Source organism: Balaenoptera physalus (assembly GCF_965194825.1).
Source record: "Balaenoptera physalus genome assembly, chromosome: 19".
NCBI classification, from domain to species: domain Eukaryota; kingdom Metazoa; phylum Chordata; class Mammalia; order Artiodactyla; family Balaenopteridae; genus Balaenoptera; species Balaenoptera physalus.
The window spans coordinates 33,500,291-33,644,469 of NC_138900.1; the positions used below are offsets into that span (position 1 = coordinate 33,500,291).

The window sequence follows — 144,179 nt, forward strand, 5'->3', positions numbered from 1 at the left end:
ACCAAGGCCTAGGAGTCAGGTCTGGGCTCGTTGGGTCCTAGAAATCACCACCACTACATCCCCCCTACCTCCACCCCAGCTTCAGCCCCCCGCCCCCCGTCCCCGCTCCGAAGTTGCCCTGCACCAGACCCCTAACTCAATCTCTGCCCTCAGGGAACTGGGTGGGGGAGGAGGCAGTGTGGTAGGAGAGCCCACACTCCAAAGAAGGCCGGGAAGCGGTAACCACTCCGCCTGTCTGGGGTGGGGAAGGTTTCCCGGAGGAGGTTAACATTGAGGCAAGAAAGGCAGAAATGACCAAGGTGACCCGAGCAGCGGAGGAGTCTTTCAGACAGAGGGTGAGGCCGAATGAGGGTGTGGTCCTGGAACCCCTACAGGCTTGATTCTGATCAGGTTTATTTGAGATAAGAGCAAGAAGCAGGGCCCAGATCTAGAAGCCTAGAGGATCCTAAGCACTAAAGGAAGCCATTGTGAGGTGTAGGTTAGAATCACCCCCCCCCCAGCTTCTGGATGGGGGCAGGGAGGTAGTCCCTACTGAGCTAATGACCCCTTTTTTCTCTATCCCTCTGAATCCCCAACACACCACCCTTGAAGCTGGAGCACAGTTTTCAGATGAAGGTCATTCACCTGTCTCTGGCAGAGGTAACAATCACCTTTGCCCCAGAGGTGAGGGAGGTGGCCCAAAGGTCAAGTGCAGGCCCCAGATGGGCCTCGTAGAGAGAGAGCTGTCGACAGCCCCATCCAGGCTAATGGGAAGCTCAGGCCTGAGGAGGAGGGCACTTTGAGGGGTGGAGAACCCCACATTTCCTCAGAGCCCCCTAGGGCAGGAATACCAGCTTAGCACTTCCCAGCGCTTGCTGCTGTGGGTCACCACTAACCCCTGGAGCCCACTGCAGAGGGGAGACAGGCCCAATCCCCAATGTCTCCTCCCTGCCAGCTCCAAATAAGGCCTGGTGGGAGGGTAAGGAGGTGGTTGTGAGCCTTGGGAAGGTAGGGTCTGTGCTGTATGGACAGGACCACTTCTCGGAGGACAAGCCTTTTAGATGAACTGCTTAGATCCCCAGAAAGATAGGATTTTGAAAAGTAGGGAAGAAGAAAAAGGGTACTTCAACTGAGAGAAAAGAAACAGCAGGTGCGGAGGTATGAAGACAGTAGTGGGGGATGGGTTCATCAAATGGTGGAGAGAAGAGATCAGCAGGTGGAAGAAGTGGCTGGAACCAGGCTGAGAAGGATCTCCAATACCAAGGTCAGAATTTGGAGAGGAAGAGCTCCCCCAGGAAGGGGCCAGCTGGAGGCACAGCAGAATCAAGGGATAACTTCTCACTCTTGTCCCACTTGGGGCCCCCTTTGTTCCCCCTCTGTGTTCACCTTTCAGGCCCCAGAGCAGGGGTTCAAAGTGAGCCTGAGTCCCTGGAGCCTTCCCCTTGGCCTCCAGCCCAGCCTCAGGCCTAGCCTTCAGGAGCCAGATCAGCTCGGCTGCAGCCGGGACTCACTAAACCCAGGCAAAAGAACTGGGGGGAAGAGAGGACCAGAGAACTGCTGGAACCTCAGGCCAAGAGGGCTCTTGGAGATGTTTAGATTCCTCTCTGTCTTTGTACAGATGGGCAAACTGAGGCCAAGCGAGGGGACTTGCCAAAGTCTCCCAGCGGAGCACAGCCTGGTGGTCCCACAGCTTGGACGTCCACCCTGGTGGTCTGCTCCTCAGGAAGAGGGGTGACCACCCGCTCACAGCCAAGTAAGCTTCAAGCGCGTTTGGGGCTCAGCTCCCTTGGGCGGTGGCTACCGCAGCCCCGCGGCCGTGAGTCCTGGCCTGGGCGGTATCTGTGTGTGCCTGGCGGGCGGGCTCTGCTCCGGCTGAGCGACTGGGTCGAGCTGGTTCCGCTGCCCAAGGCTCCAGCTCTCCCGGATTTCTACCTCCCAACCGGAAGAATGCAGAGAAAGGATTTTTTTTTTTAAGTGTCTCCTTTTTTAAAGAACAGTTTTTTTTAAAAACAATTCCTCTAGGACTCCTCATCCTCACTTCCCTGGGGAGTGACTAGGGTGGAGAACTGTGGCGCAGGAACAGAAAAGCACCCGGTCCCCTCCTCACTCCCGAAGGATCTGGGGCCGCTGGGGCTGTGGATGGCGCCTGCTAGAGATGCGGACCCCTGGACCGCGAGCTGAGGAATAACCCGGTGTGAGTTTCAGCGCAGGCCGCGTGCTTGTTGAGTCTCAAAATCGGAGGAGCCGCGGGAACAAATAGAGAAACATTGCTTATTATGCTATTATTAATCCCTCACCCCCCCCCCCCTTCTCTCCAGCCTCCAGGAGCTAATTAAATTCATCTCTGAATCTCGGGCCAGGAAAAAGCCTCCAAAACGAACAGAGCCAGAGGGGCCCAGGCCGCGGCTCCCGCCCCTGGGCTGCCCACCTCTTTTCCCACGCCCGACCTCCCGTCGGCCGAAGCGACTTGGTCAGACTTCCAGACTTAAAACGAAGTCGTTTATTTCAATTTTGCTTTCACATTATGTTCCGATACAATCAAAACTCCTGGACGAACCTCTTGAATAAAAGTCCTGCGATGAGCGCGATCACAGGTCCCGGGAGCTGGGTAATACGGCAGGGAGGACTCGGGATTCAGAGGCGGCGGAATAAAACATACGCTGCTTCGGCATCTGTGAGCGGAGAGTCCAGAGGCAGAGGCGTGGGAAGCGTGGCGCTTAGGGCAGAAAGGTTCCGGCTCCTCGAATTGGGATTACTCCTGATGCATATGGACTGCGAAAAGCCCAAACTTCGCTTCCAGGCCGGCAGCCGGGCCTGGCCTAGCAAGATTTCAGCCAAATTTCTTACGTTTGCGCCAAAGCAGGGAGCACGGGGTGAATGCAGGGTTGGCCCTAGGCCTGCGCAGGAAGGAGCGCAGGCCGATTTGGCGAGGAAGCCCTCCTGCCCTGGCTTTTCTTGGGTTGCATCCCACCAAGTCCCCTACCACTCTGAATCTCGCCCTTCCGCACCGCTGCCTCCAGACCTTGTAACTGGGGAAGGTGCGGAGTTTAGGAAGCAGTTTCAGAAAAATAAAAGTCCCACTTCAACTTTATTGGATTAAAGCAAAATTAAATCTTGGCTATTCACAGGTATGTTACAGAGGACGAGGAAGCGTCCGGAAGAACCTCCTGGCGTTTAGTGGAGCCACAGGACACGAGGGCATTAACAAGCATCAGAACATCAAGCAGCCTTAGATTTCACGATCACTCCGAATAGGACATAGAAATATGGAAATACAGCCAGTTTCCACTGGGAAGAGTTCTTCGTGTACAAATGATATATATTTATATATATATATATATATTTTTAAACCAGTCACCGCTAAGGTGAGTTCTTTCTCTGCTAACAAGCAGCCGAGGATACAAAGTATCTTCAGCTAATTAATTCGAGCGGGTGTTTTCCGAGCAATACTTGCCAAATTAAAACTACCTCCCCATCAAAAAAACAAAAACAAAAACAGAAAAACAAAAACAAACAAAAAAAACCCAAAAAACACCTTCCCCCCTCTCCAAAATAAAAAAGGGGGGAGGGACATATTAGATTTCAGCGGGTGTAAAGATTCAGATGGCGACTCAGAGGAGGAAGATATTTCACATTATACAGTGAAATGCAAAGTTTCTTTTATATAAATTGTAGGGAACGTGAACATGAGGGTAAGAAACAATGACAAGGAGTCTCTCTTGATTACTGCCACTGGAATGCGGGAGGCGAGTTTATTTTTGGAAATGGGAGTGCGCAGAGCTAAGCGGAATTTACTTCTCCTAGAGGAAACGGACAAAGTTGTCCGACCGCCGGGTGCGCACCTTTTACCCGGATACAGCTGCGGAACATGTAGCAAGTTTCAAGTCGTGCCGCTTTCTCGTCCTCTAAAGTTCTGCCTCTTTATCATTTTCCCCTCCTGCCTTCGCCCTCTCCCTGCCTCCATTCCCGCGATGAGCCAGTCAGAGGGGAAATACGAGGAATCCCGAGAAGGTCGAGTACTTCCAGCCCCCCATCAAGTTTCCCCGCTCCAGCTTGAGGTATGCTCGGTCGCCTTTCTCCATCTGGATTAGAACTCCGTTGCTGGCGGCTTCCCGGGTCACGTCCTGGTCACCAGCGAAGGCTGAAATCACCGGCCACCCGTTTAACATGAGGCTCACCTGAGAAAGAGACAGGCCCGCTTCAGAGGCGCAACCTAGGCGGGTACCGAAGCGGCGATAAAGCCGCGAACCTTCGCCGCTTGGCTAACAGCCGTTAAGGCCTGGAAGCAGGGGGCGGGGGTGGGGCGGGAGAGCGGAAAGAAAAGGCGCTTTGCAGTTTACTGCTGAGGGTCCAATGAGGCGAAAGACGGCCCATCTGGGTGACAGGAAGGGTCTGCCCCCAAAACAGGAGTCACTTTCATTTCTTGGACGCGCCAATAGAATCCTGATTCGCTCTTTTATCCAGTTTAATGAACCCGTAGGTGGCTCAAGCGCCCAGAGACCTTCAGCCTCGCCCTCCCCCCAGCCTCAAAGAGAAACTCAGGCAACTGGCGCTTCCGGGAACACAAACAAATAGAAACAAACACACAAAACGCCTGGTTCCTCCCGGACCCGGCTGCCAGGACACAGCAGAGACGCAATGGAGGAGCCAGGCAAGGCTTCGGCTGATGAGAAATCTCGCGCAGAGCTGCACTCAGTGCTTCATCCCCAACCCCCGGGCTCAGTTCCCGTCCCAGATCCAGCGTCGCCCGCCACCGCCTGGTTTTGCCCTTGCGGTGGCACCAGAAGCCAAAGGCCCTGCGCCCTCTCCCCAACCGCGCGTTCCGCCTTCTGTGTCCGCCCAAAGGAATCCTGGACACCTTTGGGAACCTGGAGAGCCGGGGAGTGCTGGCTAAGGAGAGGCAGGAGCCAGGAGGGAGTGGCACTATGCCCCTCCCTTCTGTCTCCACCCTTAAACTGCTAAGGCTCGGCGCTGCTTGGTCAGAAATCCGGAGTCGGCCCCCATAAAGACGCCAGGAGACCGCACCCCCACCCCCGAGCGTGGCGCTGAACGCAAGCGCACAGGGGTCTCGCGGGCTGCAGAGCTGGGACGGGGTCTGGGATACTGTCCGTGGTGCTGAGGGCGAGGATCGCGGAAAGCTTCCCGAAGCGGGAACTGTCCCTGATGCTAACAGAAACCTCTAAGGGAAATCCCTGGAGTCCAATAGCGGGAGAACCTCTTTGCAGGGTCCCAGAAGGCAGACGCAGAAAACTGTGCCTGGGGATGGGAATAGGTTCCAAGAACCAATGACAGGGAAGGCAAGGGAGAGTCCAAGCCACAGAACCGTGAGGCCCTGCTACCCGTCCCTCCAAGCAGCCCGGACACATGCAGCTGCCCCTTCCATCTCCCACCCCCACAGGGCTCGCTCAATCCCGCGGCTAGTAGCCCCCTACCGGGGCTGGGGCCTGGCCCTGAGGCGGCAGCTGACCTGGATGGTCTGTCTGTTGTAGACTTTTACCACGTGGAAGTTAAAACTGTAGATCCCTTTGCGCGGGGCGATGAAAGTGCTGCGTTCTGAATCAAAGTTGTTCCCGATGTTCACTAGTACCTATAACGAGACGGGAACGAAGGGGAGTAGGCAAGAATCTGTCCAGAACTCTTGTCCCTGCGTTTCCGCAGAGACCTCGGAGAGGATCGAACATCTACCTACCACCTCTCCTCTAACCTCCACCAATCCAATCTTCCCCGAGCACTCACCTGGTCGAAGTAGATGATCATGGTGCGATTACTCATCTCGGACGGCTCGTGGTTGGTGCTTCTGATGGCAGAGAAAGCCACCTTAGCGCTGCCGGAGCGCACAGAGATGCCCAGAGCTGTGCCCGTGGGATCGGACGTAGGGTTGGAGTCGCAAACCACCAGGCACTTGCCCTCCAGCACGATGGGCTCTGTCTCATTCTGCCCGCGGGCCGGGCCCGCCAGCCATGCTGCCCCCAGCAGCAGCAGCTCCACGACGCCCAGCATCGCGGCGCCGGCGCCCACCCCGCCCCCCACCCCGGGGGCTGCCTGCGCCAGCCGCCCCCCCCCGCCCCAGCCCCGCTCCGAAACCCCCTCCTCAGCTCCGTGAGCAGCTCCACCGACGCCGCTCTGGACACTTCAGGTCTTCCTTGCACTCCTGGGCAAGCGTGCACCCCGCGCGATGCTCCCGGAGCCCTGCCCGGGTCTCAGGGGTACCGCGGCTGCCCAGCCGCACTTGGATGCATAGCCGCTGCCGCTTGATCCTCGCTGCTTCCGCCGCCTCCTGCCCGCACCGGCCGCTCCCGCCGCCGCCGCCGATCTGAATTATTGATGCAGCCGGCGATGCAGCCGGAGCGGGCGGAGAGCGCGCGCCGGGCACAAAGGCGCGGACCGAGGCCTGGCCCCGCCCCTGCCACCTCCCTCTCCAGCCCCGCCCCCTCACCGGCAGAGGCTCCGCCCCCTGGCCAATCCTGGCGCGCCGCGCTCCCCGCCGAGCCAATGGCGGCGCTGTCCGCGCGCGGCCACCTGACCCTGGGCGCTGTTGTTATTAGGCGCGGCGAGGCCGGCGGCGCGCGGCAGCAGGGTTGGGCTCTGGCCGGGAGTCGACGGAGAGAGCGAGGGTCGGGAGCGCGCGCGCGCCCGCGCCCAGACCGTCTGCCGCGGCCGCTCGCTTTCTCGTTTCCCGCCTCCCGCCTCCCGCTACGGTCTTGTTCAGCCCCTCAGCCCTTCCGCGCACCTCCCTCGCCGGCCCTCAGGTAGGGGGCGGCGCGCGCCCAGTGTCCGGAGTTGAGTCGCAGGGGGCCGAGAGACGCCCGCGTGTGGGCGCGTGGGTCGGGAGGGGAGCGCCCTCCAGCGGGCAAAGGCGCGAGGGGCAGCGGGCGCGCGGGTGAGCCGTGGCGTGCGGGCTGACCGGGCTGTCGGGCCGCAGGGCGCGTGCGTGCGCGACGGGGCGGGGCGTGCGCGAAGGCCTTGGTGGGAGGAGGCGCACGTGAAGCCGCCGGGAGCTGGCGCGGCGGGGTCTGGAGGCCGCTGTCAGCATCCCGGCCTCGCGGCTAAGAGCGTAGCGCTGGGCCGGCAGCTCTCTCTCGCTTCTCGATGTGCCTGCGGAGTCGGATCTAGCGTTCACTCATTCATTCGTTCGTTCATTTATTCGAGATAGATCATTGAACACTTACGAAGTGCCAGGCACAGGGCCACGCGCCAAGGATGTAGTGATGAGCAAAAACAGACGAGGCCTGTCTTCGTGCCTCTTACAGCCTAGTGCAGGAGGCAGTGACAAGTCCAGTGGCGTCGCAGGCAGGCTCATTTCCCTGATATCATTTTTATCTTTTGCACTTAAAAGTTATATTTTGCATCCGTATTTTTTTATTTACTGTGCACCTTTGCGGCATGTTTTATCCACGTGTACTTGCATATTATTGCCTTGAGTACAGACACCAAATCTTGTGATTTATGGGCGATTTTTCAAGGGTGATTTTGAAATTTCAAGGCGAGTGAATTTTCGCCTCACGTATTAACTTAGAACTTTACACACAAGTAGTCACAAACGTGAAAGTGAAAATACAGCTTTGATAAGTGGCAGAGAGAAAGGAGCAGCGGAGATGGTAAGAGGAAAGGCGCGTTCCAGCCTGGGTGCGAGAAGGCAAGAGACCTGAAGATGAACGCCGGCGGTTAACCCGGCGGAGGCTGGAGGGCGAGCGGACCTCTCCGTCAAGTCCAAAGCAAGAGAGCGCGGGCTTCGGACGCCAAGCAGAGGCGGGTGGGGATGCTGCCCACCGGGGTACCTGGAGCTTTGGTCCCCGCCGGGCGACCTTGAGCCTGCGTGCTCTGCCGAGCCAGAGCAGACGTGCGGCCGGCGGCGGCGGCCTGGTGCGAGCCCGGGGATCTGGAGGGACTTGGGTCGCGGGCTGACAGCACCTCCTTTCGGCTTCCGGGCTCGCCGCTGGCGGGGTGTGCAGCCGCCTAGGGTACGCTCTTCCCTACGCGGGAGCCTGCCTTGGAATCGCTAACGGCCACACCTTTCGTCTTCGCAGCCTCTTTTGTGTCTTTGTGACTTAGCTAGCTGTTTAGAATCACCTGGAGGTACCCCATGGCCGACCCTCGCTTCCGTTGGGACGCCTGCCTGCCGGGGTCACTGAGTTCGCCAGGAGAAAGGGAAGGAGCGGGGAAGAGGCAACAATTTTACTTTCAATTAAATTGACACAAAACTATTCTTTCAGCTCAGATCTTTGTGAGACATCCCCAGAAAACGTTGCCAGCTGTGATTACACTTAATGTGAGAGCATGAACTAATTGAGGGGAGAGCTGAGTAATGAGACTGCACCCAGTATAGCCGCAGAGGCTGGCAGCTCCAGAGGTGGAGGGTACCTGGCGAAATATCTGTATAGAACCAACGGCACGCGCTCAGTGCCCTGACTCTACACAGGCATTCCACAGATATTTACTGGTTGCCACCCCCGTCTGGTGGGGAAGCCTGTTTTCATGGAGCTCACAAACAGGACTGAGGTTACCTGGAGGAACCCCCTCCAGCCCCCTCCTCTTCTGTTCCTGGGGAGGCCCTGGCAGGCAGTGCCCAAGCCTGAACTGCCATCTGTATGCCAGTGATGGGGATCTTGTATGGGCAGTCGCCGCAGCCTCCCTGCAACCCAGACCAGTCATTTTAAGGGCCTGCTGGACCTCTTTTGTTTATATATCCTGCAGGCATCTTTAACTGACCCATAATTTGTCTCCTTCCCTTTGTCACCCAAACTCTGTCTCTTCCTTCTTTCCCTATCCCAGTGACAATAGCTACACCCACCTAGGGATCCCCGCATCTAACCTGACTCTATCTTTACCTCCTATTTGTTTGAGCCATTCTTGTAGGGCTGCCTGTTTGGGGTTCGTCATCTCTCACCTGGGATACTGCAAAAGCCTCCTAATTTTATCAGTCAGGGAATTCGTATAGAGATCACCTCCTGGCTCTCCAGGAGCCTCCATTCTTTCATTTGGTGGATATCTATTGAGTGCCCTGAAATATGTAACCGCCACTTTTCTCCCACGTAAGGGAGACTTCCCTGACCACCAGACTTCAGAATGATTACTCCCCTGGCATTGCCTGTCCCTCTTCCACAGAGTATGTGTTTAAAAAATAATGAATTTAATGTTAATGGAGATGTGCTTTCCTGAATTGGGAGGATTAAATAAAGTAATGCATATGAGGAGGTAAATTCATTAGAAACCTCAAAAGCAGTCATGTTTATTTTTAACGTTGTCACATTGTTACACTCAGGATTCTTTTAGCTGCAAGTGACAAAACCAATTCAAACTGGCTTAAGTATAAAGGATTTCATTTAATTGATGAAAAAGCCTATAGGTAGGTCTTGCCAGTTAAAGTATGGTTGGAGCCATCAGTCAGGGTTATCAGGATCTGTTTCCTGGTTTTGGCTTCATTTTCAGACAAGTTGTTTGTATACGATAGCCCCTTAGAAGCTACTGCCAACTCAGAGCAAGGAAAGGAGAGCACTTTTTCTTCAATGTTTGCTGCAGAAGTCCCAGAGCTGTTCTTACAGGGACATCAGAGTCACTTGCCCCTCTCTGAACATGGAGAATGGACCGTTCTGCTGACTAAGCTTGGATTCAGATGTCTTCCTCCAAAAAGGGGTTTGATGTTAGCTCCACATTATCTGGAGTAGGGGAGTTCTCCAAAGGAAAATTAGAGGAAGGATGCTGGGTAGGCAGAAACAACACATGTCTATTTTAGTCCCTCTCAAAGGGTCAACTGCAATATATTTCACCCGAAAAGAATGGTGATGAAGAGTGATGCAGTAGCCAGAACAGTAGATATGTGTTTGTTTTGGTCCTATGGGATCTTCAAGATCTCAGCTAAACATGCAATCAGGTACTGTCAACATTGATGCCACCGAAGGGTTAGCTTTGAAGTCTGAATGCACTTCGAATGGTAGAGCCAGATGATTATAAATAATTAAGTAATTTAACATTCTGTTCTAAAAGATTTCTATGGCAGCATTTTGTTGGAGTTGATTTTTTTTCCTTTTCACTTCTTAGGCTCCTAAAAAAAGTGAAAATCTACTTTCTTTGTGGATAGGTACCTAAAATTCATCATTATTCATTGATTATTGAAAACAAATGAAAATTTGAGAGAGAAAGTCTGAAAAATAAAAGGATTGAGTGAGGTCATGTCTGAAATTTAAAACTAGAGGGTTTAACTTGCTGAGGCTTTTCAGGTGTTGAAATGTTGGTAAAGTATTATAAAATCATCTGTCTGAGGCTTTTAAAGTAATGTGTTATAGAGATTTCAGGAACTGCAAGATTGCAAATAATGAACTTGTACTGTTGCTGTTGTATCCTTTACCTGCTACCTTAAATGCAGCTTTATATTTTGGTGAAGTCAATTCACCAAATAACCAAAAGTTATTTCCCCACACTGCACTCTGAATTTCTCACCACAATGCATTTTGAGAAATAAACATAACAGCTATCTTGATCCCTCCACCTCCACCCTGGAAAAAAAATAACAACCCCCTATTGTAGGAATGAGAGCATTTTCAGGAAAAGGGGAATATTTTGTCACGGGATATGAAAAAAACTCATCCTTTTATAAACTCAAAATGGATTCTCTAATGTTTATACACATCAAAGAGTATTTCATCTATTTTAGCCTTGGTTCAAAGGCCCAGGCAGTACCATTCCTTAGTATTTAGTTCATTTGTCCATGAAGCAGAAGAGAAAGGCTATTTTGTTCTGAAGAGTGTTAAATTTAGGATTTCAATGGTTAAGGTAATTTCAGATTAACGTATGGATCTAGACTATAAAATTTGGGAATAGTTCTAAGTTGTGCAAAGTATGAAATAATATTTTAACTTTCACCAAAACCTTGGTCTTCCTGTATATGTCTTTTTTTGCCTATTCAGATTCACTTTGGATATTTTTTTGCTGTTTCAGTTTAAAAAGTATGTTACTTTTTAACATAAAAAGAATTAACTTTGTAATTGGACACTTTCATTAAATGCAAAGAAATGCAGGATTATTTTTCAATGAAGGCCAAGTTTATGGTAACATTTTAATTCTTAAAAAAAAACTGATCTTAAAAAAAATTAAAGAATATATTCAAAATATCTTTAGCTCTTAATACCAAATTATGCATTTTCCTAGCCACTTGACAGTTTTAAATTGAAAGATGCTGGCACCATTTTTAAAATGATGCCTTGAATCTGCTGTGGTTGTGCTGGTAGGACTTTTGTATAAAGTTGTTATTCAAGTATATGACATTAAAGTGAAAGGGAAAAAAACATAAAATAATGTAATCCTACAGAGCTGCTCCTGAGAGAGAAACCACATAGGTGACATCAAACACTAGTTGGAATTTTTCCAAGAAGTAATTATCTGTGTGCTTTTGGGGTGGTGATTATGGGGACAAACCAAGGTTTGGCCAATGCAGCAAATATTTATTGAGTGCATGAAATGTGCAAGACACTGTTTTAGGGCCTTGGCTACTGAAAAGATGAATCACACCTGATCCCCGCACCCACCACCCCAGACTTTATGTTTGAGGGTGGTCAGGGATGCATCCTTGGGAACCTCCATTTAAGATCCTTCTGGTTCTACTGAGAAGGCTTCTTAGTAGTGGTGCTACATAAGTTCTTACATGGTAGCTTTGATTATTCTCTGTATTTGTTCACAATTGCCCTATAATCAGAAGTTACACAAAAATTATGCACACATGCAAAATTAATAGATGAGAGAACATTCAAACAAATATTTCAGGTGTTACTTCAAATGCATTTGACATTTATCAAAGAAATGGTGAATGATATCCTCTGTGGGTGGCTGGACTGAGATTGTGGAAAAGTTATCACTAACTTTAATAGGGATCTTAGGGAAATTTACTGGATCTTGCATTCGTTGACAGTTGTGTAAAGACTTCCCACAGTTCAGAAAGCTCTCAGGATGAGGTCTTAGAAAAAAGTCCGCCAACTGGAGGGCTGCTTGAACCAAATACCTCTGTTACTAGGAGATAAATGAAAGGAAGGATTTAAATAAAACTTGAAGGGGAAAAAATGTTGAAGAAAAAAGAGGGTTTTGTATTTTTAAAAAATTATTTTCCCAAAATGATATTTCCCGGTAGACTTCTGAGAAATGAGATCAGAGAAACACATTTCATCCTGCCACCCTGTGTCAGGCCTCAGGGGCGGAGACGTGATTAGCTGCCTAGTGCTTCTGACACCCCCTCCACTCCCTCCACCCCCGCCCCAGAGCCATTCCCTTTCCTCTTTGCTGTTCTTGCCCCTGAAGGCTGACTCCTTCCAGCTGGCTTCTGGTTTTGGCCAACAGAAGGAAGGCACAAGCAGGGGGTCAGAGAGAAGTTGGGGTATTTCTTCCAGCTCTCTCCCTGCTACAGTGCAGGTGGTGTGAACCAGTGACCCTGAAAAATCTCTGGCGGTGCTTCCCCTTTTCAAGATTGTAGCTCCTGCCCAACACCCCTCCTCCCTTCCTGGGCTCCAGCTCTCACTCCAGTAATACTCTTTCCTCCCTCTGTATCTTCAGCATGAGGATGGGAGGTTTGCCAATCTCTGGGTTCTCAGCATCTTGTGCTCATTCCCCAGACCCTGCCAACACCTCTGTAGGTTGTCCCTTCATTAAAATCCCTCCATTCGAACTATCTGAGTTTAATTCTATTTCCTCCTGGGATCTCAGTGATAGACTGTATCAGTACAAAATCTTGCTTCACCTTCAGAACCAACAGATTTGATATATTTTATCCTCTTGTGGAACCATTAGTTGTTTAATCACTAGTTGTGTCATAGAAAAAATCACTATGAATTAAACCCTAATACATTTCAAATTCAGATTAGGTGCATGATGTTACCAAAGTTATATATTTCAAACAAAACTATGAGTTTTACAAATTAACTGCTGATAAATGTAATTGTGCTGTTTTCTGAATATTAAAGTGAAAAAAATCAAAAGAAGCATATTTTAAAATAGCAAATACTCGAAGTAAAATACATCCTATGCTTGCAATACAAGGATATATTAATATCTTGAGAAAAATACAATATTACTTTGTGAGTTCATAAAACTATTTTGAGTTTTTAAAATATAAGAACCTTTTAAAATATGAAAATGTGTTTTTCTTATTGAAGAGCATGATAATTACTGCTATTCAATTTTTTAAACTTTTATCTGTGCATGTTCTCAACAAATAAGGGCTTTACTATTATCCTCTAAAACAGGTAATGTTTTAGATCTTAAAACAACAGTTTGAAAGCAAGCCACAATAAAGTATGTTTCAATATATTGGTACTTATGAGGGAATCCTTTTAGTCATCCATTCAACTTAACTATCCATTTCACACCTACTGCCTAGTGTTGTTTGAGGTCCTTACCAAAACAGTATTAAAGGCTAGTTAGGAAATAGAAAGCAGTTGGGAAGTAAGATTTGACCAGTAGGCTATCCACAAATGGCAACAAACGTTAGGATAAATTCAATTAAAATACCTATTCAATTCTAGTGTTCACTGGTCTAGAACAGGCTGGTTAAATTCCTGTTTCTTCTGGTTGTTGTGGTAACATGCTGCATTCTATAAGTGTTTTAAGTGATTACAGATGTATTGAGATTTATCTATGGTTTTGTCAGCATACTATAAAATTTGGTGAATACATTCTTCTGTCCTCATGATGAAATTGGTCCCAATATTTAATGCACCAACAATATCAAGATGATAAGGTATTAATGCAGTGAGACCTCTGTGGTCTTTTTAGATAAATAAAGACCAGGATTTTGGATCTTCAGCCTGGAGTATCTTGAACCTTAGATGTTGAACCCTAATTCTTAGCAAGTCAACTGCCTGCATTTTGCAGACGGAAGCCCAGGGAGGGTAAGTTCCTCTGAGACAGTGGTTCTTGTGCAGGCTCCAAAATCAGAATGCAAGAGCCAAAATCCCATGCTGGTACCTCGTAGGCAGGAACCCTTTGATAAGGTATGTAATCTCTCTGCCTTTAGTTCCCTCATCCACAAAGCAGGAATAACAGTAAACATTTACCTTAAAGGCTGGTTTTCAGGATGCAATGAGCTAATCCATCTATGTGATTAGCCTACACTTGGCCCAGGCTGTCCATGCATGAGCGCTGCTGCTCGCCGCCTCGGGTGCCCAGGTGGTCGGAGTGCTAGAATGAGAAGCCCAGGTGCATTCCCCACTGCCCCGTGCTTGTTCCAGACTCATCTCGAGGTTGGCCAGCCACACCCCTGGCTCTCTGCCAGTGTTTTCTCTTCTCTTGCTGCACAAAAGTCCAGGCCAGAATGTCTTTGTTTGATTTCAGTAGATATATTCCATTGAAAGTCCTCATTTGCAAATTTAAAGCAAAGACTATTTAATGTACCTCGATAATAGTATACACACAGTTGGCACAGTTTCACAAACACATCATGCACTCCTCTTTCTGTATTTATTTATTCATTCAGCTAATGTGTATTGACCACCTACAGTGTGACAAGTATTTGTTGTGGGCACCGGGGATACATCAGGGAACAAAACCGGCAAAACTTCCTGCCATCTATGTAAGTTATCTGAGGGAGAGATTTGACTTTGTGACAACCGTATTCTTCTCATTATGAATTTTAACACTTTGATATTAAAGCTAAATCATCCTCACCTCATTGGACCACACAATTATGAGACCACAGTTTTTTCTGCTGAAGCATTTCACGATTCGGGAGGTGGCTATCTTTTTTTTTTTTTTATGACATCAAAATTTTTTCTATCTTGAGATTTAATTGGAAAATCATCAACATTATAAATTTTATGTTGTCATTTCCATTTTTAAATGTAAACGAATTCAAGGACTGTGAATCTGACTGCCTGTAAGTGAAAGTTGAAGGTAATTATTATGTTGCCTTGGCACATTTTTGTCAATGGAGAATGTCTTGCTTGGTTTTCATCTATGAAGTTTTTAAAATAAATTTTAATGTGCCCTTTCGATATATATTGTTTTAAAGATATTCCATTTTAAAACATGCTAGGAGAAGAATTTGATATCTGTGCTTGAGGTAAAAAAAAAACAGGGTACACAGAGCCTGTGTTTCTGCTTTAGACTCCTTCCTTCCCTCCCTCCTTGATGTCAATGCCTGTCTGGTCTCACAGCACACCCTGGGGCTCAGGAAGTGTATGTGCATATCCCCTTTGGAAGAGCTTCAATTTTCCCAGTCCTGTGACTACATGAATACTTTTTGTATGCCTTTCCTCACAAAGGAAGACTCTTCTCCCCACCCTCTTGGGGAACAGGAAAGGGAGGCCCTGACATTGTGCTTGTGTGAACATTGTTGAAAGCTTTCCCTGTCTCTTGCATCTTCATAAGTGATTTTTTGTATTATGCTGGGACAGTAGTTCTTTAAATAGAATAGTCTCCCATGGAAAGCACCCACAGTGCTGAGAGAACACCTTGCAAAAGGTGAGTCTGGCATATAGGGTGCACCCTCAGCATTGCCTAAAAGCTGAAGTTAGGGCTCTCTGGAATATCGCAAACAAATTTATAGCAGTTCATTAGTGTAAGAAATCAGGAAAACAGTGTGCCGCCATCCCCCGTGGAAGAAACAAAGAGCTTCCACACCAGCGCAGACATGAAACTCTGAAGCTGTAGCTGTTTACATGAGCTCTCATTTATTCTAGAGAAACCCACTTGCCTATTTTCAACCTGTTTTCTTTATAGCATATGTCTCACTGTGTGACCAAAATGGTGTTTATATCCTAGTCACTTGGCAAAAATTCTGTCATTGCTTCAGAGAGATCCATTTTAAGCCTAAAGCATAGAGCTGGTCAATAGATGGGTTTGGTAGTCTGAGGAAATGACCCTACTGCAAATTTACAGAGTTGTTGTTTTTTTTTCTTTTGTTCCCCGTAATATTGTTGCTAGGTGGGGCTACATTTTTTAACTAGAGGATAAATAGAGGCCTAAATCAGTTTGGTTATTTCCACTCATTCTAAATAAGAACTTTTGTTTCTATTCAACAAGATGGGAAAAATTAGGGGCTCTTCATGACATTTCCACTGTCCACTAAATTATTTCAGTTGAAACAGATTTTCCCACGTATCCGAGACAATTTCCAAATTATTGCTCTTTAAAGTCTGTTGATATTAAATGGGAAGACAGCAAAATACAAAATTATATTTATAGGACATATGTACAGGAATTATAAAATTTATCTAAACTATAGAAGATGACTAGTAGAGTATATTAATCAGCATATTAATTGATAATTGTCTTTGGTTAGGATTATGATGTTTTTAGCCTTCCATAAACTTCAATAAATGTATTTTAATACAGTTTTTTAAAATGCCTAAAAGAGAATTTCCTTTTAATAATATTAAAGTCCACGCAACGTCCATTGGTACCACCAAGGCATTTTCCCCTCTTCCTTGACCTGCACACCATACATGAAGATGCTCATAGCAGTGCCTCTCAGACAGGCTCTGATATGCGTTCATCAATAAATCATCTGTAACTAGAGGTAGAAATCTTCTCTTCCCAGCACAAATACATCTCTTTGAAAAGTAGTTCTCTTTTGTGAATGATGTTTGATGTCTTAGAAATGAGGATAACCTTTATTATGTGCATTGCTCTAATCAAAACATTATTTTGTGTGGTGGACTCAAGGTTACATGTTTAAGAAAAGCATCAGGTGAATCCCAGTAGGAAAATCATCTTATTCATAAACATTTAACCATTTAAAAGACCGTTAGGCGCTTATACGTATGTAAGTTGGATAGAATTGAATAGCATATTTGACAATTGGCAATAGAAAACCATAGCCTTCATTTGCACAGTGCTATCTATTTAAAAACCAGTAAACCTTTGATAGACACACCTCAACATGAGGCTTTCAGATAGTTATTACATCCAATTTTGGGATGTCAAAATGTAGTCTGGCAGAGATAAACTAATTTGCCCAAACTCATTCAGCTGGCAGAGGTGGGATTATTTTCTGTCCCCCGTTCTAAAAACCTGTCCATTTCTCTGCAACATTGCCCATCTAAAAAGGCACTCCCGCTGAATCCAGTGACGGTGACGCAGTGCTTCTAGCTAGGAGTTAGAGCTATTGACTTTAAATGTAAATTTTTTTTCCTATTAAGCAATGAAGTTCAGTTTTCAGAATTTCAAAGATAATAAACCTCTCCTTTTTTCTTCCTTCTTCTCTTTTGCCCCTAAATAGAGTTCCATATATATTACTGTTAGAAACAGATTATTGGCATTCGTGTTACGCTTTTCCATACCTTTTAATCATTTTTACAGCTGTTCACATGACAATTACATATCCACTTTTAAAAAATTGTTAGAAAGATGTGCAGAGAAAAGACAACAGCAAAGGAATAAACTACAAGCAATTACACAAGTGATACTTTTGTGATCTGACATTTTGGGAAATGAGGGGTAACGTGTTACTGATACAGCATTACCTTTTAATAGCCAGGTTTTAACCTTTTACTGGGTGAAGGTGAAATTCACGTGCCATAAACCTGGTCACAACATAATGATAGGACATTTCTTTTTCTAATCTTCACACCATCCAAATTTTTTACCTGTAGGAAGATTGCTTACTCTGTACCAGGTTACATGATGGTACCTAGAAGTAGGTGTGTCCAATTTACCAATATGTCCTTTTGCAAAACATATTAATAACGTACTGAGAAGTGGACACTGTGCAAAGTGAGCCAATGGGTTTAAGTGTATAGACTGAACTCACTGCTCTTCCCGGCCAGGCATTTAACAGGATTTGACCCATTGGGTTTATTTGTGAATCATTTGTATTTTCTTGTCATTTTGAAGATTTAAGTTTCACATATTTTTGAAAGCTCATTTTATTGTGATATGCTATGAATGTTTCTTTCTCATCCCTTAACAAGAAATCCTTTATTCTGTTGCTCCTTTCCCACCCCATTTCTGTACGTACCAGTGTTCTTTTTACTGTTGCAAGCTGATTGGCCTGACACATCTATGACACCACTCAGAGAGCCTCATCTTAGAAATACCAAGCTTATTTTTCCTAGATGTTTTGAGCACATGGTATAGATATATAGAAACGTATATGGAACATGACCTTTCTTCCTGTGGTGTGTTGAGATCAGTAACTTTGGAAAGTGTCATGCGATCATTGTGTGACATGGACCCAGAAGTCCCTCAAAGATCATGATTTGGGGTAGAAGCACCCAGGCATCCAAAGTAACCTAATGAACTTATTAAATTCTAAAATTTAGTTAATCATGAATTTGAGATGTGTAAGATTTTGCTTAAAGTGTGTTTTCGTTTTACTCCTGTTTTGTTTTCCAAAGTGCATCTGTCTTATTTTCATACTATGTTAGAACTTTAGCATGAAGGAATGTGCCCGTAAGGAGAGGTGAGCATACGTTAACAAAAGTTAGTGTGGTCACATACATGTTTAGTTTATAATTTTATAAGTTTTTCGTTTATAATGCTTAATATCGATTTGGCTATCATATAATATCTTTTTTTGTTAAACTCTAAATCAGAAATGTACTTAACCGTGCATTTAGCAGACTGAAAGTAAGGGGAAAAGAGCATGGCAACAGAGTCTTAGATGTTTAAATCAGAATGATTTGATCATGAAAAATACCTAAAATAAAGTCCTGTCTCTTCCACTCAATGTTTCCTCATCAAGTAAAGTTCAGTTTACTCATTAAATTCTGTGCCACCAGGTACGATGTATAGTGAACCATGGTTTTAATATCCTTTGAGAAATGGTACATCTGTTCTGTAGTCAGTCTACCACTTTTAGCCTCTGTACAAAATACAAAGGAGTCCTTACCAACCAGAAAAATCTAGAACCTGGCAATTCAAATACCATTCTGAGCAAATATTTAATCTAATAACTGGAACTAAATGTTAGGCCTCATGGCAGCTCAATATCCACTAAACAGGTTTTAATAACAGGGTAAGCCCACTGTATCCAGAGCAAAAAGAAGCATACCACGTTTACACAGCCAAATCATTAACCTTTTATGTTCTGACTTTAGCCCTCTGAAAGGGCTCAGGACTATTGCAGTAAGCATCGAGTTTATTTTCAGTGCCTTAAACATCTATAAAATACTCTGTATTTTACATATTGCTTTTAATAGCCAATATAATAAGTACCAAGGACCAGGCTAAATTCTCTACATGCATTGTTGCAATTAATCATTGGGATAATCTTATGATTTTTTTTTTTTTAATCTCACTTTCAGATGAGGAAACCAATGGTAAATAGATTGCCCAGGTTGAGCTGCAATGTGTTGAACAGGGATTCAACCTATTCAGTCAGACGGTTAAACAACACATCTTTCCCAGGGACGCATCACGTGAGCCTCATAATCAACTCTGACGTATGCAGGATGAAGAGTATTACCCCTGTTTCACAGATGGCAAAATCGAGGTCTGTACACTGCAGGTGACCTACTCAGAGCACAGGATAATGAGCAGTGGTGCTGGACCGTAAACTCTATGTGTGATGCCTTCCTATACCACTACCACTGCTTAGATTTCTTCTGACACTAGTGAGGTTGTATTCTCTGCATTTGTGTTTCTGGCTTGGAATTTAACACTCTGTGGGTCTCTGTGTTGATCAGCAGGGATGGCACAGGATACCTCCATATGCAACATCTCTGTTCCCGCCCCAGCCCCAGAACTGTAATAGGCAGAGCTGCCGGCCAAACATAGGAGAGGGGCTTGGCCTTGGGCACTGCTGCCCTCCCCCTTCTCTACCTTTTGTTTGACAGGGACGTTCCTTCCTCTTTTTTTAGTTCGTTAGTGCCTTTATGTTCTAAAGCACCTCCCCACCATAAAAATAGAAAAGAAGCTGTGAGTCATTTACATCTTAGCCTGGATGTTTGTGCCTAACTTTTTCTCTAACTGTAAAATGAAAGTCTCTGAAATATCCTGGTTTCCTCCCTGAGAAGAATGAGATGGGAGTTGGTCTAGACATCAGGACCACCAGAGACCTATTGCCCAGAGATATTTGGACTGTGTAATTGTTGCAGATCAGGCATCTGGAGCAGCTTTTCCTGAGCAATGGGACTCTCTCTTCTCCCCTTTCTGCTCAAGCCAGGTGTACTCTCGCCCTCCACCCTCTTCCAAGTTGTCAGGAAGCCAGAGAACATTCTCCATTTTCCCAGTGATCCACCTCCCAACAGCAGACATCCAGCTATCAGAGTTGGAATACATTGAAGGTGGTCCCAGGGCTGTGGACAGAGCATCCACAGGCTTCTGCTTCAGGTGTCTTAGGTGGCAGAGGGAGCGCAGAGAGCCTTACCTGCTTGAAGCTGTCTTAGTAAGGGTTTCTGTATCTGTGCATTGAGGATTAAGTTATTCACAGCATCAGAGAAGCCCATCACCACGGATGGATAGAGTAGGTGTGAAGAATTAATAACTAAGAAGGGGGAAAAATGCTAAGCATTTGGTTTGTCTGAATGCAAGTAAAGACTCTTACAGTCGTTGTGTATTACTTATTAATGTCTGATTACAGTGCTGCATAATAATGATTATGCATGTCATTAAATATGTGTCAAATTAACTTTGTCATAAAATTTATGACCATATTAAGTTTCATTCACATGCTCAGCCTTCATAATTTACTGCTTATGTGGCATGGTTATGACTTTTAAAAAAATCTCTTAAGACACTGTTGCTTTGATGACTGTATTGCTTATCTATGAGTCTAGTTTCTCCATTCATTTGGGAGTTTCATATTTCATGGTAATAGTCACTGACTCTGCCTCTAGTGCTGCTGGTGGCAAAGCAGTTTCAGTTGCCCAGTTACTGTGGCTGAGAGTAACTCCCCTCTTGCTGTGAGTTCTCTTGCTATATATTACAGATTAATTCAGTGAACTTTTATTTGCCCCCAGCCATGTAACATTCATTGTGCCAGATGATGTGAATTTAGATATGGATTAGAAGCTTATCCTGTCCTCAGAGAGCTCATGGTCTAGTAGAGAATCACACCACTGATAGATGATTGTTCAAAAAGGGAGCAAAAAATGAATAAATGACCATGCATCTTCTGTTTCTCTAGGTGTGGGATAACAGCTGTTTCTGTATTTGGTTTCCAAATAACATCTCTAAAGCTACCAGTCATCGCTTTGTGCTTTCAGAAGTGAGGAGTGTTGTAGGATAGTACTCGTTGCATGGCCTTAGCTTTTTGTGCTGACTGAGAATTTGATAAATGAAAGCCATTCACTGGTAAAATGTAAGTGATTCCTTTAGCTAAGTGCACAGTGGTAGCACCTTTTTAGAATCCAAGTCTAAAGATGTCATCAAACCCCAGGTCCACACACTTCTTAACAAAAAGCCAACTAGAAGAACTTTACTGTTCACAACAAAGGCAAAATGCTGTCAGCAATGAGGCTTAGTACCACAGGGGGCAGAGCCAAATACATTCTTGAAGTTTGTAAGTTTACATAAAAAGGACGTATTGGGAAGCCAAGCTTGCCACTGTCAGCTCTCAAAATTGCACTTTGCAGGAGAAGCCAGGTCAGGAATGGAATGGAGACAGTCAACAGCAGATGGACCAGAGAGAGGACTAGTGTTGGTCCTGGGGTCCAGTGACCTCCCAAATGTTCTAGCGTGGATCTAGCAGTGGACTAGGTAAGTGGATCTAGGTCACGTTCATACCAGAGCTGAGAAAGAGGTTAGTGTGGAGAGAATTTAAGTAGCTTACTTTTAGCCCTTCTAAAGAATTGTATTTTCCTAAATGCCAACCCAGGAACATTCCAGATGATCATGCACTTTAAGGCTATGATATACCCATAACAATTAGAATAGCCCCATAAATAGCAGGGAATAATAGCAACCAGATTTGAAATAACTCCATCCTTCCTTTGTTTGTAGCAATGATTAGAAGCAAAATACCAGTGTATAAAAATGCATGTATTAGTACATTCTTAAGATAAGAAAGGGTATGGGAATGTCAGTTTCTCCCTCTACACCAAAGCTGTGCTAATTGACAAGTGTCCCATATTAGTAGGAAACTTTGCCACCCACCCACTCCTGCAAGCTAGAGCTTCAAGACCCTCTTGGAATCCTCCCTGGCTCTCCACACCCAACAGGAGTGGAACTCTCACTTGCATCTTTTTAAATATTTCTCAAGTCTCTACCTGCCTCTCAATACCATAGCCTCTGCTGTAGTCCTAGCCCTTTGTGAGAATAAACGGGTTTCTTGCTTCTATTCTTCCCCCTCTTCAACCCATCTTCCAGAACCCATGGTTGTGGCTTCTCCTGCTTGCCTAGAGAATGAAGTTCAGATGGTTTGCCACTGGTCCTTGGCTCACTTTCCCAGCCTCACCTCCAGTGACCCTTTGCTGTGCTCTACTCCAGCCCCTCTGAGCTCACCTACATTCTCTGGACATGCCAAACATTTCACACTGTTCCTTACCTGTACTCATCCCTCTATTCAGCTCACTACCTTTCTGAAACTTTCCAAAACGCTCCCAGGCAGAATTAATCACTTCTGCATCTGTACTCCAAAAGTGAAGGATCCATTACAGTGTTTATCATGTTGATTATGGTTATTTACTTTTCCATCTTAATTAGCTTTGTAACACCTAGCACAGTAATTGAAACAGGGTAGATACTCAAACATGGATTTATTATTTAAAAATATTTTAATATTTATTTAATATTGATTTATTTAAAGTGAGATGAGGATTTTAGGATGCCAGAAATCTCTGGGTCAAAAAATTAGCTTGATTTTTATATCAGGCAGAGTTCTTAGTTTCAAGCAGTATAACAACTCTAGCTCATTCAAGCAGGAAAGGGATGAATTGAAGGCTGTTGGGTTACTTGAAGGTCCTGGGAGGTCCATAGAGACAAGTGTTGGGTACCCCAGAAGCAGGAGCAATACGTAAAATTTCTGCAGGGAACCAACTTGCCACCAGTACTGGGTGCAGATTCCTTCAGATGCACCACCTGTACCTCAAGCCTGACACTAGACTCAGCTGCTCCCTCTGGGAACTGTTGTAGCTCCCAGTACTGCTGCCACCCCAACTAGAATGGGTTCTCTGCAGTCCCCCTTGTCCCATGTCATGTCAAGAGTCAAACTCCATCTGATTGGTTGAGCCTGGATCACATGTCTGAGCCCTAGCTACAAGGGAGGCTGGGAAAATGAGGATGTGTCTTCCAAGTGGTTGTTGGTCTCCATCTCTTATCAAGGGCCATGAGGTAGGGAAATCCCCAGACAAGAAAGTTAGCTCAGATTGGGGGGGTGGGGGGGAAGGATTTAGGGAAGGTGCAAAAAGAGTGATAAATGTCCACTAGAATTTTCAAGACACCAAGGACCTAATTAAGAGCTTCCTTTGTTGGTATTTCTGATTCTTAACAACAGCAACAAAAATGACATGATCAAATCGGGTGATTGGAGGAGAAATGAGTAAAGGGGGTATTTACAAAGGATGGACAGAGTGTAGTGAAATCACAAGGGACAGTGCAGTACTTCAGGAGTAATAACAGTTGTTACCACTCCAGGCCTGAAGAAGCCAGGGGAAGGAGCAATTACCAGACACGCAGAGACAGAGAGTAACCTGACAGGAGCCAAGACCACATAAAACAGACACAGTCAGCCCTGGGCAACCCCGCAGGGAGAGAACCAGAGTTGTAAATGCCCCAACTCTCCCCCTTCCTTTCCTGTGAACCCCTGCTGAGGCTCCCACTGGCCCCAACCAGAAACCAGAGCCCCAGGGAGCCCGGTCAGGCTGTTCACACTCATCAGTCTAGAGGGCACAGAGCATGTTGGAGAAGGGTGAGAGCGGGTCTGGAGGAACACACAGAGGATATGCAGCACATGAGGCTTAATCAATACGTCACCAACATTTTTCTTTTCGTGTTATTCAGTATCTCCTTTGGGGACGTCACTTTACATTTTCAGTACCCCAGCCTACAAGATCGATGATCTTAAAGTGTCCTTCTCATCTTGAGTTTAACGAAATTCTATTTCCCCCTTGTTTGCTATTTAGAATACTCTACCGTATGGTTCAGTAATCTTCACCATTAAAGTTTAGCAAATGCCAACCACTCCACTTTTTTTTCCTTCCCAGGCTTGGGGAAAAAAGGGGGGACTTGTGACCTGTGCACACACAATGTCAAGAACGTCCCTTTCCAAGTCTTCATGCACATGTCGTCCTTCGGTGTTGTCTCAGCACAAGAGTCCCTGCCGTTCGTCCATCTCTGTCTCCTCCTCATCAGCATCTAGCCTTCTAAAGGAAGCAGGTGCAGGAGTTGTCATTAATATGAGTCCCATGCCATTACCAGCAGTTATAAGCCCCTCAAGGATTTATGCAGTGTAACCCCTAATCCTTTTGAAGTACATGGTGACTTGTGCAAAAATAACCAGTTCTTGGCTGTTTACTCTGGAAAAAAATGTCGAGGGGAAAGCTTGGTCATTGTCTTTGAGTTTATTATGGGTTCCTTCACAGAATATGGAAACCAATTGTTTTTCATCCTCCCGGAAACCCCTACTAGGGGAATTGAGGTATATCATTAGATATGTAGGTGAAAGAAGAATATTATTTTTTTACTTAAAAGAATTACAATAACATAATTCTTATTTAAAATGCAAATGATAGAGGAATATACAGAGTTAAGGGCAGAAGATATCACCCTTTATGTGTCCACTTCCTCCCCCACCCTTGTCTCCACTTATCCCCCTAACAGCATTAGCAGTATGGCAGAAAATAAAAAGATTTTTTTCTAATCACATTATTACTAAGCTATGTCCTCATAGGTTGTTGAAGTTGAGCTCTTGAAGCAGTATTTACTCTGCTGCTCTGTCAAGGCCCCGCAGCCTTGACGGAACACAGGATCTGCATCTCACTCTGTGAGTACAAAAACCATTTGCAAAGCTGCAAACCTGGGCTGTGTCACATGGCACCCACTTACAAGGGGTTCCTGAGATCCTTCTATCCACTTATTTATTTTAAGTGCTAATGTACATTTCTGACTTGCCACTTTCCTACCAAAATAGGGATTTGCTTTGTTTTTTGTTTTTTTAGGTTTGGATGAAGGACTCTACTGCTAATGAATACTTGAAATCTCTAGGTGTGGTTTTTGGCATTTGTAGACATCAAATACCAAGGGCATTTGCTTGCCAAGAACAGAATACTTACACTTTTGTTAGAAGGAGGCGTCCAAGAAATGAGTATGGTTGATACTTAATGTGAGTGTAAGAATGCTCGTTTCCAGTCTTACACCAAATATATTGAGTTTTCCACATGGATTTTAGGGATGTGTCAGGAGGACTTTGAAAGCTGCTCATGTCCCTCATCCTGTAGAAAGAACTCCCCGACCTGGCCCTCCCTGGTCCTTCTCTTCTCTAATCTGTCAGACTACAATATCAACATCCAAAATCTAACCACTTCTCACACCACCCCCACTTCTACCACCATGGCCCAAAGACCATCATCTGTCCCAGAGATTGTTTGCTGTGGCCTCCTCCTGTTGTCCCTGCTCCCACCCTCCATCCCCTACAGTCTCTTCTCAGTACAGTAGCCATCATGACCCTTTGCAATGTAAGTCAGATCCTGTCGCTTTTCTGCTCAAAACTACCCAGAGGATCCCATCTGGATCTGAGTGGAAGCCCAGGTCCTAACGATGGCTGACAGGTCTTTGCACTATTGCTTCCCCACCCTCCTTATCTCCGAGCTCTCTCCTCCTCCTCTCCTTCTCACTTACTCACTCGGGCCTCTTTGCTGTGCTCTTGCTTCAGGGCCCTTGCACAGGCTCTTACCTCTGCCTCTCCAGCTCTTCTCAAATCTGCAGTGTTCACTCTCTCACCTCTTTCAAGTAATTGCTCCAATGGCACCTGCTCGGTGAGCCCTACCCTACCTGCTTTTAAACTTGTAATCTGACCTCTCCCCAAATTCAGATTTCCTGTAGCGCCTCTGTTTTTTCCACAGTACTTATTACCTTCAGTCATGCTGTGCAATTTACTTGTATATCATGCTTCTTGCTTGTGTTCTCCGTTAGAATATAAGTTCCATAAGGGTAGGGATCCTTATCTTTTTTGTTCGTGGACATATCTGCAGTTCCTAGAACAATGCCTGACACATAATAGGCACTCAGTAAATGTTGAATGAATGAGCACGTTCTGAATTTCAATGGAAAAAGTTACCAAACTATGACTCAATGTTACATAAACATTCAGCGACGTACTGTTTTTGGTATCAGGATGATGCTGACCTCGTAGAATGAGTTTGGAAATGTTCCTTTCTCTGCAATTTTTTGAAATAGTTTAAGAAAGATAGGTGTTAACTCTTCTCTAAATGTTTGATAGAACTCACCTGTGAAGCCATCTGGTCCTGGACTTTTGTTTGTTAGGTGTTTATTGATTACTGATTCAAGTTCATTACTGATAATTTGGTCTGTTCATATTTTCTATTTCTTCCTTGTTCAGTCTTGGAAGATTGTACATTTCTAGGAATTTGTCCATTTCTTCTAGGTTGTCCATTTTATTGACATATACTTGTTTATGGTAATCTCTTATGATCCTTTGTATTTCTGTGGTGTTGATTATAACATCTTCTTTTTCACTTCTGATTTTATTGATTTGGGCCTTCTGTCTTTTTTCTTGATGAGTCTGGCTAAAGATTTATCAATTTTGTTTATCTTTTCAAAGAACCACCTCTTGGTTTCGTTGATCTTTTCTATTGTTTTTTTAGTCTCTTTTTTATTTATTTCTGCTCTAATCTTTATGATTTCTTCCCTTCTACTAACTTTGGGTTTTGTATTTACTTTTCATTAATTTAAATTTAAATAAAAGCATGTTGTTACTTTACTGAACAGCTGAGCTCTAAACCACTAACTAATAGTGCATCTTAGATGTAACTGTCAGAGTGGCAAAGAGTTCTTTAACTCTTTGTTATAACTGTTATTTAAAGATGCACCTCTGTGAGATTCCCTGAAATGATGCAACCCACAAACTTGATGTCTTTCAAACAATGCCATCCATAACTTATGGAATGTATGCCTCTCTGATTTCAAAGTTCTCTCAGACAAAAAAAAAAAAAAAGGATATGTTGTCCAAATGCCTTATGTTCTTTTTTGTTGAAAAAAAAATGGAGGATCAAAATGTTCTGACTCTAATTTTTTTCTTATTTAAGAGCATAATTGTGTAAGATAAAAATAAAGAAAAGCTAATGACAAAAGGTAGAGTGTGACACTGCAGGTTCGGCTAAAAATCACAGTTACATTTCTATTGATTTTTGAATTGTATTTTTTTATTTTGGAAACTTGAAAAAACGTAAAACTATTCTTTTTAAAGGGGGGAAGGAGCAACCAGCAATATTCCCACCACCTGGAATTAATCACTGGCATATTTGATCCAGTCTTCTTTCTATGTATATAATATATTTTTTAATTATACAAATTATATATGGGTGAATTCTACCTTTAAAAAAATAGCATCTTATTGAGTTTAAATCTCCCTTTGCCTATCCATCCAGCCATAGTCTCCTTCCCTTACTCTCTGAACTTGGTGTGTATCCTTCCAGACATTTCATATAGTTTTACATATATATATATATATATATATATATATATATATATATATATATATATATATATATATATGCATATACTTAGAGACACATAATATTGTTTGCATGGATTTTTTTGACATTTATATAAATAATATCACACTGTATTTTGTTCTGCAACTTTTTTCACTTTTATCGTTGTTTTTCAGCTTCATGCATTTTTGCTATGTTTAAATCTATATTAGTGTCCCTAACTATTAAATCAAATGAACATACCACAGTTTTAGTTACCCATTCTCTTGCTGATGGATACTTAAGTTACATCCGGTTTATTTCAAATAATGCTGCAACGACTGTCCTTGTTCATATTCTCTAGTGTGTCTACACAAGTGTTTCTCTAGGACAAACAATTTTAACATCATAGGATTTGCTTATTTTCCCTTTCACTAGGTACTTAATACCTCCAAATTGGCTGTGCCATTTATAACTCCCACCGGGTGAATGAAAGCATTCATTTTCCCACACTTAACGCCAACATCTGATATTGACCAACTTCAAGTTTTACTCATCTAAAATAGGTAGTAGCTTCTTGTGGTTTCAATTTGCGTTCCCCTAATTACTAGTGAGGTTTCTCATCCATGTTTATTATCCACTTGAAATTCCTTTTCTGTGACAGTCTTGACTTTATCATTTATGGTTTCTTCCTATTGAGTTGTTTATCTTATTGACTTGTAGGATTTCTTTATAATTTCTGCTTAACAATCTTTTGTTTACTAAATATGTTGTGAATATTTACTCCCTATTTATAACTTGTCTTTTACCCTTTTTATGATTTATTTTGTCATACAGACATTTTAAGTTTTAGACTCTAACTGTGGCTTCTAAGAGGCTTTACTCATTCTTGTTGAATGGTTTGCAAGTCTTACTGGATCTTCACGTGTTAAGTTCTAGGAAAAGAAACAAAAGCTCTTGACTATGACTTGGTGATTTATTGGCTGAATGCAATTTCTAGGAAAAAAATATTTCCTTGTGCATATTTATAGCATTTTCCTTAAGGGACAAAGTTCATTTTTATGTCATCGTGAATGTTATGTTGTTATGGTAATGATCTTTTGATATCTAATAATAAAATGTTGACAGTGGTAAAATCCTTGTAATAGATTTTAAAGCAAGAGTTGATTTTGCCTTTCATTGTATACTCTAAAATAAGAGTGTTTTTTCTGGGTTCTTTTCCTCTTTTCCTTTTCTACTTATTGGGTTCTGCTATCTATAATTATGGTGCAAGTGATTTTAGATGTTTAAAAATTATTTTAAATAACATACCTTTTCAGACAGAAATCATGCAGACTGGAACTAGTCTACCAGGTTTGAATCCCAGCTCTACCACCTATTACCTAGAAACCTTAGGCAAATCACTTCCATTCTTCGTTTCTCAGTTTCCGCAACTGTAAAATGGGTCATGATAGCACAAGCCTCTTGCGACCAGTGTGAAGGTTAAATGAGTCGTAACACGTCAGAACATCCTCGAGCAGTGGTTGGCACAGAGAAAGTGCACTACAGATGAGGACAGTCATTGTCTCTCAGATATTTCAAGATTCTTATAATGAGGAAAAGCACTGTAAATTCAGTGCTCTCTGAAAAGTATACTGAAGTTAAAGAGCCACTAGTTTCTCTAATTGTCATGTTATAGTCCATTAGTGATACAGAAAAACGGACAAATACAAACACTGCTGAGAACAACTGATCAATGCAGAGCTATCTTTTATAGATTCTCCATGACACACTTTTTTTTTTTTTTTTTTTTGATTGCGTTAAGTCTTTGTTGCTGCGCACAGGCTTTCTCTGGTTGCAGCGAGCGGGGGCTACTCTTCACTGCGGTGCCCGGGCTTCTCATTGCAGTGGCTTCTCTTGTTGCGGAGCACGGGCTCTAAGCGCGTGGACTTAAGTAGTTGTGGCACACGGGCTCTAGAGCGCAGGCTCAGTAGTTGTGGCGCACGGGCTTAGTTGCTCCGCGGCATGTGGGATCTTCCCGGACCAGGGCTCGAACCCATGTCCCCTGCATTGGCAGGCAGATTCTTAACCACTGCACCACCAGGGAAGCCCCCCATGACACACTTTTAACCACCCAAGCTCAGTGCTCGCCTACTCCAAACACTTACAAATCAACAATTTAAAAACAAAAAAAAGAAAGGTATAACCTTGTACCACATCTCCAAAAGTCTGGCTCTTTACAAGTGCAATTGTACGGTTATCTGTATAAATATTTGTTCACTTCTTCCTCCCCCACTAGTCTGTAAGCCCCATGAAGTCCAAGGCAATGTAGATGCCGAATGCATATTGGTTAAATTCCCTTATTAATATGTATTTAGAGTCAGGTTGGTGGACCCTTTGTTCTCATCAAATGTTTTGTAATTGGTTCTGCCCGCAGTTCCTGGCCAAACGCCCTTCCACCAGCTTACCAGAGAGTGCTGGTTTGAGTGAGAGGAGCTGAATTTGAGACCTTCCCCCCCACCACACACACACACACACACACACACAAATTGACCAGTAATTGACATAACCTCCCAACACTTCAGTTTTTTCAGCTATAGAGGAGATGTGATGTAAAAATGTAGGGCTTTTAAATGTTGAAAGTGGAATTTCATCAGAAATTCCTTTGAGGACAGCACTGGATATTAAAATGAAGACTGATGTATACACATGACAAAATATGAACTTGAAATATTTTATTTTTGCAATTTACACTCTCTCCTTACCTTGGTAAATCATTCTGAAACAAGTTCACCCCTCCCCACCCTCCCCAGCTCCTCCATTCCAGAAGGATGCAATACTGAGCTGTCATGTTTTCAGAAGTGTTTTCTGAGCATTGCTAGCTTAACTAGAAGCGTCCTCTCTGTTTTGTTCTTGCTATTGCATATAGGATAACTGCTGTCACCTGTTAACCCCCTAGCAGAAAATCTGCCTGCCGAACAATAGCTTGGAAACACAGCACAGCACTCGGTGTGTGAGGCATAAAGGAGTCAGCGGGCAGGGCGTGGGGTCAGGCTGCTGTTGGGGGCAGGCTGGTTTTTGTTGGCACGTCCCTTTTGTGAAGGCTGTAGTCCTTGTTCTACAGTCTGTACCAGGCTGCACATCATCTATTTACTTGCTATCCTTGAACTAACGGGGTATTTTCCCCCAGCCATAAATGGGTTGGTGTGAGATAAGCTTCTCCTGCTGAGGGAATCACTTCTGCACCAAGTCCTCTTTGTTAATCTTTTGCAAAATAAGGCAGTTTTCTGTCGAAGAGAAAGCAATCATTAATTTTTCATAAGAGCAGCAAAGTTGTGAATAGCAGAGGACCTCTTGAATAAAGAGCTTAGAGGTTCCAAAGAGAGACAAATAACAAAGCCCAGGGGAAAAAGAAAAAGTATATTCTTTCTTATACTATTTATCGTCCTCCCCCAACCCCATCTGCCCTGTTAAGAAGGAAGAAGCCATTTATGCAAGCTAACAGTTCTTCAAATCTCATGAACCTTAATTTTAATCCTTATCAGTACCTTTTAAAATGAATAATACAGTGACCTTCAGCTTTGTCCTATATTATGTGAGGTTGATTTGTAAAGACGGCTTTAGTTTTTTAAATTAAGGCAGAAGCTATATGTGTTCTACTCAATTCTAGCATTAGAGTTATCCCAAGTGTGGCATTTATGTTCTTTCTCTTCTTTGGTATAAATAAATATCAAAGTAGGAAGACCAGTGTGAACTCTACGAGGAATAATAAACTAAAATAATATGGCATTGATTTTGTTCAGGGTGTCTAAATGCATTTTTATGATTGTGTATGTTTATAGCTTCTTCACACAAGTGACATGAATTCTGGGCAATTAAAAAGGACATGAATTTTAAGACATTTAGGAAGAGGATCTGCTTTCTAATAGCTCTGCATTTTACCAAGTTGTGGTTCATGAGGAAAACGCTGCAGATTTCAGACCTCCACCTTGTAGAGTGAGTTATTGCCATTTTGTATTGTTTTACAGTATTATTACCAGGAGACCACATTAGGGGGCTTTATTTTGGCTGCTGAAGTGCTATGTGTGGATATAACAATTTAATAAAGAAGCCGAGGGATTCCTTTACACTGCATGTGTATTTTCTTTTTGAATTTTCTCCAGTCAAGGGTTCTTTGGGTCTTGTCAGTGAGGTCTCAACCTTTTGTCGTATTGAATGAGGGAGACATGGGCCCCAGGAGCCTGAGAGCCTGGCAAGTTCACAGATTCCTTTACAAAGGGAGGGGACCCCCATGTGGACAGCCTTCCACATAATGAATTAAGACAATTGATTTTCTCATGAATTTCAATAAAATAATAGACACTCCCTACACTGCTGGCCTCACTTCTCTGTCCTTTCTCTCAGTCCTTCTTAGGGCATTACTGCTGTTCTTTTAAACTATTTTTTTGGTATTATCTAAATTATTCAAGTAATACATAAAAATCAACTCCTTAAAAAAATTAAAACATTACAGATAAGTTAAAGTCGCCTTGGACCCGTATCACCAATACAGGTTCCTATTGCCCTCCACTCTCCCAGTAACCATGATCAGTTTAGTCTGTATCCTCTGAAATGGTTTTCATACTTTTAAGCATGGTACCTGTGATTCAATAGCATTAAGCAACTAGACAGCATTGTTTTTAAAAGATTTTTCCCCTATGTCAGTATAATATTGTATGTCTCTTTCTGCAAATAGCTTTTTCACTCGTTAATATTTCTTGGAGACCTTTTCACGTTAATCCATATAGATCGACTTCATTTGTTTTCATTGCTTCATAACATCTCATGGTATGCCTATGCTATAGTTATTTAGCTTTTCTCCCGTACAGGGGCATTTAATTGTTTTTCTAGTTTTCCAGTATTAAAAATGCTGCAGTAGTATGTGACTTCTTGGGCACAGAAGTGCTTCTCTAGGTTTATACCTACAGGTGGAAATGCTGGGCCACAGAATATGCACATTTTACAGTTTAACAGACTGGGCCAACTTGCTCTTCACACTGGAGATACCAATCGACGAGCAGGGAACGAGGGTTGGTGTCTTCTGAATCTTCACCGACTCTTAATATTGTCAGACATTGGTAATTGCAATCATTGTTGCTTTTGTTGCAGTCATCCACTTACAATGCTTGGTGTCAGTTTATTTATCTCTTGTAAAAATAAAGTACAGTGTGTGTGTGTGAAAAAATATATATATATAGTCAGACATTAAAACGTGTGCTACTTTAATGGGTGCAAAATGGTGTCTTGTTATTTTAATGTACGTTTCTCTTATTACTGATAAGGTTGAACCACTTGTTTTATGTTTATTGGCTATTGGCATTTCCTCCCTATAATCTGCTTATTCATACACTTTGACCATTTTTCTATTGGGTTATTTGTCTTATTGATTTGTAGGAGTTTTATGTGTGTATATGTGTGTGTACACACATATTTATAAGCAATGTAGATACTCTATTGTCATCTTTTATCTGTTAGACATGTTGCAATCTCCCAGAACATGGCCTGTGTTTCAATTTGTTTATAATATCTTTTTGTCACCATTGTTTTTGTAACTTATTTTTCTCAATCTTCTTTTTCTTTTCCTCAGACTTCTTCGTAAACATGCGGTGATTATCATCCTGAGCTTATTGTATGCTGGTTACATTTACAAATAATCTTATTCAGATGAGGTTTAGAGCTGAGACTTCCATGGTGACCTTGCTGCCATCTACCATCCACAGCTGTAGGAGAGGCTCATGGGGGAAAGAATTGTGACTGGTACTAAAATCCATTTGCAGCCGCTTAGCTTTGATGTGAAACTTCTCTTCCACGTGTTTGTCTGGGTTGAGGGCTTGAAGTTTGAGGGAACATGTGGAGCCTAGTGAGTGCAATCATATATGGGAGTTGTTTTTTTTTTTTTTTTTAAGTATAATTGGAAAGGGAAAAAAGACCCAGCTCAGCAGTTTACCTGCCATCTACTTTTCAGAAACTATGGGCCCACAACTCCCAAGGCCATATTCTAGGTTTTATTGTACACTTCAAATTGGGATATATGTCACAACAGCTGCATTTAATTGGGAGATTATTAAAAAGCATGAGCAAATTCAGAGTTTTTCACCCAGAAAATGCTGTCCATGTTCAGCCTAAATGAGACCATTCTTCCCTTCCTGTTTCTCTGTCCCGCAAGTATCCATATTCAGAAGGTAAACCAGGATAGAGCTTTGATAGTCTGGAGTTCCCCAAACCTCAGTGATTTGGAAAACACCTTTTCAAAGATTGCCATAACTTTCCTCCTGTGCTATTATTTACTTAACATTCTTCTTCAATCACCTAATTTTTAATTGTAAATAAGTTTATTTAAAAGGATAAATTTAACCTTTGTCCCTATCACAAATGTTTCACTTGTCATGTATAAGATAGACAGTAACCATGGAAATAAATACAAACAATAATTTTGTAGTAGTGAAATACTCTGAGTCTGAGGTCTGCTATCTCTCAATTAAAAGGGAGATTTAGTAACTATTACAGAGAGAAAGGTGTTAAATACATAACAGTACAAACTAAGATTTTCTCCTTGATATCAATAGAATTAAGAGAGAATTGAAAACGGAATAAATTTCTTTAGTTTGGGAGACAGTGTATGACATTCTCCACCACCCACTTCCCTAGGAATTCTGAGGTCAAGTTGTCTCTTCCTCCAAAACACTGCCTTTGTCCCATCTCCCCTGATAGTGTGTTTGATTGAACGCATCATCTCAGGATGAGTTGACTGATGTACAGAGCTTGGGTGTGAGGTCACTGCTCTGTGTATCCAGATCATATACTCTAGTGGATTTAGCTTAGTCCTAGACCAGTTGGCTTCATATATAAGCACTGTTCCATCCAGAAAGGCTGTTTGTCAAGGGAGCATGAGAGGGGGGTGGGGGGAGAGAGAGACAGAGAGGGAGAGAAGAAATACATTCAGTGGAATCCATGCATATTTTAGGAAGAAAACAACTGCCTACTGGCAGTAGCATAGGATATAATGGCCATATTTTGAAAAGTGCAGCCATGTTACTCTAGAATCCATTTAACTTGCTTTGGGCTCTGATGTCAGTATGTACCCAATGTATTTTTAAAGTAGTATTTTGAAATCACGCATGTGGTTTAAAAACTTAAGTGATACAAATAAGACTTTTAAATGATTGCATTTCTCTTCTATCCCACCATCCTCTTCCTCCAAGCATACTCCCCCGAGGCAGCCGATTTTAACCCATTCTATTTATAGGCCTTTTGGTGGAAAGCTCCACATTTCTATGTAATATGCTCATACATTTATTTGGTAATTTACCACCTTTAAACAATGTCTATCAGTTTCTTGCTGTGTTAGATGAGAAATTAATTAACGCCATCACCACTTCCCCTTTCCTCTTGCTTCATTATGTTTTGACTGTTGAGAAGTCTAATGCCAGTGTGATTTTCAGTCCTTTATGGGTGATCTGTTTATTCCCTGTGGAAACTTTTAGAATTCTCTCATTATTTTTATGGTTCTGACATTTCAAAATGATGTGCAAGATTTTACGCCTAAGTGTTTCAGATTTTTGTAAAGATGTCAATTCACTTATCTTCAGTAATTTCTCAGTATTTCATCTTTTAATGGTGTTATAAATTTTTTTAAATTTCAATTTCTGATGATTCATCGTTAGCTTATACAAACAAAATTGCCATTTGCATAGTGATCTCATATCTTGCAACCTTGTTAAACTCACTTATTAGTTACAGAAGCATTTTTGTACATTATATTGGATTCTCTACATTGACAATCATGTTATCTGTAAATAAAGACAGTTTTACTTTCCAATCTAGCCTTTTATTTCTTTTACTTAGTCTATTGGCTAGAAACCCTGGCGTGCTATTGAACAGAAGTGAGAATGGACATCTTTGTCTTGTTTCTGATCTTAGGGGGAAACATTCACTCTGTTAGTGTTAAGTATCATGTTAGCGTACATTTTTTGAAGATGCCCTTTATCATGTTGGGGAAGTTCCCTTTAATTCCTACTTTACTGAGAGCTCTTATCAGAAATGTATGTTAGATTTTGTCAAAGCCTTTTCTGTATCTATTAAGATGACAATATTTCTTTTTCTTTACAGCTTGTTAACATAGTGAATTATATTGATCGATTTTTGAATGTTAAACAACTTTGTATTCCTGGGGTAAACTCTACTTTGTCATGATGTATTATACTTTTTATATATTATTGCTTTGATTTGCTAAAATTTTGTTTAGAATTTTTCTACATTTGTGAAGGATGTTGTTCTGTTTTCTTTGCTTGTAATGTCTTTGTCTAGTTTTGGTATTGGGGCAATGCTAATCTCATAGAATAAATTGGAAAATATTCCCCAACTCTTTCCAATTTCCTGGAAGAGTTGTGTAGAGTTGATATGATTTCTTCCTTAATAGTTTATATAATTAACCACTGAAGAAGCCATATGGCCTGGAGTTTTCTTCATGGGAAGACTTTTTTATTTAAAAATTCTTTAATAGATACAGGACTGTTAGATTATCCATTTCTTCTTGAGTGTGTTTTGATAATTTGTGTCTTTAAGGGAATTTGTCCATTTCATCCAACTTGTCAGATTCGTTGGCATAAAGTTCTTTACAATATCCCCCCTTATTATCTTTTTAGCATCTGTAGAGTATATAGTGATGTCACTTCTCTCAGACCTATTATTGGAAATTCCGTCTTCTCTTTTTTTTTTTTTTTTTCCTGAAAAGACTGGCTACAGGTTAATCAATTTTACTGATCTTTTTAAAGAACCAGCTTTTGGTCTCATTGGGTTTTTTTCCTATTGTTTTTCTTTTTTTGTGTCATTGTTGTCTGTTCCTATCTTTATTATAATTTCCTTCCTTCTACATACTTAAAGTTTAACTTGCTCTTTCTTTTTAAGTTTTTTAAGTAGGAAGCTGAGATTTTTCTTCCTTTCTAGCACAAGCAGCTGTGTACTATAAATTTCCCCCTGTGTACTTCTTTAGTGGCATCTCAAATTCTGATATGTTGCTATTTTGATTTTCATTCAGTTAAAAATACTTTCTAAATTCATTTTTGAATTCATCCTTGGCCCATGAGTTACTGAAAAGCATGTTATTTTGTTTCCAAATATTTGAGTATTTTCTAGAGATCTTTCTGTTGTTGATTTTTTATTTAATTCCATTATGATCAGAGAATATACTTTGTGTGACTGGAATCCTTTCTAATTTACTGAGGCTTGTTTTATAGCCTACAATATGGTCTATCCTTGTAAATGTCCGTGTGCTCATGAAAAGAATGTTTATTCTGCTATTGTTGAGTAAAATGTTCTATAATATAAATTAGATAAGTTGTTTGATAGTGTTGGTTAAATATTCTATTTCCTTATTGATTTTTCTGTCTATTTGGTCTATATATCAAGACAGGAGTATCAAAATACCTTACTATGTTTGTGGAGTAGTCTATATCTATCTTCATGTAATTATTCCAGTTTTTGCTTCTTGTATTTTGAAGCTCTGTTACTAGGTACATAAACATTTATAACTCACGATTGTTATGTCCTTTTGATGAATTGATCCCCTTATCATTAGGAAAGGACATTCTTCATCCCAGGTAATAGTCTTTGCTCTGAATTCTCCTTTGTTTGACATTAATATAACTCTCTTTTGATTGGTGTTAGCATGGTAATTTTTTTAATCCTTCAAACTTTTAACTTATTCGTGCCATTATATTTGGGGTGTGTTACTTATCAGCAACATATAGTTGGGTCTTTCTTTTTTTATTCAATCTCTGCCTTTTAATTGTGGCATTTAGACCATGTATATTTAATGTGATAAGGCTTAAGTGCTATTTGTTTTCTGTTTGTTCCATCCTCTCTTTGTTCCTTTTTTCTCTTTTCTTGCTTTATTTTGAATTACTTGAATATTTTCTACAATTCCATTTTGTGTTGTTCATTGGCTTATCCGCTATAACTCTTTGTTATTTTAGTTAGTACTTCAGAGCATGTGTGTGTGTGTAGTTTATCAGTCTGCCTTCAAGTGATTTTATGCTATTTCACATATAGTGTAACAATCTTGCAATAGTATATTTCTGTTTCTCCCCCTCCAACCTTTTTTTTGCCATTATTGCCATACATTTTCTTCTACAGATGTTACAAATCCCACATTATGTTATTATTTTTGTTACAACAGTTATCTTTTAAAGAGGTTTTAATTAGGGGCAAAATTTATTTATGTACCCATTTCAGTGTTCTTCATTCATTTGTGTAGATTCTGATTTCCATCTGATATCATTTCTTTCTGCTTAAAGGATTTTCTTTAATATTTCTTGCAGTGCAGTCTGCTGGTAATGAATTGTTTTAGCTTTTGTATGTCTGAAAAAGTCTTTATTTACCTTTTAAAAAAAATTATAATGTCAGATTTTCTTGCTGTAAAACTGAATAAGGTGTCCAAATGAGTTGAAAACTATGTACACACAAAACCCTGCATGTGAATGTTTTAGCAGCTTTACTCATAATTGCTAAAACGTGAGGGCAACCAAGATGTCTTTCAGTAGTGAATAGACAGACTGTGGTACATTCATACAATTGAATATTATTCGGGAATAAAAAGAAATGAGCTATCAAACCACAAAAAGACATGGAGGAACCTTAAATGCATACTACTAAGTGAAAGAAACCAATCTGAAAGGGTTACATATTGTATGATTACGACTATATAAAATTCTGGAAGAGGCAAAGCTATGGAGGCAATAAAAAGATCAGTGGTTGCCAAGCATTAGCGGGGAGGGAGGAATGAATAGGCAGAACACAGAGTATTTTTAGGGCAGTGAAACTATTCTGTGTGATACTGTAACAGTGGACACATGTCATTATACATTTGTCAAAACCCATAGAATGTACAACACAAAGAGTGAACTCGAATGCAGACTGTGGACTTTAGTTAATAATAATGTATCAATAATGGTTCATCAATTGTAACAAGTATACCACACGAATAATAGAGTAAACTGGTGTAAGGAGTGACAGGGTGTATGGGAACTCTCTATACCTTACTCAATTTTTCTGTAAACCTAAAACTAATTTTAAAAGTCAATTAATTTTTTAAAAACCGAGTGAAGCAATATACATAGTAGTTTTATAGTATAACTGTTATATAACTCTGGGTTCAAATCCTGACCTTGCCACTTAAAAACTTTGAACTTTTGGGCAAGTAGCTTAATTCGTGCCTCAGTATTGCCACATATAAATTGGGGACAATAATAGAATCCACTTCATAGAGTTCTTGTGAGGATTAAATGATATGTGAAGGCTTTAAACAGAGCCTGGTATGTACTAAACAGACAGAAGTGATACCTACTGTTAGTATTATTTGTTCACGAATACTCACTTGAAGAAGAAAGTCTGGACATATTTTGGAAACCACTTTACGTGGTGAAGAGTGGGGTATTAAATATGAGAATTTTCATGTGTAAGGGTACAAAGTATGCCAATCTAATTGCCATTTTGCATGTTAAATCCTTGGCTTTGGTACTGCCTGATTTGGTGATGTTGACTGTGATGGCATGTGTTTTGGTGCTACTTAGTTTCATTTCCTTCAAGATAAAATATTTCTGAATTTTGTAAAGAAGTTTTATTAAAGCAATTTTCTTGTTAACAGCTGGAGGCTTCCCACCAGATTCCTGCTCTGGGCAGGCACCAGGCTACTGAACATCTTGCAGTAGTTGGTTCTGTCTCCCAGTGCCAGTCAGCTATAGGGGTCACAGCATGGGTGTTAGAGAGACCTCTGCAGGGGAAGAGGTGCATGGCTGGGCCCATTCTCCATTCTCCACCTCTAGAGGCCACATCTGTGTGCTTGGATTCAAGCCGCTCGGCTGCACATGCCCAGCCCATTCAGCTCCTCTGCTTTCTCTTTCATTTTTAAAAGGTAGTTTTGCTAAATATAGAATTCTAGGTTGACAGTTCTTTTCCTTCAGTAGTTAAAAAATGTGACTCCACTATCTTCTTGAATGCATTATTTCTGTCTAGAGAGCTGCAGTAATCTTACTTTGATCCTCTCTATGTGATATGTCTGTTTGTCTGAAGCTGCTTTTAAGATTTTCTTCTCATCACTGGTTTTGAGCAAGTTAATTATGATGTACTTTGCTGTCATTTTCTTCATGTTTCTTGTGCTTGGGACTCATTGAGCTTCGTGGATCTGTGGTCTTATTGTTTTTTATCAAATTTGAAAATTTGTACCCATTAGTTCTTCAAATTTTTTTCTGTCCTGCCCTCTCTCTCCTGCATTTCAGGAACTCCAATTTCCTATGTATTCGGCCGCTTGAAGTTATCCCACAGCTCACTGATGCTCTGCTCATTTTATAAAATTCTCCTTCTCCTGGTCTTTTGTTCTGAATGCTGTCTATTGCCATGTCTTCAAGTTCAATAATCTTTTCTTCTGCAAGGTCTAATCTACCATTAATCCTATCCAATGTGGTTCTTATCTTAGATGTTATAGTTTGCTTTAAAGATGTATTTGGTAGGACCAAAGAAATGGTTGGTTTGAGGGTAATTATTCCCCACAATTGAGGCAAACTGTTCTGTGTATGTACACACAGCCCAGTAAATCTTGAGGTTTCCAATCTGGTTTGGAATAGGGAGTTTTCCCAAGTCTGTGTGATCAAGCAGCACTGTTCTCTAGTCCTTTCTTAATGCTTTTTGACCTGGCCTTGGGTAATTTCCTCCCCAGCATGCACTTTTCAGTCCTCAGCTGAATGCTCAAGGAAGACCATCTTCCGGTCTCTGGAGTTCTCTCGCTGTACAGCTCACTCCTCTCCAGGACTCTTCTCTGTAAACTCTAGCTGTCTACATGTCCTTCAGCACTCAGCTTAAGCCACTCAACTCCAGGAGTCCACCAGGCTCCACCTGAGTTGTCCTCTTTGTGCCATGGCCTGGAGCCTCCCTCATGTATCATTTGGCTTTGGGCTCACCTCATTTGTTTCCCTTATCTCAAGGACCACTGGTTCTTTTGTTTGTTTGTTTTTTGGTTTTGTTTTTTGCTTTTTTTATGGCCACACCGCATGGCATGCGGGATCTTAGTTCCCTGACCAGAGATTGAACCCATGCCTCCTGCGGTGGAAGCATGGAGTCCTACACCACTGGACCACCAGGGAATTCCCAAGGACCACTGTTTTTGTTGACTGATGGCCAGTGTCTCGCATCCTGTTGTTTCATATATTCTGTCCACTTTTTGGTTGTTTTAGATGTAAGGGTAAGTCAAGTCCCTGTTACTCCATTTTGGCCAGAAGTAGGAGTTTGGCATTTACTCTCATTAGTGGGGTTTTAGTCATGGGAGGAAATAATACATGTCCTCATTCCACCATATTGACCCAGAAGCACATTGCACATTTTTAAAAGATGCTGCTTCTTGTGGTATTGGAATCTCTGTTAACAGGAGCTCATGGCCTTGTAATTATTTATTTAAATTCATAATCTCTAAATGAATTTCTTAAGGAGTAGAGACTGTGTCTCACTCGTTTTGGGATTATCTCAATTGGAGCCCTATAAATGTTTGATGAATGAATGAGTGAGAGGATGACATTCTTATTGGTAAGGTTACAAATATAAGGAGTCAAAGCTGAAGGTGAGGGTGCTTATAGTTAAGATCTTTATAGGGAAATGCAGTTTACCCTTCAAGACATTATTCTTTTAGGCTGCGGCTTTTTTGGATCTGTTAACATTAGCACCTTTGTGGTAGGAAACACTTCTTAAAAATGCTGTCACACAGTGTTCTGGTAGGATGTGTCTGCACACTTGGGAGAATTTTATTCATGGCCATTTACCTGGTCATTTTCTAATCTGATCTCACTGTGAAAATTATTGTGGAATAACAGAAAAATATATATTTCCAATTCATCTAGTCTCGTTTTATTTTTTTGTAATATCAATTTAATCCTTTAAAGGATCCTTCAGGTTCAGCATATAATTAAAAAGACAAATGGACATATTATAAGGCCAAATTTCCTCAATTTTTTCTTTATCTAGCATGTGGTGCTGTATCATATATTCATGAAATCTTTCAAAGGTTCAGAAGCCGAGAAATTTGAGTGAGTTAATCAAAATATGTCACTTACCAACTCCTTGGCTTATAAAAGCAGCATAGCGTAGTGGTCTCATATACTGTGGAGCCTGATTGCCTGTGTACAGCCTCACCTCTTACTAACAGTGTGACCTTGGGCAAGTCACTCAACTCCTCCAAGCCTCAGTTTTCTCATCTGTAAAATGGGATAACAAGAATATTTTCTCAGGTTGTTTTGAAGATTAAATTAGTTATTGCTTATGGAGTACTTTAAATGGTGCCTGATATATGGTAAGTACTTATATAAGCATTCATAAGTTAAAAATAAGATTAAATGAAGTGAAATAGAATAAAATAAAGATAAAGGTTTACTCCATCTTTCAGCATTTTATCTAATCTGCCTTTCCCAAGAAGTAAAAATTCTACTTTCTGTTTTATCGAAATATTTCCTACTTAAACAGGCTGCATTTTTGGAAACCAGTTGAATATTGAGGGAAAAAGAACCTTTCCTGATTTCCTTTTCTAGATCTTTTATGCAGCAATGATTCCTGTCCCCCTGCCTGTTTCACTGGGTCATGTTTAGCAGGACTTTTCCTTGACACCTTCATCTTTCCTTTCATAGAAACCTTCAGTTTTCCTCAATTCTACTTTAAATTCTGCCTCTGAACTGCCCGCCTCTCATCAACAAGTTGATACTAGGAATTTTCCATCATAATATTCAGTATCTACTCTCACCTTTGTTATGTAGCTATTACCTGGGACACTTTAACACCATAAATATGTTTTCCAACCTCATTGAGTTCCTTCCTAATTTAACATCTTTATTTTCTATAGTGTTCCAATTTCACAGCTATCTAAGGCTTGCAGAATTATCTCTAGTTGTTAGAGAGATACTTTTGATTTATCATTCCTTTTCCATTTTTAAGTTATTTAGCTGTTGCATTATTTAATTTGTAATTTACATTTATATTATATTTATATTATTTATATAATGATATAAGATTTATTATTTTAGTGCTTATTTAATTTAATAACACTTAATATTGTTTTATTATTTAGCATCATCTGCCCATGTCATTATTGCCCTAGCATCTTATGTCCAGATTACCAAGAAGCTGTCAAGAAAGCTAAAGCAACAGTAAATGCTTGACTTTATTTTGTAAATATATGACTTTAACTAATGGCTTCTTGAAATTTATATTGACCTATTTTTTTTATTCCATGGTCTCAGGCCATATAATGCCGTCTCTGGGGACTTCTGTACACAATGTCATATTCTTATATTTGTTTCTGGCTGGATATTTGAGGCAAGGGAGGGAGACTCACAGGACTTTACAGAAACAAAGATGAGTCTAAAATCCAAATCGCCTAATTAGAGTTGTTGTCAGTGCTGCTCAACATCAGGAGACCTGACAAGGGCATCTCACACCACACTGTGCGTACCTCTGCCTGCCTGCCCACACAGGGGCAGTCGCTGTTGTCATGCGTTAAGAGCACCTCTGCCTGCCTGCCCACACGGGCAGTCGCTGTTGTCATGCGTTAAGAGCAAAGGCGCTGGGGGTGTCTGGCTAGAGAGCGGGCTTCCCTTCATCACACAGCAGCCCCGTGCAAGAGCAGTTACTTATTACGAGGGTCAGAAAACGTGTAGATTAAATAGTCACATTGTGACCGGTCACAATCCCTAAACAAATCCTCCTGACTGATTGGGTCCAACACTTCCAAATCTCCTGTCATCACTAAACACGAACATATGGAAAGAATAAGTCACGACGGAATGATGAAGTTCTTGAATGGTTTTGCTTAAACGTATTTATTCCCTTGTGTGTGTGTATAGATACACACACACACACACACACACACACACCCCACATCCACATCCATTCTTGCATACGTTAACTCTTCCTTAGGTGCGCTTTTACCATTTCATCCAGTCTAACTTTGGTAGATCCTGCTGTGGTCCTTCTCTAGACTAATTCTCTAAATATTTCGAGAAATAAGAGGGTCTTTTATGTGTGTGTAGTAGTTGATTTTGCTGGCTCTTAAAGCATTATCTTTTATAAATTCTTAAGTGTTAGAAGTGGGAAAACCATCTTTCTTTTAAATTTAGCAAATAGCATTTATGTGCATATGTGCTTATGCCGTCTACACACTTACACTGTAATAGAAATACCGTGGAAAAGCAAACCATAAGCTTTTAACACTGTCAGGCATGAGCTTTTTCCCTCTCATCTCCTCCTGAAGGATGTTTGGAAGAATGAGAGGCCTCTCTGCCTCTGTGTTTATAAGCCGCACCAGAAAAAATGTCAATTCTTTTTTAGAGTCAGGATCACACTATAATAAACGTGAATCTAAGCAATTGTTCCATCTATAATCACACAATATCCTTCTTTTATTTAGTAAATGCCAATAAAAGCTAATAAGAAAGCAGTGCCATTTGCATGTTTCATATTTTTACTCAGTATGGAGACGAGTAGTTGAATAGTCTCACTTGGGAGCCAAGAGAGGCGAAAAAAGTTGATTTCCTGCATCTCACACGGTCTCTGTAGATTTAGAGAGCAGTGTTTTTTGTATGAGATAAAACTAAAAAGGTTTTGCTAGTACAGTGACCTGGGCATGCTGCTGGAGAAACCAAAAGTGGCCCTTGGGAAGCTAGAACTTCTCTCCTCTTTGAATGGGCTTTGTTCTAGGATATTTCATGTGAAGATATTGTACTTCCCATGGAGTAAAATGTCAAAACCATCACATCCTTGGGCTATAAGCAACTAGGACAGGATTTATGTTTATAAAAATGTTTGGTTATTAAGGTAAGTAAATAGGGCACATGGAAGAAAGATAGTGCAGAGATGTGGGTTCTGGAGTTAGAAAACCTGGTTTCAAATCCTAGCTCCACTTGCTGTATGATCTTGGGCTAGTCACTTAACCTCTCTGAGCCTCAGTTTCTTTCTGTGTAAAATAGGGGGAAATAAAAGCTAACCATGTGTTTGTTGTGAGTATTTAATGAGTTAATACATAAAAAACAATTCACAGATAATAAGCACTAAATAAATGCTAATTATTGTGATTTTTATTATTATGTATTAAGAAAGGATTTTCACAACTAAGATATCAAAAGAAGTGGAGATGCTGAGGAATTCTTTGGCTTTAAAAGATAAATTCCAGTACAAAATGAGGTCCTGACAACCAGATCCAGTATGACCATCAAAATGTTCCAGCACAGATATATTACCTCAGGCTTTATCTGGGGGAAATGTATAAAGGTGCCAAAAATTATTTTGGTTTTTTTTTTTTCAAATTATAACAAATGAACTCTTCATTCCCCTCTGTCCTCCTCTCCCATAGCACTGTCTCTTACTCTGTGGTCTGTGAATGTATTTCTCTTCTGAGTTTGGCCTTTTTTTAGAACTAGTTGTGAATTCTTTATTCTCTCACATAGACATATGACAGTGGGGGAGGAGGGCATGTGTATTTCCTAAATTTTAGCAAGGAATCTGTCTTGCCATCTCCATAGAGTGGAAAATTCAGCAAGGAGAGTCTGTTTCAACCCCCTTTCAAATCACATTCAACAGTGTACTCGATGCCTGGCGCAAGTCTATCAGACATTTTCATCATGAGTAAGAGTGAAGCTTCAGAAGTTTGGGGAGGGTGTGGATTTTGCATCTACCAGAGGGAATCCTTAGCCCTTGGGGTGACTTTTGAAGATGGCTCTGCAGGTGCTCCACCCATATTTGCTGCATCTTTGTCAGACAGGCTGCCCTTCGGCTACTGGAACCCACTTTGTCCATAGCATGGGAAGCTGAAAGTACCTGGGAATTAACATCTCCCTGGAGGCGTCCTTAACCAAGGGCTGTGGAGTATATGGGGATAGATATCCCAGCTGCCTCGCCCCCTTGACCAAGCTAATTCCAAGGCATGTGTTTTGCACAGTTTTCCAGTTTCCCTCTGAGGTTCAACTACAGTCACCCACCATGGTAGCTGACTTAGTAATGCTCCCCCCTTCTTGTCCAACCACCTTCCATTCCTTGTCTCCCCTCTCCCTTCACCTTCCCAGGCTCCCTCTACTTCCCAATAAACCACTTGGTTCTCACATCCTTGGCTCTGGGTCTTTTCTGGGGTTTCCAACTTAAGATGGTGCATACACTTAAAATGCAGAAGGGAATCTGCTAAGCCTGGTTTAGGCTTAAAGTTGGGCCTTAAGTTGGCTGGGCCCACTTTGGCAGACCACTGCTTCCCCTGGGTTTGGAATTCCACCCACTCAGAGCTCAGCTCGTCATGGGTGCAGACCTGTCAAGGCTTAGACTGTTGGGGAAGTGGGCAAGGACCGTAGCCAGCCATTCACTCACTCAACTTTCCTTCTGCAGCACAGCCAATTAGTATTGGAGGAGGGAGATTTTACTAGCAGTGGTCAGGCTTCTAGCATCTAGCAGGCTGTGAATGCTGGCTGCTAAGCGTAAGTGGGCCTCTACAAATGCTCCTATCCACTTCATCCACTCTCTTTACAGACCTATCAGACGAGTGCTTTACTGTTTTCCCAGTACCAATCTAGCTAAACCAGTCACCTTACCCACCAGTGTATCAAAGAAAACACCTGCTTCCCAGAAGGTTTTCTATCTAATGGGAAAGAAAAGATTGGTCCACATGGCCTCTCATTGCAAACCAGCTCATTCTTTGGCAATCTGAGACCAAGACTGCACATTTAGCCAGGTGGATCTCTGAAAAGCATCTCCTTTACCATAGTCTCCATTTCAGACTCTGATCCCTATCTGCTTTCTTGTTTTGCTTTATCACCTTTGTGATGCTTTAATGCTCAGCCCACCAGCTGAAGCTATGTGAAATCCATATCAGAGTATATTAGCATTCCAGAAAACATGCAATCCCTCAGTAGACAATACATTTGATTTTGCACAAGTGGTGTCCTTTATACTTTGCTCATAAGGCAATCTCTCAAGTGTATCTGTTTTTCTGAAACACAACACAAATAGTCTGGTGGAGTAAAACTGGGTTGCGTGATGGGTTTTGTGCTCAGCAAAAAGAACTTGGACAAAGCAGCCACGCTGATGTTCTTATTTACAGAGGTTGCCGTCTGGGAAATTAATGTCTGTTGCTCAGTAATTAGGAAAATTTAGGACCCCTAGCGCGCCAACATCTTGCATTAAAGGTTGTATGTCATCAGTGTTTTCATGAGAATTTGCTGGAGTTCTGTCATTAATAAGAGGCATAAACCCAGCAAGCAGTAGAATATGCATTACATTTAATCAATTTGCTATTTGTATTCACTATGTATGTCCTCCATTTTGAGTCATGAAAAATTGAAAGGCCGTTACAAATAGAAAGAGCATCGTGGATTACAAATGATGTAACAAGAGCATAAGTGCTATTAATTGGTCAGTTGTGCTTGTCAGTACATTTAAAGTGATTAAAGCAGAAATATTAGAAGGGACACGAATGTGCTTAGGAAATAGAAGCCCAAGAACACTAGGACTCTCCCAAATCCCTTGTGCCCAAATAAATGCAGCAAAATCCAATGGCATTTATTCCAAGAAATTCGTTCTCCAAGTGTTGGTTGTGCCGGGGATTGTGCTGAGTGTTGGGAATACGGCAGAAAACAAAATAAATGAAGTCCGTGACCTCAGGGGCTTATATTCTGGTGGGGAGGGAGAAGTGTGAAATGAGCAAGTAGATATATAATATCAGTAGTGGTCAGACCTGTAAAGGCCACCAGAATAAGAGAAGGGCATTGAGAGGGATGGGTGGCAGTGAGGACAGGTCTCTTTGGGGAAGTGATATTTGAACAGATGAATTGGCCCAACACCCCAACTCCCATCCTAACACTCAAGAAGAAAAGAAAATTCTTGTAATTATTTCTATTGGCTTGACCCAGTGGAAGGGCTTCCCCAGAGCTACAAAACTCACACGATCAAACCTTCCCACTGAAGCCCCCTTCTGTGGTGGCGATTCTGTTACAGTGAAAACTGATATCATTGAACATTTTAATTTCATCCACCCAAACTCCTTACCATGGTGCGCAAAGCCCTACGTGATCAGGCCTCACATTTCGTACCACCCTTCCCTCACTTGCTAAGCTCTAGCCCCTGGCCTTTCTACCGCTCAAGCTGCCAGCTCCTTCCTGCTTATGCATCTGCTGTCTCCCTGCCCAGTACAGTCTGCCCTCTGAATCTCAGACCTCACCTCGCCAGTCACCTCTCACAGAAGCCCTCCCTGGCCACCAGGCAGAAGTCGATCCCTGGTTCCTCACTATTAGATCCTCCTGCTTTGTTTTCATCAGGGGACTTGTTATCTGAACTGCATGCTGTTACTTGCTTCTATCCTGTCTAGTTCCCGCAATTGAATATAAGCTCCACGAGATCTGGCGCACATCGCCGGAGTTCACCCCTGTTTCCCAGGGCTTAGATCAGTGCCTGGCACCAAGAAGAGGCTCAAAGGCCTGAGACAAATGAAGGAACATGTAACTCAATCAGTCAGCTAACCAGCCAAAATAAGGCCCCAAATTGACAATTCAGCTTCTGCTGTTGGATTCAGGTAGCTATCTCAAAAACTTTGCCTGAAAGGCACGTGGAAGAAATGGGTGTTTATTTTGAACAGTGTTCTCTACAGTTTTGGGCAAATGAAAGTAATTAGGTACTGCTGCTACTTGTGCTATTTTGCTTCATATGTCTAGGATCTATTGCTGTGCCTTTTTAAATAACTTAATATTTCTTTGCAATATATTGACTCATTTTTACAGGCTAAATGCTATGTCATTGTCTTTGAGTGTTTGCAAGTAATGGAATGTGGGCCCAGAGTGAACCATGGCACATTAGTATGACAGCAATCCTGCTTCTTTAGAATTGATGATCCTAAGACTTCTCGCTTAATATATAGCATCTGGGAAATACATCAGAAGAGGGTGATATTGTCATGTGATGGTATCAGGATTCCAACTTCCATTCGGGATATAATTCATAGCAGACTCGTGAACGTTTATCATGTACCAGACTCCACGGCAGGTGCTGGGGTACCAGGGGAAGAAGGCAGTGTTGCTACCAGGAAGAGTTGACAGTCAACAGTGGTGGTTCTAAACCCACCTGCATGCTACAATCACCTGGGGGGTCCACTATATATACTGAGGCCTGGGCCCCCTCCCAGACCAGTTGAATCAGAATCTCTGATTCTATGGCCAGGGGCTTACACATCCATATATTTTTAAGCCCCAAGTGCTGGGCAGCCAGAGTTGAAACCTACTGGTCTCGTAGAACAGGCAATGGGACAAGGGCCATAGTAACAGCTGGTAGGTCTGCGCTGGAAAATGGCAATATTTCTCTTTGGTGCATAACTCCAACTCAGAAAGAAATGTTTGTGGGGATCAGGAGGCTAGATGACCTGGTGTTGTACAACAGATAAATGTTGCATGTATTCACTCCCTCCCACAAAAAACTGATAAAAATTGGCAGACACCATCTGTTAAATGATTATTTTTTCCTACATAGGGCCAAATAAATGATTTTATTTTTCTATATAAGCCAGGAATTGGATCTAACATCATTAATCAAATAAAGAATAGTGTCTTTCTTAAGTGGCAGACATGAAAGAAAGGAAAATATGAGAATCCACAGGGTAACCATCAAAGGGAAGGAATTAACATGTCCTCTAAAATTATTTTAAAATGTCAGAATTTCCTGAAGTGTGCTGGTAAAGGTGATCTGAAACTCTCTCCCTCAGACTACCTGTGCCTTTGATAGAGGGCATTAAAGTGTTTAGACTGGAGGGAAAAAAAGCAAATCTTTCTAGGTAATTAATGGAGGTTTATGTCATTCAGCTGAAGATCAAGCTTTGCTTTTTTCCCCCTTGAATATAGGTGAAAAGAACAGGAAAGTGAAAATGATTTTTAAAAGGCTAAATTGCTGTTCAGAGTGGCACTTCTGATGCCTTGGTAAAATATTCCTGTCTGATGTCTAAGTGGTAAACTGTGAGTTTTTAAAAAAGCAGTCTTTGTGATCCGATAAGGCAGCATGTTCTAAGAAAGTCTGTAAGCAGTGTGTCTAACCCTCCCTGTCAGGCCCTCCTTCCTGTAACACGCTCTCTGCTCCTCTCCCCACCAGAAAGACACAAGTTTCCGTCAGAGCAGGTGACGCCTGACACTGGGAAGAACGCCTGTCTCCACATATCCGTCCTCGGACTCTGCCTCCTTGGATCTTACAGTTACCAACAGTTGGTGATCTTTAGAAATGCTCACAGTTTCAGATAAGCCCTATACTTGAATATTTAAAGAAAGAGAGATTTTACAAAGTAGAAGGATGACCTAAGAGAACAGCAGGAAAGAAGCCATGATCATCCAGAACGAAGGTGACCAACCAGCCCAGGCGAAGGGAAGGCCGGCCCCTTAGGGGTGGCTCCCCAAGGACACGCTCCCTCCTGCAAAGCGGCAGTTCTCGGTCCTGGCTGCACACTCTAGTTACCTGGGGGGCTAGAAAAATACTGACGCCTGAGGCCCCTGCCAAGCGATCCTGCGGGGAGGACAGCCAGGAGGAGGTGCGTTTAGAAAAGCTCCCAGGGGAACCTAACTAACGTGCAGCCAGCATGGGGAACCACTGATGTCGTCCCAGATTAGTGACCGAAACGGGTCACCAGGGAGGTAATGTTGGTGGCACACTCCGCCACGCTCAAGGTCTTGGCACGTTCCGGGGTCAGCAAAAGGCAAGGATTCCTTGTGAAGGGAGAGGCTTTGGCAGGAAACACTAAATAAGTCTGTATTGGAGCAAATGTCCCCTTCTTTCTGTGACTTCCTGACTGCTTCTTGCCCTGCAGAAACCGCAGTGAGCAGGACAGACATGACTGTCAGATAAATGCCTGGCTTTCAGGTCCCTCCTGGCATTAATGAGATTAGGGTGAGAAAAGCCACTTGCAAATGAAGTAAATACTTGAGAGAGAATCAGAGGCTGGGCAATAGCGCGCCTGGGCAGTTCCACCTTAAAGGAGGGCAGGAGGGGCAGTTAGGGAGGTTTGTGCCAAGATCAGGGGCAGCTGAGAGACCACAGGCTGGCCAGGGCTCCCAAGTACCAAGACACCAGAGAGCCTTTCATGCCCCTCACACCTCTGCCACGTGCGTGATTCACACCTCCATCTCCTACAGTGCTCCCAGGACTAAGCAGAGTGGGGGAGCAGGATGGGGAAGGGGAAGAAGCCGAACAAGGGTGTAATTGAAGTGAAATCCCAGATGCAGCCTGGTCACAAGAGGGGCTTAGGCACAAATTACATCTCAGGGTTTGTCCAGCCTTGGGACAGAGGGTGCGAGGCTTGTGTGCTTTCACAGGAGCTGGGTGTTGGCTAAAGGCCACCCGGAGGGCTTTGGGCTCTCTGCAGAAGGGGTGCAGCTCTAGGGCCCAAGGAGCATTCCCTGAAGGTCACAGGTGGGAGCTGATAGGAGCAGAGCCTACAGAAGCTGGGAGATGGGTGCACAGCTGATGAGGGGATCCGGGAGGTCTGGGCTGGGCACTGACAGTATTTGCTACACAGGCCAGAGCATGGTCTCCTAAATCCATTAGCTTAGCACCCTGTATGTCTACAGTATTGACAAACAATAGAGCGTATTTCTACATCTTCCTCCTCTGATACAGTAGATTTCCTCTCAATACCTTTCTCTTTCTTATTGCCCAGTCCCTTGTTTTCATCGTTTTTTGTTTCTTGTTACCATCGGAGTGGAAATTCTAGAAGGTCGGGGAGAGAATATGACTAAGGAGGCCACTTTAACCTGTTCTTCAGTTAGGATGCTAGTGGGAGCAAGAGACAAGATACCCAACCAAGGGCCTTTGTAATGGGAACCCTCACACACGAGAAGCCTGGCAGCAGGTGGTCCAGGTTTGACTCGGTTGTTCAACAATGTCAGGGCTCTTAGTAAGGGTGTGATATTGTGATTTATAAGAAGAAATATGTATTTGGTCCTATATCTGGCACAAAGCTCCTAAAACTCTTGGAATCTCCCAAGAGATAAGAGCAATAAAGGTGTTTTGTTATGTTAATGATATGACTTTTTTTTTTTAAGTTTTTTAAAAATTTATTTATTTATTTATTTATTTTTGGCTGTGTTGGGTCTTCGTTTCTGTGCGAGAGCTTTCTCTAGTTGTGGCAAGCGGGGGCCACTCTTCATCGCGGTGCGTGGGCCTCTCACTATCGTGGCCTCTCTTGTTGCGGAGCACAAGCTCCAGACGCGCAGGCTCAGCAGCTGTGGCTCACGGGCCCAGTTGCTCCGCGGCATGTGGGATCTTCCCAGACCAGGGTTCGAACCCGTGTCCCCTGCATTGGCAGGCAGACTCTCAACCACTGCGCCACCAGGGAAGCCCAATGATGTGACTTTTAGACCACTCCTAAGGATGGAGGCTGGTTGCCAAGAGAACCACAGTCCCAACCCCCGTCCCCATCCCTAACCTCCTAGGAGGAGAGAGGGGCTGGAGATTGAGTGCAATCGACAAAGGCCAATGATTTAATCAACCATGCCTATGTGATGAAGCCTCCAGAAAAACCTGAAAGGACGGGATTTGAAGAGTGAGCACATGGAGATTTGGGGAGAGTGGTGCACCCAGAGAGGGCAGGGAAGCCCTGTGCCCTTTCCCCACACCTTGTCCCGTGCATCTCTTCCATCTGAGTTACATCCTTTTATAATAAACCTGTAATCTAGTAAGTAAACTGTTTCTCTGAGTTCTGAGCCACTCCAGCAAATTAATGGAACCCAAGTAGGGGGTCGTTGGAACCTCTGATCTACAGCCAGTCAGAAGCAAGCTGGGCTTGCAATTGGCATCTGAAATGGGTGTGTGAGGGCAGTCTTGTAGGATGGAGCCCTTAACCTGTGGTGTCTGATGCAGCATCTAGGTAGATAGTGTCAGAATTTAGTTGAATTGTAGGATACCTGGTGTCAGAGAATTGTTTGGTTGTGTGGAAAACCCCCCACACCCACTGGAATTGGGTGCAGAATTAGAAAGGGCTGCTCTGCCATCCTCTTGGCCTTCCCTCCGTTGTGGTGGCAGCAGGGCTGCAGCAGTCCCCGGCATCATGTCCTCACACCATAAAATCCAAAATCAGGGAGGGAGAGACTGGCTTTCCTCATGCATCATTCTCCAATCAAAAAAAAAAAAAAAAAGGAAATATGTCCCGGATCCAGGCAGAGACTCCACTTTACAGGTGAACTGTTGGTCAGGATGGTGTCATTTTCCTCTCACTTAGCCTTAGGAGGACTGAGAGAAAGGAGTATCTGCCTGCCGGTCGCTGCAAAAGGAGGGTGCTGGTCATTCCCCAGTTGTCCCTTGGACCCATCTTCTGCCCTTCTCCACCCTGCTGCCAGCTCTGTGCCCTTGGAGGCTGATATCCATGGGTTTCATCACCAAGCTCCGCCCTTGGTATCTGAGTGGGTTCAGCCCACAGGGGGTACCAGGAAGAGATGGGAGGGATCAGGGAGAGAAGCTGGGGCATTTCTTACCTCTGCTCCATCCCTGCCAGGCCACAGTGTGGCAGTGGCTGCACTTCCCTACTGAAGGCCAAGGTCAGGGAGATATTGCCTTTGAGTGACGACCTCCTGAGGTATTGTTCTGCCTTTCATACCTAGATCTACAGTCCAGTTGTGACTTTCTCCCTGTTTTTTATTTTGAAAGTTTTCGAATCTACTGAAAAGTTTAGAATAACTTAATAAACACTCATACCCTTCAGCTAGATTCCCCAGTGGTTAATATTATGTCACTTTTTCTTTATGTCTCTTAATATATAGATACAGATATAAATAGATGGAGATATATGTATAGACAGATAATGTATTGAGCTGTACAGTTTGGGGTTTTACTGAACGATTTGAATGTTCTAGACAACTTGACATTTCACTCCTAAATACTTTGGCATGCATCTCCTAAGGATAAAGACATAACACCCCCAAATTAACATTAATTCAATAGTATCACCCAACTGATTTTTTTTTTTTTTGCTTAAAAACTACTTTCTTGATAATCCTGACATTAGATAGTGCTTTGCAGCTGACAAAGCACATTCACCAACATTATTTTATTTCATACCCACAGTCACCTTCTTAAGCAACTGTTATCATCCCCATCTTATAGGTGAGGAAAATAAGAATCAGAGAGGCTAATGACCCACCCAGGGTCACACAGCGTGACTGGGATTCAAACACAGGCTTTCTGACTCCAAATTCTATGCACTTTCCGTGACATCACCACTCATTTTGGACAGGGTGTTAGTTTTTCTAGAACTTATGCCCCCAAACACTTCCCTTATTTTTTCCCCCCTCCAACCTTCTCATTCACCAGAAATAATGAGGATGCCTTTCTCCAGCTTCAAATAGCGATACTTTAGGGGTACTGGTTATCCACCTTGGCCTCTGCTTGGTGTGGAAAGAATGCTAGGCAACACGTTTGGACACTGCACTTAATTTAAGCTAGCGTGATTGATTACATAGTATTTCTTAACTGCATTGTGCTTGATTCGCCCCTTCCTTCCCTGGGCACTGAGTGAAAGAAAGCTTCCCTCCTGGATGGCAAGAACCTGGTTTCTACTGCTCAAGTAGCAGGAGAGGACAGGTGTCCTTGACGCCCAACCAGGGCAGAATCTTGGACTCGCAGCTACCAGATCTCCTCCTGAGGGCCTCTCCAATGAGGCCCTTTCTCTCCTTCGCCACTGTCACTGTGCCAGTCCAAGCCACCTCGACTCCTGCTAGGAGACTGCAGCAGCCCCTCACCCAGTCTGCCCATCTGCATCCCCTCCGCTTCACTCTGAATCTCATCAGTAATGTCTGTCACCCTGGGAATGAAGTACAAAGTCTGTGCTGTGCCACCTCCTGGCTCCAGCTCCCACTGACCTCGCTGCCTCATCTCCTACCATGCGCCCCTGCCCACCCCAAGTTCGTGCCAGGCCAGCCTCGTTTTCCTCAAACAAGCCCAGGTCCCACCCCAGCATCTCTCTACCTGCTTTTTTCTCTCTGCCTGCGGTGCGTCCCCATTTCCACCCACAGCTGCCCGATTATGCATCCTTCAAACCTCAGCTTAAGGATCCAGCCCCGAGCCCCACAGCTGGATCCCCCAAACGCCTGAATCACACCCTGTGCTTTTCCTGCATGCATCCCAGCATCTTCACATGAGAAGTGCTCAGCAAATTGGTCGATGATCGAATCCTCCCAATTTCTCTAGAGAAAGTAGTGAGGCCCAGAGAGGAGGGGTAACACCTAAAGTCGGTGTCAGAGCCCAGGTGAGCCCAGGCCTTTCTCACCCAAAGCCTCAGCCCTTGCTCCCTCCAGAAGGAGCCCTTCCTGCTTTATCCTGGCTCCTTCATCCGGGAGCGGTGGTCCCCTTGCCCTGCCATCATCACAGGGCATGCCCCCCTGGAGGGGGATGGGAAACCTCCTCACCTTTGCTTCACATCTGCTTTTGAAACCATAGATGATCATTTATACACTCATTTGGCCACTATTACCATTCATTTATTCACCAAATATTTATTGAGCAAATTGTATGTGTGACATTATGCTATTCATAGGTGAGCAGTGAGCAAAACAGGTTGCTGCCTTCAGAGAGTCACCACGTAGAAGGAAGACAGACCAAATCTCACAAACAGACAGTGAGTGTTGAATGGTGGCCAGAGGGAGGTGCCAGGAAGGAACCCAGAGGGCAGAGTGACAGAGGAGCAGTGGTCCCCACCCAGCATCAACCCTCTCTCCCTCCTAACAGAACCCCCGCCGTTGCATTCAGCTATCCATGGCCTCAAACGTCCCCGAGCCGGGAGAAACCACCACAACCCCCAGGCCCCAGGGTGAACCTGACTGGCCCAAGGGTAATTCTACCCCCTTGCCAGGGACAGGCTCGAGAAGGAGCATGTGACCCATTTCAGGCCAATGAGACAAAGGTAGTTCTGCTAGGGAAGACAGGGACCTAGGAAAGCGTCCTTGCGTTGAAGAGAAAGCCACAAGCAGAGATGGTCATTCGTCTTCCTCTGGATGCTGTATGTCTGGCTGTGACGGCTAGAAGTGCTGCAGCCTCGCACTCCCAGCCTGAGGGTGAAGCCAGCCCTGCGCCCAGCTGAGCAGAGGTGGAGGAACCAGGTGCGCGGTGCTGCTGTATCGTGAGGGTGCTGGAGCCCTCTGATTTCCCATCCATGTGAGATTGCCTTTCTTTATAGCCCACCTAAAGCACCAAAATTGATACAGAGATGTGGGCCGTGTCTGCTGCCCTCGTTGTTCTATCCCTAACTCCTGCCACAGTGCCTGGAACACAGTAGAGACTCAATAAATCGTTTTGGAATGGGTGGTGTGTTGTAGGTCAGATCTCCCCGAAGCAGACTGGTAGACAAGGCTTCCCGTGCAGGCATCATATTATGAAATGCTCCTGGGGGTCTCATAAGGGGGAAGCAGAAGTAGGCCAGGAAGTGGGGGGCAGGGGGAGAACAGGAGCAGGATCAGACAAAGCCCCCAGGGTGGCTTCCACCTGATCCCGCAGGGAGCTCGGCCAAGGGAGCTGGGCTTTCTGAATCCCACTCCTCAGTCTCTGCCTGAGGGACCCCCAGGGGCATAGAAACTGCCAGTCCCTTCCAGCTCTCAGCTTTCGCAGTTAAAGTGGTTCCAGGAGCACAAGAGTGGCACCTGCCAACCCCTGGAGCCAAAAGTACAGTGAAGCTGGCACCGAAGTGAAGAAGGGACCAAAGAGGGTCCGGACGTGGGCCAGCAATGGGGGCCACAGGCAGATGAACGGATAGGCCTAGAGCGTGTCCACAACTGATTCTCAAACAGCAAAACCGAGGCAGCCTTCTGGTCTGCAAATGCTCCCACCATACCCCTCCTCCAGCCAGACGGGTCATTTCCTGCTGCCCACACAGGATGGCCAGCGGAAGCCCCCAACTTTTATTAAAATGGAAAAAAATCTTTGCATTTCAAAATTATTATTGCACTTTGTTATTCATCTTGAGATTCTTTTTGCAAAACATCAAAACCAGATCACAATTTTATGATGAAATATTGATTATGCATCTATATTTGTATGCAGAGCTCCACACTATGTAGATAGAACACCCACCCTGTCATATCTTCCATTTAAGTCAATATGAAGATGGATGTTCCCCCCAGGCAAGTTTTGATAAAATACCTGTGTTGATATAAAAAGACATTAATGCCAATGCAAATCAATACCTGCTTATTGGTTTGGGTCTCTTCTCCTCCACGCAGCAGCCGGCTCCAAGAGGGGCTTCCAAACACCAGTAGCTCCCAGCCAGTTTGCATATTTCTTCATTACACCACGTGAGTGGGAAATGTCAAGGGAATGTGAACTGGCAGGGGGCTGCCCACACCCGCTCCTGAATCGAATCGGGGAGGGAATGAAAATAAAAGCAAACAGCCTGTAAACAAATCTGAGAGACACTTTATTACTGTCATTAGCGATGTGCTTATCCTGTCTCGCTTTCAAAAAGAGTAATATTTAAACAGCAGAGGAACCAAGAATCATCTCCATCCTTGTCAGGTTCTCAGCATACGACAGGAACTAGGTCTCGTCTTGACTGTGGGCATCTGCCGTGTCTGCCTGCCCAACACTGTCACCTGAAACTCCATGTATTTAGTACTCCCTAAAAGTCTCATTTATTCTCTGCCTTCCCCACCATGAAGTAAGGTCCCAAGGGGCAGAGTTTTTCGTTTGTTTACTGCCGTATTTCCTATGTCTGGTTGCTGAATTAATTTCTTTCTGCTTCATTCATTCATCCAACAAATTGAGCAACTACTATATGACACGACTCTACTGGGTCCTTGGTGAACAAAAAATTGTTCCTGGTGAAAAAACATTGGCGAACAAAACAGACATCCTAGTGGGCTAGAGGACAATAGACATAATAAATATACAGGAAGTTAGAAGGCAGTAACTGCAATGGAGGGGGCAGAGGCACAAAGTAAGGACTGGGAATGCTGGGGAGATGGATTCCGATTTTAAATCGGGTGGTCAGGTGCAGCTTCAGAAGGTAGCTTTGAGCAAAGCTTTGTAGGAGGTAAGAGAATGAGATACGCAGCCATGGAGGGGAGGGGGTAGGGATTTCCATGCACTTGGAATAGTGCAGATATCCTAAGGCAAGAGTATGCCTGGTTTATTTAAGGAACAGAAAAAAGTGAGTGGCTAGAATGGAGTGAGTAATGTTTGGACAATTGAAGTAGATGGGTGATGCTGAGACTTCTAGGGGCCACCTTGCCCCTAACAGCTGCCATATGGGAGACCCCATATGAAGAATAAACAGAGTCACACAGAGCCCCCTGGATCCAGCCACGCCTGAAGCAGCTTCTACCCAACGTCTTTTCTGTGCTTGAGCCAATATATTCCCTTTTTAAAGTCACTTGTAACTGAAAGAGACCTGAGAAAACAAGTCTGAAACCAAGCGACTAGGACGTTTGAGTTGCTGTGCCGATGGTGGGCCTCAAAGATACCAGCCGGCTGGCTGTGGGACAATGGGAAATCCAGCCTGGGAGGGCGAGACCTGGAAGCCATCTGTGCAGGGGAGGCCTGGACAGCTGACAAGTGAGAAGGAGTCTTTCAAATTTGCAATTTTCAAGTGTCAGAAGGATGTTGTGCCGCTCCTCTGACACTCGGCATCTTAGGCAGATTCTCCCTGTTTCCATCAACACATCTGCTGTGTGAGGTACAGCCTTTGCACTCACATGACCCAGAACCCACAACTGAGAATGAGAACTCAAGGTGTTAGTTTGTCCAACAAGTCACATTCAAAGGACCAGACAGGCCCTCCTTCCTCACTTAGCAAAGTTGACATAATACTTTCAAAGGATTCTATTCAATTCGACAGGTGCTTTGAACACACGCTCTTCAAGATGCTGGCGAGTCAGAAACACACAACCTGGCCTGTCCCATAAAAGATGATCTAGTGGGTGAGGGGCCCTTTAATTCATTTCATTCACATTTATTCCATGCTAAAGGCAAGACACTAGGTGCTGGGGTAGAAACTCCCAAAACAGGGGAAAGACAGACATTCGCATGTGATACTGGTACGTGATCACCCCGCCATTATTCATTCAGCAAACTTGAAATCAGTACTTCCTGTGCACCCAGCACTCTTAGGCATTAAGGATGCAACAAAAGCAAGATGGGCAAGATCCCAGTTCATGTGGAGTTTATGTCCTAGCGGAGCATGAAGATAACAAAGTGAAGCTAATTTTTTAAAGAAAGGATGACTTCTGAAATTAAGTGCAGCGAGGAAAATATATCAGGAAAATATATTCCAATAGAGAGATACCGGGGAGTATGGGGCAAGATGGAGAGGTCAGGGAAGGTTGAGCTGAGCCCACATGCTGGGAAGGAGCCAGCCTGCAGAGAGGCAGGGGGAAGTGCTCTAGGCAGAGGGAATGATGGGTGCAAAGGCCTGAGCAGAAACAGGCTTGGCCCACCTGAGGACCAGACTCAAGGCTGTGTGGCCAGAGCTTAGCCGGTGACGAGGAGAGATGGGAGATGAGGTCAGGGTGAGTGGGGCCAGATCATGAGGAGTTCGGGTTTTATCCCAAGTGCCGTCACCTTTATTTCAGGGTGATGTTGGCATACTTCCACTCAGATAAATTAACATTCTCGCCTTGGCAGATCATTCGGGTAGAAACAAGAAATGTACCCAGCAATGCAAAAAGAAGAGGAGGGTTCTACAGTTTCTCAAGATCCAGACAATGGCACCTTGTGTTTGCTTTGTTTTAAAGAGAAAGCCTGCAAATAAATAGAACCCAAGACTGAAAGTAAAGGGGCCACAGTAGAGGAGGCAACCACACAACGCACGTCACAAAGTGAACAGCAAGACCAAGGCAGGAGCAGCTCATCCCAGGCGAGGGACTTGGGAAGGAGTGGGTGGGCCTGGAAGGACGTGGGGACGCTGACCCCCCAGAGGTGGGAGAGATGTACCTGCTCTGGAGGCAGCAGCATGGGACGGGGGTGCAGCGAGCTGGCCAGGAGGATCAGGGTAAAGGTTGGGGTTGAGAGTGAGGGAGGAAAGCAGGGTGCTGGGAGCAGATTTTAAAGTTAAATGGCTGCCGTAGACCTTGTATAGCCCTCTAAGCTTCTGTCCTTCTCGGGGGGGGAGCTTCAGTCCTGGGCCCAAGGGAGACCTCACAAGGCCTCTGCTTCGCATCTGGGCTGTGGCAGCGTCAGGTTGCAGGAAGGATGAGGTCCCAGGCTTACAGCAAATCACACATCTAGTCCTTGGCCGTGGCTGCTGTGTTTTTGGCAGTTGGAAACGCATGAAGGAAGTTCATTTTTCTGTAGCAGCTACAGTGATGAAGCAGGGAGAAGCAACTGGAAAGGTCAAACATGCCCTTCACCTACTCAGCTCATAAACCCGGGGAGAGACGGAGCCCTGAGCCTTTGGGAGGAGAGTAAATCCTGCGCTGTGCCGAGGCTGCAGAGGTGGAGTCAGGGTCGGCCCGTCCTGGGAGATATCTCCTCCTGTTCTAGCTCACCAGGCCCTCTGGCTGAGCTTTCTAAATAGGGTGGGCAAGGAGAAGCTGTGCCTCCAGAGTTCAAGGGCCAGGCACCTTAGAGAGGCAGGTGAGGGTTGTGGTCAAGAGAACGGGCTCTAGACTCAGAATGCCATCAGTTCACATCCAGAATGGCTGTCATCCTAACTTGAGGGTGACACCGTTGAGGCTGAAACCAACCAATAAGGTATTACAAAAGGGGGCCAGCAGCATGAAGGAGACCATTGCTTCACCATGCTAAGAGAAGCTTCACTGAACCGCAGAGCACGTAAGAAGTGCAGCAGCTTGAATGTCTCAGGTGGGTTCCCTGGTAGCAGGCACGAGTTGGGGGCAGAGCCCAATGGTAAAACATTAGTGGATTGCTTCCAGCATTATCTGGGACAGAGTGGGCTTTCCACCCCTGAAAGGGCCTGAATAGCCCTTTCTAGGAAGTTTTATCCCAATAGCCATCATAGTTTGAAGACAATGTCATTAAAACTATGAACTCCCTAACTCTAGTTCTATGCCCACCAAGCATCCTTCTTATTTCAAATTAGCTTCCTACGTTATGTGCGAGAGAGAGCGTGTTGACAGAAAGAGGACCAACTGACTATTTCCCTTGGTGGGCATGTTTTCATTAATAAAACAACCTTCCAGCCTCTCTCTCTCTCTCTCTCTCTCTCTCTCTCTCTGCCACTTGCTACATTCATTTTGAAGGGAGAACTATAGATTATGAATTCCATCTCCCAGACGAGCATTAAGCCAAACACTAGGGGATCTCCCTACTCTTCCGACCCCCAAGGTACATATTGCTTTCCCACCACCCCCTCTCCTTCCCCCTCTCCTGTGCCCACTGCGCTCCACGCCTCCTGGTATATCAGAGCTCAACAGAGTCAGGTCAGAGCTTGAAGGATGCTGAGAGCCCACTGAAAGCAATGACTCCTGCACTGAGGTTCACAGAAGTAGCACTGGGTCCTGTGAAATCTTGGCAAAGATTCAGAAAACCTAAGGGAATCCACACATTTAGCCGATAATGAGGCCACACAGACCAACTACAGCATCAGACATCTCATTAAACTGGGAAGCTCAATACTGTTTCTGTTGCACAATCGCCTCTAAATGACTTTTATTAATAAAATTGGGGAGATGAATTAGTCATTCCTTAATCAGTGCAGAGGGTTTAGTTGGCAAAATCTTTACAAAGAAGAGGATCCAGGAGCGGTGAGAATACTAAAAGCTGCCCTTGTTCTACGGGGTCGGAAAAACTGAGCTGCCACCCGCACCCCCACCCCTCACCATTTTACGAGTTAAGAAAGGGGACAAAAAAACATACTTTTCCTCGAGTTTCAAATTTCCATTTCCCTTAAACTCTTAGAATATCCTGTAACCCTTTATAGCCTATAGCAGCTAGAATCACGAGGGATAGTCTCTCTAGAGTCTGTTTCCTTTTTCTCTCTTAATTCACTCAAACCTCAGTGGATGATGGATTTGACCCTTGAAGTCAATATTACACATAAATAAGAATCATCCTCAGCTCACCTGCTGTTCTTGGTGGGAGGGGAGGGAGGGAAGGAAGTGGTTCAATAATTTTTAAGTGGGAGAGAAGGGTGTAAAACGACACTCCTACTACACCAGTAGTTTCTCCACATTATTGAATCTTCACAACAATCTCAGGAAGAAAGTATAATTTTCCATTTCACAGATAAGAAAATTAACATTTGGAGAGGTTAAAAGACTTCCCAGGGGGCTTCCCTGGTGGCGCAGTGGTTGAGAATCTGCCTGCCAATGCAGGGGACACGGGTTCGAGCCCTGGTCTGGGAAGATCCCACATGCCGCGGAGCGGCTACGCCCGTGAGCCACAATTACTGAGCCTGCGTGTCTGGAGCCTGTGCTCCGCAACAAGAGAGGCCGCGATAATGAGAGGCCCGCGCACCGCGATGAAGAGTGGCCCCCGCTTGCCCCAACTAGAGAAAGCCCTAGCACAGAAACGAAGACCCAACACAGCCATAAATAAATAAATAAAGAATCCTGGTCAAAAAAGGTGATGATTTAAAAAAAAAAAAAAAAGACTTTCCAAGGGAACAAATGTTTAGAAGTAAAGCGCAGTTCTAATGTTTAAGTCCAAGTTCATTCCATAACAAGGCTCTACAAACGCCACTGGATTCAGCACCATGGACAGAGGCGGAGCCCCCAGAGTCTTTACTGGGGGCAGAGAGGGTGGGAAGTTGGACGCTGAGTCCCAGGGAATAACTCGAACTACAGAAATGCCTGAACAAATAGGAAGGGGGCCAGGGCCAAGGAAAGAGCTATCGTCACAGTCTCTTCACATCTGCATCAAACTGCTCTTTTGAGAAGCATTTTCTATCCTCCTACCAACTACTTAAGCTAGAACAAGCATTGTCATCTGTAAAATGCCATTCCCAGACTGCCACCCAGAGTTTTTATAAAACACAGATGAATCAATGGATGGAAAAGTTATCTGAAATTCATAAAAATTCACTGTTAAGGAAACAACTGAAGGATTGGGATTCCCCCAATCCCAGTGACTTAACACAATAGACATTTATATCTGGCTTGTGTAAAGCCCCAAACAGGGATTCCTGATAGCCATGAAGCTTGCCTCCAAGAGTGATTCTGGTGCTGGGTACCCTGGGGTCCTTCCTCCTTGTGGCTCTGACACCTTCCAACATGGCTTCCTGTGTTTAGGTTCCTGTGTTTATCTGCATCGAGCTAAAAGGAAAAATCATGAAGAATATCCAGGGAGATTTTTATAAGCTGAGCCTGGAAATGGCACACATCACTTCTGCTCACATTTTATTGATTAGAACCCAGCTCATGGCCACACCTACCTACAAGAGGGGATAGGAGGTGTGGTCTAGCTGTGGGTACAGGAAGATGAGGAGGTGAGTTTAGATTAACACAGAGCAGTTTCTCGCTCCTGTGCAAAGCTAAGTTGCCACAGTCACATGATTCTTAGCCCCATTTGAGAGCTTGAAAGTGGGAATAAACTAAGGACACACCATGTTAAATATCTTGACTCCTGGGCTTTTACTGGATGAATTCCACATGTGGATAATCTTGGATTCCCCAGCTGGGCATCTTGTGACCTCCACGGTACAAAAGCAGGGGAAATTACTACAAGCTAGAGCTGTTAGATCATTAGATTCCCCAGGAAGATATGTATATCTATATAGATAGGTAGGTAGATAGATAGATGATAGATAGATGATGATGATGATGATAGATAGATAGATAGATAGATAGATAGATAGATAGATGATAGATAGATAGATAGATAGATAGATAGATGATAGATAGATAGATGATAGATAGATAGATGATAGATAGATAGATAGATAGATAGATAGATAGATAGATAGATAGATAGATAGATAGATAGATCGATCGATCTACATTCCTGGAGATTCTAATTCAGCTACCTGGCATGGATCTGGGATGTGTTTTTAACCACAGGGTATTTGTCAGGACTCTTCCAGTTGCAAGTGGCAGGAATCCAACACACATGCTCTTAAGCAAGAAAGGAAATGCACTGGTTCATGTAATTGTGCCAGGGATAGGATTAATTTGGGTCATGGCTGGATATAGTTTCAAACAGTCTCATTGGGACACCCCAGCTCTCCATCCCTTACCTGATCTCTTCAGTAGAGGATCCATTTTCAGGCAATCTCTCTTCACGGGTCCAGGTGGCCACCAGCAGCTCCAGGCGTACTTTTTTATCCACATCCCCAAGAGAAGTGCTCTTTCTCAGGAAGAGTTCCATAATTTATCCCTTTGGAGCTAATTGTTCTGGCTTGGATCGCATGCCTATCCCTAAACCAGTCACTGTGACCTGACAAATGGTGTCCTCTGACTGTCCAGGTCATGAACCTGGGTCACGAGCCCGCCCTGAGTCTGGGGGTGAGGTCCGAGCCATACCACATACATGGACTAGTTCGAGGCGGGGGTGGCTCCCCAGGGACAACCAGGGTGTCATCCCCTGAAGAAGGGGGGACAGGGAGTGGGTGCTGGGCAAGCATCAGCAACAGAGATTCTCATGCACTAGGCTATGGGGGGCTTTGAGAGATGTGGGAGCCCTGACCTTCAGACTCCCCCCAGGGCTGTGGGCAGGTCCCTCAGACCTGCAGAGACGTCTCTGCTCACCAAGCTGCCTGATGCCTTCCGTTCCTACTCCAGAACCCTGCTGAGTACCCCCTACATTGAACACATGAAACTGGCATGACCCTCCGGGCTTCCTTTGTCACAGGACAGGAGTGTACCAGACCCCTTCACCCAGACCCTCTCAGCAGCCCTAACCCCAACAGGCTTGGCCCTCTTCCCAAGGCCGAGTGCTCGGTTGCCAGTGGCACCAAGGACTCCAGCTGATGGTGACTTTAAGCAGAGGTTTATGACCTGAGGCCTCTGGGCAACAAAGAACCCCCAAACCCCTAAATCTGAAGTCAACACTCGAGTGTGTGTACATAACGTATGTGCATGCTTCTCTCCACCTGGGGGAAAAAAAACCCCACAACTTTCATCAAGTTACCCAAGGAGACATCCTAAAAAGACTGAGAACCACCAGTGTCAACTATGGCTTCTCTGGGCATCTGCTTCAAGTATTTAATGGTGAAGTTTCACATACCATAATACGCATTCTGGAGAAGCAGGGAGCCACAGGCCAACTTGAAATATTCTTAGATCAATGTTTCCCAAAATGGGTTCCTTGGACGATGGATTGATGTGATCTTATGTCTAATGAAAGGAACACAAACATTTCATGTTCAAATAAGTTGGGGCAATGCTGGGATAAACGAGGTTAAACAGGCTTCTTTTCTGCTGGACTTCTCAGAGGCTTTAATGCTCTAACGTGTTTTGTGACTCTTCAGGAGGGGTTGTAGTAGGCAGTGTTTCCCAAACTTACATGACACGAGCACTGTCTTGAGTGGGGGTTTTTCTCTGTTAGCGGCATCCTGGTAAACATGCCCCTGAACGTGAACTCATGGGTTATCCATTTGGGAATCCCCGGTCCTCAGGGATGTATGTTCGTGGTGGTGACTTTGAGTTTGTGCTGCTGTAAAGAGGTCTGGCAGCAAGCATCTGAAAACTTCAAAAAGGGGGTGATACTTAGGAGAAATCATTCTCTGTCCTTTGCCTGAGTTAGAACAAACAAGGTGCCAGTATGTTTGCTAGACCCCCTGGCATCTCTGGATGTCTGTGAGCTGTGGAGTGTCAGGTGGGAAGGGTGGGGGACTGGAGTCAGCACGTCCTGGGAGGGCTCGTGACTCTGCCACTAAGTGGCTGTGCAATTCAGGCGTGGACTTGACCCCTCTGAACCTCAGCCTGTGATCTGTAAAAGGGTTTGATGTGAGGATTGAGTGAGATCGTGTAGGGAATGCATGGTGTCTGGCACTCAGGAATGCCCACCCACAGGTAGCTGAAGCAGAAGACTGTTTGGAGGTCTGGGGCCTGCAGAGCTTCCTTTGCTCTGGCAGCTCCAGGAAATGCCCCACTTGTCCTTACCTACCTTCTCCTCTTACCTCAACTGTCTCCTGCCTGCTCTCGACAGCTCCCCATTCTCTCCCCCTCAGGCTCCTTTGCTGCCACTCTGGGGACCGCCAAACACTGCTGGCCCTCTTTCCTGCCCTCTTGTGGCAGCTGAGGGGGTAGCAATGGGACGATGACCTCCGAGGCTGGCTCCCTCCCACCTGCCTTGGCATCTCCCCTGGCCCCACCTTGGGTCAACAAGCCACATGGAAATGGATGCAGAGTCCTCACTGTTGGCTGACACTCAGACTGAACTTGAGGTCACCCTTTGTGATATGTCACCAAGAGCGAACAAATCCACGCCGCGTCTATTCTATCAGAGCTTGTTTCTATCTGCATCTGTCATTGCTGATTGCATTTGAATGGGTTTAGTCTCTATTTTAAATAAAAGATTTATGCCTTAGCTGTCAGAGCCTGCCTTCATTTGAAAATTTAATCTTGTTTCTAGGAGTCTAAATTAACTTATTAGATTTAGGCGTCCCTCGTGTGTCTCGGAGAGAAAAGGAGTAGATTCTCCTCTGCATACGGCCCTATACACACCACACAGTGGAAGTCAAGAGCTAGATGTGCTTCACCACCCAGCGAACCAAGGCAGGACAGAAGCCACCGTCTTGGACAGCTTTATTTGGTATCCTTGTGTCCAGGAAGTGTTTTTCTGGGTTCCCAGGTCTCTGGGCCAGCTTCCCGGCCATGAGCTTGGGGGCCTGTGTTCCCTGCACCAAATTTGCCCTTTCTCCAGAGTTTTGTGGAAGCCCCAGCAGAGACCCCCAGCACGAGACCAACTGGTCAACCTTAGCTGTGTGAAGAAATTCTGAGTTTCCTTCGTATCTGTGTTGTATCTTCTACCCTCTCAGAGCGCTCACTAGTTAGACCACAGGGTCAGAAGACCTGGGTCTGAGTCCGAGCTGTGTGACCTTGGGTAGGCCACTTAACTTCCCTGACCCTCAGTCTCCTCATCTGAAAGATGGAGGCAACGTTAATGCCCATCTCATAGGGTTGCCGTGTCTCTGAGTGAGAAAATAGGGGGGAGGCTCTTGAGAGCTGCTCTCTATAAGTGTGTAGCTACTTCAGCAGGTATGGGGGGTGTGCACATCTACCTCCTTTGGAGGTGAAGACGTGGCTGCTCCAAGGGGGAAGTGTCTGCTGGGGGTCACAGCGAAGTGAATGGCAAAGCTGGCCCAGAACCAGGAATTCTGATCCCAGCCCAGTGCCGTGGGCTCTTCCCTCCTCCCCCCACCGACCCCACCCCCATCTCTGTCTCTGTCTCTCTTCCTCTCTTTCCCTCTCTCCCTGTCTCTCTCTCTCTCTCTCTCTCTCTCTGCAGTAGACTAAATAGTGCCTCCTAAAATTCATATGTTAAAACCCTAAACTCCAATGTGACTGTATTTGGAGAGAGGGTCTTTAGGAGCTAATTAAGGTTAAATGAGGTCATAAGTGTGGGGCCCTAATCTGATAGGACTGCCTGCTTTATATGAACAGGAAGAGCTCTCTCTCTCTCCCTCCCTCCCTCCCTCCCTCCAAGAGCATACACTAAGGAAGGCCTCGTGAGCACATAGTGAGATGGCGGCAGCCTACAACCCAAGAGAAGAGGGCTCAGAATGAAACCTGCCTTGCTGGCACCTTGACCTTGGACTTGCCAGCCTCCAGCACTGTGAGAAAGAAATTTCTGTTGTCAAGCCACCCAGTCTATGGTGTTTTGTTATGGCAGCCCAAACAGACTAATATACTCTGTCTCTCTGTCTCTCTCTCTCTCTGTCTCTCTCTCTGTCTCTCTCTGCCTCTGTCTTTGTCTCTCTCTGTCTCTGATTCTGTGTTTCTGTGTCTGTCTGTGTCCGTCTCTCTGTCTCCCTCTCTCTCTCCTCCCTCCCTCCACAGCAGTCCCTGACTTTCCCGTAGCACTCTCGCCATCTGCTGGTCAGTCTCAGGTTAGCAGGCAAGGTCCAGGGCAGCCCCTTCCTCTCACACACACACACACACACACACACACACACTCCCCAGCCAAGGATGAGAGCTGGACGGACTCTCACCACCCCATAGTTTGCCCTCCCTCACACCCAATAACCTGGCGCACCTCAGTTCCTGACACATGAACAAAAATTTATTTTTTGTTATAAGCTCCTTAAAGTCAGGGCCACAACTGACCCATCTCTTTACCGACCCTCATGCCCACCTACTCACTCATTGCCTGGCACACGGTAGGTGCTCACTAAATGTTCCTTGAATGACTAAGAGAAGATGCTCCCTTTTGGGAATTTCATGAGTTCTCCTCTTTGGGGGCTCTGAGCTCAGGAAGGAGAAAGTCTCTTCGTCCTGGTGGGACCCCTACACGCTCACTCGCACAGGTAGTGCCCACACTCACACCCTGCACACAGCACCAGGCACCACCCGCCCGGGCTACGAGGTGACGGATTGGGAGCCCCGTCTCCTGCCTCATTAAGTGGCCTCACACCCAGCTCTGCAAGGCAACCTGGAGCAGGGGACATGCATCTCTTGGTTTGTCACTTGGCAAAACAACTCAAGGGGAAGGAAGATATAGTGACTGTCTCCATAATTCAGCTGCCTCAGCCTGGGAAGGAACCGTTATCTGAGGGGGCTAATTAAGATGAATCTATCCAAGGGGAGAAGAAACCCCAGCTTCAGCTTTCTAACCTAGAGGCTGCTCCATCACTCCAGTTCCTAAATCAGTCCAGGGTGGTAGGGGAAGAGGAGGCTCCTGGTCCAGCGTGCTCAGCCAGGGTCCTTTCATCCTCATCAGGCCAGGACAAGGGCAAGGAGAGTGAGAAACTCGCCTGGGGCACAAGATTTAAGGGGTGCCACAAACAGGATCGTGCAAGGTGAGTATTACCCATCCTTCCCTTTGCTCTCCTGTGGCTCAGCACCATGTTTTTCCTGATCTCGTCTTTCACTTTTTGATAGTCTATTCATAATGGACTTCTTTGCATGAATTTTGATTTTTTTAAAAATATTGCATTAATGAAGGTGAGACTTAGATATCTGCACAGCCATGTTCATAGCAGCACTATTCACAATAGCCAAAGGGTAGAAAGCAACCCAGGTGTCCATCGATGGATGAGTGGATAAACAAAATGTGGTATATCCACAGTGGAATTTTATTCAGCCTTAAAAGGGAAGGGGCAACTATACTCCAATAAAAATTAATTTAAAAAAAAAAAGGAAGAGAATTCTGACACATGCTACAGCATGGTAGAAACCCAAGGACATTGTGCTAAGTGAAATAAGCCAGTCACAAAAAGACAAATGCTGCCTGATTCCACTAATATGAACTACTTAGTCAAATTCAGAGAGACAGAAAGTAGAGTTATCCTGGGGGCTGGGGGAAGCAGGGAATAAGGGGTTAGTGTTTAATGGATACAGAATTTCAGTTGGGGAAGAGGAAGAAGTTCTGAAGATGGATGATGATGGTTGCACAACAATGTGAATATACTTAATGCCACTGAACTGAACACTTAAAATGGTTAAACCGGTAAATTTTATGTTATATGTATTTTACCACAATAAAAAAATACTGCATTAAAATATTGATCTTAATTGCCGAGATTTTTGGCGCCCTCTTAAATGTTATGTCAGAATTAAGTACCTCTTACCTCAGCCTTGTCTGACCCTGAATTCCTCACATTGTCCCCATCTTACAGATGGTGGAACAGAGCCTGAGGCATGTTATAGGCCTGCCGAAGGTGACCTAGAAGATTCCAGGTAAGCCAGGAACTCAAAAGCCAAGCGCCCAGCTCCCAGCTAAGGATTAAGTCCGATACAGCTCCGCCTGCCTGCCCAACCCCAAGACACTTCCAGGGAGCTCTGTGTACACCACCATCCTTCTGGAGTCAGCTATTCCTTGGGTGGAGTCTCATCCCACAAATAAGGACCTCAGTGGACCCAGAGATCCTGCAGCTCAGCCCCTGCCCACTCCTCCTCTTGTAAAGACCCCATTCCCAACAGCTACAACTCTCTGCTCCCTTGCAAAGAAATCTCTAGGACTGTGGTCAAGTCCATTTTCACACTCTGTAGCTATAACAATGGCTGCTACTTTTTCCCCAACATCTATCCCCTCTCCTTCTTCAGTAACAGAACCCAAATTTAGCTGGCACAAGTTGCCTGGAATAAAGACTTCATTTCTTAGCTTCCCTTGCTAGCTGGGAGTACCCACAAGCCTTAGATCTGGCCCCAAACATGGAAACTGAAACACCATGTACAGGTTCTAAGATGTGTCCTTCTAGAGAGCAGCACCCCCTTTCTTCTCTTTTCCTCCTTTCTGTTGGCTGGAAAGGTAGGCATGATGGCTGGATCCTGTGCTGCCATATTGGAGGATGGAGGAGCAAGGGATAGAAGGGGACTGGGTCCCTGACATGGTCAGGGCCAGAACAGCCCTTGCCAACCCACCTGCACACTTCTGTGAGAGGTTCAGTCCCCAAAAAGTCACAAGTCACAAACCCTGGAGCAGATGAGCTGACCCAGCCTCCCTCTCCACAGGGCAAGGACTCTATGTAGATCACTTCCCAGCCCCTCCTGGTCATTTCTGGAACATTTCCTAATAAATTACTTTCACAGGAGTCTTGGGTGCAGGGTCTGTTTCTGGAAACCCAACCTATGACTTCCTTCCCTCCCCATTTGGTCTTTCATAGCCTGTATGGTGTCCAGGTGGGCTGTAGTACAGCTGGGCCCGAGGGTCATTCTGGACCATTCACCATGTACTTCTTTAAGTGAGAGAGAAACTTCTATCAAGCTTAAGCCACTACTGTGTGAACTTGGGCAAATCTCTTGGCCCCTCTGGCTTAGGTTTCCCCCCTGTGAAATGCAGATAAAGCCCAATGAGAAAATAGACATGAATGAATGTGGTAAACTTGTAAGAGGTATGTTATGGACCGAATATCTGTGTCCCCAACCCCCACCCCACCAAATCCATATGTTGAGATCCTAATCCCCATTGTGATGGTATTAGGAGGTAGGGCCTTTGAGGAGGGAATTAGATCATCATGGGATTAGTGTCCTTGTCAGAAGAACACCAGAGTTTGCTCCTCTCTGCCATGTGAGGACACAGCAAGAAGACGGCCATCTGCAAACCAGGAAGAGAGCCCTCACCAGAACCTGATGATGCTGGGCCCCTGATCTCAGACTTCCCAGCCCCCAGAACTGTGAGAAATAAATCTCTGTTCCTTAAGCCATGCAGTCTGTGGTATTTTTGTTATAGCAGCCGAGCTGACAAGGTACTTACCGAATTATCTGGTGAGTGACCAATCCCATGAAAACCAAGAGCTCCCCCAAATCAATGACAACCCCCAAGCTCCAGATGTTTATTTCCAGCAATTCTGGCTGAGAAATTGGGTCCCTCTGACTTTGCTATAGGGAATGTAACCTGAATGTCCTCTATTCAGGGGAAGGCTGTGGGGACCATGCCCCTTCCCTCCACACCATCATCACATCGCTGCCGATCCCCCCACCCCCACCCTGGGACCTCTTTGGCCTTCAGCCTCCCAGGCAACCCACACCCACCCCGTTCACAGCCATGTCTCCTCTGGACTAAGAAGTGACAGGGCCTTGGGACAGGCTCCCACAGCAACACCTTCAGCAGGAATGCAGGCACATGTCCCAGCCCAAAGGGGAGGCAGGGGGTGGGGGAGGATGGCAGAGGGAGAGATGGGGACTAAAGGGGAGCAGGGCCAACACCAAAGGGTAGAAACAGGCTGCTCCCTCCTAAACCGTGAGCAGAGATAAAAGCAGTCGTGAGTGGTGTGACTGAGCACTTCACAGTTTCCAGAGCACTTTCTCCTGCACTATGTCTCTTATTCCCAGCAAGGACATAAAGGTTCAGAGAAGGCAGAGATGTCGCCACAGTCACATGGCAGCCAGAGATAGCGCATTGACCCACCTTAAACATTCCTCAGAATTTGGAGAACATCCTAGACACTTGCACCATCAGCGGTAGACCTGGGGGCGACAGTGAAGGGGCACTCGCCTGCTGACCATTTCCCAGCGATGGCCTGGCCCCTCAGGGAAGGGCCTGGACAGATGTTGGACGTGCCCCCTCACAGACATGGATAACACATGTCCCTCCTAGAAACTGGACCGGGCTCAGTGAAGGGGACATATCTGCTGGTTTTGTCCTCTGTGATACTAGCACCCCAATATCGCTTTTGAGAACCATCCCTCCCCACAGGGTACATTCGGAGTACTTAATCAAGGGTCCCACCCGGCAGAGGGGTGATCATGTGACAGCGGCTCAGCCAGTCAGATTGTCCCTCTCACTTTCACACAAGTCCCAGATGCACAGTCCATTTCTGGGAACCCCATCTCCCCACTTGGACTTTCACAGGCCACGTGATGTCCAGCCAAGCTGCAGCACAGGCAAGTGAGGTCTCCCACCTCTCACCAGTGAGGGATGACGGCACCTGCTGTGAGCCACTGCTGCCCTTCCTCCTCTGCCCAGCCTCACGCCACCCTCCTCCTCACTCCAGCCTCCTAGACAGCTCCACGGGTTCCCCCAGCCCCTTCCCATCACAGGACCTCTTTCCAGGTTCACACAAGGCTCAGCTCCAGCAATGCCCTCTCAGGGACGCCCTCCAGGACCACCTCGAGCTGGAATTCTACCAAGCCACCCCCAGGCCAGCTGAAAGCAGCGCAAAGAGAGAGAGAGCAGAGCATCCCTGCAGAAAACACTCTCGAACGTGGTCCTGAAGGAAGGGGAGGATTCAGACTTCCAGAAGTGAAATGGGAAGAGGGTAGAGAAGGCGTTTATCAGCCAAGAGAGTGGCAGCTTCGGGGTCTGCAGGCAGCATGGAGGTAATGAGAGATAGAACTGGAAACATAGGCTGGAGCAGATCAGGGGCGCATGGAAGTGTGAGGTGAGGAAGTATGAGCTTTCCCTGTTGAGTCAGAGGGAGTCTGGGGGCCAAGATTAAAGACCTCAAAGTCACAGCTACTTGCAGTCGTGTGGGGTCACCCCGATGGGCAGGGTCAGAATCAGGAACCAGGGCGCTGGGCCCAGGAGCGTGACAGAGGTGCTAAAGTACAGCCCCAGGGGTAACAGCCTGGGGTACTCCAGGGAAACGCAGCTTCTGGAGCGGCTCCCCCAGGTTCCACTTACTTAGACTGCAACCTGTCTTTTAGCGCCACCCCAGCTCTTCCAGGCTCAAGGCCTCATGGCTTTTGAAGTTCCCAGCCTTCTCCTAGGGGAGCTGGGGGAGGGGTAGAACCTGGTACACTGGAGCCAAGGTCACTTTTCACTGTCAGGGCCCTTCATTTCCTTACTGTAAGGAAGTAGGCTTCTGCTCCTAATAGGGCTCGGTAATATTTTTCACGTGCTTATTGTGTTAGAAATCTTTCACACAGATTAATCCTGACCGCGACTCCTGGAAACAGGTATGGTTATTAATCTCAGGTTTTACAGGTAGGGAAACTGAGGCAGAGAGGTTGAAAACCATGTCCACAGTCACACAAGCGGTAAGTGGCAGAGCCATAACTGAACCATTGTGCCACACTGCCCTGAAATGGACAGGGGTGTATCATCTCTCCCTCCCCTGAGCTGGCCCAGGATTCTGCCCAGTCCCTGTGGCCAACCCCCTCTCTGCCTTCCCGACATCCCACCGGGACTCCTGCCTCAGTGGTTCCCAAATCCTGACAGCCCTCACTCCCCTCTTCTCCAGTCCCACCCCATCCTTTGCAGTGATGTCCCCGTCTTCACCCTCCCCACCTAGGTTCCCTTTCACTCTCTCTCCTGGGAGCTTTAAGCAGGAGAGACACCTGGGAATCTGCTCTGCAAACTGCTTGGGACGTCTACACCGGGGCCACCCAAGCCTCCCGCTGCCACCGCCGCCCCAGGGCAGACATTTGGAGCTTCAGCTGACTCCCACAGAAAAGTCACCGCATCATTGCCAGCTGCCACCATGCTGTGATTAGTTAATCACTAAGTGCATGGGGCTTTTAATTAACTGCCAGCCCTGCACGGGCAGCTGTTCCACAAACCACATCTGATCGTGGCTCCCCCGTTCCGGGCTAATGGAACACTTCAATCACGCAATTGATGCTTGGCTATTTTGATGCTGCAGGGATGGCAGCTGCCAGTACTGCAGCCCTGATGGAAGCAGCCAGCCACAGGAAGGAGAAAAAAAGACAGCTTTCAGTTGGGGGACAATTGGGTGTGTAAGGCTGTGGGGCAAGTCTGCGCAAGATCTGTGAGTCTGCAGATGTGTGCTGGGATGTTTATCTATATATTAGAAGTAATTCAACTCAAACAAATGTAAGGAAGAAAGAAATCTATAGGAGCCACATAACCAGTCATACTTCAGGCATGGCTGGATCCAGGGGTACAAATGGAATTACCAGAGCAGATGGGGCCTGGACCATCAGAAGAGCAGTACTTGCATCTTGGATGAGTCAGTTGAGCACAAAGAACTCATATGAGGCATAGAAGAGATTATGACATTGTCACTTGTCCAAATAGGGACTTCCCTTGCTTCTCTCTAACTCAGTTATTTCTTCCCATCTCTGGACCTCCAAATAACTCTGACCCAACTTCCATTATAGCTTTATCACATTTTATTTTAACCATTTGGCCACATGTCTGTGTTGTCCAAGAGACCAAGATTCCCCAACTTCAGCGCTATTGGCATTTGGGGCAGAGAACTCTTTGCTGTCGGGACCGACCTGTGCGTTGTAGCATGTTTAGCGGTAGCATTTCTGACCTCCACCCACTAGATGCCAGGAGCACCCCTTCCCCCCCAAGTTGTCACAACCAAAAATGTCCCCAGGCATGGCTGAACGTCTGCTGCAGGGGCAGGAGCTGCCCCCATGAGAGCCCCTGGGATAGACGTTGTGGCACAAGCGTCGTTTCCCCCAGTGCAGGCCCTGAGACCTCATGGGGTTCCAGCAATGCTTTGAGAGCAGAAGCAAGGGTCCGGGGGAGGAAGGAAGTGAGAATGCAGGGAAGAGTTGACACGGGCTCCACGCTTGACGGAGGGGACTCGTGTGTCGGCCTGGGCACCACTGCCCGCAAGGGCTGAATGTCTGTGTCAGGTTGCTGAGGTACCCCGCTGGCACACCAATACCCCAGACTCGGAACCGGAGGCGAGTGGGTGCTAAGAGTGTGAAGCAGAGGCAAGGAAACTCAGACCCAGAGAGGGAGGGGCCCCGTGGGGACCAGCCCAGTGTTCACCCCCTCCCCCCAACACAGTCACTTACGTGCACCAAAATACCAGCAGCTGGCCCTTCTCTGTGCCAGGCAGTTGTAAGGCCTGATTCAATAATTCCTCACAGGAATCTATGAGATACATCACATAGTTTCACCTCACTTCACAGATGAGGAAAGAGAGGCACTGGAGGCTTTTGTGGTGGTGGTGGCTTTTTTACTTGTCAAAGATGCCAGGTGGCAGAGCCGGGATTCAAATCCCACTGGTCTGGCCCCTGAGTCCACTCTCCTGCCTGGGATGCGCCACTGGCCCTGCCAGAGGGCAGAGCAGCCCAGGCTGTCCTCAGCCTTTGTGGGGCTGCCATGGAGGAGATGCCTCTGGGATCAAGAAATGGAGAAAGCACCTGTGGGAAGCTCTTCATAGAGGGGCCAGTGTTTGCACCCTGAGAACCTCCCCAGCCCAGCTACCTGGAAAGGGCAGTGGATTCCAAGGCTGAGGGCTTGTTTAAAATCTTGTCCCTCCAGCACCCGACAGTGGGACCGCTGGGTCCCTCCATTAACCTTAGGCTCTTATCATGGTCCAGCTGCCCCCACTTGACCAAGTTGCCCAGCATCTGGGGTCAACCAGCCCCTGCCCACCCGCTGGGCCAGGCCTCCAGGCTGGCTTTCCCTGAGAGGCGGGAAATGAGCCCTGAGCCGACCTTCTGGGCAGCAGGACAAGCCCTCCCAGAGCCCAAGCCAAACCCCCAGCTCTTCCTTGTGATTCTTGCCTCCGTGCTCCCACGGAGGAGAAAGAGGGGAAGGTCATGGCCTGGCCTTGGCTGAAGTCATTTCTACGCTATTCCCCCTGAATTGGGCCCCTGGACCAGCCAGGGTCATTGTTCTGTGGGAATCAGCATTCCTACACCACTCCCATCTTTGGCCATCATAGGCCCATTTATCTGTCCATGTTGTATATTCATGGTTACCATTTATTAAGCACCTACTGTATGCCTGGCCCAGTGCTAGCACTTTATTCAGATAGTTCATTGAATGCTCACAATTGCTTGAGTAGGAACTATGGTCGGCTTTATTTTACAGAAAAGAAAACCTTAGACCAGAAAGGTTAAGTGACCCACCCAAGGACACACACTTTTCACATGGTAGATTCCCCTCCAGAGCCTATACTTAATCATGATACTATAACCATGACACTATTTTCTGCCCTGAGTTTCTGCAACTTTGCGAAACCCTTGTCTCGTGAGCTCCTCCCAACAACCCCATGAGAGAAGCAAGGCTGAGGTTAGCACCATTTTGCAGATGAGGAAACCAAGGTCCATGGAGAATCAGCCTCCCTGTGGTCATGTAATCAGGAAGCCTCAGAGAAGGGAACGGACCCAGTCAATCCCCTGACACCCAGCCCTGCACCCTGCCCACTGCCCAGCCCAGCCTCTCTGGGAATCCCTCGTCACAGGGGTCTCCAGCTCCCTCCTAGTCCTCTGGGGGAACACCAGACCAGAGCGTCAGAGAACATTCCACGTGTTGCCAGCCCCTCAGCCCTTCCCCTCTCTCCTCCCAGTGGCAGAGAGGTGCAGTGTGAGGGCCTCCAATAAGGCCTGGCAGGACCCTTAGCCTCAGTGAGCCCAGGAAGACCCCAGGGATCGACCCATTACTTACTGCAGGCCTGGAAGGAGGGTGGGCTTGGGGGTCAGGCAGGTGTGAGCCCAGCTGCACCACACAGCAACTTCATGTCTTTGAATCTTGGGCTCCAAACCTATAAAATGGGTTAAGAATCCTTACTTATCCAGATCAAGGATAGGAGGAGATAAATTTGTCTTTGTAACTTTGTAAAGTTTAGAATGACTACCTAGTCTGGGGTCACAAACTCATGTGTCTTTAGGGGACACGCGGGTCATGTAGGCGGATGAAGCTGGCCAGGTAAGCACTGTAGCAACAGAAGGCGTGTGTCCCATCTCAAGGGGGAACGGCCGGCCCAGTCATACCAGATCATCATTTATTAAACAGATCAGAAATCTGAATTTTTTTAATGAAATGCCCTGATTTCTAAAACACTCTGCAGGCTGAATAATATACACCAGTGGACCAAATATCACATGCACTGATTTGCAACTCCTAATGGAGTCCTAGTTGCTAGAAAAGCAAAGAGGCCAAACAGCAAGCCCAAGGTCACACAGCCAACGAGGCAGAGCCAGGCGAGTCTCGGCCGAGGCCTCTGGCTCCCTGATCAGCCCAGTCTCCCCAGCTCCATGCTGCTCGGCGTTTTAAGCACCTTCAGAGGCATGCAGCCCAAGGTCTGCGCCCCTGGGAAGCAGTGGCCTCCTTGGAGCTCTGCAGAGCAAAGGAAGGACATTCCCAGGACAACGGAGACTGCAGGGCTCTGAGTATGTAAATCACAGCACAGCCATCCTGAGGCCTAATTGAGACATTTGCTTAGAGTGTCCTCAAAAACTAGGGCAGATGTGGCACTCTGAGAGAGCCACCCGCCGCAGCTGCCCTGCCAACACTGGGGACCGATGGCTGTTCTCTGGAACTTGGACCAGCCACAGGGAAGCCGGTTCTCACTAATAAGATTATATATATTTTAAATGGCCCTTGTTTGCTACAAGGATACTGAGTATTAAAATACCGGAAAAGAAAACAAAGTAAAAAAGACAGCCCACCTCTGCAGGAACCGTGCAGCACCAGGCTGAAAACCCCCTGCGGATTTCGCCCCCAGGCATCCCCTAGCCTGAGCCCGGAAGGCTGGAGTTGTGTTCAAACCCATCGCAACACTCAAGGCCTCCTTGACTCTTGAGGGGGGCCGCTGCTTGAACCCTGTTTCTCAGACTCCTTTCTCTTGGAACCCCACAGTGCTCTCATGGGCTGGGGGTCCAGTCCTGGATGGACTTATTCCCAGCTGAGTGGACTTGAGTAAGTCACCTCCCCTTCTCTCTGCCTCAATTTCATCCTCTGTCCTTTGTGCTGACATAGCGCCCAGCTCTGGGGAGGGTCCAATGAGGCAGAGGCTACAAACGGGCCACCCCAGGCCTGAGCAAGGCCACATGGGTTTTGCCCAATCAGCATTTCTTTTGAAGTTTGTTTCCAACTGATTTCACATAAACATTTGGATGTTTGCCTTCTCTTTAAAAATCACAAGATCTGACCCCACGGGGCTGACACTCCCACGTGGCCACAATGGGCCGTAGCTGAGGGACAGCTTGCCCGTTCCCCCCTCACCACCCACTCCCTACTGCCTACACTCAGCCAGCTTCACTCCTTTATGTTACCTACTTCACACTTGAATTTGAGACCCCTGATTTAATGCAATAGATATGAAAATTCTTTGGAGGAAGTCTAGATTCTGGGCTTCATTATTATTAATGGAATTTCTGGGTCTCACTATTTGGCTTTGACCTTGGGCAGGTCTCTTGGGCTCTCTGGGCTCTGGTCTCCACCTCATCTGTGAAATGAGAGCGAGTACTAGGGGACTCCAAGAGCATTTCCAGCTCTGACCCTCGGAATGTCTCAGTGGTCCGGTCTTGCAATCTTGGCTCTTCAATTGCAGTCCAAGAGCCTCTCGATTACCTAGGTTCTCCAATAATATTTGTTAAAGGGAGGGAGGCAGAGAGGGAGGGAGGAAGCTGGTCGAGGCTCCCTGGGTACAGGCCACTGAGTTTCCAGCTCTCTTAACCCACCCCCCACCTGCTGTCCGCAAGACAGAGCCAGGCTCTAAAGCCAGGAGGAGTGAGCCTAGGGATGGGCCAGCTGGGGGCAGGACTGCATGTTGGTTCTGATGACAGAAAGCATGGAAAAACACCATCTTCCCCCGACCACACTTTCTATTTCTTCTTTCTTTTTTAACATCTTTATTGGAGTATAACTGCTTTACATTGGTGTGCTAGTTTCTGCTGTATAATAAAGTGAGTCAGCTCTACGTATATGTATATCCCCATATCCCCTCCCTCTTGCGTCTCCCTCCCACCCTCCCTATTCCGCCCCTCTAGATGGTCACAAAACACGGAGCTGATCTCCCTGTGCTATGCAGCTTCTTCCCACTAGCTATTTTACATTTGGTAGTGTATATATGTCCATGCCACTCTCTCACTTTGTCCCAGCTTACCCTTCCCCCTCCCCGTGTCCTCAAGTCCATTCTCTACGTCTGCGTCTTTATTCCTGTCCTGCCCCTAGGTTCTTCAGAACCATTTTTTTTTTTTAGATTCCATATATATGTGTTAGCATACGGTATTTGTTTTTCTCTTTCTGACTTACTTCATTCTGTATGACAGAATCTAAGTCCCAGAGATAAATCCACACACATATGTTCACCTTATCTTTGACAAAGGAGGCAAGAAAATACAATGGAGAAAAGACAGCCTCTTCAAGAAGTGGTGCTGGGAAAACTGGACAGCTACATGTAAAAGAATGAAATTAGAACACTCCCCAACACCATACACAAAAATCAACTCAAAATGGATTAAAGACTTTCTATTTCTTTTGCACCACTGCTCCTAATGTCTTTTTACTAAAACCTTAACGAACATCATGTCAATAAATTGCCTTGCAATTTGTTTCAGTAAGTACCGTTTGGTGGCGGGGAGTGGGGAGGGCATTGTTCTCCACTCAACCACCAAATTCCCAAGCTACGTTTCTTTCACCCAACCCTCAACTCAATCCCAGGTCCAATCTGGACTTGGGATCCAGGCTTGCTGGCAACAGTGCTCTATTTGATGCTGTCTCTATATATGCAGGGTGTCTTCCTGGCTTTCTCCAGCCTGCCCACTCTCCTCCCCACCTGCCCCTATTTCTGTACACATCACTTAGAGGTACCTGGCCCATCAGAAGCATTCAAGAGCTGATTGTTGAACGAATGAGCTTTCTAAAGCCACAAAGCATCCCTGTACCTTCATTCCCTGGCTCCAGACTAGTTCCCCACTCCCTGTCCCCAGGCCTCCACCCTTTAGACACACAGAGTATTATCTCCCCGTACAACTCCATGCTCTGGTCGGTGCAGTTCCCTCCATCTGGAATGTAATTTTCCTATTGTCAAAATCCTCTGCAAAATCCTTTAAGATCTACCTAGCTCTAATACTTCCTCGGTGGAGTTTTCTCTCATCCCCCGAAGCAGACTTTACCATGCCCTCCCTTGTGCTCTCACAACACATTTTGTAATGTCACTACTGCACCATCTCCCCTGTATTAGCTATTTGTATCACACAAAAGATTTTGATTGCAAGTAACAGGAAACACAACTCAGGCTGAGTTACGCATTAAAAGTCTGAAAAGCTCAGACACTGGTTCAATTTTTCAGTGAGTCTCTTGGCTCTGCCCTGCTCTTTGGATGGGGTTCATCCTCATGGTATCTTCCCTCCCTCATCAGAACAAAGTGACCACCACCATTCCAGGCTTTACATCCAAATGCCCCACCATTCACAGAGAGTCTGTTTCCTCACATCTCTAGCAAAATCTCCCCATTCCATGCTGATTGGGCCCCTACTGTGCCAATCATGGTAGCCTGGGGAAGGCTGCATATTGATTGGCTCAGCCCAATCTGGTCCCTTCCCTCAAATTGGAGCAGTGTTTACTCACCCAAACTACAAGGGGGAACGATGGAGGGAGCATGGGGAGACAAAACAGTGCCCACCAGCCTTTGTAAATGTCTCCCTAAGGAAACAACAAGCTCCATGAAGGCAGGGACTGACTCTAATTAATCTCTGGGTCCTCCTTCCTCAGTGCCCAGCACGGTGCTTGGCACCAGAGACATATGTGTAAACGTTCCTTGATTTGAACACCCTCCTGTCCCATGAGATGATCTTCTGGGACCTGGGTGGCCTGACCTCTGGTCCCTCAAAATGACAGTGATGGCTGTCAGATGACCTAGAGCACTTATGTTCACAAGAGTAGAGTTCTGCTACCCCAGTTTCAACCTCAGAATAGGGCTTCTAGAAACATGTGACCTCTACTGAAGATTTGGGGAATGAAGAAGCCTGAGATTAGGCGCCAGGTATTGTCCATTCACTCGCTCGCTCGTTCACTCACCTGCTCACTGTACTGATGCTTACTTATCATTGCCTCCCCAGCCCACAGCCCCTGCTGAATGGGGACAGACCGTGTGACTGTACCCTGCCTGCTTCCACCCATCCTAACCATTCTTGATTGATTACAATAGATTATTTCATTGGTTTTCAGTGGAGTTGTACCATTCCCTCAGAGGTGTTTGGAAAACTGGGGAGGCTTGTCTTCTATTTTAGTTGAGACCACACATTAAAATATTGACATACACCCAAAGGAAGACTATATTTTTTTTAATTTCTCTTTTTTTTTTGTTGTTTGGAGGATTATAGTAATTTTTTAAGATATGTGTATTTTATTGCAAGATAGCAAAGGGGGTCTTCCAAAATGTGTTATGTAAAGTGTGCATTGGCAGGGGACTTCTGCCTCTGGCTCAGTGAGAATATGGTAAATCCTCTCCCCAAAACGCAATTATAAAGCTGGGCAAAATTGATCAAAACAACCATGCAGCTCTCTGGACATCAACCAAAGGCATACAACAATTGGAACAGCATTTGTGCTGGGAAACTGGAAATTTGGGCAATAACAGTGAGAATCTATGGCATTCTAGCCAGAGGCGGCTCCCATTCCCCTCCTCCCAGTTCAGTCAGAAGGGAGGTTCCACCAAGGTGGGGCAGTTTCTCTGGTTTGGTTAAAGGGGGCTCACTGGATTTGGATCAGGGAGCAGCGCCCACTCTTGGCAGCCTTGTTGGTTTAAGTGAAAATCTCCAAGTCAGAAAAGCAGGAAGGCCACCAACTCCACTGGACAAATGTTGCAGTTGTGTTTGGGCATATATATTTCTGGCTAAAGCTGCATGCATGCACCACAGAAGCTAGAAAGGGCTCAATCAAGCCACAGGCTCCTGGCCAGCCCTGAGGCTGTGAATGTGTGTAAAGGAGACAAGAAAGAGCCCAGTAGAAAGTAAATGATAAGGACCGTGTGAAAATGGCCTGAATTTTGAATGTGCTCCTGGGATAGGCAGCTTCTAAAATGGTTCCCAATGATCCTCACCTCTAGGATGAGTGCCCTGTGTAATCCTTCCTTTGGGTGTTGTCTGGACATAGTGACTTGCTTCTAATAAATAGAACATGGCAGAAGTGATAGATGTCACTTCCAAGTTTAGGTTATAAAAGACTGACTTCTTTCTTGCTCTCATTCTCTCTTTAGTTCTTCTCCCTTGCTGTTCTGATGAAGCAAGCTGCCATGCTGTAAGCTTCTCTATGGAGAGGCACATGTCACAAAGAACTGAGGGTGGCCTTCTGCCAACAGCCAGCAAAGAAAGAACTCAGTTCAATGGACTGCAAGGAACCCACTCCTGCCAACAACCAGATGAGGAGCTTTGAAGTATATCCTTTCCCAGTCAAGCCTTTTGGGCCAATCATCCTGGCCAGCAGCTTGATTTTAGCTTGAGTCAGAGGACCCAGCTAAAACACACTCAAAATCCTGACCCACAAAAACTGTGTCGTAGAAAATGCTTTTGTTTTAAGCCACTAAACTTTGGGATGATTTGTCATGTAGCAACATGATAATTGATACAGCTCCCCTACCCACACACAGACTAATCAGCAGAGGACAGATAATTGATGTGTTTGAGCACAATCTCTGTCCAATCTGATATGCAGGTGTAGACACAGAGACAATGCTTAGGAAGCTAGACTTAAATATACAAACAAGAATATAAAAAATTTAATCAGAACTTCAGCAGCTTCATACCGTAGGGAAGACAGGATTCCCAGATTCCCAGACAGGGATTGTCTGATTCACAGAGCCTGGAGAAGTTATTTTTAAAATAAACAAATGAAAAAACAGTAACAATAAACCTTGGGGGCAGAGGAGTGAATCAGAATCCAAAGTTACCACTATACTTTTTTAATGTCCAATTGTCAACAAAAAGAAATTACAAGTTATATAAAGAAACAGGAAAGTGTGAACATACTCAGAAAAACAGCTGTCAATAGAAATTGAGTGTTCCCAGATTTTGAATTGAAAGACTTTAAATACCTATTAAAATATGGTCAAAGAACTAAAGTAAACCATGTTTTAAATTTTAAATGAAAGCATAACAATGAATCAACAAAGAGAGATTCTAAATAAGGAGAAAGAAATTATTTTTTAAAAGGGGATATTCTGGGCTTGAACAGTACAATTGAAATGAATATTATACTAGAAAGGCTCAACATCAGATTATATATGGCAGAGGAAAGAAGACTGAACCTGAAGATAGACTGATAGAAATTATCCAATCTGAAGAACAGAGAAAAGAATAATTGAAGAAAAATGAACAAAGCTTTAGAGACCAGAGGGACAACATTAAGCCTGCCAACAGATGTATAATGGGAGTCCAGAAATAGAGAAAAGGGCAGGAAAATAAAATGGAAAAAAAAAAATGGCCAACATCTTCCAGATTTTAATGTCTTTAAAGACATTAAATACGTATCCAAAAAATTCAACAAATCTCAAGTGGGATAAATACAAAGATATTCACACCTAGACTCATCGTAGCAAACATTTGAAAGACAGAAACAGAGAAAAATCTGCAAGAGAAAAAAGACATATATGCAGGAGAGTAACAATATGATTAACAGCTGACTTCCCACGTAAAACAACGAAAGGCAGAAGAGAATGAAATAACACATCAAAGTGCTGAAAAAAACGGTTAACCAAAAATTCTATTATCCAGCAAATTTTTCTTCAGAAATGAAGGCAAAAATAGAAGCATTTCTACATACACAAAGACTAAAGAATTCATTGCTAAAATCGTGCAAATATATTGTAAAACAAATGAAGCCAGACACAAAAGACTACATGTGTATGATTCTATTTATATAAAACTCCAACAGGCAAAAGAAATCTATGAAATTAGAAGTCAGAGTAGTGCTTACCTTTGGAGGGAGGTAGTGAACTATCAGGGGCCATAAGGGGGAATTTCTGGAGCATTAGTTATTTGTGATTCTGGCACACTTCTGCATATAGTTTCCATCAATAAAAGTTTACTAAAACAAAAAAGGAAGCTTGATCATGTCACTCCCTCCCCTATGTTTGATTCCCTTTATTGTTTCCCCTTTACTTGCCTTTCCTTCCCAGTCTCAGCAAACCTGTGACCTCCAAGGTGCTCTCTGGTCCAGCCTCTGCCCACCTCTCCAGCATCATTTCTCATTACCTAGAACTCTAGCCACCTTGACCTTCTGCTATTCCTCAAGTTTTCCCTGCTTCCATCCTGCCACAGGGCCTTTGCACATGCTTGTCCCCCTGGTCCAGAGCCCCACTGAGACCAGCTTACCCTTTAACTCCAGCCACTCCCCAAGTGTGATCTACTCACTACCCACCCAAGTCCAGTTCTTTTGTTTTGTTTAGTTCTTAGAATTATATTCCTTTCCTTCAGAGCACTCATCTTCATTTGTCATTATGGATTCACAGGGTAATTATTTGACTGCTGTTTTGTCTTTCCCACTAGCCCATAAGTTTTAGAAGGTCTGACTATGTTTTTATCTTGTGTTGTATCTCCAGCACCATGCCTGGCACATAGTAGGCATCTGATAACTATCTGTTCAATGACTATAAAACTAATTAAGGCTCTACAAACCTTCAGTCTAATTAGAGCACATTGTGGAAAGCCTACCAGACTAAGAAATTTTAGATTTTTTTTTATAAGCTACAAGGAGTCATTGAAGGTTTTTGAGAAGAGGAGATATGTGAGCTGAGCTTTGTTTTAATAAGATCTCTGTAGAAATGGAGGTGGAGAGCCCATAAAGGAGGCTGTGGCAGAGTCCAAGTGATGGACAGTGCCTAAAGAGGGACAGTGGCCATGAGGGAAACCAGTGTCTTGCTCCACTCTGACCCCCATGGACAGCCTGACAGTGACATCACAATCACCCTCTGGATCTCCTACCCTTGGAGGTTAACATCCCAGCTCTGACCTAACGCTGCCCTTTATGTTCACATTTATGTTCACATCTAGGGGACAATACCCTACCATCTGAGTCATCCAGGCCAGCAACCAGAGGCAGAGGGTTCAACAAAGCAAGAGCGTGCCACCTTTCCGCCCAAGGCATGACCAAGGCTCCATGATGACAGAGCAATCAGAGGACCTGAAGGATTCCCTGCCCACAGAGAGGAAGCATGTGTGGAGGACGGCCGAGGAGAGGCGGATGTCAGACCTCGCGCGGGTGTTGGAGTGGCTGGAGCGGAGGCAGGGGAAGAAGAAGCAAGCTCTCCAGGTGTGTACTGTCAAAGAAAACCTGCAAGGAAGGCTTCACTCGAGACTACTGCAGTATGATGTGACGGGGTGAGGGGAGGGTTTGCAGCACCAGGGTGAGCCAGTAGAAAAGCACCGGAGGACATGGGGGGGGATTGTCAATGATGTGATCAGGCCATCCTTGTTGGCTAATTATCCCTATGTAGTTAGGCTCTTACCCTCCCACAGAGACTGGGAGGTGGGAATGCTATCTTTCCTGATGATTGCCTTTCAAAGTGATGGCTCCCAAGCTCTGGAGAGAAACATTCCTGGATTATAAAGCTGGGCAAGAGGCTGGGAGAAGATTTACATCTCAAAGGGGCAGAGAAAGAATCTACAGGTGTAAATTGTCTAAAGGAATTGTTCTAGGAAAAGGGAGGTCAAGGTCCTAGAGTCAGGAAGAAACCTACCTAGTTTAGTCGAGGTGAAGGGACCTTAAAGCCATCTTGGTCAGTGTTGGAGAAGGGCTGAGAGGCAATAGCTTCTAGTGTCTTGATGATCTCAGAACGGGTCGTCCCACTGTCCCCAGGTGCTTCCATCCACATGATGGTCCCAGGGTCAGAGGGCATTCTCCACCTCCACTATCCCCACTGGGACTCCTGCTAACATACCTCTTCCTTTCTATCCTGCATTAAAACTAGTTGTAACTGCCTGTCTTGGTCCATTTGGGCTGCTACAACCAAATACCATAGGTCAGGTGGTTTAGAAACAACAGAAATTTCTTTCTTACAGATCTAGAGGTTGGGAAGTCCCAGATCAAGGTGTCAGCAGATTGGTGTCTGATGACGGCCTGCTTCATGGTTCATAGATGGCTGCCTCCTTGCTATATCCTGATAAAGAGGAAGAGTCAGGAGAGTTCTCAGGGGCCTCTTTTTTAAGGCCCTAGTCCCATTTATGAGGGCTCCACCCTCATGACATAACAACCTCCTGAAGTCCCCACCTCCTAATACCATCACATTAGGAGTTAGGATTTCAGCATAGGAATTTAGGGGGACACAACATTCAGTCTGTAGCACGACCCTTTCCTCTTTCTCCAGGAACTATGACAACCGATTTTGCCCCAGTTTCCCCCAGAGTTCCCCTCTGGGCCCATCGTCTACAGAAAATTAAGCCATGTCCTTGGAAAGTGGTCTCCTCTGCAGAGGATGTCACCTAATCTTGACTCCCCTGGCTCCCAGAGAAAAAAGGGTGAAAATGGCATTACTAAGAACAATGATAACTTTTATTAAGCGTTTCCTGTGTGCCAGGCCCTGTGCTTACTGCAATTAGTTGTCTGGTCAACTGCTCCCAGCAAGGCTACAATTTGCTTGAGCTCACAGAGCTAGTGAGGGGCCGAGCCAGGGCTCAAACTCAGATTTATCCAGTTTCCAAGCTCGTGGGCTGTCAGGCCCACGCACCATCACCACCTCCCCTTCCCCTGCTTCACCCAGTTCAGCGGCCCCTGCATTTCAGGGGAGCTCCTGTTCTGGTTATGTGCTTACTTATCAATTATAGTCAGAGAGATCTGGAGTGCCAGTTCCATCAGATACACGTAAACACATCTGACAAACATATTTTACTCTAAGGCGTTAGTGATTTACCTACCCTCCCCCTTCCCCCCATTTTTTGGGCCTCTCATTACTCATTCGCAGAAATCATATTCAGTTCTATGATGAATATGTTTGATCCCATCTCTTCAACTAAGATTATATTCCTTTTTTTAAAATTTTTATTGGAGTATAGTTGATTTACAATGTTGTATTATTTTCAGGAGTACAGCAAAGTGAATCAGTTATACATATACATATATCCACTCTTTTTTTTAGATTCTTTTCCCATATTGGCCATTACAGAGTACTAAGTAGAGTTCCCTGTGCTATATAGCAAGTTCTTATTAGTTATCTATTTTATATACAGTAGCATGTATATGTCAATCCCAATCTTCCAATTTATCCCTCCCCCTCTTTATCCCCTGGTAACCATAAGTTTGTCTTCTACATCTGTGACTGTACTTCGTTTTTGTAAGTAAGTTCATTTGTACCATTTTTTTTAGATTCCACATATAAGCGATATCAAATGATATTTGTCTCATAAGATTATACTCGAATAATGTTTTCACAGCTTTACCTTATATGTGGCTTTTATTGTAAATAATTCTGGACCCAGGGAGGGAACAATTTAATTTGAAAATACAATTAAATCTTCAAGCATCATTACCCTTGCCAGAAGCATTTGTATTTTGAAAGAAGCTCCTGAGAGAGAGGGTGATGCTTCCGTGGCAGGTCTCCTATGGCAGGTGGCGGGGGACCCTTTAGTGAAAACGGTTGGAGGGGGGCTGTCTGCGGCCTCCTCTCCCTTCTCCTGGCAATCCAGGCTTTTCTCCACTTCAGCACGATTATGGAGCTACCCAGAGGGCTGTGCCCCTTGTGATTCATTTGCCATCCATGAAGACCCCTGAAGTTCAAAGTCTCAGCCACAGGGGCCACTGAATCGTGGCTATTGCAGTTTCCTTGGGTCTGTGATATCACCACATCCATTCCACTCAGCTTCCTCCAAAAATGGGGGCTGGTAGCTACTCAGGTGACTCTTGAGGAGAGGCTGAGGGTTGAGAGGAGAAGGTGGGAGGTGGGCCACCCCTGGGGGATCTGGCCTTAGTCTCTCTCTAATCACCCTGTAGCATCAGCCCTGGCCCCAGCTTGCGCCCCTTCCCCCCACTAAGCCAAACAAAACCCTGAAGTTGAGTAATACCCCATCCTTTGATGGCCTGAAGCAGGACCTTGGACAGCTTCCTTCCACACATCCAGATGGCTTATCAAAACCCTCCTTCCGCCCATACAGAGTTGCTAACATTCATGGAGGGCTTAGCACGTCTGCGCAGTGATTCATTTATTTCCCACTATAACCCTGTGAAGTAGGTTCTGCTATCGTCCCCGTCCTCAGAGAGAGCCGTCCCTTGCCCAGGGTTGCCCAGCCACTCAGCCATAGAGCAGGATTGCAAGCCGGGCCGTCAGCCCTGGAGACCAGTCTCAGCCATCACCCCATGACCTCGACACCCCACGGCACACCCCAAGAGGAGACCTAGTTGATTCAGTTTCCCCACGACGCTCCAGCACCCCATGCCCACCCCTTAGAGATGGGCCTGGATGTGCCTCTGTGGGCCCCTCCCCCGATGGGCCCTGGTGCTCCCTGATGAACCTTACTCTTTCCCTGGGCGCTCCTGGCAGCTTTCAGGGCCGAGCACACGTGCCTCGAATGGACTTGCACATGCCTGACCTTCCTTTCCCAGCAGGCAGACACGAGCACCCAGGGAAATAGAGAGGCAGGAGGCGTTGGGATCGCAAGTCTGGGAGGACAAGATGGGGTGGGAGTGGGGCAAGGAGAGGAGGGGCTCTGGGCAGAGGGAGCAACCCTGGCTGGGCTTGAAGGCTGGAGGTCGTGGTAGGGAAGTGGCAGCTAGAGAGGCCATCTGAGGGCCAGAAGGAATACCTACCAGGCTGGGGCATGGGGCCCTCACGTGGACGGTGATAGTGATGGATTTTGGGGTGGAGAGGGACAGCCAGACCTGGGGTTGGAAGGCCATCCTGGGGGCGGTGTGATATGGACACTGGGTGCGTCAGGAGGCAGAGGGGGAACGGGAGCGCCAGAGTGGGTGCGAAAGCTGGGTGGCACCTTCCCCTCTGCAGGGTGCAGGGCTGGTCTGTGCCCAGTGGGCCAGCCACAGGGTTTTTCTCCCTGTTCTTTCAGAAGAACAAACCCAAGGTGGTGACGCTCTCTACAGCACCTGTGAAGGAAGAAAAGAAAGCCAAAAATGTCCAGAAACAGCAGGGAGGGAACCACCAGGTGGCGTTCTCTAAGCAGGTGACACAGCCCCACCACTGTCTCCACGTGGAGGAGGGGCACCCACTCTGCTCCTGCGCGGGGTCGGCTACTTTTTTTTTAATTTAAAGCTCTAAAATTCATTCCTGCCCCACACTAGCACCCAAATGGATCACCTGCCCCCTCCACCCATCCAGCGCCCCACCCCAACACTCTGCACACCCCGGTGGGCAGACTTGCACCCCTGCGGTAGAGTTCATTCTTCCCGGGTGCCAGCCCCTCCCCTAAATCACTCAGGAGTGCCGCTGGAAAGAGGAGACCGCCAGCGAAGGCTGTGGTTTCCATGGTCCCTCAAGGCCTCCCTCTGAGCTATGGGGACAGAAGGGAGGCGTTGGGGAGCGGACACCAGTGTGCCTTCCTGTCCCAGTGTCCCGGCACCCAGAGCAGGACTCTCCTTCGGCCCCCTCGCCTGCCTTTCAGCAAGCCCTGGCACTTGCTCATTTCGGGAATGAAGGAGGCAGAGCCAGATCTCTGTTCTCTAGCCTGTAATGTCTCTCCAGCTCCCCTCCCAGGCTTCAGGGCAAAGCTCCAAAAAGCACGGGGAAGCCTCCGCCCTATACCGAAGGCTCTACAGAGCGGAAGCAAAGGGAAAACGCCTCAGCAGCATGACCCCGGGCAACTACCCCAAGGGTGCACCTAGGAAATCTGGTAAGGGAAGCGCCTTGGTCCGGATGCCGGAACTGTCCTCATAACTGCCCTCCTGTCAGAGGGACCAAAAGCCCACAGCATCCTTAGGGCAGCACCATCCACGTTGACCCAACCTCTGTGTATGCAGGAGCCCCACGTGACTGTTCGGGGAATCACAGCGCAAGGGGGTGTGGCCTGGACAGGAGGCGAGCGGATGTCAAGGCTCAGCTGGCACCAGGGTGTTCTCTTCTCAGGAAGCCAGTGTAATGTCCCCCAGGTTCCTGAAGCCATTTTGGTGACATCAACCTCATGTCCAAATGATCTAATCAGTTTAGATACTGTGACAATGTCAAGGTGCTACAGAAGGTACCACACCTGCTGGCTTGAAATCTGCCTGGTGATGCTTGCACCCAAGAAGAGGTGGGCTTGGGTTATGCCAGACACCTATTGCCAAGACTGCCTGAGTTCAAATCCCAGCCCCACCAATCGATAACAATTGTATATGAGATGTTATATAATCCCAAGCCACTCCAACTCTGGGGTCTGGTTTTCACATCCATAAAATGAAACATAACATGACCTGCCTCGCAGTATAGTTGTGGGTTGAGGCATGGAACATACTTATCCTGATACAGAGTAGGTGCTCAATAAATGTTAGCAAATGGTTATTTCTAAGTAAACATTTTGCTAACGTTCTCTGGTGGGCTCTGTTGGAAAAACATGCATTTATTGTGCCTGGCCCCTTGGGATGGAGGTGTATGGTAAAAAAGAAATCTGGAAGGGATTCCAATTAGCCCAAAGGCAGAGGGGCAAGAGCCTTCAAGCAGGGGCTCGTTCTCCTGTACAAACTGCTCCCATTGTGCCCAAGAAAAGCTCTTTTTTTTTTCTTTTTCATTGGAAAAGTCATTGTAACCAAACTGTAGTTACTTGCCTGTCAGAACTAAATATGATTGGCTCTAAATGCAAGGCAGAATCCTGGACTGAATCCTAAAATAGCTCTTCAGTGGAAAAATTGGTGAGACCCAAGAAAGCTCTGTAATATGCCCATGTTAATTGCTTGTTCCCTGCTTATGTAGGATGTTAACATTAGGGGAAACTGAGTGAAGGGTGTATAGGAACTCTCTGTACCATCTTTGCAACTCTTCTGTAAATCTTAAAGTACTCCAAAATAAAAAGTTTATTTAAAAAGTAGAAAGAGATTGACTTATGCCCTATGGGAAGCCCCACACCTTCCCCAAGTTTCCCGTCACTCTCAGTGTCCTGGTCCTGCTGGGACCCTGAGCATCTGTAGGTCTCACTTCCAGTGGCTGTTTCCTTCTCCCTGCTCTCTGCCAACCCAAACACAGAACACATTTCCTTCACTTCTCCCCAAACCTTTCACATGAAGCCTTTATGTATAAGCAGACTTTACTGAAGGTTTCGGGTAACAGAGGGAAATAATTACATCACAGACTTAACACAGCAAACATATTAGAAGTCGATTATGATCCCCTCTTGTTCTTCAAAGTCCTTTGTCCCCTGCCACCAGGAGATTTCCCTGGCTACATTTCCTGCAGGGGTGGCCTCCAGATGTTTTCCTCAACCCCAAGACTAGGGCTAGAGTCAGACAAGCCAGGCACCCAAGTCACAAGATTTAAGGAGGTGCTCTCTCTCAGGTGCCAACCCTGCACTTTCATGAGCCTGAGAGAAAGCACCTCCTTCAATTTTGTCCCCTGGGTACCTCGTTTGTCTCACTTTAGTCCTGGTTCTGCCCAGCTCTCCCTCTTCTTCCCTCTTTCCTCTCCCCTCCACTCCATCCTCTGCCTTCCTTGCCCCGCACATTCCCATTGGCTTCTTACATCAAGGGATCACTTTGTTTCCTTTGTTTCACTGTCTCATTCCACACTCAATGTAATCTATCAAGATATTTTCCTAAACAAAGGCAGTTCCTTCCCTAAGAGAAACTCTCATGCAAGTCGATTCATTTTTTTCATTTCACGGAACAAGGATGCCAGCAGGGCAGGCTGACTCACCAGCTATTTGGTCTTCTGCAGTTCCCCCGGCATCTGCCCAGCCCTGTCCCGCACAAAACCACACTGTTGGAGAGCAGTCTTCCCTCTCCTAATGTAATACAACCAATGGCCACTGGGGGTCAGCAGGTGCTCATGCCCCTCAAGTGCAGCAGCTGTTCAGAGGCATCCAGGAACCACCTGGGCATGCAGGTGTGGCACCCAGGACTGAGTCAGGGCTGAGCCTGGGCACAGCAAGGGGAACTTACTGTGAAGGCTGTCAGGAAGCCTGAAATGAGTGAGCAAGAACTGGTTTGGGAGTGAAGATCAAGACAAAGCAGCCTCTAGGAAGGGCGTAGAGGCAGTTAAGGGCTAAAGCAGGAGTCTAAGAGGGGGTAAGTGTAGATCAAGGAAAAGTATTCTAGACCAGAACATCTGTTTCTAACCTCCCCCAGCCCCACTCAGCACCCAAATCATTAGCGTCATTTTCAAGAACCAGATCCCCTGTGTGTCCCACATTCCCTGTCGGAAGAGTAAGCTCTTTCCACTCTCCATGTCGTGGTTGTGTTGACCTGGTGGGCATGACCATCAAACATTCCCCACCACCTTCGGGACTGGAATGTGACAACTCAACCCGTGCAATCACAACCACTGCTGCTCTTCTGTGTTTTCCGTGTTGTGATGGCCACAAAATCAGAATCTGCAAAACATTGTGAGTGTTCTGAATGAATGATATTAACTGTCCCTGGCTCCAGAACACCGAAGCAAATAGAAGCGACAACACCCATGTGGAATACTTTCACTTTTCAGAGCAGACTGCTTCGCCTTTGTCACCTCACCTAATTTTCACCAAAACTCCCACTCACTGCTGAAATGCCCCTGTCCCTCCACTGATTACCATTCGGCACATTCAGGATGCAACAGCCTGCTGCCCCTCCCTTCTCCTCCATTGCCTCTCCTCCCTTGAATTCCCTGAGCACACTTTCTTCTACTTTCTTTCCTCCTTCACCACCCTCTCCTGGTCCCCTCTGAGGGCTCACCCATAAATGCTGACTGCTTGGCCTCCTCCCAGCACAGCCTCTAGGTCAGCCCAACCCAGACCCAAGGCAGCAAGAGATCCATATGGCTAAGCCGAAGCTGTGGTCTTTGGTCACCTCACTTCTGTGAATAAAGGGTGCAAAATATTCCCATTTGGTGGGCTTCTTTCCCTTGCTTCATCTGATTTCCATAAAAGGCTTCTCTGACCCACACATAATTTCCACTTAAATTTATTAACCTCATATATTTCTAACTTGCTACTAACCAACCTTCCCTTCTTTCCCCCTTCCCAGACCTAAATTTCCCCTCTGAATTCCGCACTGATCAGTACTGCCATTCTCATCCCATTATACAAGTTTCCTGGCTGATTCTATCCAAAGGAGTGGCTTTAACCACTGTCTAGGGAATTGCAAATCCAAATCTCCAGACAGCCTTCTCTCCTGAGTTCCGTCTACATGCCTGCTCCCAGTGTTAGCTTGGCTGTCTCTCAGGCTCTGCAAACCCCCCTGCCTCCCCTTCACAGGGGCCATCGCATGGGCTAGCACTGGCCCAGCACAGTGGCCCAAGTCAGAAGTTGTCTCCCTCCACAACCCTTTATGACCCATTACTGGGTCCTGGAGATTGTACCTTCTTCATACCTTTCATCTCTTTCACTTCCTCTCCACTTTAACTACTATTATTTTAGTTTAACCCTGATCCTGTTCCACCCTAAGAACCTCCAATAGCTTTCATCCTCTATGGCTACCAAACTGGCCTTCCTAATTTATTTGGGTCTTTATATTTAAAGGGAGTTTCTTAGAAGCAGCAGATGATTGGGCCTTGCATTATTTTCAATCCAGTCTGACAATTTCAATCTTCCCATTGGGATATTTAGACCATTTACACTGAATGTAATCATTGATATGGTTGAGTTTAAACCTACCATGTTGGTATTTGTTTCTAATTTATTCCATCTATTCTTTGCCCTCCCCTTCCTGTTTTTCTGCCTTCTTTTGGGCTGAGTAGTTTTTGTGATTCCATTTTATCTTCTTTGTTGGCTTGTGAACTATAACTCTTTGTTGTGCTATCTTAGTAGTTGCTTTAAGGTTGACAGGATTCATCTTCGACATATCACAGCCTACCTTCACCTCATAGTCTGTATCACTCACGTAGAACATAAGGAGCTTACAAGAGTATACTTCCATTTCTCCTCTCCCAACCCTCAGGCTACTATTGCCATTCATTGTATTTCTCCATAAGTTATTATAAACCCCACAATACACTGTTATTACTCTTGCTTTAAGCAAGTATCTTTTAGAGAGACTTCAATGTTTATCCATAGTTAACATTTCTAGGGCTCTTCATTGCTTTACATAGGTCCAGCTTTCTGCCTGGAGTCATCTCCTTCTGCCTAAAGGTCTTCCTTCAACAATTCTTATGGTGTGGGCTTGTTGGTGACAAATTCCTTCAGCTTTTATATATCTGAAAAGGTCTTTATTTCACTTTTGTTTCTGAAAGGTACTTTTGCTGAGTGTAGAATTCTAGACTGACAAGCTTTTTTCTTCAATGTTTTAAAGTTGTGCTCTGCCTTCTAACTTGCATTGTCACCAGTGAGAAGTTGGCTGTCGTCTTTATTTATGTTCCCTGTAATGTATCTTTTTCCTATGACTTCTTTGGAAGTTTTCAAGCATCTTGATGATGATGTGTCTTGATGTCGTTTGCTTCATGTTTCTTGTGTTTGTGTTTGGGGTTTGTTGAGATTCTTGGTTTATAGTTTCCATCATATTTGGAAAATTTTGGACCATAATTTCTTCAAATATATTTTCACTCCTCCACTCTCCTCCTCTCCTTCAGGCACCACAATTACACATATTTGAAGTTCTGAAACTCAGTAGGTTTTTTCCCAGTCTTTTCTCTCTGTGTTTCATTTTGTATAGTGTCTGTCGCTATGTCTTCAAATTCACTAATTTTTCCTTCTACAATACTTAATCTGCTATTAATCCCACCCAATGTATTTTTCATACTATACATTGTAGTTTTCATGTCTAGAATTTCAATTTGGGTCATTTTCAATCTTCTGTGTCTCACCTTAGCATGCTCAAGCTTTGTTGAACATACAGAGCTATACAGTTATAATAGCTGTTTTAATGGTCTTGTCTACCAATTCTATCTGTGCAGTTTCCTCTCCTGCATAACTAGTATTCAGCTGAGAGAAGCTTTTGCAGATCTCTGCAGCTCTCCATGCAGTTTTCTCCTGTTACTCTGCCCTGTGAATTCTAGCTTCCTTGGCGCACTTAAATTGTCTATTCTCTCTCCCCAACTCAGGGAAACTGCTAGATACTATCTAGGTTTTCCCCTCCCTGTGCTGCAACCTGGAAGCATCTCCCAGCTCTCAGCTGGGGCTCCCATGGGACTCACCTCTTCCTTTTCTCAAGGGCCACTGCCCTGAGTTACCTGTTGTCCAATGTCTGAAAAAGGCTGTTTCATGTATCAGGCCCCACTTTATAGCTGCTTAAGATGGAAGGATAAATCCAGTCCCTGTTACCCTATCTTGGCTGAAAGCAGAAGTCTCACATTGGCTTTTCCAAAGCACAAACCTAATTGAGTGCAATGACAAGTCATTGAAAAATTTTAGGAGGGAAGCTACCAAGTTAGATTTGAATTTTTAAAAGGTGACTCTGGCTAAGGGCCACTAAAAGATGTTGGGAAGACACTGGGAACACATTTCCAAAGTAAACCTTGACAAAGTCTGAGCGTCTAGACTAAGAAAATGGAACTCACTTGGCTTTCTCTCCTTGCCCACTATTCTCAGAGCATTCTGTCCATGCCAGGCAAGGGTGCATTCCTAATGCAGAGAGTTGGAGGGCAGTTCCCAACTCTGTCTCTATGAGTACAGAGTAGTCCCTGGAGTCCCAAACATAGCTCACCAGAAATCTAACTTATCTGTTCAGCCATGGACTCAGGAACATGGGACATTTTCTCCAAGAGGGTAGCCAAGACAGGCTCCCAGAAAAAGGCACTGACAACCTGGGTTCACATTTTCCTGGATCCACTACTGTCTATGGCATCTTGGGCACGTGACTTAATTTCTCCAATCCTCCACTTTCCCATTTGTTCAATGGATGTGACATGGTTGTGAGATTGTAGTTGCCCCCCTCCCTAGAAAGGCTTTAGAACACTGCCTGGCACGTAAGTTACGCAATAAATGTTAGCTAATATGTAAAATTATCATTACCTTTTCTATTACTACTCTTCTTTCCTACATGAGACCTACCTTGACCCAGAAGAGGATCAGATGTCTCAGGAAAGGCTATGGCCCTTTCTCCAAGGGATTTCAATTTGTGTCAATGAAGATGTGTAGCTCAGGATTCTCCTGGAACATAGGACCAATTTCCACCATGCACAAACAGACTGCTAACACCATCTGACCCTATCACTCTATTAGGGCCCAGCTGTCAGTTTAGAGAGCCATACTGGACATAAAGGTTCCAGTTCAGCCACTGACTCATTATGAGACCTTGGGCAAGTCAAAGCTTCTCTCCAGGCCACTGTACCTCCCTTTATGTAATTGTAGAAGGTCTAGACTCCCCCAGACATATCCTGGTAAAATTCCTGAATTTTATTTATGAAATCTAGCAAGCTTACAGGAAGAACAACTTACTTACAAAGGAAAAAGAGTCAGATTAGCATCAATCTAGAAGTGAAATGAACACCTATAGACTACTGAGAACAAAGATTTATAATCTCATAATCCTATCCTCAGCCCGTATATAAGTTTCCATTGGGGTGAATGAATGATATTTGCAAATTCAGAAATATTTAGGGACTTTCTCAGCCATTTATCCATTCATCTATAGAAAATGCCCTGGAAGAGAGCAGAGGCACCAAATTAGGAGATAACTGGTTTAAAAATCAAAATCTAGATACACACTTAAAATCATGCGATATAGAAAGAATGAAAAAAAGATAGGCAAAGAGATAACAAGAAATGCAAACATATGAGGTGGATTTAAGGCTAAAAGAAACAACAGGGTAAAAGAGGGATATTTTAAAATGTTAAAGAGAACAAATAATAACAATAAACCTACACACAGCAAAAAAAAGTAGTTAAATAAACATTTAGGAATGCAAAGAGAATCTGTCAAAAATAAAGTTATAGTAGGAGACTGCAAAATACCTCTTTCAGAACCCAATAGACAGATCAAAGAGACAATTACAATAAGTGCCTAGAAGAATCTAACAATGTAATTAACAAACCATAACTTTATAGTTGAATAGAGAACACACATTTTTATATGGCCAAAGAATATTTCTAAAAATCATCTGCATATTCATCAAAAGAAAACATTAACATTCAAAATAGTAAAGATTTTAGGGCCATCTACAGTATCCTAAAGCAATAATTAGAAATAAAATTAAAATTAAAAGATAATCTCAACAGAAATTAAGAAACACTCCTAAAATACCATTATTTCAAAGAAAAAAACTATTGAAAATAAGTCTGTTTCATACCAAAATCCATGGGATGAAGGCAAAATCTATGCCCAGAAGAAAATTTACAGCAAAAACTAAAAGTAATCGTTCTTGTCTGTATAAAACAAACAAAAAAGTTAACACTTTTATTAATTTAATGATATAGAAGAAATAATTAATACGAAAAAGAGAGAATTAATACATTAAATACCAGCTAAGATTAATGAAATACAAGATTAAAAATAGTTAAAAGCATAAATCCAAAGCTAACTTTTTAAAAAACCAAGTGACAAATAGCATGAAGTTATCATGAGCCTTGTCAAAAGAAGAGTCAAAAATATACAAGATTTTATATGAGAAAGGATGCATAAGCAAAGATAAGAAATACATTAAATGAATTATAATAGAATACTATATGCACATCTACACAATACATTTGAAAATCCAGCATAAATGAATCATTTCCTATCAGACTATAAATTATCAAAATGGACATAATAAAGAGTAGAAAAGTTGAATAGAGCAATTTCTGAGGTAAAAATTGAAAGATGGTAGACATTTTCCCACTAAAAAAGGCACCAGGACAAATGATTTCACACCAAGTTCTACCTAACATTTAAAAAGCAAATAATCCCAATGTTACTTCAACTATTGCAGGCCATATAAAATATAGACATTTGTGCATTAATTTCACAAGCCATCATAAGCTTAAACTTAAAAGATTAGGCAAAAAAGCAGGCCAATCTCACAATAATAGATGATTTTAAAATGATTTTTAAAATTTTAGCAAATAGACTTAATGTATGAAAATATAGCAAATATATCCATGTATGAAATGAATAATAAACCGTGACCAGGTGGGATTTATTATAGCAGGTTACGAATGGTTAGGTTAATCAATATCAAGATATCTAATAACATAATTTATTACATCAATAAATTAAAGGAAAACCATATGATCAGTAGATGATAGAAAAGCAATAAATAGAATCAATCAATTATTACTAATAAAAACTCTGTGTAAACCAAGTGTAGAGCTGCTAAATGTTATAAAACATATTCCAAAAATAGTGGCAAATATCATTCTAAATGATGAAATGCTGAATCACTTTAATTAAAATCAGGAACAAAATGAGGCATGACTGCTATCATCATTATTGACATTGTTTTGGAGGGTCTGCCAAATGCAACATGTCAAGAAGAGTACATAATTTTTATAAATATTAGGAGGGATATATTTTCATTTTTCTCCTGATATGATTGCCTTTCTGCAAAACTCAAGAAATTCTAGTCAAAAAATAATAAGATCTGGTATGGTTGTTGGTGTACTAGAAAAAAAATTTTTAAACAGTAGTCTTTTCTCTCTACTAGTCACACCAGTTAGAAATAGAAATGAAAAGAAAATATTCCACTCGCACAAGTAAAAATCTGTAAAATACAGAGAAGTATGTTTAACTAGAAAATAATTAAGCTCCAAGTCTCCAAGCTCTAGTCCCAACAGTATTTCACTCACTACAAACACCATATTTGGGTAACATCTGACCCTCACTCTTTCATTTCATACATGTGTGTCTTTGTGCACGCTGTTCCTCCTGCCCGCCCATGCTGTTCCTCCCTTTTTCATCTGATAAACTATTTGTCCTTTAAAACTCCAGTTCAAGGTTGATCTCCTCTGATACCTTCCCCTAAACCCCCCTTTAGGCTAACGTTCACTTTAGGTGAATTTTCTCTGGGGAGGGAGAGAAGATTGAGAGAAGGAAATGAATGAAAGGAGAGAAAGGGAATGAGTTGAGGAGATGAGGGGAAAGGAGGGAGAAAAAGATGAATGGGGATTAAACGAATGCTGAGAAGGAGAACCTGCCAAAGCCTTGAAAAGACCTGATGTCTCAGTGATGTCCGAAGCCCTTGCGGCCTTCCAGGCCTATCCCCTTCCTGTCCAACCTACTGATCACCCGTGCCAGGATCTGACTCCCTGGTGACATCTGTCCAATTTCAGACTTAGACATCAAGGATGAAATCACCCAAGAGTCCACTCAGCGCTTAACGCCATACCATCGACAAAGCGTCATAGAACCCATGTTACAGGATGCTATCTTTGTCCCACGGAAGTCGACCCTCTTGCGAGACTGGGTTGGCAAGATGCCCGACGCTTCCTTTGAGCGGAAGCTGAAGAGCCTCATGGAGAAGGGCAACGAGCCCAAGATGGAGATGGTGAGGATGCTGAAGCCGGAGGAGGTGCTGAGCTGCCGGTGAGCAGCCCTGCGCAGGTGGGGCTGGGCGCGTTCTGCAAGACCAGGCTTTGCTCACGACTGCCTGTGGTTCATACACCTGGGCCGAGCCCAGAGCAAGGGAGGGTGGCTGCAGCATGTCCGGGCTCTGTCTCCGAGTCCAGAGGGCTGCTCCAGGGCTGAAGCTGTTGGGTTTCTGAGCAGAGAATCATCTCCTGAATGGACACAACATTTAGGCGCTGCCATTTTGATGGCACGCCTTTGGACACATACACAACCTTTCCAGAATTTCTATTTGTTTCACAAAAGAAACCATGAATATTATTCACAACGGAAAGAATGAGTTGTTTGTGGCCTCGTTTTAACAGGAAACAGGAAACTCCCCCAAGATCCTTTACACGATGGTGTTGAATTGCTGGTGACAGTAGCCGCCATTCCCAGGGCTACCTGCTGTATGTTTGGGGTTTTAGACTCCAAAGGGACCATGAACAAAGTATGAAACCATTTGGTATTTACTGCTCTTACCAAGGGGTCTCACTTCTTGCTTGTTCTTTGTCATACTTATCAAGACCCACTGGTTTTCAGCAACACCAAACAGCTTGGTTTCTGCCCCCAAATCCAAGCATCCCTCCCCAGCCCAATGTTATTCTTTACTGTAAAGATGTAACTGACAACACTCAGAAACTTTGGCAAAGGAGGAAATAGGACAAGAGACTAAGGTAGTCATCCTTGTAGAGTTCACAGCAGTGAACTCACCTGTAGGTTTCAGACGGCCTCAGATGCCTGGCATCCGAGGGCCCCACCACACAGGCCTGCTCTGCTGGCTGACTGGCTGGGGGATGGAGGGATGGAATGGCTAACTGGCTGAAAGATGAACAGGCAGTCTCCTCGACTAGAGGGGGCTTCTGGCTCACGCCACCTCCACAGCTGGATGACTTTGGCTATGGGTTTCAAATTGATAAAGTGGTTTTAATTGATTCCGGCCAAAGACAGCCTACCTGGGCTCCATGGTGGGGAGAAAAGAGGCTTGGACAGGGTAGGGGGAGAGAATATTTGGAGAGATGGCAATTAACAAGCCATTAGAAAAACATCCAAGAAAAGGATGAAATTGTCCTTTGCAATCTTAGTGAGCGTCCACAGGTAGATATGTGTGAGATTGCCCCCGGGGCTGGGCTGGTCAGGGAAGGGTGGGGCTGACCGGAGCCATCAGGGAAAGGTAGTACAGGTATAGCGACTGGTGAGTGGGGTCTGAGCTGGCTGTAAGAACAGGGAAGCTCTGGGCAGATCTTGAAAGAGAAGGGCATTTCCCTGGTGGCCTACTGGTTAGGATTTCAGGCTTTCACTGCCAAGGGCCTGGGTTCATTCAACCCCTGGTTGGGGAATTAAGATCCTGCGGGGCCACAGGTATGGCCAAAAAAAAAAGTAAAAAAAAAAAAAAGGAAAGAGAAGGGAGACCATTCCCAATGGGTAGAAAAGCCAGGTTCTATCAATATGCAGCTCTTCCCCCACCATCTGTAGCAAATTAAGCAACCAGAATGCAGCCTGAATCGGGGGCCTCCCTCCTTATACTATAGCTGGGAGCAAGGTCAAAGTTGATGGTGGAATAAGGGATATGATTGCAGAGATACTGTCTAAATCACATAGATGGCATCAGTCCTATTCTTCAGTCAAGTCAGAATGGTGGGGCTTTAGCTAATATTTTAAATCAGTGTTTTAATTTTAATTTTGTAATTGAAAATTTTAATTGTTTGAATACTATTAAAAATACTCACCTCTATTCCTACAATTTTCTCAGCCTTTATTTCCACTGTCCTGGATTTCCCCCAGCCCTTGGCCTCACTCAGATCACACACACATGGCAGTGATGAGAGAAAACACCTAACAATTTGCATCCTGGTTTTTTCTCCCCATTTGGCAATAACGTCACAGCCATATTGCATCTTCTTCTTCCTAATGACATTTTAACACTAGCAGAAGAGTCCTTGAAATGGATATTCCATTTTTTGCTTGACCATTCCTCTGTTGATGGAATTTCCTGTTTTCCTATTGTTGATAACCCCAAAATAAACACTTTTGTTTATGTAGCTTTTCTTTCCATTGACTTCTCTTCTTGGGATAAGTTGAGGACCTGAGTGGAATTACTGAGTCAAAAATAATAAACCTGGTTTTTTGGGGGGTGGGGCAGGAGGTGCTTGGCATATATGTTGCCAAATTGATCTCCAAAAGAGTTATACCAATAAAAACTCCCACCAAGTCTGTGGGGTGTCCCAGTCTTTTTTTTTTTTTTTTTAAATCAAGGTGTCAGGCAGAGCTGAATTTTTTCTGGAGGCTCTAGGAAGGAATCTTTTTCCTTGCCTTTTCTGGTTCTAGAGACAGCCTGTATTCCTTTTTTTTTTTTTCTTAATTTTAATTTATTTATTTATTTATTTATGGCTGTGTTGGGTCTTCGTTTCTGTGCGAGGGCTTTCTCTAGTTGCGGCAAGCGGGGGCCACTCTTCATCGCGGTGCACGGGCCTCTCACTATCACGGCCTCTCTTGTTGCAGAGCACAGGCTCCAGACGCGCAGGCTCAGTAGCTGTGGCTCATGGGCCTAATTGCTCCGCAGCATGTGGGATCTTCCCAGACCAGGGCTCGAACCCATGTCCCCTGCACTGGCAGACAGATTCTCAACCACTGCGCCACCAGGGAAGCCCAAGTGTGTCCCAGTCTTTTATGAGACCTCTGTCAGCTGCAGAAATGTCTGGAGGGCCAGTCCCTTACAGAGGTCCCACGCTGACGCTGTTTAACTCTTTTCAATGAAGTTTGCACCTGCAGTGACTCCACCCTCAACTGACCTCTTTGGCCTTGTCTCGCACAGATACCTGAGGCTGTCCAAGAACAACATTCGAACTTTGCTCAAGCTGTGCAAGGACGCAGGAATGAACGTGGACATCCACCCCCACGTGGTCGAAGGAGAGATAGATGCGAAAAAGGTGTTCAACCAAAACATCAGTGTAGCCCTCTAAATAGCTCCTCTCCCTGGCCACCTCAAGCCCCCTCTGCTGTTGGACCCTCGGCCACCAGATGCCACCCTCTGGCACACCACACCTGGCTCTTCAGACCTGGGGCGTCCCCTTTTGACAGTAGCGATCATGAAACAAGGCTAGACTGCTTGGATCATTGCACTGACGTAGTGTTTTGTCCTCGTCATCCAAGTCAGAACCAACGCAGGAGAAACTATAGGTTTCCTCCCCACCCCCCAAAGAACACTCCTTGGAAAAGCCTTCTTAGAAAGGAAGTCTTAGAAGAAGTGAGAAATGGGAGCCCAGAATCTCCAGAGGGATTTCAGGAGGGACAAAGTATTGAGGGGCTGCTGGGGACACATGCACCCCAGGTCTTGCCCAACCATCCCCACTATGTCCTGTGGTGGACACGGCCCTGCGGGGAGCTGGCCCTCTTGTGTGCAGGGTGGGGAGCTGATCGGGAGAGCAGGAGGGGGAGGACGCTGTCAACTCAGGTACACAAGGATTACTCAGAGAAGTCACAGAGCAAGGAACTGGCTCAGAGTCACGCAGGCGAGAAGCGGCAGGGCTGGAATGGGAAGAGTGTCCTCACCTTAGTCTCCCGTTCTTGCCTGACGGAGCTTCTGGCAAATCCTGCACGACAGTTCAGAGATGCTGCCTTCCTCTCATGCAGCAACTGCCAAAGGAGGTCCCTGTAAGCACTGCAAGTAAGTTCAAATCCCAACTGCCCCACTTACTAGCTGTGTGACTTTTGGCAAGTTACCTTCCTTCTCTGTGCCTTTGTTTCCTCATCTGTAAAATGGGGCTAATGATGGAACCTGCGGAGCAGGGATGCTGAGAAGAGGAAACGAGAGCTTCCATGTGAAGCATGAAGCACAGACATTGACACACAAGAGCTCAATGAACATGTGGGCTGTTTCCCTAGTTCCTGGGGTGGACAAGGAGCAGACTTCCCAGCCCCGGCTTCCCCAGGAGGGGTCCTTAAAACTGGGCCTATCGACGTTGAGTCAAGCCCTGTTGAAAAGCTGCTGATTCCAAACCCATGCCCTTCGTGGTAAGTCCAAAAATTAAACGGTCCCTGAGCCCTCAGGGGCTAGTGAACACCCCCAGGGGATAAGGTGTAGCCGCTGGTCCAGCTGGGCCCCGCTAACCAGGTTTTACTTTCTGCCTCCATATACGAAAAGGGCAGGGATTCCACCGCCCCCCCACCCCATATGCTTTGTAAATCTCCATGCCCCATCTCGAGGCTCCAAAGTGACCCCACTGAGGTGAGTGGCTCTCTCCACTGAGAGTCATTGCCCTTGGGAGTCAGAGTAAAGGTGTGGAGGCTTCCAATCCCCCCATGCACCCACTCAAGTCACCACTAAGGGAAGGCAGAGCCCCTTAGGGTTGTGGGCAGCTCAGAGACGTGTGCCCGGAGCATGGCACCCCGGCGATGTTTAGACAGAGCCCATGGCTAGAATCTCAAGAAACCAGCTGTGAACGATTAGGTGATAGTCCCTCTCTCCAGCAAATACCTGTTCTTGGGGAGAACCAGCTCTTCAAAAAGGGGAAAGAAAGGTATTTCCTGAGCCTCACCAAGTGTCAGGCACTTTGTCGGTATCGTCGCATTCAAAATCAAAACCTAAAGCCATCTTCAGAGGCATTCACTTCGTCCCACCGACTCCGTGGTCTGCATGAGTCACTGCCAACCTCTTTCCTGCACTGAGTGTTCTCACCTCCAGGAAGTCCTTCTGCCTATCTAATCTGCCTCTCTCTTGCTGCAGTTTGAGCCCATTTTCTCTCCTTTGAGCCACAGTGGAAAGGGAGGAGAAGTCAGTCTCCTTTGTCTAATAAATATTCATATTCAGGGAGGATGTGTACTGAGGAAAAAGTGCACAGATGAAATGGCCCTGAGAAGTTAAACGTCAGGTACATCACTAAGAGCAGCTGTGTGATATGACCATGACCATTTAGCCTTTCCAACTTCATACTTGTTTTTTCAGTTTTCTGTCATATAATTCCATCTGATTATTTCTCCAGTGTCCTTTCCACATCCCTCTTAAAATGCATTGATGAAGGCTGGATCTAGCCCGGTTTTCTAATAAGGTGCCAAAGACTGAGTTCTTTCTGGTAAGAAGGATTGACTCCAAGGTGACTATAATTTCCACTCATTCATTCGTTTTCTCTCCCCCCACCAATTGTATTGTATGGCAGGCTTGCTGTATTCCCCTTATGGTTCACCGAGACCGCTGGGTCCTCTTCTGCAGGGCCGGAGTTTTACATCAGCTTTTTCTCCACGACTCACTAGGAGACCCAGATGCAGGGAGCTGCTCAGGGAGAGGGAAGCCCAGCCCTTCTGATGTCACAGAGGAACCAGGAGAGGTGCCACCTTTCCAACCTCTAATCTGGAGCTCTCCTCGCCAGGTGGAGTGGTCAGGTGATGCAGAGCAGGACGTTTGTGTTTCTAACACTCCAGTAACAATCTCCACTGCACCACCCAGCTCCTTAGATCCATCACGGCCCACATTCTCTCTGACCTTCACAAGTCTGGACTGGGGAAAGAGCAGATCTTCAGCTCACCTAGTTCGTCTGCTTCTGATCACATCACATATTTACTGAGCCCCACCAGGCCCTACGGTTGGGCCAGGGACTCAGTAGTTAAGAAGGCCTGGTCCTGCTGGCCTGGGCCATATGGTCCTGAAGACAGAGGAGTAACCAGTTAATCAGTGAAGTGCAGAGAGCATGTGGAGTGCCTGGGAGACCTGGGGGAGGAGGACCGCACCATGGGCTGGAAGCGAGGAGACAGAAAAGCTTCTTTTCTTTTTAAATTGAAGTGTAGTTGATTCACAATGTTATGTTAATTTCTGCTGTACAGCAAAATGATTCAGCAAAGTGATATATATGTATACCTATATATACTTTCTTTTTTGTATTCTTCTCCATTATGGTTTATCACGGGATATTGAATATAGTTCCCTATGCTATAAAGTAGGACCTTGTTGTTTATCCACTCTATATATAATAGTTTGCATCTGCTAACCCCAACATTTTTGAGAAAAGCTTCTTGAAGGACGAAACTTCTGATGTAAAACTTTTGAGAATAAATAGTCCCCAGCGTTTTTGTATGGGAAGGAAGAGCAGACCAAAGGAACAGTGTGTGCAAAAGCTTAGAGGCCGGGGCCGTATGATGAGGAAACTGCAGGTAGTTCCATCTGCATGGGGTGGAGAATTCACGAGAACAGTGGCAGGAAATCATATGCTTGCAAAGGATTTGTAAGCTATGCCACAAGGGTTTTTTTTTTTTTTTCCCCTTGGGCTTGTTATTCATTCATTGAACAAATCTTTATTGAGCACTTACTATATGCCAGGAACTGTTATAAATACTGGGGGTAGAGCAGTAAACAGAAAAACACATGATTGCTGCTTTCCTGGAGCTTATATTCTAGTTAAAGTTGTTACTATGTTCCTCAACACCAATACATTCAGCAACTGATGAGAAAATAAAACTAGGATGCAATGAAAGGAAAGGACTGGGCAGAGGTTGGGGAGGATGTCTTTAGCTAGAGTGGTCAGGGCAGGCCTCCCTGAGGAAGTATTTGAGTTAATATGTGGCTGAGGAGGAGGCAGCCAAGTGCAGATATAGGAGGGTCTGCTCCAGCAGAGGGGACAGCAAGAGCAAAGGCACATTCATGGGACTGAGAGGATGGTCACTGCGGCTGAAGCCCACTGAGGAGGCAGGGAATCAGTCAGGCCTTGAAGACTATGGTCCAGAGTTTGGAGTCATTCAATTGCAACAGGAAACCATTGGAGGGTGATAAATAGAGGAGAGATCACTCTGGCTTCTGAGAAGAGAAAATATTGTGAGAGCGGAAGGGACAGCTGGGGGACTAGTTAAGGAGGTGTATCAATTAGCTATGGCTGTGTAACAGATTACCCCAAAACATAGTTTAAAGAACATAATTCCTCATGAGACCTCTGGTCAATCAAACCATTCTGATCCAGGCCAGGCTTAGCCAATCTAGTCTGGGCTCATGTGTTGGTGGGTTACCTAGTGACTTCACTGAGGGTTTGCTGGTCTACAACGGCCTTGACCGAGATGTCTAGTCTCTGCTCCATGCACGTCATCCTCTAACCGGCTAGCCTGGGCTGGTGCTCATGGTGGTGGCAGCATTCCAGGAAGTGCACAATGTCTCCTGAGACCTAGGTTCAAAACTGTCACACCGTCACTGCATGTAGTTCTCAATGGCCAAAGCAAGTCCCAAGGTCAGCTCTGGGTCCAGGGTGGAGAAGTAGGCTCTGCCTATAGAAGGAAGGCACTGCAAAGTCAATTGCCAAGGGCCTGGACATAGGGGGGAATAAAGGATTATGGCCATTTTTGCGATCAACCTACCACAAGAGGCTGTCATGTAGTTCAAGAAAGAGCAGTTGGAGGCTTAAAATACTATGATCATGGTGGAAGCAAAGAACTGAAAATACACTTTAGAGGTAGAGTTGATAGAATTTGTCACTGAATTGGAGGCAGGCATGAGGGAGAGGAGTCAAGGATACCACTTGAGTCATCCTTTGGCCAGAGTGACTGTTGGGTGTGCCTAAAATGAGCTGGTGGGGTGCCGGGGGGAGGGAGGCAGGAGCCAGGGATTCAGCTGGGGCTGGTTGGGTGGGTGACGCGGTCAGCATCCGTGATGCTGCTTCAGTGGTCATGATGGGCCACTCCTGACAGGTAATCACAAGGAGAGTGATGTGATGAAGGACAGATGGGAGGGGCAAGCCCAGACGTAGGCTGTATTTGTTTCCTAGGGCTGCTGTAAAAAGTACCACGTACTGACTGGCTGAGAACAACAGACCTTGGTTTTCTCACAGTTTTCAAGGGCAGAAGTCCCAAATCAAGGTGTTGGTAGGGCCATGTTCCTTCTGATGCCTCTAGAGAAGGATCCTTCCCCCTCCTCGTCCAGCTTCTGGTGCCCCAGGTGTTCCTGGGCACGTGGAAGCGTCACTCCAATCTCTGCCCTCATCTTCACATGTTTGTCTTCTCTGTGTGTCTCTGTTCTTCCTGTAAGGACACCAATCAGATTAAATTAGGGCCCACGCTACAACCTCATCTTAGCCTGATTATATCTGCAAAGACCTTATTTCCAAATGAGGTCCCAATCCCAGGTTCCGGGGAGTTAGGACTTCAACGTATCCTTCTGGGGACACAATGCAACCCATAACACGGAGAGAGACCAAAAGTGAGGAGTTGGAGGCCCAGAGAGAGGCGGAGAGTTTCCCAGGAGGCCCTTGAGCTCATGCCAGAGTTGGCTCTGGAACCCACGCTCTTGACCCACTCCCTGACCTGGCCTTCCCACCACGCCCTGCTGCCCACACTGCCCATCTCTGCCCAGTGGACGATCCAGAGCTTGGGTCCCAGGCTGGTGGCCCCAGGAGCAGAGCTGTCACTCTGCTGGGACACTCAGAGAGCCAGGGCCTCCAAGAGATTGTCCCCGGGCCCCCAGACCCTGGTTGCTGGACTTGCTTATCAACATGCAACCCTCTACACAAAGTGAAGTCATCTTAGCAGGAGGTCAGGCCCAGCCCCTGCTGTGCTGAATGCCACATCCTCAAGGGATTGCTTGGGGCTCCCAGACCCTCGAGCGGTGAATTGCTGTGAGGACCGCACGTCTCAGACCCCAGATGCTCCTGCAGAGCCCGGTGCAGGCTTCCCTGTGGCCCAGCACAGTTGGGAAAAGGGAGGGAAAATGAATGCTGGGAAGAGACTTTGCCCCACCCCAGCTGCTGGGGCCACGTGGGTGCTCTCTGGGGGTCCAGAGACCTCACAGGAACTAGGAGTATCCAAGTCAGCTTCCTGACTTTGTGGGCAATGAGCCCATGGCGAGCCCCAAGATAATGAAGAGAGGGAGAGGCTTGTCAGCAAGCTCAAGCCAGGGTCCACTGGCAGACAGCCCCACCTGCTGCACACCGTACTCTAGGAGCTTATAAACTCGGAAATGACCTCGTGCATGGTACCATTACATTGCATTTTCTGAAAGAAACAGACATATATACCAGGAACAGATTTACACGGGTACCATCCCCTGGTTTATGACAAAGGTGACACAGCAGTGCAGTGGGGAAAAGATGATCTTCTCCATAAATCAGGCTGGTCAATTAAATATCCATATGGAAAAAAATATTGACCCTCTGCCTCCCACCAGATGCAAAAATCAGTTCCAGATGGGTGCAGACTGTGAAAGCTTTTAGAAGAAAAGAAGACAATCTCCATGATCTTGGCATAGGCAAAAAAATTTTCAGTAGAACACAAAATAATAAGAGAAAATATTAATAAATTATAGTATAGTAAAAGTAGAGACTTCTGCTCATTAAAAGACATCACTAAGAGAGTGAAAAGGCAAGTGACCCAAGTGGGAGAAAATATTTCTGAGAAAGTGCTCGTATCCAGATGACATACTGTTTAACTCCTATGAACCAATAAGAAAAAAGTAGGCAACTCAACAGAAAAATGGCCAAAAGTCTTACATAGACAATTCACAGAAATTAGCCAAGTGACCAGTAAACATAAGAAATTTCTTTAGTCATCAGGATTGCAAATTAAAAATACTATGCAGTACCACTAATACCCACCAGCACCACTAAGACCCACTAAAAATACTATGCAGTGTACCACTGATACCCACCAGTACTACTAATACCCACTAAAGATACTATGCAGTACCACTAATACCCACCAGTACCACTAATACCCACTAAAAATACTATGCAGTACCACTAATACCCACCAGTACCACTAATACCCACTAAAAATACTATGCAGTACCACTAATACCCTTGGTGACAGTACCAAGGGTAGGTGAGAATGCAGACGAACCAGCACTCACACTGCCACTGGAATGGTAACTTAGCACAACCACTTTGGCAAACTGGCAATATCTACAAAAGTCGAATATACACCCTACCCATGGTCCAGTATTTTCATTCCTAGACACATGCTTAACAGAACTGTATACATATGTGCACCAAAACTCTGTACTAGAATGTTCATAGCAGCTTTATTCAATATAGCCAAGTTCTAGAATCAGCACAAATATCCATCAGCAGTGGAAAGGATAACTTGCAGTATATTCATATAACGGGATACTGTATAAAAGAGAGAATGAACAGACATGGATGAATGAACCACCCAAACGATATTGTGCAAAAATAGCAAGATAGACAAGGCAACAGCTGTATACAGTTCCAAGTATACAGCAGTCAACCCAGCAAAGGAATCTCCGGCCTTAGGAGTCAGGATAGTGGCAGGAGGGGCTGGAGGGGGCACCTGGAATGCTGGTTACACAGATGTTCACTGCTGAAAATTCACTGAGTTGTACACTTGGGATTTGTGTCTTTTATGCAGGTATGTTGTACTTTAATTAAAGTCCCTTTAAGAAACAGTACACTAGCTGTTTTTGTAAGAGAGTTCTGGTTTTGTTTGCTAAAGACAATAAGAGCCTCAAAATGGAGACGGTTCAGGTCCCCTGCACCTGCAACGTGAAGGTGTCAGGGGTTCAAACTTCCAGTCATAAGATAAATAAGTCCTGGGGATTCGTGTATAGCACGGTGACTATGGTTGATGATGGGGTGCTGTGTATTTGGGGGTTGCTAAGAGAGTTGATCTTGGAAATTCTCATCACAAGAAAAAATTACATTGTACACCTGAAACTAGTATAATGTGTGTCAGTTATATCTCAATTTTAAAAATTTGAAAAATAGAAATCAAGGAGAGCCTCAAAAGTGAGGCGGCTCACGTCCCCTCCCCTCCCATCCTCTCGCGTCCCCTCCACAGCGGCAGTTCCCTCTCCACACCACAAGGTGGGGCTCGATCACAGCAGAAGACCTGCACCTACACAAGTCTGACCCGGCAGCTGGTAGAGCCCTCAGCACACGAGGGACAGTTGGACCCTGGCACCAGCTTGAGCCCAGAGTGGGTGGGTGAAGCCCAGCTGTTCACACACCAGCTGAGGGCCCCTGGGCACATCACTTCTCTGAAGCTTCCATTCTTCCCCACAGATGAAGGCAAGAAATGCAATTTGAAACAACAATGAGGTATTACTTTATATCTAATGAGACAGGAAAATACTAGTTAGCTGGGGAATGCCAAAGTTGGCCCAGATATGGAAATGAAGGAAGCTTCAAACCTTGCTGTAGGTAGTGTAGGTCACTGTGTTCTTTCCTGGTGAAGTTACACACAGACGTTGCAGTGACGGGCAATTCTACTCCTGGGTGTATATTCCAAAGAAGTTCTGTCACAGGAGATACATTGGAGGGTGTTCACTCAGTGCTGACAGAGGTAGCCGAGTGCTGGAGGCCGTCCATGCGTGGGAAGGTGGATGGCAAAACGTGGTGGGTGGAAAAGGTGGAAACGGGATGAGATGTGACACAATAACCTTCATACAAACTAAAAATATGTATGTATAAACAGTGCATTGCTTATAAGAACATGTATAAATGCATTAGGACAGCTGGAATGGGATTAGGAAGGAAGGAAAGGAGGGAGGAGGGAAGGAAGGGAGGAGGGAGGGAAGGAGGGAAGGAAAAGAAAATGTAGCTGAGAATACCAAGTTTCTAGGGTGTTGTGAAAAGAATCTCAGGGAAGTTTCCATAAGTTTCTAGCACTTAGTGGGCGCCCCATTAATTATTTTCTACTAGTGCCTTTATACATTAATGTTTATTGAGTGCCCACTGTGTGTCAGGCAATGTACTAGGCTCTGTAATACAATAATGAATAAAGAAAAAGAAAAATTCCCACCACCATGGAGCTGACATTCTAGTACCTTTGAGTCTTATTCCACAAACTTGGGTGTAAAAGAAATGGCACATTTCCCTAAATTAAATTACTATGAACCCTTTTTGTGGATTAAATTTTGTGCCCCTGTCATGCTGGTCTGGTGGGAGATTCCATTTCAGTCGTCTGTGGGGTTCCCTCCCTCACACCCCCAGGGGCCCAGGACATTACCCAGAGCAGTACATGGGGTGTGCAGGATTCCCGGCATCTGGTGTCAGTCTACACTGGTCACTGCTGAATCACTATGGGTCACAGCCCACAAAAGCCTAACGAACAGTCAGCTCCACTGGCTCTGCACCAAGCTGGTTCAAGGGTTTCTGCTGGGAGGCCCCATGGCTACAGTCCTGCCTCCTGAGATGGGTCGCACTGCCATCTCTCCCAGGAATGTGCCCAGCACCTCCAAGGCACTGCCAACAACAAAGGTACCTGTGCATCGAGGCTGTGCTGGCACTCTTTCCCCCGCCTATGCTTTCTTCTCACCCCCATGCTCACCTCAAAGAGCCCAGGCTTCCAGGCCAAGGCAGGCTGGCTGGCTGTCTGCAGATACCTGCTGCTCCTGGCCTGGCCACAGGTGACCAGGAGCTGGTCTCCTCCAGAAAGGTGTCGGGGGAGGGGTGAGGGCTGGGAGAGACGCAGAGAGCCGGGCACAAAGAATTCTCGGCTTTTAACTTCTTCTCCAAGAGCACAAACAAGACACAAATTAAAATCACCAGAGATAGCCCTGACGTCATTCGTATTTCTAGGTGTTTATCCAACACACAATGGTTGAGCACTTACTGGTGGGTGATCTAGGCACTGGGAGGGGGGCCTTCAGTGAGTGGTGTGATGGTGGGCGGGGCTGTGAAGAGGATGACCGCAGGGTGGCTGTGCCAGTCCAGGTTATCTGATTGCCAACAATAACCGACTCTGGCACACACACACACACACACAAGTGTGTGTGTGTGTGTGTGTGTACATGTGTGAATATGCATGTTTGTATGGTAGGTATACATGTATGTATATAGTGCATGTGTGTGTGTATGGCATCAAGTAGATTCTAGAATCAACCTAACCACTTCCAGATCTGGTATCTATGCCTGAGATACAAATTCCAGGGAGACGGTCTGATTGTCCTCTCCAAGGTCAGGGCCCCATCCCTTGGCCCAGGGAAGATGGAGCATCCTTACAGACTGTTCCACCAAGTCCACACGCAGGGGGAGAAGGTAGTTCCCCCAAGGGACCTGGGGTACTTATCGGTTATCTATTGCTGGGGGAGAGTTTCCCTCAAACAATAACAAAGACTGATCGTCTCACCGTTTCTGTGGGTCAGGAATCAGGGAGCAGTTTGGCTGGGATGGCTCCTGAGGTTACAGTCAAGCTGTCGGTCAACTGTGGTCATCCGAAGGCATGGCCAGGGCTGAGGACACGCTGCCAAGGTGGCTCACTCGCGTGGGTGGCTGCTCGGTGCTGGTGGCGGGGAGGAAGCCTCAGTTCCTCTCCACGCGCATCTCTCCACAGGGCCGCTCGGGTATCCTGATGACACGGCACCGGCTTCCTCTGAGCAAGGCAGGAGTCTCCCGTCCTTGATGCTTCCGCCTCCGAAGTCACACACACCATCACATCTGGTCTGTCTAATGTCTGTCAGTCACACAGCTCTGCTTTATTCATCGTGGGAGGGGACAACACAAGGCAGGGAGTTGAGAGTCATGGGGGCCATTGTGGGGACCAGCTGCCACAGGTGCCACTCAAGGAGGTAAGACAAGCAGAAATAACAGATGTTCACACAAGGATGATGCCCTTGGAGCTCACCATCTAGAGGAAGAAGGTAAGATGGCAGAGCCAATGAGTAACTACTCAGCTGAGGACAAACCCCTCCCATAATGGAAAGAGGAACGAAGAGGAGGGTAGGAACCCAAAGAGGCAGCAAGTAACCTCGGCTGGAGGAGTCCAGGAGGGCCCCCCAGAGAAGATGACATTTGAGTTGCACCTTGAGCATAAACAGAAGCTCACCAGGCAGAGATGGGAGGAAGGGCAGTCCAGGCAAAGACAGGAGGTGGGAATTGAGTGGAGTCAGTTCTGCAGAAGAGAAAGCCTTTGAAACGACCCAAGGACTGCCTACCTGTGGGAGACCTGCTCCCAGGCCTGCCTTGGCTTTCTGCTTGGATTCTCTGCTGGAAGTACCCACTTTCCCCAGCTAACTGGCCCCTCGGGGAGAGATCACAGGCCTGCCATTCCAAAAGAAAGGCTGGACTCTTAATGGGCACTTCCCTCCACCCCAACAGAGAACTGGGTGGGTGGGGCTGTGGGCAGCCAGTCAGGGCCCTACCAACCCACTGGGCCATCCTCAATCCCCCCACGGCATCCCCCAAAACACACACACAAATTCCCACTGGTTGCAGGCCAGCGGGATATAGCTTCAGCAGGGCCAGGGGAGCCGCTTTTCCTAAGGCATCCGCCTCCCCCAGGACGCATTAGGCAGGCTTCGCTGGTCAGAGCAGGGCGAGTCTGCAGAGAAACAGGCTCAGGGGGGCCTCACATCTCCAGAGGGGAGGGGGCCATCTGGCCCCAGCTGTAGAAGCAACGAAAGGGGGGTACCCAGTGGCCTTCTCGCCACCCCCCACCATGGCAGAAGGGAGGTGAAGGAGGAGGAAGAGGAGGAGAGGAAATTAAGATGCAGGCAGCGATGGCACTATCGCATCCTAAATAGTCAAGGGCCAGAGTCAAGTCCATGCTTCCTGCCGGCAGAGCCCAGCGCCTGGGAGCCGAGGGCCCCTCCCCACAGGGTCCCGGGAGCTACAGGGGCTGCCACCAGGGACCCAGGCAGGAGGGTAGGGGCTGCAGCTCTGCCCACTCCCAGCACATGTCTCCTGGGCCCACACTGAACACAAGCCCACTAGCTGCAAAGTATTAACCAACTCTCAGATTCAGGAAAAATTCCCGTGGCCACCAAGCTTGGAGGGACAGGATTTGTCCCAGATCTGCAGAAACCTCTGAGGTGGAGGGTAAGGCCTTAAACAACTTAAACACTTAAACAACTCTGGGCACTGGCATGGAGAAGGGCAGGGCTTGCCAAACACACCCAGTTAAGAAGTTGCAGAGTCAAGACTCATCCCAGGTATTTTGTCGAGGAAGCCTTGCTCTCTCTTTAAATCATTCGTGACCTAAAGCATTCAGTCAACTTGCAGCAAACATTTACTGAGCTCTTCCTATGTGACAAAGACTGCTCAGCTGTGAGATTCTGTGATGAGCAAAACCAGACATAATTCCACTACATGGAGCTTGCAGGTTAGTTGGGGAAACAGGCCTTAAATAAGTTCAAAAATACATAATTGCTAAGTGTGATAAGCTTTGTAAAGAAAAGAATGGGTTTATTCATAGAAAACAATTAGGGAAGGGGTGACCTCCTTCAGAGGGTGACCAGGGAAGATGCTTCTGAGGAGGTACTTTTAAATCCTGCTTAAGTACAGCAGAAATGAGATTAAATGAAATTAGTCAGGATCGATTAATAATGTCTGCCATGGCCACTGAATTAGGAAGTGGTGGTATGAATGCCAGATACTTGTTTCACCTGTTTTATGCCCTCACCTAGGATCCTTGCTACCCAAAGTAGAACTAGATGTAATTCTAATTCTCCTGGAATTCACTGTGAGATAGAGTGGATAAACATTTGCAGAAGAAGCCATGGTACAAGGCAGCTCACTAGTTTCATTAGTAGAAAAATCAAGGAAGTGAAATAGAAGTGGTGAGGGAGTGATCGATTGCCACTAGGGTGACGTTAGTGAGGCCTTGAAGGACATGGCATTTGGGAGCTTGTTGAAAAGAAGGCCCTCATTTTAAAGAGAAGAAGGTACTTAGCATCAGAGAATGTCAGAACTTCTCTGGCCTTGGTTGGAAGGACAGTTAATTCCTGCTCTGATCGCCTCCACATTCATAACAATCTCTGCTTGAAGATACTTCTCCACATGTGCTCAGAGTCTCACCACGGACCCTCAGTGAGAACCGACCTTCTTCCATCAGCCTCCCTACACTCAGCATCCCATCAAGTGGTCCATCAAGACAACTCAGGGCTCTCCACTGCTACCACAGCTGCGCAGGCAGCTTAGACCCCACCAGATGTAAAACAAAGTCCTTAAGAAGCAATTGTTGGGTCCATCTAAACACTCCTAGAGCAGCCTGCACCTACCCTTCACTGCATTTATCACAATTGTAATCAAGCCTTTCTGTGGCTCTTGATTCGTGGCCTGTAAGTCCTAAGAGAATAGGGATGGTATCTTGGCATATCCGCCACTGAATCCCCAGTGCCTGGCCCATAGCGGGCCACTTAACAATTCTTTATTGATTGAGTGAACTGTTACAGAACAGAAAGAGTTGAGACAATGTTGAGAAGCTGAAAGTTTTGGCCTTGCCCCAGGGACCACCGGTCCTCGAGACTGGTTAGCAGAGGGTGATAGCAACATGGTGGCAGCTCCTCTTGAGTCCTGCTCCCAGCCTCAGGCATGGAAGATCCCCAGGAGGAGGTCGTGAGCCCATATCCTCTGCATTCTCCAGCCCACAGCCTGGCCAAAGCTTCTTGGGTCACAGTTTAGAAGAGGCCAAAGCTTCTTGTGCTCACTCTGTGGGTCCTGTGCTATGTGCTGCTGCCTACGAGGTGCGATCCTTGCCCCTAGGAAGCTGACAGTCCATTGGGGAGAGTAGACTAGACTGATAATCAATGAAGTGGGTCGAATGCATAGAGAATCAGTATGTGAGAACTCACCAAGGAGTTTCATGAGGATGGGCTAGCCTCAGAAGGCTCCTGGGAGTCAGGTCTGCTAGGACGCATAGACCTTGGATAGACAAGTGGGGAAGAGACTACTCAGAGAAGGGGGCCTTCCGTGGGAGAGGGAAGAATGAAGTGAGATAAAGAAGGACGTGGGCATGGTGGGAGAAGTCTTAGGTAGGTGTGCAGACTGGGAAGAAAGGCGGAGTGGAGCCAACCCATGGTGGACCTTGGTTGCTAGCCTGGGATTTGGAAGTTGAGCCTATGGACAATGGAAAGCCACCATGACCTTCTAGACAAGGAGCCCAGAGCTTGTTGTCTGGGGCTTCAGGGGCAATGGGCAGAAGACAGATCTATGCCCCCTTGGAGGCCAGACTTTGTACACAAGGGGAGAAAGGCCCCAGGGAGTCAGCAATGGATGACTCCTCTAGACCTTGGTTTTCAGAACGTGCCTCATCAAAGGAGCTGGTTGCCTTATTAGTTCCCCCAAACAGCACGTCTTCCGTAGATCAAGACTCCGGTGGAAACACAATGGCCACAAAAGTGGTTTTTGTGTCTTGGCTTTCTGGGCCTCCCACTCCCCCCTCCCTCCAAAATCCGTTCTCCATTATTGGCCAGACAAAGCCCATCCCAAGATGCCCGCGTCTCCGTTGCAGCTATCATCTGTCCTTTCTCACCCGTGCACTTGCCCGTCTGCGCCTCCACGAAATCTTTCATCCCATCCACACTGTAAGAATTCAAAGTAAGGAGGTTCACGTTGTCAAAGAAGCCTTGATCTGAATGCCTTCCCCCCACTTTCTCCTTAAATGAGTTGTTAACAGGAACCCAAGTGTCTGTTGAACCTAAAATACTTTTTTTTTTTTTTTAAATAACATTTCAAGGTAACTTACGGCGCGCACTTTAAGAGGCGAGGGCTCAGCGTGTCCCCGACGGCTTCCTCCTTGAAGCTCTGGTCTTCAGGGCTGTGGGAGGCATCCAATCAGACAGGCCGCCGCTGAGGGCCAGGGGAGGGGGCTGCAGTGGTTTTATCTCAGATTCGAGCTAAGACCATGAAATGGAAGGCAGGGGGAAAGTGAGTGAGCGAGCGAGCGAGCGTGTGTGCCTGTGTGTGCGTGTCTGTGTGCGCACGGCCAGAATAATGAGTCGCACTAATTCATAGAATTCCATTTTGGCCATCACACACGGCTCCCTTTTCTCTTGAAGGCCACTTTGAAAAATCCCGTTTTCATAAGTCATTTACTTCCCCTAGGAGGGCAGGCCTTCTAAAAATATTCCCCATTTCTTACACCTCGGAAGCAAATTATTTATGTTAGAGCAGCTTCGTTATCCTGGCCCCACTGGGCCAGCTTGGAAATGGAGGTGACTTCAAGAAGCCACCACTGTCAACGGCAAAGTCCTCGAGGGGTCTGCTCCCGACGAGGCAAGGCGAGGCTTTCCACTGGACCTGCAGGGCCAAGAGAACATTCGCAGGTCGATAAGGAGAAGTTCTGTTGTGTCTTTCCACAAATATTTAGGTACCAGGCACGGTGCTAGACAGTGAACAGTGAACAGACATACAGGTCCTCAATCACATCTCAGTGAGGAGAGATAGATGCTTGATGAATACACATGTTAATAGGATATGTTGAGAGCATGAGGGTGAACTGCGGGGGGGGGGGTGCCTCTGAAGGGTGTACTTGACATTGTACGGGGTGGGTGGTCTGAGTCGTTGGTCGCGACATCCAAATGACAAGAAGGGATGAGCTGTGCAAAGATCTAGGGGTCGTGTTTTGCAGGGAGGGGAACTGCCAAGAGTGAAGACCTGACGTGGATGAGCTGGGCAAGCTTGGAGGGGAGCGAGGTCAGCTTGGCCAGCGAGGCTGGGGCGAGTGGGCAGGGAGTGGGCAGGGAGTGGGCCGAGGTGAGGTCCACAGAGGCAGGCACACACTCTCTGAGCCTGGAGGCCAGGGCCAAGCCAGTGAAGCTTTGTGCTCCTGTTTCCTCTTCATGCTGACCCCGTCCACATATTTACTAAGAGCTCAAGCCCCACAAGGTAAGTGTGCCCCACTAAACAGAGATGCTGGGAAAGTGGCTGGGACTGGCCCACTTGCACCCCCATCTCAATGCTCTGACTCTACCTGGGAAAATGCAATTAAAAATCACCTCTGAAAAGTCAGGGAGGAAGCAAGGCACCGGGTAGGGCACGTGCTCTAAATGGAGGTGGAGCCCATCACGGGCCCCCAAGAGGGGAGCTCATCTCCCCTCTCTAATCATTCCCAGGTTCTGTCATTATCCAGCAAGGGAGAGAGAAGCGAGGAGAGGACCGCTCCCTGGAGAAGCCCCTCCATTCTTTCAGTGTCCATGAGCCAATTAAGTCTTAACGTTCGCAAACCTGAAGGCTTTCGTGGGCCGAGCCCATTGGTGCCTCTCCGTAATGAGGGGGGCCTTCAGCTCACCAGGCGTGCTTTCCCAGCAGCTGGTCCCCGCCTCGCCGAGAGGCAGCCAGGCCGGGGGCTTCCCTGCGAGATGCACAGCCCCGGGCTCCGGGCTCCGAGGCACAGGGCGGGGAGAGGGCCGAGGCCCCGTTAACAAGAGGGTGGCTCTGACGCACAGCCAAGGCGGGAGCTGTAGAGCAGGGGCCTGGGCCTAGAATGAAAGGCCGGCTGTGAATAGCCTCATTACCAACGAGCCCCAGATTAAGCCTTTATTATGGGCCTAATTGGAGAGTTAATTATTAGGTGCCATTGTGCGCTACAGAGAAGCTGAGATGGTTCACCCAGATGCTGGGCCTTCACTAGGGGTCTCCCCGGTTACCTGGCAGTGCAGGCCAAGCAGGGGCCTCCCTGTACCAGGTTCTACCTAAGAGCGGGGGATACAAGGAGGAGCAAAGCAGAGCCCCTGCCCTCGTGAGGCCTCTTGGGGGCTGGGAGGATGCAGGGGAGAAATAACAAGAGAAAACACACGGGAAGGCATAGCTCAGGGCATGCTGAGGGTGGGTGGGAGAGACCCCTTCTTCAAACTGGGGGTGAGAAAGCCAGGAGAGGCCTCCGGAGATAGAGCGAGGGGCAGCGTGCCCCAGGTGCAGGGAACAGTGTGTGCAAAGGCCCCAGTGAGGGACCTGAAAAATGGGGCTAGAGGGGCGATGATGCCAGGTGCGAGGGGGAGACCCAGGTGGGAGCCAGCCTTGTGGAGCGAGATGGGCAGGGACCGGGGAGTAGGGCAGGAGGTTCTCGCGAGAGCGGCCGCAGGTGGTGGCCGAGGAAAGAGAGAGAGCGAGTGACCGGTGCTGCCGTGGTGCTGCTAAAGCCAGAGATGCATGAACACTCGGGTCCCTCCCTGCCGATCCCCCCAACTCTCTACGAGGTGCCTAGAGAGCCGTCCGCACGAGCAAGGATGGAGGACCCACGTCCCTCTAAAACCCACGTCTGCTCAGGCACTGAGCCTTAGGGCTGGCGGAAAGAGGGCAGAGGGCCCAGTCTATGGAGAGGGTGGGCTTAACTTCACTTCTCAGGTAGCTGCCTGGAGGCGCTGATGGTGAAGAGGAGAGAGTCGTGGTAAGACCCTCCCGGAGTGACGCGAAGATGATAGCCAACCCCCCGGGCCCTGAATGTCCAGGAATCACAGGGACTGGATTCTCTATGGGGCCCAAACCTGTGTGTTTCAAGGCAGGGTTGAGGGATTCCAGGAGTCAGCATTGGCTGGGAGTGATGAGGACGGACCTTGAGGACCCCAAGGACCCTCCCAGGCCTTAAGTCCCAGGATGCCCCTGAGCCTGTGAGTCAAAGGGCCGGGAAGGGGGTGCAGGATGCGCTATGGTCACTCCCCCTGCCCAGCAATGGGGACAGCCCCGCTAAGGGAAGGAGCCCAAGCCCAGGCCCTAGGACCCTGGGCTTTCTCACCAACACTTTGGTGGCGGTATTTGCCGCATGGCTCTCGCAGGACTCCTGGGTGGAAGCAGCTCTTCTTTAATAAAGAGAGCAGTGGCCAGCACAGAGGCCGCACACCTGCTTGCTACCCCCTTTACAGGCATCCTCAACCCCGGCTTATAGATAAGGACCGGGCTCAGGAAAGTGGCGTGAGTTAACGGCAGCCCAGCAGTGAAGCCGTCTGATGCAAAATGCTAGGCTTTTAGCCCCCTGGTTAAGCCACAAAGGACAGCGTTTGGTGCCTAGTGGCACGCGTGGTGCAGCAGGGCCGGCCGTTTGCACTAAGGCAGCAATGGGTGTGTTTGCAGAGCCAGTGAGGAGCTGGACCCCCACTCGACGGTCTCCTCCCGAGACGCCAGGGCCTGGCCACTCTGCAGACTCCCACTGTGGGCCCAGGCTTTCATCACATGCACCCGACACCCCAAGAAGGCAGGGCCCTGGCTGGGTGTCATTGTCCCTAACGAGTTAATTGTAGTGGTGGAAGGCATCTCCCCCATTCCCGCCCGGCCCCATCAAAGCGTTCCCGTAATGACACAGGACCATGAATGGAAACTTGCAGGTGGTTAAATGAGTTTTCTTGCCTCTGCAAGGCAGTGGGGAGGGGAAGGGCTGTTTTGTTTAAGGAAAGCAGCCATGCCACTTGGATGCGAAGCTCATTTTCTCAAGAGACGATGCGTGTGAGTGAAGCCAGCACCACGGCGGATAGATGCTCAGAGCGTCACTCTCCTGGGCAGATGGAGGCAACAGGCAGAGACGGACGCAGAGCATGGCCAGGGTGGGTGCAGCCAGCTTGCTCTCTCCTCGTCCTAGAAGCACCTCTAGACACTGTCTAAAATGAGGCTCAGGGCTTGCCACTCCTCAGCTCAAAAACGTGCAGTGGCTCCCCATGGCCCCCACAGATGGGTTTTCAAACTTCTAAGGCATATGTTTGAGAAGTTAAGAATCCTTTGGTTGCAAGTGACCAAAACCAGAACCCAAAGTGGCTAAGCTAAACGAGTAATGCACCAGCTCTTATTAACTGACAAGCCCAAGGCCGGTTTGCCTTCAGATACAGCTTGATCCAGGAGCTTAGTAGTGTTATCAGGACCTGGGTGATCTTTTCCCATCTCTCAGCTCTCCTGCCTTTGTGGGCTTTGTTCTCTGGCAGGTTCTCCTGTCAGATGGCAAGGGAGCTGTAGCTGCTTTAAATGTATCCCTCCTGTCTTTGAGCCCAGCAGGAGGGAGACCCAGTGCCCCTTCCAGATCAAACTCAAGCAAACACCCCTTGATTGTCTCTGAGACCTTGGCTTGGATGACAATGGCACTCTGAACTGATCACATCGGCCAGGGCAATGGAGGCTCTAATAGTCAGAACTGGGAGATGAGCTTGGAGCTACTAGACTAATGTTTGTCCTGGGACGTCCCCAGCCCTAACCATCCTACCTGCTCTTACTTGAACCCCAGAAGGATGCATCATCTGATGTTTGCTCACAAACCAGTTTATGCTTTTAGCCAGGGCCACTGTACCTTAGGATAACATTATTTTCCATGGGGTGAGGCAGGAGTTCTTTTATTTGTCTGGATCCGTCCTCTTTCCCCTCCAAGGAAAAGGTTCCAAGGTGAGGCTACTTTCCTGCTTTCACCTATCCAAGGCCCTGTAGGGTGGACCCCCCCCCCACCACCCCAGGCACACAGTCTCCCCTGTAAGTTAGCCCAGAGGAAAGAGAACAAGTGGTTGATCGCTCAGACTTTATGGTCAAGTCTCTTTTCAAAAAAAGTTTTTAATGTAATTTTTATTTTATATTGAGATATAGTTGATTTATCTACGGTCAAGTCTTGGTTCTACCAGGAAAAGTTATTTCACCTCCAGCAGCCTCAGTTTCTTCCTTTCTAAAATGGGGATAATACAAATATCTAAGTTGTCAGGAGAATTCAATAAGATCACACATATGAAGCACCTAGCCCAATGCCAGTGTGGATTAAGCACTCAAAAAGTAGTACTCGTGGGACTTCCCTGGTGGCGCAGTGGTTAAGAATCAGCCTGCCAGTGCAGGGGACACGGGTTCGAGCCCTGGTCCGGGAAGATCCCACATGCCCTGGTCCGGAAATATCCCACATGAGGAGCAACTAAGCCCATGCGCCATAACTACTGAGCCTGCACTCTAGAGCCTGCGAGCCACAACTACTGAGCCCACATGCCACAACTACTGAAGCCTGCATGCCTAGAGCCTGTGCTCTGCAATAAGAGAAGCCACTGCAATGAGAAGCCCACGCACCACAATGAAGAGTAGCCCCCGTTCGCCACAACTAGAGAAAGCCCACATGCAGCAATGAAGACCCAACGCAGCCAAAAAACTAATTAAATAAATAAGTTTTTTAAAAAAATAGTACTCGTGCAGAAGGATGTCTCTGCTGTGCATCTCACAGGGCCAAAGCTGTCCATTACGACAAGGGAGGGTTGGCCAGAAGGGGCGGGAGGATAAGCCAGCTGGGGAGCAGTGCCCCGGCATCCTTCAACCTTCTCCTGGTAACTGCTCCCCAATTTTATCAGTAAAAACCAACCCTCTGCCGCTCTAGGGAGACAGTGGACCACAGGCCAAATTTGATCATTTGAAGACTATCTGTGAAGGTCCAGCCCCCACCCCAAGCCAGCTACTGTCTGTTGGCTCCTAGGATGGGCCAGGTACTACACCCGGCATGGCACACACGTTACCTCACTTAAGCACAATGCCCGATCAAGTGGGGACTATCATTAGCCCCATTTTCCAGACTAAGAAACAGGCTCAGAGAAGGTAAGTGGCTTGCCCAAGTTTGCAGAGCTAATAGGTGGCAGAGCTGACGTCCCCACCCAGCGCGATTGGTCTCAAATCCTGGGCTCGTAACCATCAGTGCTCTGCTGTTGGGCAGGACATCCACAAAGAGGAGGGGGCCCCTGAGCCAGGTGGGCTGTGCAGCCAACCCCCTGCCCTCTGCCCACCTCCTGGAGCACAAATCCTGCCCCTGCAGGAAACTCCAGGCGATAGACCCAGTCCTGTCTTGCTGGCATCCCTGCCCCCACTGAGAGCCACTGGGGGTCCCTCTGCCCATCTGACAACAAGCCCGACATGCCATCCCCACCAGGGTGCCTGACTCCCTGGGTGGGCAGGGACCCTCAAAGTCTGCTCAGCCCGGCCCGGGGCTCAGCCCAGCAGCGACACATTTCCCTTGGGAGCCGTGGAGGGTGAAATGGCTGTGGGCACAAGATGCACTTGGCACCGCCTGCCCAGGCCCTGGTGTGGGTGCGGCCGTCAGAGGGCTGCTTTTCAAGAACCTCAACAACAGCAGTATCTGTAATTCCCCCTCCGAGTTCACTGTGTTCCAGTCTCCAGTGCACTTTCTTATCTGTTCCCTCATCATTTTTATGGATAATTTTACAAGCTAATATTAGTAAGTATGTGTTATGTGCTAGGCTCTGGACTAAGTGCATTTTATACACTATTTGTTCACTGGCCCATGAGGTCAACAAATATGTTTAGCTCTTCATTATGGAGACGTTCAAACCCACCCAAAAGAAGGAAGAATATAATTAACCCAAATGTACTCATTTTCTAATTTTAACAGTTATCAACATTTGGCCATTTTTGCTTCATCAACTCCCACTTTTTCCTTAAACTGGAATATTTTAAAGCGAATCCCAGGATGCCATTTTACCCATAAATACTTCAGCCTCTTTTTTTTTTTTCACCCTAACCTCAATACCACTATCACACTCAATCAAATTAACAATAATTTCTTACTATTGTCTAATAGCCAGTTCTTATTCAATTCTTCTCCAAAATGCCTTTTCACAGTCAACAAATATTTTCAGGCACCAACTACACTCGAGGCTCAGTGGTAGGCACTGAGAGGGCAGCAAGAAAGAGACAGGGTCCCGGCCCTTGTGGGGCACACGTCACGTTGGGGAGGTGGATCACACACTAGAGAAAAGTAAACACAGTAATTTCAAATAGCAATATGGACCAGGAAGAAAACTAAAGAAGGAACAAGGCGTGAGACACACGCATGGATGGTGTGCCAGGCAGAGGGATGGCAGGTGCAAAGGCCCTGTGGCTGAAATGACTGTGAAAGGCGGCAGGGAAAGTATAAGTGAGGAGAGAGGCTGCTGTGTATTGCTGAGTGAGATGGGAATCACAGAAAGATTTTAAAATGAGAAGGGCACCCCTTCCACTTTCTGGAAAGCCTAATCTGGTCACAGGAGAAGACGTGCACCTGGGTTCATTCCTATCCATCCTTAAATTCCAGGAAGCTGCTCCTCCCTCCAGATGGATTTACCAAAGGCAGGAAGCCTGTATCCCGAGGACGGCTGAACATTCTGATAGGTCCTGGCACACCTGGAGAGGTGAGCAGTTTAGAAGGGTGTTGATGGCAGTGCCCACCGTGGTTGAGCAGTGAGTGAGGGGACTCAGAAGGCCCCAGGGGTGATGGTCAACTTGCAGAAACAAGATTCAGAGGGGAGGCGAGGAACTAGACTCATCTGAGTTCCTCCAGATCAGGGCTCCTACCTGGAATTAGTTTGTTCTCAAATCTCCTAACAGCCCTTGAGGTTGGTACTATGACCCACACTTCAATATGAGGAGACTGAGGCTCAATTCCTAGGAGTTTGTGAACGTGGATAGAAAAACAAAAATGACATTTTTATTTTTACTAACCTCTAAACTCTACCATCCCTTAAATTACAAATGTAGGCCACAAATTACAATAGTGTGATCAGTCCCTGTGACTCTGTCGCCAAAAGAAAGCAAAGCATTTTTCTAATCATGTCACAGTTATTGCAGATACATCAAAATAGCGTTTCCGCTTATCACTGCTTCAAAAGACAGTCATCATTAGACCTGCCGTGAGTATTACATAATGTGCCAACAAAGCACAGCACTAAATAACAATTTTTAAGATATTTTAATAACTGGATTTTAATATAATTGGCTGCCCTTGCAAGGCTATATCTTCTATTTTACGCATTTAAAAGCGTTATTCCGAGACTGCCAAGGGGTCCCTGGCACAGTAGAGGTTAAGACCCTCACCCCCAGTCGGTGAGTACAGTGCCTGATGCAAAACTGGAGTCTGAAAGGAAGGGGGAGGCGGGCAAGATGTTAGTGTTAGGCAGGCAAATGCGTGTGCCGTGTACCAAGAAGACCTGTAGCATCCCCTCTGCCGGCACTGGCCGGTCCTCTGCTCACACAGCCTTTAGCGCCCCTGCGCCTCCCCTGACTAAGCATGTGCCGGCTCCCCTTCCTCCCCTTCACTCTGGGCTTTCCCTTCTATCTCTGTTCTGTTAAAATTATCTGAGACTTCCTGTGCTGTTAGCTGACCCATATCCTTTTAGGAAAGTGATGGAATCTTTTTTTTTTTTTTTTTTGAACCAAACTTGTGAAGAGGGAAAGGCATTTTTAACCTGATTTTACTCAGAGAGAAACTGACAGTCAGAACTTGGGAATTGACTTGGTAAAGATCTCACATCAAGTAAGGACCCTCCGGATCCAGTGGTCCACCTGGGGGAAGTGGTCCTGGTCGCACCTCCACCACGTCCCACTGGAAGCAGAATTCAACTGGCTGCGGCCAGGGTCTAACTCAGGATAGCATGCCCCACATTCTCCCTAGGGTTGGGGTCCCAGAGCATCTGGGGTGGGACTAGCCAGCCACTGTCCTCTTCCCCACACCCAGCACCAATTAATCCTCCCGCCAGTACCTGAAGCCAGAGCTGACACCTGGCTGAAGGGTGGCCGTTTCTAAGTCATTTCCTACTCCTCAGTTTTAAAGTCATTGAGGAGATCTGATGTTACCTTTTCTACGATTCTGGGAGCTGCCATAGCTCTTGCCACACTTTGGCCTGGGCCATGATGGGGATGGGACAAGGCAATGAGGTTGATGGATCGGACAAGAGTAGGCAGAGCAGGACACCCTGAATCTCAGAGGCGCACAGTGGATGCCTAAGAGGAGAAATGCGAGCTTTACGAGGTGGCCTCCGAAAAGCTTTGACAATTCCATCTCTCTGGGCTCACACTGGGGAAGTCTTCTATATTACCTAGATAATACTGTATTAAGAGATTTTGTATTTGGTGTATTTAATGAGCAAGCAACTCCCCAAAGACCAGTAAATTTAACAGGAGAAACGCATCAATTGGCTTTGCTGCTCTGGTTAAGGGGGCCGCCGCTTTCCGCCTTTATAGACCCTGGCATGTATTATGCTAAGAAAGCCCCAGAATCAATCCTTGAGAAGACAGCCAAAGGGTGGGTGCAATTAAGCGGCTAACTTTCAGCCCTCACTGCCCCAGCTTAAATGACTATTTTAACGTAAAAGCAATGAAGTTGATGAGAAGTCGCCCAAGTTAAGCAGCCACGCGCTTACCATCAGCATGTCACTGCTCTGAAGGGTCTCTGAGCGCAAGACCGTTCATAAAGGCAGCCCAGAGACCAAAGCAAAGACTAAATACATAAAGTGAAACTGATTTATGGAAAACAGTATTGTGGGTTTTGACGAGTTGGAGAGAAGATAAAATATTCATATTCATCATCTCTTCAACATGAGTGTGTGCCACCTTGGTACCCTTGCAGAGAGGACTGGACAGAAGTTAAATATACAGATGGAGGTCGAGGTCGACCAGAGCTCTGCGCTGGGAGAGAAGACCTGGGTCTGTCTGGTTCTGTCTTCACCCATAAATGAAGTGGAGACTTAGTCAATTGCTTACTCCATCCAGCTTCCAACACCCAGCTGGAAGCTCTGGTGATGTGTGTGTGTATATGTGTGTGTGTTTAATTAATAAACTTTATTTTCAGAGCAATTTCAGGTTCCCAGCAAAACTAAGCAGAGTATAGAGTTCCCGTATCCCCCCTGCCCCACACGTGCACACCCTCCCCAGCTGTCCGTGTCCCACACCAAACTAGTACATTTGTTACGGTTGTTGAACCTACATTGACACTTCCTTATCACCCAAAGCCCATAGCCTGGTGGTGTGTTTGTAAATGGAATCCACTCACTCATTCTTTCCGTAAACACTTATTAAGCACCTACTACATGCCGAGCTCCAGTTTAAGGGCTAAAAAAAACAAAAGCAAATAACATGTGCTTCCTACCCTAAAGCAGTTACCATCATAGACATCCCAAGAGGAAAGTCTCATGAACTCTGATACAAACCTACAGATACACTGCCCATCACTAGAAATCTCAGTTACACAGAGTGTTATCATTTAGCTTTTTTTGCATAACAAACCACCCCAAAACTTAGTGGCTTCAAATAACCGTTTATTTAGCTCATGATTCCATAAATTGGCACTCTGGGCTGGACTCATCTGGGCAGGTCTTCTGATTTCAGCTGGGCTCCATCGTGTGTCTGTGGTCAGCTGCAGGTCGGCAGGGTGGAGGCTACTGGAGGTTAATTGGTCCCTGGCTGGGGCAACGTGGAGTAGGGAAAGGGACAGCTGGACTACAGGTCTTTCATCACCCAGCAGGCTAGCCCAGGCTCATGCACAGGTGTCTCTGGGTTCCAAGAGCAGGGAGAGGAAAAGTGCTTTTCAAGCTCTTGTGTCAGGTTTGCTCTTGTCCCACTGATGACAGCAAGTTACAAGCCAGCCTGATTCAAGAGATAGAGAAAAACTCGCCTTCTTGTGGGAGGAGCTACAAGATTGGCAGGGATATGAAACTTCAGATGATTTTTATAAATATGAAACAGGAGAAGAATTTGTGGCCACTTTTGCCATCTGCCACATGTATGTGTCTGGTTTGAGAGAAAACACAGAAGCAGGAGAACAGATGAAACCCATCTCCTTTGTTCAGCATTTCTTTCCAGCCACTACCCATCTTCACATTGGGAACTTCTCAGAAGACCAGCTGACACTTGCTGTCTTTGCCCTGGCTGCTTTCCTGTCCCAGTCTGGTAGGGATACCACCCTACCCAGCCTGTTTCCTTGAGAACAGTGGAGAGCCACTGATTGCCAAATCTGGACAGTGCCCTTGATTTTTCATCACCCTGGCTCTCTCGGCTGTGTTTTACACAGTGGATCTTTCCTTTCTTCTTGAAACTATCTGTGGTCAACTGTATCATTGTTCAGGGTATCTGTGCCTTCATTCTGGGGAGGATTATACTTCCTGGCCATGTTGACCTCAGCCTTGGTCTGGGACTGACTTTGGTCAATGAAATCTGAACAGGACTGATATCTGTCACTTTGGAGTGAAAGTTTCAAGAGGCAGTTCATGGTTGCAACGTCCCCTTTTATCTCTGCCTTGAGACTGGTGATGTTGTAAGGACGGGATATACCATCAACCTGAGTCCTGGCAGAGGGCAGTAGCTGACTTGAGATGATCAAGTAGCTTATGCTGTAAATCTGTTTTGGCAAAAGCCACTGAGATTGGGACTTGTTAGTTCCAGCTACAGCATAACGTAGCACAACCTGACTAATACAGAATTCCCACGGCTTCTATAGCACCACTCTCTTTTTGTTTCCCACCTACGACTCTCGCTGCTCCTTCTTTAAGTCTCTTCTCCCCTCTTCCTCTGTCCGCCCTAAAAATATTGGTGTCCCCACGGTCCTGTGTTTGGCCTACTGTTTGTCTTACTCTCCATGCTCCCTGATTTCACTATCTCTCCAAAGACTCCTGGGTCCGTATCTTCAGCCCAGATCTATCCCCCAAGCTTCATTCTCAGAAGTTTAGTCTTTTAAACTGAGTATATCCCCCTGGATGTTTCACAGGTACCCCTAAACCTACACCTTCTCCCCGCTTGAGATCTCCACTGGTAGCTCCTTTGTCCATTTAATCCCCAAGCTGTCCTTGACTTCCCACTCTTTTTTGGTACATCCCAGCAGTTGAACATCATAGCACATTTGATGTCCCCAATCCATCCCCTCCTCCCCTCCTATTTGTTCTACTGTCACTTCCTTGGTTCTAGCCACCAACCACTGTTCCCTGGATGTTGGCCATGACCTCTGATAATCTCTACCATTCCCCCAAATCTCACCTTCTGCCACCCAGCCCAGACCAGAACTCCTTTTGGCAATGGTGTGAGAACTATCAAAAGTACACATCTGGCCACGTAGATCTGCTTATATCTGCCAAGGTTCCCATTGCCCACGACATAATCTGAACTCCTCACCGAGACCCATAAGGTCCCCCTCACTCACCCCACCCTCATGACTGCACATGCTGGGACCTTGTTCCATTGTCTCATTGCCTCCACTCCTGCTGCCTCTCTATCTGGACTGTTTTGAACCAGCATCCTCCCACCTGTGTCCTGAGTAAGTCCTACTTGCTTTTTAACATTCAACCCAGACATCATCTCCTCCAGGAAGCCCTCCTTTGTCATCACTACCACCAACACACACACACACACACACACACACACACACACACACTGGTGGATTGGACACCCATCCTCCCAGTTCCCCATGCAAATCAACACTGCACTCACCCCACTGAAGGCTACTTAAATGCCTAATGTCCTTCTCTCCTTTCTGATCATGAGCTTCCCCTGCCATCCCGGCATTTCCAGTGTGTCTGCCACATGGCAACTAACACATGGAACTTAATAAATGTATGTCTGAATGAGTTTATAAAAAATTAACCATTTTCTACAATGTCTGGTTTTCAACCCATCTGTGAAGTCAGGTTTCCATCCCTAGTTACTACTCTTTCCATACTTTCAGGTCGTGGTTCCTGCGGCTTGGTGAGCTACACACAGCATCCCAAATCTCGTCATAATCACTATAACAAAATACCTCCGAGTATCCCGACTTACGTGACCACACACACGAATGCCTGGAGAAGGCTAGTCACGTGTGCGAGTCCTCCTCTGGACTGATGGCAGGTTCTTTGTGGGCAGGTGCCCCGGTGCTGCATCCCCAGTGTGTGTATGGTACTGAGCTCCAAGTAAGAGCCACATGTATTGAGTGTTTTCTGTAGGCAACACTGCATGGCTTGTCTCATTTAATCTTGACAGCAATCCATCGGATAAGCTATGATTAGTCCCCTTTTACATGTTAGGAAAGGAACGCACAGGGAAGTTAGGTAGACTTCCCCAGGCTACACAGCTTCTAAGTGGTTGAACTGGGATTCCAACCCAGGTGGTCTATGCCCAGCGGGCTCACTCTCCACCACTTCTCTGTGCACATGTATGAGCACAGAAAACACCTTAGGACTTGAGTAGGGGATAGATTGATTGGTCATGTAGATGTGATTTACACCATCGTTTTAGCCTGATATCTAACCAGATTATTCTAAAAATTTGGCACCCCAAGATATGGGTTGTGATGGAAGGGGCTAGGACTTAGAAGAACCAGCTCCAAGTCTTAGCTGGACCACACCATCATGTGACTAACCTCTCTGACCCTTGGCTCCTGACCCGTAAGAGGGACTGTTACAGATGCTTCAGGGAGGATTACCAGAAAGGTGTCAGGCGCACCCAGTGGTACCATGTGGCCCAATCAGGCTTGTCCCGGGAGAACTTCCATTTCCACTGGAGAAAAGGCAGTGGCACATTGCCTTCACCTCACCTGAGCTGTGTACGTGACACCCAATACAATTAAAAGGCAAAAGAGGAAAGCAGTGACCAGATGTTCAGTCTACACAGCCCTGTAAATCGACTTGGCCCTTTTGTTTCCTTTCTCACCCCAAGTGATTGATTGTTTTGGCATCATGGAGACAGACCAGACTGGATGCCAAAGTATCCGATCGGTTCCATCAAAGCAGGTGCTGGGCTGCCCAGAGCCGGCCACCGGCTCTCAGATCGTGCCCTTCCTCACAGTTGGGTCGGGACCTGGTGGAACAGTTGATCTCTGTTGGTAACCACGTACTAACCCACTGTTGGGCTGGAATCCGCTGTTTTTGCTGTTCTTTCTCCTTCAGCGACTTACTCTGTGCCTTGCATTAAGGATTCCATGTCAGATAAAACCAGGTTCTTTCCCCAAGGAGCTCACCATTCAGTGGGAAACAAAGCAAATAAAAACCTGGCTGATGCGTGGACAACAGAAAACATGCAGCCCAGCCTTGCCCGGCTCTGGCCTCTCGCTCTGAGCAGCCGGGCGTGTCCACTGAGCCCAGACGCGGACACACACTCCACGGCTCTGCTTCCCACCCTCCCGACGCTTCCTCCTCCCTCTTCCCAGAGCCTTCCCCTCCGTCCGATGGCGCTGCCTCCCCCCAACCTCTGTGCCACCCACCTTCACCCGTCGCTGACACAGATCTGCCCGGAAGGACTGCAGTTCATTCCGACTGGTAAATCCATACAGGCCAGGCCCAGTGCAGGGGATCCACAGTGAGGACATACCATAGCCCCTGACCTCACGGGGCTCTACTTGGGCAGGAGAGTCAGGTACTGAACAAATGATCACACACATGTGTCATTTAACACTCGGAAGAGTTCGAAGGGAAAGATGAGGATGATAAGGGAGCTTATCTCGGGGGTCTAGTATAGATGATCGCTTGGGAAAGGAGACATTTTAGCCTGAGGCATCACAGGCAAGTGGGAAGGAACGAGGAGAGGCTGGAGGAGTGTTGGGGCGGCGGTGGGGGTCAGATTCCAGGACAACACGTGCCAAGTCGCTGCCTTCAAACCGGGGAGAAGAAATGAGTTCAAGTGCAGCCCAAACGCAGAAGCCAGTGTCCCCACCACCACGATGGAGGCCTGCCCCCAGCATGGTCCAGTCAGGATTCCTAGAAATATGTTTCTTAAAAGAAAGAAAAAGGGTTTTGGGAGGGCAGATATCTGCCTCAGCACAGAGAAGACCACCTCTCACAGGTCTGGACACAGGAGCTGTTGTTCAGGCCCAGGCTTTTCCTTCCACTCAGAGGGTGGCCCTTTCTGAGCCTCAGTCTCCCCATCTTTCAAATGGACAGAGAACATGACCTACTAACAGGCATTTCATGGAGACAGAGTAACGGCATGAACACACTTTGGAAAAGCACACTTTTAACAAACAGCCCAGCACTTGGAACCAGGAGCTCATGGAGGCTGTGCTGTCCTTTAACGACGGGTTCCCAGACCTTCCTGCTGGTGTTCACTGAGCAAAGAAACCCCAACAGAAGCAGAAATCATTGTAACGCAGACTATCTAGGAGCACACATTTCAGAATCAGAGCAAGGTCACTTTGGGCAAATGGCTCTGCCTTTCTGAACCTCAGTTTCTGCATCTGTAAAATGGGGATAGTAAGGGTACCCATCCCATGGGTTATGGTGAGGATTAAACAAAATGGTGCACGTGGAGCCTTTAGCTTACAGTGAGGACACATCAATATTGGTGATCACTATTGTGATCTGATTCCCCCCAGATCTGACATTTCCGAGCCTGGCAGAGGTCAGTCCAGAGCAAACAAAGTGCCCCCCGGCCCCACCCGCTGCATCCCAATTTAACAGCCAACGTAAGGAATGGGGTAGGGGGAGTGAGGGGTGGCAGAGGGGCCTAGGCAAGCCTACCTCAAGAAAGCTGGAGGGAAGGGCTGATTCCAAGGTTTTATCTTATAGAGGACCCCCACTGCCTTTTATCTGGCTGAGCCTCACTGTGACACCCCAGGTTCTGAGCTCCCCATGGACCAGCCTCAGGCTAAATCTGCCGCAATAATTCCAGGAGCTGGAAATGGGAGGAAAATGTAGGCGGCGGTAGCAGCTGAGCCGGCCCAGCGGGCGCTGCTGAGGACGGTCTCAGCCGAGGTTGCATGCAAACCTCAGCAAAGAGGGCGGCGAAGGCAAATGGAAAGACTCCAGGACCCAAGTCTTGCTGTTTGTTAAAATCAAAATAAGAAATGCAAAGCCTCTTTAAGAAGACGGCACCTGCTCTCCAGACTGGAGCAAAAGAGTTTCAAATACAGACGGTGCAAAGGAGGACAGGAAACCCGGGGGCACATGATCCTGGGCTTGGGGGGACAGGAGTGGGACCCTGGGTGTGATGAATGTGTTGGTGCACATTTATGTGCACGCGTGTGCCGGGGGAGGGTGCTGGATGCGGCAGTGAAAGAGGGAACTTACCCCAGACACAAGCTTGGAAGGAGGGGTGTGCTTTATTTCAGACAAATGATAGGAGGCAAAGAGACCCATCAGAGCTTTTCACCCTTGACCTTCCCTCCTTGGTCTGTATCTGTCTCTAGCATTTCTCCTCTATGTCTCCCTTTCTCTGTCTCAAGGTCTTTTTTTCTCAGTTTCTTTCTGTCTGTCTCTGTCTCTGTCTCTCTACCCCCCTGCCTCCCAGTCTCTGCTCCCATCTCTTTGTCTGTGTCTCTGTGTGTGTCTCTGTCTCTCCCTGTTTATCTCTCTATCTCTTTTGGACTCCGTTCCTCTCTCCCTCCACGCATCTCTTCTCATCTCTTCCCCTAACGATCATGTCTCTTCCTTCATCCCAAGACAGCCTTTTCTTCCAGCCCCCCCGGGGCTGCTTCCTGCTCCTTTGTGCTGGGAGAGGAACTGTCTTCCAACAGAGTGGAATCCTCGGGAGACACGGGGTTTCCAGGTCTGAGCGCTTACTTTCACATTCCCACTCCACGAGGGCGAAGATTCCAGCCACACTGTATCCCGGCTTATCACACGTACCCCACCAGCCCTGGAGAAACCACTCTCCTCTCCTCCCAGATGGGGGCTTGGCCATTCCGCCCGAGAAGGGGGCATATTTTAGGGGTCTTAGTGGTTTTCCCCTCTGTGCGGGACACGTGGAGGAGAAGTTTGGGAAATTCTAGGCAGGACCCTCACCTCCTCACCACCCAGAGAGTGAGCCTGGGCTCCAGAAGGGTGGGTCAGCTCAGATTTTCTGAGGGTCCATCCATGCTCTTTATTTTGTTCTGTTCTATTCTAAGAACAAGTACTGACTGGTTTCCAATTGTTTTTTGCTCCGTTACAATTCGAAAAAAATGAAAACCTAAATAAAATAGGTAAAAGTTCTTTGACTATTCATGTGAATGAATACACACACGCAAAATTCTAAGCAGTTTACAAATCTGAATTCATTGACTCCTTATAATGAATCCTCATTTTACAGATGAGGAAATTATGGCACAGAGACGTCAGACAGCTTGCCAAGGTCACACAGCCACCCAGTGTGAATTGGAACCCAGTCGTTCAACCCTGGAGTTTGGGCTCTTACTCCTATCTGCCCTCCAGGCCACCTGCAGGGACACAGGTACCCTCTGTGCAGAGCCATCCCCACCTCAGGATGACAGGGAAACTGACCATGTCGGTTCCTACAACAGCCTCGCCCTTTCTCTCTCCGGGGCTCTGGGCCTGGGTTCCATTTCCCTCACTTTTCTGCAGGGCTGCTTCCTTCTCACCCTTCTCAGGCCTTCCCTGAGCCCCCTCAGTAAAGGAGACCCCCCTCCCCAGGATGCCCAGGATGTCACAGTATTTATTTCCTCCAAAGCTGGTCACATTGGGGATTTCATGGCTATGCTTTATCTGTAGTCTTGGTCACTCTCTCTCTCTTTTTTCTCCCCAGATTAAACCCCACTATCCAGAACAGAGTCAGAGCTCCAGAAAGATTGAATAAACAAGTAAATGCAAAAAAGAGTGAGATTTGGATTCATACAGATACGATGAGAGAGGCGCTCAAGGGTGTTTCAGGAGGAAAGGACAGCTGAACGAGGGCATGGAGGTATAAGAACCCAGTGCACATGCAGGTGCGTAGACATTCTGTGCCACGTGCTTCTGGGTAGGATTGGCTGGGAGGACTGGGAGGTAGACGGGCTAGAATTAAGGGCCTTGAATGCCAGGCTGAGGAGCTTGGGCTTTACCAGCAGGCAACGGGGAACTAGTGAGGGAGCTGGCGAGGTGGCAGCACGCCTGCTGTGGTTTGGGGAGAATGACCTGGCAGGGTGGGTGGGCAGGGAGGGGCTGGGGCAGGACGCCCCATCAGACCTGGCTGAGGGCTCTTCCTGGCCGGGGAGACCCAGGACCTGGGGAAGAGGTGGGGGCAGAGGAGGCCCAGGAGAGTCTGTAGCCCGCAGTACATGGGTGCGGACAAGACGCCAGCTGGGTGCTGCGGCAGGAGCGGGACCGAGAGAGAAGGAGCCTCCCGTGGTCTGAAATCGCCCAGATGCATCTTCTAAAAATCAGCGCCGCTCGGGATCTTTGTTTTCTATTTTTCCCCTGCCCACTTCAGGGCAATGAGAAGCAGATTGTGTTTCCAAACACATCACAAGAATCTGCAGTGGAAGTTGGAAGAATAACCCCAGGCTTCTTGGTCTAATTCTCAAGGTCAACTGATATCATTAGAATAACATGAACTCAATTTGAGTTACAGCAGGGAAATCATGTTAGGAATATGGGTCACTCATCACCGAGTAATGAAGCTGTTACCTCACACGATCGCAAACGCGCTCAGAAGCCTGTCAGCGTCCTCGTCCCGTGGTCCTAAAAATGGGGCCGGCTCGGAACAATGGAGTCGCCCACGGAAACCAAAGCCCACTGGAAGAGGGAGCCATGTGATGGAGCAGGGCCCGGCTTTGGTGCCTGCAGCCTCAGGGCCAGCCAGAAGGGCGGGGGTGTCCCAGGACAAAGGGCCAATTTCCATCCTATTGGTTTTCATCCGGAAGCTTTCTCTGTGATTTTTGAGATTTGCTTTAAAAACCACAATGGGAAACGGGCAGAGGGAAGGGCCCTAAGGTCCTGAGGTCGTAGAACAGACAAAGCCCAATGCTCCATCTGCCGGGGAAGACGGGTTACGGGGAGCAACAACTAGCACTTGCCCAGAAGTCAGCTCCGACAGCAGCCTGTGTAGACAGTAAGAGGCGTGACACAAGTGAGGAAACCGGGGTCGTGGGTCAGGTGTGCGACAGTAGAATGGCGAGATGCCCACTTGGTAAAGGGACCACTGTTGCCCAGGCCAGCCCCCAGCTGAACAGCAGGACCGTGGCCCGGCTTTGGAAGATCCCCCAATGTTTCCGTGAAAAGTAGAAACTCAGGACTGTATGTGAAATCTCCTTATTTAAGGATGGTGGCAACCAATCAAAAATATTTAGGGCTATAGTGTCTACACCACAAAACATGTCTTGGTGTTGCTGATTTGTGACTTACAGGGTCAAGAAAGGCTAACTGATACCTTGCTGGGGATGGAAGGCCCTGGGTTAAGAGACCTTGGTCCCCCATGAGCTCCCAATACCACAGTGAGGGAGGGGCGGCAACTCAGCTCCGGAGCAGCCTGGGCAAGTGCTCGGGCCCTCACAGTGGATGCCCCAGTGCCTGCGCTGCGCTCCCTCCAGGGCCAAACACTCAGCAACTGGCTACTAGGAGTGTTGGTGCTCTGCTCTCTGCTGGGCTGTCTCAGGGTGTCGCCTGGACTGAAAGAGACACTTCACATATGGACGCCAACCCCCTGGGGTAGCCCGCACTTATTGGCTGATGTTGCGGGAGCGGGCGGTATACGGGCCTGGACTTCTCACCCCAATTGGGAGCATCTCTGAAGGCCCACACCTGCTCCAGGGCTCCCAGCAGAACCATCTGAGGCCTTTGCTGTGATTGCGTCATGGCCCGGTTTCTACTTCTGCCTAGCCTTGCTTCCCTCATTCCCTACAAGTACTGATCCCACAAGCTACCAACCCCCCTCAGGAAACCCAACTGTGATGCCCTCTTAAACCCTAATTTCCTCATCGGTCCCATGGAGAGAATCACTCGTCTTATCACGTCTTACAAGGCTGTAATGAGTTGATGGAGGTGGAGGTGGCAGAGTCAGGAAGGCACCGTGCATGCCGCAGGTGCTCAATAAATGCTCACTGTGCGTCGTGGATTGAGTGCATAGGAGAAGGCGGTAAATATGTGGCTATTGTTACTAACCACACGGGATTTATTCCCTAAGGCAGAGCTTCACCTGCCACGACTGATATTCAGGGCCTGATCGGTCTGTAATGTGGGGGAGGAAGGGCTTGCGCTGTGTTGTAGATGCTTAACAGCCTCTACCCACGAGATGCCAGTAGCAACCCCCAGCTGTGAGAACCAAAAATGTTCCTATACATGACCAAATGTCCCCTGAGAGGCAAAATTCCTCCCAGGTGAGAGCCACTGCCCAGAGCCATCAGAGTTCCTCAAGCTGCAGTTGGGGGAGATCCCAGCTCCAAAAAGTTGACCAAGGGGCCTTTCCCAGGCCTCGTCCACAGGGAACAGGGAATCCAAGCCAAGGTGGTATGCGACAGTGGAAGGAGCCCACACAGGGGCCAGAGACACTGCTTCAAGTCCCAGCGACTCAAAATGCAACCCAGAAAGGGCATCTCTTCTCCCTGCCTCAGTGTCCTTCTATGAAGAATAGAGATATCTGTTCAGTCCTGCCGACCTCCCGAGGGTAGGGGATATAAAAACTTTTGGTTCAGTGGGTGGGAGAGCATTTTGACAAAATGAAGTATTGTGCGGAAGTACAATAAAATTGATTCATATAAACCGTCGAGTTACCCAAAGAGAGGGACAGAAAGGTAGACAGACAGAGGGGCCTTTACTTACACCGTCACTCTTCTTTTGTCCCCACTGCCCCAGGGAAGGGGAAGTCACTGCTAACATGCCCAAGAAACAAAATAAGCTAAATTCTCAGGAGCCTCCAGGTCCTACTGATTTACAGGATTTTCAAGGTAAATTTCACTTGGTAAAATTTACAGGAGATCTTGCCTTCTATGGCAACTTTCCTAACCTTGAGTAGAATGCAACTGGGCTTTTTTTTTTTTTTTTAACTCCAAAGAAGTAAAACGCATATCAAAAAAAGTTATGCCAACTTGACAAACCCATTCCACCAGCAGTGGGCAGCAGAAGCAGGAAAAGAAAAGTTTGCCTCTGAAACACCTGGTGGAAGCAGAGACACATGGGCTCCACCTTCCTCCACCGCCTGCCCTCCATCCTTCCCTCCCTGGAACAGAAGAGAAGCAGCGAGAGCCTAAAATAGTCTCGCTCCCAATGGTGAGGCAGGAAGGCACCAGCCCCACGACTGACAGCTCTCATGCAATTGCCACAGAGAGCCAGCCGCTGCCCTGTCATTCACCTCCAGGGGCTCGAAGCCCCCCACCCAGCCAGGGAGGGGAGGCTGGCAGGGGTCCGCCAGGATGTGCTCCCTGGAGATATTTCAGGGAAGGCAGGGATCAGTTCTAGGGCAAGGGGCTTCTCCCCTCCCCCCCCACCGAAACCCCCAACTGTGGCTCTGCCATCCCAGACCCAGGGGCTCAGCTGGGTTTACCCCATAAGGAGCGGAGTCTACAGATATTTCAGGGGCCATTAAACACGTTTGAGACCCGAGAAGGAAAAAAAAGGGCATTGACTCTAAAATATGAGAAGAAAACTGTAAAATCAAAATTACTAATAATTTCACAAGCAAGATTCCAAACCCTTTTAACATTCTTAAGCAAAATAATTTTGGAACTAATTACATTCAATGTAAGCTGAGTAGATTTTAATATGTTGATATGCAGGAGGGCCTCGCAGAGGTCTTAAATTGGCCCCTGGAATATACTCCTCTCCCCTCCTGGGGGTAAACGTTCTCTTACCTTGCTGAGTGTGAATGGGACATGGAAGCAGAACGTCTCTGAGCCCACTCAGCCCTCCTCCCCCGGAATCTGCAGGATAGCCTCAGAGACCGCAGGGCACAGGCAAGGCGGGAACCAGTGTTCTGGAGCTATGGAGAGCTTCAGCGCAGGTCTGAACTCCTAGGAGCATCCTGACCTGTCTCCCCAGCCCAAGTCATCAGAGCCTTGTCATCACCTGCCTTCATCCCGGCAAGTCTGGTGGAAGGTTCCAGGCTGAGAGTCAGGAGCCGGGGTTCCTTTGCATTTCCTTATAGGCAAAGGCAATGCAACACTCTCTGCACCAATGTCACCACTGAAAGCAGAGAAACACAGGATGGACTGAGAGGACCATTCTTATTAAATAAAAAATGGGAAAAGGCACATTTCTTTGTGAAAGAGGAAACTCTTCTCGCTGATCTCAGATGCAGATAGGTGCCTGCCCATCCACTGTGACTCCCACGTCACTCATTCCCCTTACCGGACCCAGCAAGCCCTGTTTAGGGTTGGGTGCTTCCCAAATCTGACACTGCGATTCTCTAGGGCCCTGGTGTCCTCCGAGAAATCACACGTAGCCAACGGAGGTCAAGCGCCAGCCCCTGCCCACTGCCTGCTGGTGACCCCCGTTTGGCAGAAATCTCTTTTCCCGGTCGGTGGGCAGGGTTGTGTTTATTTTGCAATTAACAAAGAACAAAGGAAGTGGCAGGGGGCTTGTGGCTGGCTTTGGGGGACCAAAATCCCTGCCTTGCCCCGGGTTCTGTTGATTGCAGGTCCGGGGGTGGGAGGGGTGTCCATGCCCTCCATCATTTCACAGCAGTCTGCATCTTTTTTGGCCAGGTCACCAGCTGCAGCAGATGGGCCTATTCTCCAAGAGAGGCCGGGGGCAAGGCCCCGCTCAAACAGACCTCCAGGCCCACTCAGGTCTGGGGTGACAAGTACAGGCTCCCCCTTATTCATCGAGGGTGCCATTGGGAGACCAAGGGACCAAGACCATGCAAGTCTCAGAGAACAGCCCCTACTGGTTCTTCGTCATGCCATCTGCAAAGTGGGAACCGTGTCCCTGTGTCCTACACGGGGATATGGCAGACCCCCACTAATGAAAGCAGGGAGACTTGGGGGGCACTGGAAGTGTTGATACAACAGATAGGGCTCCAAATCACCCACGGTAAACAAAGCCAATTATATTTACTTCCACAGGAGCCTGAGGTTTTGACAGCAAAGAGAGACTTATGGTAGAGTTGTTGCTGCATTTATATTTAATAAATTTAAGAGAGAGATGAAATAGACTTTAGCAAGGCTGGTGAAATATTTATAAAAGCACACCGAAGCCATGTAAAGGAGAGAGAGGGAAATAAAACAGCTCACATGTGGGATCAAATGGAGCAAGCCAGCTCTTAACCTGACAGCTCCCCAGCACTGCGGGCAGAAAGCTGCCAACGGGCCACAGATGCACCACACCTGAGCTAGCCGGGAAGCAGAGGGAGGTTTGGGGAGGGGAGGCGGGGTGGGACTCTGTGCGTGCACAAGGCACAGCCAGCTCCATGTGGTCCAGGGCAACTGTCACACCTGCCGGCCTGCTCAGGTGCGCCTGGCACCTAGCAATGCCAGCCAGAGCAGGTTCTCCTGCCCCTGGCCTACGTCCAGTCAAGCCCATGGCCTGGTAGGAGCATCCAAGGCCCCTAGGAGGCCTCACAGACAGATGGAGGCTGGACACCCCTGGGCTTCCATCTCTCAGAGACAGTGGTCTGTCTTCAAGCTATTGTCCCTGGCAGGTCTTGGGATTATTAGACTGAAGGGAAACCAGCTAGTTTTGTTAGTTTGCAGATTCGTCACATTTTTGAAATGCACAACTAATGTATAGTCATGGTGGAAAATCAGAAGAAAACAGATTGATAAACATGCAAACCCTGTCACCCATAATCTCAACCACTGTAGGCATTTCCAGACTGGCGGCATACCATTTATCAAGGGGTGGTTTTACTATTATGTAGTTCTACTCCCTTCTGACACGATCTGGAACATGTTGGCCATTGTATGTCTCGTCCCTTACCCTCAGCTTGGGGACTTTCCCTCTGCCTGAAACATTCTTCTTTTCGTATCCTGATCCAAATCTAAGTTCGTCTTGTAGACCCATTTCAATCCTGTCTCCCCAGAAAGCCTGGGGCCTGCTGCCCTCTGGCCCAGTCTCTCCCTCAGCTGAATCCCCATATCGCCACACTGTGGTTCATCTTTAGACCATCTTGTTGGCTGGCCGTGCTGCATGTTGACGCTTCCTGTCTTCTCATTCCCATGGAGGGCCCTGCCTTGTCCTTTTTTGCCTCCGTCTGCCTTGGGCCAAGTGCAGGCCCACAGTGGGCTCCAGAGAGCATCCCAAACCCAGAACCTCCCAGAACATCTTCCGGCTTCAGCTGTGGGCTGTGGACAAGGTCTGGATGTCTGCTCTGCCTCAGAGAATCACATCAGTGCGGGCTGCTTCCTCCAGGAGCCGAGGGCTGATTTGCAGAAACCAGGTTGAGGAAGACCAGTTCACCGAGTGGCCAGCCGACCTAGCAAGGGAGGGGTGGTCTGGGGGTTTCAGTTCCCCCACTCCAGTCTTCGCCCTGCTTCTACCACTGCTCATGCAAACACACCAGCTGGGCTAAACACTGCCTGTCCCACCCCCTCCACCACGCACCCCTCTGGACTTGGAACTGCTACAGAGAACTCTGCTAGACCAAGTCTAAGAGGTATGTCTAAACAGCTCATTCAGCAAACTGGACTTGTTAAATGAATTTTCCGCACATCGGCTTTTGTGAATTGGCGTAGGTCCCCCCTGGGCTGGAAAAGAAGTTCTGAAGCCACCATGGGACGTGGTCTGGGACCCATCTCCCTGACCCCTCAGGCCACGCCCTCCCGCCTCTGGCCTCCTGACCCGGGCACCTCCCATCTTCTTCTTTCAACTGATAGCTTCCTTCCTTCAGGCCCTGCCTAACTATTCTGAGCTCTGACTTCCAGGGTGGGGCTCATTTGTACATCTCCACAGAGTGGCCGAGTGTCACGGGAATGTGTAAGAAGCAGAAAAAGCAGGAGCACAGTGGGCCAAGCCTGGGAACTGTCTGAAGCTTCCCACAGATTCTTGAGTGAGGCACAGAATGTATTAGAAGCAGATAACAAGGGACCAATAGTCGCTTCATGTCTCCTACTCCGTTCTCCAGCCATGCTGAACCCTTTTCACTTCTTATGAACCTCTCGTTCTCATCTCCAGGCTTTTCACAGGCTGTCACCTCTGCCCGGAACATTTTCCCCTTCTTTCTCCCTCACTACCTCCTTTTTTTAAAAAAAACAATGATATTGAGGAATAATTTAAATGCAATAAACCACACACATTTAAAGTGTACATTGTGTCAAGATTTGACCCATGTAAATGCCCCTGAAACCATCACCACAGTCAAGGTAGTGAACCTGTCCATCATCCCCCAAGTTTCCTCCTGACTCTCTAATTCCTCCTACTCACCCTTGCCCCGGTGCCCAGGCAACCGCTGATCAGCTTTCTGTCTCTGTAGATTAGTTTGCTGTATCTAGAATTTCATATACATTGAATCATATGATATACACTCTTTTATGTCTGGCTTCTTTCACTCAGCATGATTATTTTGAGATTCTGTTGTGTGTATCAGTAGCTCATTTCTTTCTACTGCTAAGGAATATTCCATTGTATGGATATACCATACTTCGTTTATCGCTTCACCCGACTGGTCACTGCCAGTCTGTTGATATTAAAAATAAAGCTGCAATGGACATTCATGTGCAAGTGTTTGGTTGGACCTATGCTTTCATTCCCCATGATAAATCTCTCAGAGTAGAGTGACTGGATATTATGACAGGCACATGTTTAAATTTTTAAGAAACCACTAAACAGTTTTTCAAATCAGCAATAGAAGGGAGTTCTAGTTTTTCCACATCCTCACCAGCACTTGGTATGGTCAGCCTTGTTCATTTTAACCATTCTAATAGATGATTGGTGGTAGTGAATTTGCATTTCTCTAATGGCAAATCATGCTGAGCATCTTTTCATTGGCTTATTTGCCATCCATGCATCTCCTTGGTAAAGTGTCCATTCAAATCATTTGCCATTTTCTATTGGTTTATTAGTGTTCTTATTATTAAATTTTGAAAGTTCTTTATATATTCTAGAAACAAATCCTTTATCAGATATATGATTTTATTTTGTTCATTCTTTTTATGGTGTTTTTCAAAGCACAGAGGTTTTTAATTTAAAGTCTGATTTGTCGAGTGTGTACTTTTAGAGATCATGGTTTTGATGTCATTTCTGAGAAATCTTTGCCGAACCCAAGGTCACAAATTTTCTGCTACATTTTCAACATTTAGGTTTATGATCCATTTTGTGTTAAACTTTGTATATGATGAGAGGTATGAATCAGAGCTCATTTTCTGCATATGGATATCCAATTGTTTCAACACTATTTGTTGAAACAACTACCTTTTGCCCTTAGTCAAAAACCAGTTTTCCACGTATATGGAGAGAGCCCTATTTCTGGTTTCTCTGTTTCATCCATCTCTTGATCTTTACACCAGTATCACACTATCTTCATTACTGTGGCTTTTTTGTAAGGCTTGAAATCAGGTCATCATAGTCCCCAACTTTGTCTTTTGCAAAGTTGTTTTGGCTATTCTGTGTCCTCCCTTTGCTTTTCCAAATTAATTTTAGAATTGGCTTGTTAGTTTCAACAAAAAAGTCTGCAGGATTTTAATTGGGATTGCTTTGAATCTGTAGATAAATTTGGGAAGATTTGACATTTTAAAAATACTGAGTCTTCTGACCTGTAAACAAGCCATATCTCTCTATTTATTTACTTCTTTAATTTCTCTCAGCAGTGTTTTGTGGTTTTCAATGTACAGCTCTTGCAGACCTTTTGTCAGATGGATTTCTGTTTCATATTTTTTGATACTACTATAAACGGTATTTTTAATTTTAATTTCTTATTGTTCCTTGCTAGTATACAAAAATGCAATTGATTTTTGTATATTGATCTTGTTTCCTGCAACCCTTCTAAACATCTTTGTTAATTCTAGTAGTTGTTTTATAGATTCCATCAGATTTTCTATATATACAACTATATCATTTGCAATAAAGATATTTTTACTTCTTTTTCAATATAGATCCTCCTGTTCTCTCTCTCTCTCTCCCCCCATCTTCCCCCCTTTCTTTCTTTCTTTTTCATTCTTTCCCCACTATTTCACTGCTAGATCCTCCAGTACAGTATTGAATAGAAACAGTGAGAGTGGACATTCTTGTCTTGTTCCTTATTTTAGGAGGAATGCATTGTCTTTCATCATTAAATATGATGTTAGCTGTAAACTTTTCAAGATAAAGGAGTTGTCTTCTATTTGTCATTTGTTGAGAGGTTTTTATCAGGAAAGGATATTAAATTTTATCAAATGCTTTTTCTGTGTCTCATAAGGTGATCATTTTCAGATCTGGCTTTTATTTTGTTGAGGTAGTTTCCTTCTATTCACAGGTTGCTGAATGTTTTTATCAAGAAATGGTGTTGGATTTTGTTGTGTTTTTTCTACATCAGTTGAGAGGATCATGTGGTTTTTTTTCCTTCATTCTGTTAATGTGGTGTATCACACTGATCTATTGTCATGTGTTGCATCATCCTTGCAGTTCCAGGAATAAATGCCACTTGGTTATAATCCTTTTGATATGCTGCTGCATTTGATTTGCTAGTATTTTGTTGAGGATTTTTGCATAAATATTCATAAGGAATATTGGTCTGTAGTTTTCTTGTCGTGACTGTCTGGTTTGGGTATCAAAGTAATACCAGCCTTATAGAGAGAGTTAGGATGTGTTCCCCCCTCTTCAGTATTTTGGAAAAGTTTGAGAAATGTTGCCATTAGTTCTTCCTTAAACATTTGGTAGAATTCACCAGTGAAGCACCAAGACCAGGGCTTTTATTTGCCAGGAGATTTCTGATTACTGATTCAATCTCTTTACCAATTATAGGTCTATTCAGATTTTCTATTTCTTTGTGATTTAGTCTTGGTAGGTTTGTGGCCCTAGGAATTTTTCCTTTTCATCTAGATAATCCAATTTGTTGGTGTACAATTGTTCTTTCTTATAATCCTTTTTATTTCCGTAAA

General features: G+C 46.3%; 2 protein-coding genes across 5 annotated transcripts; one reads left to right on the top strand and one right to left on the bottom strand.

Annotated features, from left to right (window-relative positions):
- Positions 1-2,464: 2,464 nt before the first annotated feature.
- Positions 2,465-6,013, bottom strand: CBLN1 (cerebellin 1 precursor). The gene is made up of 3 exons (XM_082437608.1): positions 5,716-6,013; positions 5,447-5,566; positions 2,465-4,157 (listed from the first exon to the last, which is right to left on the bottom strand). The coding sequence occupies exons 1-3, from the start codon at positions 5,977-5,979 to the stop codon at positions 3,960-3,962; spliced, it is 582 nt and encodes a 193-aa protein (XP_082293734.1). The 5' UTR covers positions 5,980-6,013; the 3' UTR covers positions 2,465-3,959.
- Positions 6,014-6,447: 434 nt separating this feature from the next.
- Positions 6,448-106,775, top strand: LOC309648684 (uncharacterized protein C16orf78). Of its 4 annotated transcripts, none has more exons than XM_082437607.1 (6): positions 6,448-6,728; positions 84,674-84,932; positions 88,673-88,786; positions 89,305-89,452; positions 98,906-99,158; positions 101,995-106,775. In XM_082437607.1, exons 2-6 carry the CDS (start codon positions 84,780-84,782, stop codon positions 102,140-102,142), a joined length of 816 nt encoding a protein of 271 aa, XP_082293733.1. In that variant the 5' UTR covers positions 6,448-6,728; positions 84,674-84,779; the 3' UTR covers positions 102,143-106,775. The 4 variants fall into 4 exon arrangements, with proteins under 4 accessions (XP_082293733.1, XP_082293730.1, XP_082293731.1 ...); XM_082437604.1 differs by lacking the exon at positions 6,448-6,728 and adding an exon at positions 67,117-68,382 and having other exon boundaries at positions 81,883-84,932; XM_082437605.1 differs by lacking the exon at positions 6,448-6,728 and adding an exon at positions 78,693-84,133.
- Positions 106,776-144,179: the final 37,404 nt, after the last annotated feature.

Bases quoted from the DNA above. Each gene is read 5' to 3' on its own strand.
- CBLN1 (XM_082437608.1), bottom strand. From the start codon at position 5,979: ATGCTGGGCGTCGTGGAGCTGCTGCTGCTGGGGGCAGCATGGCTGGCG. The intron at 5,567-5,715 runs GTGAGTGCTCGG...GTCTCGTTATAG, and splicing joins TGATCATCTACTTCGACCAG to GTACTAGTGAACATCGGGAA. The intron at 4,158-5,446 runs GTCAGCTGCCGC...TCTCTTTCTCAG, and splicing joins ACAACAGACAGACCATCCAG to GTGAGCCTCATGTTAAACGG.
- LOC309648684 (XM_082437607.1), top strand. From the start codon at position 84,780: ATGATGACAGAGCAATCAGAGGACCTGAAGGATTCCCTGCCCACAGAG. The intron at 88,787-89,304 runs GTGACACAGCCC...ATGTCTCTCCAG, and splicing joins AGGTGGCGTTCTCTAAGCAG to CTCCCCTCCCAGGCTTCAGG. The intron at 99,159-101,994 runs GTGAGCAGCCCT...TGTCTCGCACAG, and splicing joins GAGGAGGTGCTGAGCTGCCG to ATACCTGAGGCTGTCCAAGA.